The 144,179-nt window shown below is 40.0% G+C and overlaps 3 protein-coding genes and 1 long non-coding RNA gene across 6 annotated transcripts in view; 2 read left to right on the forward strand and 2 right to left on the reverse strand.

Annotated features, from left to right (window-relative positions):
* The first annotated feature begins 18,879 nt into the window (after window positions 1-18,879).
* On the forward strand, window positions 18,880-73,128 carry limk2 (LIM domain kinase 2). Of its 3 annotated transcripts, none has more exons than XM_061906565.1 (16): window positions 18,880-19,128; window positions 19,229-19,325; window positions 37,874-38,009; window positions 49,171-49,280; window positions 50,507-50,692; window positions 54,047-54,152; window positions 55,625-55,836; window positions 59,307-59,493; window positions 59,568-59,654; window positions 59,866-59,997; window positions 60,266-60,322; window positions 62,883-62,948; window positions 63,023-63,197; window positions 63,269-63,324; window positions 63,408-63,565; window positions 71,183-73,128. In XM_061906565.1, the coding sequence occupies exons 1-16, from the start codon at window positions 19,113-19,115 to the stop codon at window positions 71,403-71,405; spliced, it is 2,004 nt and encodes a 667-aa protein (XP_061762549.1). In that variant the 5' UTR covers window positions 18,880-19,112; the 3' UTR covers window positions 71,406-73,128. The 3 variants fall into 3 exon arrangements, with proteins under 3 accessions (XP_061762549.1, XP_061762550.1, XP_061762552.1); XM_061906566.1 differs by lacking the exon at window positions 18,880-19,128 and adding an exon at window positions 30,592-30,671 and having other exon boundaries at window positions 19,273-19,325; XM_061906568.1 differs by lacking the exons at window positions 18,880-19,128; window positions 19,229-19,325; window positions 37,874-38,009 and adding an exon at window positions 48,863-49,041.
* Window positions 73,129-78,175: 5,047 nt separating this feature from the next.
* Window positions 78,176-94,205, reverse strand: pik3ip1 (phosphoinositide-3-kinase interacting protein 1). Its single transcript, XM_061906570.1, has 6 exons — window positions 93,858-94,205; window positions 93,637-93,747; window positions 86,144-86,260; window positions 82,269-82,451; window positions 82,094-82,172; window positions 78,176-79,277 (listed from the first exon to the last, which is right to left on the reverse strand). The coding sequence occupies exons 1-6, from the start codon at window positions 94,174-94,176 to the stop codon at window positions 79,061-79,063; spliced, it is 1,026 nt and encodes a 341-aa protein (XP_061762554.1). The 5' UTR covers window positions 94,177-94,205; the 3' UTR covers window positions 78,176-79,060.
* A 12,528-nt stretch (window positions 94,206-106,733) lies between these two features.
* LOC133556552 (uncharacterized) lies at window positions 106,734-126,680 on the forward strand. Its single transcript, XR_009807546.1, has 3 exons — window positions 106,734-106,997; window positions 126,112-126,242; window positions 126,320-126,680. It is a non-coding gene; the product is annotated as an uncharacterized LOC133556552 (long non-coding RNA).
* The window catches only part of si:ch211-225b11.4 (tRNA (32-2'-O)-methyltransferase regulator THADA), a 46,299-nt gene continuing 9,115 nt past the window's right edge, over window positions 106,996-144,179 (reverse strand). Inside the window, exons 11-31 of the mRNA XM_061906571.1 lie at window positions 135,935-136,132; window positions 135,146-135,860; window positions 133,660-133,812; window positions 133,470-133,579; window positions 133,242-133,402; window positions 131,219-131,388; window positions 130,994-131,149; window positions 130,771-130,922; window positions 130,553-130,687; window positions 127,696-127,800; window positions 127,413-127,613; window positions 127,180-127,330; window positions 126,856-127,105; window positions 126,276-126,512; window positions 126,011-126,215; window positions 121,110-121,298; window positions 110,753-110,985; window positions 110,522-110,680; window positions 110,174-110,437; window positions 109,900-110,102; window positions 106,996-109,014 (exon numbers count right to left, since the gene is read on the reverse strand). Coding sequence (XP_061762555.1) covers window positions 108,764-109,014; window positions 109,900-110,102; window positions 110,174-110,437; window positions 110,522-110,680; window positions 110,753-110,985; window positions 121,110-121,298; window positions 126,011-126,215; window positions 126,276-126,512; window positions 126,856-127,105; window positions 127,180-127,330; window positions 127,413-127,613; window positions 127,696-127,800; window positions 130,553-130,687; window positions 130,771-130,922; window positions 130,994-131,149; window positions 131,219-131,388; window positions 133,242-133,402; window positions 133,470-133,579; window positions 133,660-133,812; window positions 135,146-135,860; window positions 135,935-136,132 — 4,398 coding nt within the window. The 3' untranslated portion in view covers window positions 106,996-108,763. The remainder of the gene's footprint in view (window positions 109,015-109,899; window positions 110,103-110,173; window positions 110,438-110,521; window positions 110,681-110,752; window positions 110,986-121,109; window positions 121,299-126,010; window positions 126,216-126,275; window positions 126,513-126,855; window positions 127,106-127,179; window positions 127,331-127,412; window positions 127,614-127,695; window positions 127,801-130,552; window positions 130,688-130,770; window positions 130,923-130,993; window positions 131,150-131,218; window positions 131,389-133,241; window positions 133,403-133,469; window positions 133,580-133,659; window positions 133,813-135,145; window positions 135,861-135,934; window positions 136,133-144,179) is intronic.

The following is a 144,179-nucleotide window of genomic DNA, read 5'->3' on the forward strand; positions in this document are numbered from 1 at the left end:
TAAAAATAACGTTCAAAATATAAAACATTCTCATGCATTTTAATCCATCCATCCATTTTCTACCGCACCTGTTCAAGAACTATTCTATTTATTATTGGTTCTGCTTCAAAATAACAATGTTATTAAAAAGAATGAGACACTTATTTTACTCTAAAAAATGTTGGTCTTACTGAAAAATGCACACATTTAGTTGTATTCAGTGTTAAAAAAATATTATATGGCTCTCATGGAAATACAATTTAAAATATTTTGCTTTCATGGCTCTGTCAGCCAAAAAGGTTAACGACCCGTGGTACAACAGTTTGTGGAATTAAATTATGGACTGGATTAAGCAAAGCAATCAAACAATGTACTAATACAGTGGTCCTTAACCTTCTTGGAGGTACCGAACCCGACCAGTTTCATATGCACATTCACAGAACCCTTCCTTAGTGAAAAATAAATGATAAATGGGTTGTACTTGTATAGCGCTTTTCTACCTTCAAGGTACTCAAAGCGCTTTGACACTACTTACACATTTACCCATTCACACACACATTCACACACTGATGGAGGGAGCTGCCATGCAAGGCGCCAACCAGCACCCGTCAGGAGCAAGGGTGAAGGGTCTTGCTCAGGACACAACGGACGTGACGAAGTTGGTACTAGGTGGGATTTGAACCAGGGACCCTCGGGTTGCGCACGGCCACTCTCCCACTGCGCCACGCCTAATTCTAGACAGTTATATATTTTTGGTAACACTTTAGTATGGGGAACATATTCTAAGTAACAAAGACTTAATTTGGAGTTTTTTGGACACCAGGGGAACATTCTAAGTATCAAAGACTTAATTTGGAGTTATTTGGTTAGGGCCAGGGTTAGAAGGTTAGGGTTATAATAAGGCCATGCCTAATAAGGCATTAATAAGTACTTGATAATGAATAGTTAAGAGGCAATATGTTACTAATTTGCATGTTAATAAACAACTAATTAATGGTGAATATGTTCCCCATACTAAAGTGTTACGATGTTTTTTTACTGGTGAACAAAACGAACCGTGCATGAACATCACCTTGTTCAAAGAACAAAACCAACACTCACAACAAATTACACACCTGCAAATCAGTGTGACTTCAGCTGTTGCCGTATCCGCAATACACCGATAGGGAGAAGTTTTTATTTACTCGATGAGTCGGGTGTGTCTTGACCTCCGCCGAACCCTTGAGCCCGACTCACCGAACCCAGGTTAAGAACCACTGTATTAATATGATCCACTTCAAGAAACTCTTCAAACTGGAAGTGTTATCTCATCGTATGGAATAAAACTTACTTCACCAATTTATTTATTTATTTATTTATTTATTTTTATTGTGATTACTTATGGAGTATATTGTGATTACATTGAGAACAGGAAGTGAACAAAAAAAATAGCAACTGTTATGTAAAATAAAAGGGGTAGGATTAAATAAACTCTGCTTCTTCCTACTCCTTTTCGAACATGTTGAAAAGAGAAACTGGAAATTGTGATGTATCATGTTGTTTGCTTGCATGTTCGAAATAAACTTAAACTCAACTCAACTCAAATCCTCATAAAAACAAAACGTGGTAAAGAAAGTGACAGTAAATGTAAAGAGACCATACTAATTAGATTAAAACAAGATGCTCTCAAATACAAAAATAAAAATGATAGTAAAAAACTGTTTTTTGAAACAATTTAAATTCCTCCTACAGAGTTATTTAAGGGCTTTTCTACTGTTTGCCATCTTCCAAGATTTGATTAATAACTCAAAATAGGTAAACCAATGAGAGAATTTGGGTTTCCCTTTGTCACTGATTTTGTTTAAAATGTTTACAAAAACTATAGGCGCAGTCCTGCTGGCTTCAACGGGCTAGGATCTTCAGCTCTCCTGTATTGGTTCGCGGCTGAGCGTAAAGCAACTGGGATTAAAATCAGAACTTCCATGTCTGAGTCCATGGTTCTCGCCCGGTAAAGGGTGGAGTGCCATCTCAGGGTTGGGGACGAAATCATGACACAGGTGGAAGAGTTCAAGTAACTTGGGGTGTTGTTTATGAGTAAGTGAAGAGTGGGTCGTGAGATCAACAGACGGATCGGTGCGGCTTCTGCAGTGATGCAGACACAATGTCGGTCCGACATGGTGAAGACGGAGCTGAGCCGGAAGGCAAAGGTGTCAATTTGACAGTCCATCTATGGTCCTATCCTCACTTATAGTCATGAGTTTTGGGTTATGACTGAAAGGACAAGTGGGTTCAAGCGACTGAAATGAGTTTCCTCCATCAGGTGGCAGGGTTCTCCCTTAGAGATAGGGTGAGAAGCTCTGTCATTCGGAAGGAGTTCAGAGTAAAGCTGCTGCTCCTCCACATTGAGAGGTGCCAGATGAGGTGGTTTGGGCATCTGGTCAGGATGCCCCCCGGATGCCAACCTGAGGATGTGTTGAGGGCGCGTCCAGCCAGTGGGGAAGACCCAGGACTCGTTGGAGAGACTATGTCTCCCAACCGGCCGAGAAATGCCTTAAGATTTACCCTGAAGAGCTGGGCGAAGTAGCTGGTGAGAGGGAAGTCTGGGCTTCTCTGCTTGGCCTACTTCGGATAAGCGTAAGAAGATGCAAAGATGGTTGATAGGTTAAGTTTATTTTGAACACGTATAAAATTACAATAAGACATCAAATTATTTACAAATTCTCCTTTCATCTTTACAATGTGTCCAACAAGGGGAAGGAAGATGCCATGCTTTTTTAATCATACCCCTTTTCTAATTCAAGCATTATGTACAGTATTATTGTAATAGACCTTTTTTGTAACACGGTTAGCAAGGGAAGTGTACAAACAGGCCAAACAAGCGTATTCCTTACAAGAAACCAGTTGGAAACATAGTAAAAATGCCTCGTACACACAGGTGGATAAAGTAGCCAACATTTGTAGTTAAGTAAAAGGACAGTTCTTTAGAGCAAGGGTCGATAACCGGTATCTTGCCAACTGATTAGCTCACCAAAGGGTCAATTTAATATTTATTTAAACTCTCAGTATTTGTATAAGTGTTTAATTCAGACAATATCTTTATTTAATGACACATTGCCACAAAGACAACGATTGCACTGCCAGTCATAGAAATAAAACGAAACATTCTCTTTTTTTTTTTTTTGCAAAGTAGCTTTGTGATAAATGTTCTAAAAACAACTGAATGAGAAAGACATGAAACTGAAATACAAGATGCAGATGAAAATGTTTTGTTGTTGAATTGCTCTATTACAAATTGTGAGTGGTGTATACCAACATTTTGTTAATGTTCTGGCAAAAGAAGCATACTACCTTTTTGTTTCTGTTAAAATGAGTAACTTTCTGTGTTTTTATTTTTAATTGTAGATCTCCAAAGAAAAAAGGTTGAATATCCCTGCTGTAGATATATATATATATATATGATTCAAGTAAAAGTTAAAAAGTAAAGTCATCTAAAAAATACTTAGAGTAAGTATTCAATGACCAAACTACTACTGGTTAGTGATGTGCAGATCGTTACTGAAATATCTATACCACCGATACCAGATCTTTATGCCCTAATATCAATTCTCAAACCAAAATTGTATCTTTTTTATGTCACTATCTGTGTGAAAGGATGGAATATAAAATAACTTTGTGCTGATTCAAGGTTTTTTACACTAATATTGTACTCTATCAGACCACAGATTTTTACTCCAAATCTTTTTACTGATACCACTGGTTTGGGAAAAACTCCATCCATCCATCCATCATCTTCCGCTTATCCGAGGTCGGGTCGCGGGGGCAACAGCCTAAGCAGGGAAACCCAGACTTCCCTCTCCTCAGCCACTTCGTCTAGCTCTTCCCGGGGGATCCCGAGGCGTTCCCAGGCCAGCCTGGGAAAAACTCACTCCTCGAAAAAGACGAGTTATGAATGCTGTCCATCACTAGAAAGACAAACTAACCACTTCCAACCTTCAAAGCCATCAAACCCAAACAACGTGGATAGGAAAAAAAAGGCTTCTACCACAACAAATGTGGAGGAGGGGGATGTAGAAGAGAGTCCAGAATAAAGTACCCTCCAAGAAGTCATGAGGATGTTACATAATATGGAAGCTACTACACTTTTTGAGGATACCGCAACACCCTGTGAACAAATGGATGGACTGAAAGGAAAGTGATTGGACTAGAGGGGCAAAAGAAAGTTTCAAAGAAGCAAAATGATGAGAAGGATCACATTATACCTCAAACAATGTGTCAGATTCAGGAAGTACAAGAGTCTGTTCGCATAAACAATATAATTATGACTGGCCTTCAGATAACACATACGCGTAATGGCGGAGCAGCTGATAAAAGAGGAGGACAAAAGGATGCCGCTTTAACAGTGCAACAGGTGGCCAAAATTCTCCAATCAAAGGAAGTGAATGTGGATGTCAACAACATCCAAAACATGCATTCCAATGTCTAGCAGGAACAAGACCACACTTGTCACAATCATAAAGCTCACCAACAGAAACAACAAAGTGGCTTTGTTGAGGCAGTAAGTCCAACTGAAGGGAACAAACATATACTTAGATGAGAATCTGACAAAATGCAAAGCTGATTTCCCCAAGAAAGAGCGATTTGAAGAAGCAGAGGAAAATTCAGAGCACATGGAGCTCTGTATCTCAACTGTAAAATCCAAATCAAGTAAGATGGGGGACAGCAGAAATTAACTTGTTAATTACACACAAGAACTGGACAAATCAGATGATGACATCATCTCGACTACAAGGACATCTAAAAGAAAATACAACTCAAAGACTTGCTACATCTGAGGCAAACAACTACAAAAATAACAGATTATGACAAATTCTACAATATTAACTAATAGATAATACTCATTGACCATCACCAAAAAGTTGTCACTAAAGTATATGCTATTTTTTTCTGCCTAACACCTTCCCTTCTGTCAAACATGAAGTGACCTTTTCCAAAAATGTAAAAGTTACAGTGTGAGTGAAATAAAGACAAGGCAAAGTGGTATGATTAAACAGTTACCATGGAAACCGGAGTCAGATGGGACAAAGACAGTTTATCAGACTCTGGGGAAAAAGAGACAGATATTTAGGGAGCCAGAGGAAGCAGGATGTTTCCCTTTTCCTGCTTGTGGCCATGGGGGGTTGTCTTTCTTTGCTTCAAACAATCACACAGTAAAATTAATCTAAAACGGTAAATCTGTAAATTGACAATGACTTTATGAGCTTTTATTAGTTTGAAAGAATATGCGTAGGAGAAAAAGTTATTCTCCCTTCAATTTGGTGACCCCGGCGTAATCTCTAAAGGCCACAAATCGACTTCACACCATCCATCCATCCATCCATTTTCTACCGCTTATTCCCTTTTGGGGTCACGGGGGGTGCTGGCGCCTATCTCAGCTACAATCGACTTCACACTACTTGTTGTTAATGTTAGCAGATTTGTTTGTAGAATTATGCATATTGCCATTTTTTTTTTATTCCGCATCGATTTAAGGATATTGATAACATTGCAGCGTGAATGCTTAAAACTTTATATTCGTTGCACAATTTAGTTATTTGTGTCTCTATTTTAGTTTAGTTGCATTCTTTGTGTGGCAATGCTGAAAGAGCTGAGGGCTGATTAATATATTAAATATAAAAAGTTAAGCAAAGCCTTAAAAGACTGTTTGTCAGTAACAGTTTAAATTTGGTTAAGGATTACATTATTTGATCTTTTGCCCGTATAGGATTTTCTCTGAGTGGCCTGGAAGTTGTTGAAAAAGGGTTAAAAGTCATAGTATGTCACAGCCTACATTTTAAACACATTTGATGAAGGCGAGGTTGGTAATTGGAAGTAGATATTTAGAAATAAAGTAAATATGACCCAAATGTAGAAGGTATAGAATACAAATGGTATGAGATTGTAGGCCATAAAGGGAACAAAAGTTGCATGCAGAAAGAAGAAAAACCAGAGGGAATATAGCATTAGTTTGAACGGGGGGGAGACATGTATGTTTGTGCCAAGTTTGACGTGTGAAGGCAATAAAAAAGATGCATTGAATACTTTTGATTTTGAATAAAGCTTGTCAATACCTTTTCCTCACTAAAACATATTTGTATCAAAATAAATGAGCAAGCATTTGGCTGGCAAAATAGCTTATATCTTTAAATTTGGGGAAAATCGTTGGATAAAATTAGAGTTGATTCTTCTCTAAGATGGGCTTCACAGTGGCAGAGGGGTTAGTGCATCTGCCTCACAATACGAAGGTCCTGAGTAGTCCTCGGTTCAATCCCGGGCTCGGAATATTTCTGTGTGGAGTTTGCATGTCCTCCCCGTGAATGCGTGGGTTCCCTCCGGGTACTCCGGCTTCCTCCCACTTCCAAAGACATGCACCTGGGGATAGGTTGATTTGCAACACTAAATTGGCCCTAGTGTGTGAATGTGAGTGTGAATGTTGTCTGTCTATCTGCGATGAGGTGGCGACTTGTCCAGGGTGTACGCTGCCTTCCGCCCGATTGTAGCTGAGATAGGCACCAGCGCCCCCTCACAACCCCAAAGGGAATAAGCGGTAGTGGATGGATGGATGGGCTTCTCTAAGATAGGTCAACAGGCAGGAGCTGAATCAGCATGAGACACTCTGGGCTCTCAAGACAAATTCTTGTTCAACCGGACGGACCGGACATAGGACGGATTGCAAGTGGGCAGCCTAGGACGGAATCAGCTCTCTTTGTTACTTTGTTGGATATGTGCAGCTCCCGACCCCAGTAAACAATGGCATGGAGCACTGCAAAGGCCACACACCATCGTTTTCAGTACGTGGTTGTTGAAATGGTGTTTGTTTTTATTGTTTGTATATGCTTTGTGCAATCGTATGTGCTCAATATGTATTATTTATTGCTCACTTTGTTTTGTTTTTTGTTGTGTTTTACTTTGAGCTTTTTGTAGAAATAGAGCTACTGAAGTGGTATTTGGTAGCATCAGCTCTGTGCTCTTCTAATGTCTTTTATGTCCTTTGTGTTCTTTGATGTTTACCCTCTTATTTTCATATGTTTTTATCATATTTTTGTGGACTTAGTGGCCCTGTTACACTGCACACCAAATCTGATTGGTTTTGCCCTGAAGTGACACTGGGGGTTGTTTTTTTGTCTAAACGCGCCAAAGTGCTTCAAATCTATTTTTGCATCAGAATCAGGCCACATGAGGATGTGGTCCAATTTCAATTGGGATCTGATATTTTCAAATGTGACATCAGTCTAAACGCAATGTAACCTGAATGGAACCTATATGTGACTTTTTCGTCAGCTTTGGGCGAGTTATTTCATTCGTGTGCGCGGGGAAACATGCATCCCGCAGGCAGAAGTGGATACTTTATCAAAAAAGCTGGTTTCGGTGAGCAAAGTCTTTCTTTGAAGGCCAAATTTTCTGTGCATCGACAGTTGATGCTGCGCAAATAATAGGCTATATGTAATATACAAATATATATTTTGATTCAGAAGAAATTGCGATTGTTGAAGGACCGGCATTGAAGGTGTGGCGTATTTGTTTACATGTTACGTACATTGCGTAGTTGCTAACGTAAGTGAGTTGAAAAATAAATCGGATTCAGAATCAAAAATACTTTATCAATCCCCGGGGGGAAAATTAAAATTTTCAGCACAAAGCTAACATAGATCCACGATGACGCCACAGTGTATATGTTTATTTTACTTTTTATTCATAGCTATATGTAGAATTGGCTGGTTGCATCAGCTCTGCTTCTTTAATGTCTTTCATGTCCTTTGTTTTCTTTGATGTTTGATGTCTCAGTCTGGACACCCCCCCCCCCCCTCCCCAGAGGCCCAGGCTTAGACCGATTTTTTAATTTTATTCCGATTGTAGCTGAGATAGGCGCCAGCGCCCCCCGCGACCCCAAAAGGGAATAAGCGGTAGAAAATGGATGGATGGATTATTTTCTCCCATTCCCCCTCTTGTTTACCTGTATCTCACCTTTTTTGTAAGGGGCGCCGGAAGTTGGCAGAACCGTCAGCGATCCTGTTCTGTCTCCCTGTAATGTTTGTCTGATCTTGAATGGGATTGTGCTGAAAATGTTAATTTTCCTGAAGGAACTCTCCTGAAAGAATAAATAAAGTACTATCTATCCATCTATCTATCTATCTATCTATCTATCTACCTATCTATGTCCGTGTTGCCTAGACTTAAAAAGACCCTCCCCATTAAATTACTGTCTATACATCCATCCATCCATCCATCCATTTTCTACCGCTTATTCCCTTTCGGGGTCGCGGGGGGCGCTGGCGCCTATCTCAGCTACAATCGGGCGGAAGGCGGGGTACATCCTGGACAAGTCGCCACATCGCAGTGTCTATACATCCATTCATAAATTATATCACTTTAATTTACTTTCTCGTAAAAAAAAAAAAAAAAAACACTCATTCCTAAGGTGTGGCGACTTTTATTTTGTAGTCATAGTAGTGACTTTCATTACAGAATCCGGTCAACTTCCTTTGTTTTCACTTTATCTAACTGCGCATGCAAGTGATGCCGAGATCACAGTGGGACCACACTGGGGCTTGTGCGCGTTTACACTGGCGTCTGATAAAGATCACATTTTACTTGCAGCATAAACAGTGGATGGAAAAAAAACAGATCCAGAAAAAATCCAATTTGGGCCACTTTGGCCCGCAGTGTAAATGCAGTCTTTGTATTTGCACTGCAACCACATAATTTCCTCTTAGGATGTATAAAGTCATTCCTATCCTACCCTAGCAGTGGTCCCACAATCTGAGTAGGGGCTGGACTGCTGTTTTCAGAGTTTACTGTGTTTTTACGGCATTTTCATTACCACTATACGCCAACACTGATGACATACAAAACATATCCTAGTTTATCCAGAATAATGACATTTTAGTTTGAACAAGTATTTGCGCAAAACATGCACGAACGCTGCGCACCACAGGGAACAAAAAGAATGTCAGAGGAAATCTGCCATTGTCTTACTATGATTGACAGAGCAGGAAGGGGATAGGAATACGTTGTAGTAAAATTTCCTATGAAGTACCTTGTCATTCATAAATTGACATTTTACATGTGCTTATTCATGCAAAATGTCTGTGTAGAGAGGGGCAGCCTTGCTCCCTAAATATTATCATTAAAATAGATTGACAAAATTTCCTAATAAGCTGCATATTAAATAGCAACATTATGTGTCCCCATTTTGCTAAATATAAACATTTTAAAAATAAAATAAAATTGATGATAAAGATTCATTTAAAATTGCTGGGAATTAAAGCCTTGCTGGACAACAGGGGAGTAGCATAACTAAACATTGAAACACACCATCAGAGCAACTTTAGACAAGAAATTATAGATGACAGCACGATGTTTGGCTTGCAACAAGAGAGCATATTATATAAGCAAATTACTTAACAATTCATGAACTAACAAAGATCACATGGTATTCATTAACATTCTGATGTACAAATAAGTCCAACATTGTGTTTCATGGTTTAATGCTTAATTTGTTGACTCATTCAAGTGTAAATAAATGATGTCTCCACACTTTTGTACATTTACTTCTTGCTGGTTTAAAAGGAAGTGTGATCTGCATAGCTTTAAAAGTCCACTTCAGTAAACAAATCTTGTGAAAAGCATTTCATCTTGAAATTGTGTATCGCCTCGGGATCCCCCGGGAAGAGCTAGACGAAGTGGCTGGGGAGAGGGAAGTCTGGGTTTCCCTGCTTAGGCTGTTGCCCCCGCGACCCGACCTCGGATAAGCGGAAGATGATGGATGGATGGATGGACTCCGTAACATTCAGCTATTATGTGATATGTGACCTGGCCTTTTTTGATCACATAATCCTTGATTTTAAACCCTAATTTCACCAAGATTTCAAAATGATCAGGAAGTCTCTTGGGTGACAGTGGCGAAGAGAAAGACAGAGAAGCACCTCCGGAGGTTGTCAATGCAGCAGGTGGAGACCCAGGTTTGAGGTGAGGGACGTGGTGAAGGTGTTGATTGATGATGGAGACAGAATCCTGTATTTGAGAGGTTCTGCTGGGGTTGCTGTGACTCAACCCTTTGCTAGGTTTCTGGGTAGCAACGGAGGAGTTATTCTCCCACTCCCCTTCTTGACTCTCTGTGGCAGCACGGGATCTCACCGAGTCCTATTCTGATGCCTCAAAAGACAGACAAACACAATTCAAACAGAATCGAACTGAATTCTGAATTCAAATGAATTGGAAAACACATATAAAAAATATGCGGCATAAGGTGGTAAATACAGTGGGGCAAAAAAGTATTTAGTCAGCCACCGATTGTGCAAGTTCTCCCACTAAAAATGATGACAGAGGTCTGTAATTTTCATCATAGGTACACTTCAACTGTGAGAGACAGAATGTGGAAAAAAAATCCAGAAATTTACATTGTAGGAATTTAAAAAAATGCATTTGTAAATTATGGTGGAAAATAAGTATTTGATCAACCATTCAAAGCTCTCACTGATGGAAGGAAGTTAAGGCTCAAAATCTCACGATACATAGCCCCCCCATTCATTCTTTCTTTAACACGGATCAATCGTCCTGTCCCCTTAGCAGAAAAACAGCCCGAAAGCATGATGTTTCCACCCCCATGCTTCACAGTAGGTATGGTGTTCTTGGGATGCAACTCAGTATTCTTCTTCCTCCAAACACGACGAGTTGAGTTTATACCAAAAAGTTCTATTTTGGTTTAATCTGACCACATGACATTCTCCCAATCCTCTGTTGTATCATCCATGTATCCATTTTGGTATAAACTCAACTCGTTGCGTTTGGAGGAAGAAGAATACTGAGTTGCATCCCAAGAACACCATACCTACTGTGAAGCATGGGGGTGAAAACATCACGCTTTGGGGTTGTTTTTCTGCTAAGGGGACAGGACGATGGATCCGTGTTAAGGAAAGAATGAATGGGGCCATGTATCGTGAGATTTTGAACCAAAACCTCCTTCCATCAGTGAGAGCTTTGAATGGTTGACCAAATACTTATTTTCCACCATAATTTACAAAGATTTTCTTTACAATTCCTACAATGTAAATTCCAGGAATTTTTTTTTCACATTCTGTCTCTCACAGTTGAAGTGTACCTTTGATGAAAATTACAGGCCTCTGTCATCATTTTAAGTGGGAGAACTTGCACAGTCGGTGGCTGACTAAATACTTTTTTGCCCCACTGTAAGACTTCAGAAATGAATAAAGCACTACATGCTGTAGACCAAAATTACTCAATTTTCTCTACTATTACTGTATCTGAGTCGTTGTGTAGAATAATGGTGAAGTAACAACAAAACTAGCTTCATTAAATAGTTGTGCTACTGAAAAAGTTCAATTAGGGTTTTACATAATTTCAGTTACTGATAAAGTTCAAACCCTTTATCTATTTATTGAATCAAAAATGCTGTATTGAAATTAAATAATTTGTTTCACTTGCAAAAAGCTAAAATAATGCAAAATTATAAGAATTATAAGTGCTGCCTCTCTCAGAACTTTGATCAGCTTCAGTTTGCTTGCAAATCAAACCGGTCAAAAGTGGATGGCATCACCTCTGTCGACGACACTGCTGTAAGCCACCTGAAAAATTGGGTAAGTTATGTCAGGATACTTTTTGTTGATTATAGTTCAGCGTTTAACGAAATCTTGCCAAACATTCTCATCAAGAAGCTGACTGATCCGGATTGCCTCGACCCAACCTGTGACAGCTTCCTGACAGACCGTCCGCAGAAAGTGGTGATTGTTACTCAAGTATGTTCCACTCTGACTCTCAGCCTGGCTGAGTGCTGAGCGTCTTCCTGTATGCTCTCTACACACGAATGTGTCCTTAGACTACCACGTGAACGCCATCGTCAAATTTGCGGAAGACACAACTGTAATAGTTCCCAACTCCAATGGTGACCAGACAGTATACAGGGAGAAAGTCTGGCGGTAAGAGGTGACCATGTGTCACTCCAGATGGACGGGAAGTCTGCAATTCAAGTACCTGGGAGTGCATGGCACACGGGTTCTGGTGGTTGGTAAGGCTCTGCATGCAGATACCTTATTTTTTAAGACTACCAAAGAAATGCCAGGTGGGGACAAAGCTACTGCAGACTTTATATCACTCGGCCGTAGAAAGCGTTTCAGCATTTTGCATCCCTGTGTGGTATGCAAACTGCACAGCCAAGCACACAAAAACACCCCGCAGAGGATTATAAAGACAGCAGGAAAAATCATTGACTGTTCTCTGCTCTCCCTGAAGAAAATTGCAATCCCTTTTGAGCTAAATAGGGCAAGAAGGACCTTGAGCAACCCGTTTTACCTCGGCCACGGTCACTTACAACTCCCGCACTCTGGCAGGACTCAGGTACAGGTGGAATATTAACATTACATAAATATGCATAATTACATAAACCTGCTCAGTGGCCTTGTGGTTAGATAAATAAATAAATGATAAATGGGTTGTACTTGTATAGCGCTTTTCTACCTTCAAGGTACTCAAAGCGCTTTGACACTACTTCCACATTTACCCATTCACACACACATTCACACACTGATGGAGGGAGCTGCCATGCAAGGCGCCAACCAGCACCCATCAGGTGCAAGGGTGAAGTGTCTTGCTCAGGACACAACGGACGTGATGAGGTTGGTACTAGGTGGGAATTGAACCAGGGACGCTCGGGTTGCGCACGGCCACTCTCCCACTGCGCCACGCCGTCCCGGTTAGAGTATCCGCCCTCAGACTGGAAGGCTGTGAGTCATACCAAAGACTATAAAAATGGGAGCCATTGCCTCCCTGTTTGCCACTCAACATCAAGGGTTGGAATTGGGTGTTAAATCACCAACTGATTTCCGAACGCGGCCACCGCTGCTGCTCACTGCTCCCCTCACCTCCCAGGGGGTGAAGAAGGGCATGGGTCAAACGCAGAGGGTAATATCACCACACCTAGTGTGTGTGTGACTATCGTTAGGATTTTAACTTTATATTCATCTTTACACTTGGCGATAGTTTTAGCCCTCACTGTCATGTCTTTTGATCATGTTTTGTTTAGTTATGTTCTGTTTTGTTTAAGACTCCATTGCTTCCTGTTTTTTGCACTTCCTTGTTTGCTTTGTCACCGTGGTTACTCAGTGTTCACCAAACAAGGTTGGTACTAGGTGGGGATTGAACCAGGGACCCTCAGGTTGCACACGGCCACTCTCCCACTGTGCCACGCCGTATTATTGTTACCTGTGGTAATGCCACCAGGATACATTTCTATTATAATCCTTAAAGTTAACAGTGAAACTCAATGTATTAATCACTGAATTAAGAACTGGGGGTGCGAATAAATAAATGATCTTCCCACTCCCTTTCAGGCAAAACTGGATCATCATGCTTACATACTGTACATTACCTTTTTCATTATATTAATTTATATTATGTGTTGTCTCCCGTGTTATTTTTTTAAGTCCTTGCCTGAAAAAAATCAAAAAAAAGAAAAGAAAAGAAGAATGAAAACCATACTGCTATTACTGTTAGTGTGTAATCTGTAAACATGTTCAGTATATAGGCCGGGGTTTCTGATTCTTGGTGTTTGTCAACATTCAGAGAACATCTGACTGCGTCATTGTAATTTCGATCACACCATATCCCGAACCGGTTTTATTTTGGGTCTGACGCATCATTTTTCTGGCGTGTTTAAGAGTCCCCCCCCCCCCCACACACATCATGTATTTCTGCAATGTGAATTCTCTCAACGATGTGGTACAGAACCTGGATGATACATAACACATGTAAACAATGATGGACAGGCAGACATCTGACGCCTGCTATTTAAATGCCGGCGAACAGGCCACGTGTACAGACTTTGACACAATGCTACATGCTAACATTAGCTCGGAGCCCAGACCAGTGTTTTTCAACCTTTTTTGTGTTGAAAAAATCCGGAGGCACACCACCAGCAGAAATCATCAACTTAGTTGACAGTTAAAAGTCATTGTCGCAATTGTTGGATATGATTGTAGCTGTGATAGGCACCAGCGCCCCCTGCGACCCCAAAGGGAATAAGCGGTAGAAAATGGATGGATGGATGGACGTTAAAGCATAACCAAGTATGCATCAATTAGCTCGTGTCTCAAAGTAAGTGTACTGTCACATCATGCCATGACTTATTTGGAGTTTTTTGCTGTTTTCCTGTGTGTAGTGTTTTAGCGCGGCAATTTTAGTGGTTTTTTTCATTTTTTTGGTATTTCCTGTAGCAGCTTCATGTCTTCCTTTGAGCGATATTTCCCGCATCTACTTTGTTTTAGCAATCAAGAATATTTCAGTTGTTTTTTTCTGTCTTTGTTGATTGTCATGTCATGTTCGGATTTGCATTGTGGACGCCGTCAATTGCTCCACAGTAAGTTTTTGCTGTCGTCCAGCATTCTGTTTTCGTTTACTTTGCAGCCAGTTCAGTTTTAGGCAGGAGATACAGGATAATAAAATGCCGGAAAAAACGTTTTAAAAACACTTTTTACCCGAGCGCAATAGTATCACTGAACACAAGATAACAATAAGGACTGTGCACGTGAGCTTTATGCTTGGTATTTTTATCAATTTTATGTATTTTTATTTATTTATCTATGTTCTTATGGTTTTATTTATCTATGTTCTTATGGTTTTAAGTATGATTTTGCACTGAATTAGTTTGCATACAATTTTGTTGTACAAATGTACAATGACAATAAAGATATATTCAATTCTATTCTATTAATTTTTCGTTCTGCATAGCCTTCTCTAAGCTGCAAAGCCTTTCTTTAAAGGCATTCACCTTTTGTTTATTTTTGGTTTAAGCATAAGACACCTTTTTAACTGCATTTACAAAGCAATTAGCTATCGCCTGCCACCTACTGATATGGAAGAGTATTACACGGCTCTAGACAGCACCAACACTCAAAAACAACAACATATAATTTGGAGATTATAATGACTGGTTTGCAAAAAATGTTTCTATCACAAATATGTGAAATTAGATAATCTCCCATGGCACACTAGTGTGCCGCGCCACAGTTGTTGAAAAACACTGGCCCAGAGGACGATAAAAAAAGGTCCGGTAGGCCAGTTGACCAGACTACTAACAGCGTACTAGACTATAATAAACCCTGGGAAGACAGAATGTGATTTAGCCATCTTTACATTACTCAATATACACCAGTGTTTAAATTGTCGGTTGAAAAAAAAGCACCGATTTGAAAACGACACATTTGGCACCACTCGTATTGGGCTTCCATTATATAAACAGATAACAAAACATATTAAATACAGACTGAGCTTGTGTTGTGAGAACGTTAGCCTTAAAAAGATTTTGAGGCCTTCAACACGGAAACCTAATGTTGCCATTTTTCATACCCATCGGTGAAATGTACTACGCCCATATTTTGTAATCACAACACTAATGACAACGGTAATCCAACCGCATCGGCGGTTTTCTATTTAGATGTAATTAACTTAGGTGGAACTAACACAGATGAGTTTTAAGATGGGGCTTGAATGGTGATGAACAGTGTTGGTCTAAAAAAATGTATTTCTAAAATGTTACTTTTAAAATTTCATACACAAAAAAACAAAGAACCGAATCACTCTAATGCAGTCCTTCTCAAATAGTGTGAGCCCAGGGAACATGCGTTATCAGTAGAATGCAGCCAAATATGCTTTTAACACTTAAACCAGGGGTGTCCAAAGTGCGGCCCGGGGGCCATTCTTTAACGGCCCCAAGGCACATTTGAAGTTTATCTCAAGATTATTGTGCTAAAAGTAAACAATAAAAAAAAGGTATGATTTATTTTTTAACACTTTAATGAGTAGGACACTTTTGGATCCCCAATTATTTTAGTGTGATTTGTTTTTAAGTGTCATAGCTCAAAAAATAATAATAAATCAAAATCCAAAATCAAGGCTCCAATTATTATATAATCTCAAATATTCCACCTAAAAAAGTTATTGGGTGAAAATATTGCATATTTTGTGTTTTTTTTTTTCAAAAAATGTTTCCCAAATGTTGATCCAGAGATTTGACATTTGAATAAAAATGAAAATAGTAATACTGAATAATGACACATTTTTATATTGTTTTTGACCACAACCCTTAGGGGTCCCCAAGATCATGACTGAGTGTAGGACTAAATGTATATTATATATATATATATATATATATATATATATATTGCATTGGTTTTTAAAACAAAAAATATGAAAATGGCCCCCGCTTGCTTTGATTTTTTAGTGTGCGGCCCTCAGTGAAAAAGTTTGGACCCCCCCACTTACTTAAAGGCCTACTGAAACCCACTACTACTGACCACGCAGTCTGATAGTTTATATATCTATGATGAAATATTAACGTTGCAACACATGCCAATACGGCTGATTTAGTTTACTAAATTACAATTTTATATTTCCCGGGGAGTTTCCTGTTGAAAACGTCGCGGAATGATGACGCGTGTTTGTGACGTTATTGGTTGGAGGGAACATTTTAGCTCAGCAACACTTACGGCTAAAAGTCGTCTCTTTTCATTGCGCAATTACACAGTATTTTGAACATCTGTGTTGCTGAATCTTTTGCAATTTGTTCAATTAATAATGGAGAAGTCAAAGTAGAAAGATGGAGTTGGGAAGCTATTAGCCTTTAGCCACACAAACACACGGTGATTCCTTGTTTAAAATTCCTGGAGGTGAAGCTTTACTATGGATCAGAGCGGTCAAGCGACCATGGATCCCGACTACATGTCAACCAGCAGTTTTTGGTGAGAAAATTGTGAAAATAAGTCGCCTCTTACTGGAGAACAGCGGAGCCAGCGTCTTGCAGCTGCCGTGACTTCTCTCAGAGACTCTGGCGTCAAGACACCCGTGCCCACACCTCTCCGACTTTAAGGTACTATTTAACTCACTAAAACACTAGCAACACAATAGAAAGATAAGGGATTTCCCAGAATTATCCTAGTAAATGTGTCAAAAAACATCTGAATCGCTCCGAATGCAATCGCCTTTTTTATAAAACTTTTTTTTTGTTTTTGTTTTTTTAGTCATTCACTCTAAATTTCTTCATCCATGAATCTTTCATCCTCGCTCAAATTAATGGGGAAATTGTCGCTTTCTCGGTCCGGATAGTTCTTGATGCTGGAGGCTCCTATTATAAACAATGTGAGGATGTGAGGAGCCCTACAACCAGTGATGTCACATGCGCATCGTCTGCTACTTCCGGTAAAGGCAAGGCTTTTTTATTAGCAACCAAAAGTTGAGAACTTTATCGTTGATGTTCTCTACTAAATCCTTTCAGCAAAAATATGGCAATATCGTGAAATTTCACTTTAGTGGGCCTTTAAAGGCCTACTGAAATAAGATTTTCTTATTTAAACGGGGATATCAGGTCCATTCTATGTGTCATACTTGATCATTTCGCGATATTGCCATATTTTTGCTGAAAGGATTTAGTAGAGAACATCCACGATAAAGTTCGCAACTTTTGGTGCTAACAGAAAAGCCCTGCGTTTACCGGAAGTCACAGACGATGACGTCACATGTTGATGGCTCCTCACATCCTCACATTGTTTTTAATGGGAGCCTCCAACAAAAAGAGCTATTCGGACCGAGAAAATAACAATTTCCCCATTAATTTGAGCGAGGATGAAAGATTCGTGTTTGAGGATATTGATAGCGACAGACCAGAAAAAAAAAAAAAAAAGAGTTAAAAAAAATAAAAAACGCGATAGCATTGGGACGTATTCCGATGTTTTTAAACACATTTACTAGGATAATTCTGGGAAATCCCTTATCTTTCTATTGTGTTGCAAGTGTTTTAGTGAGTTTAATATTACCTGATAGTCGGAGGGGTTTGTCCACGGGTGTGTTGACGCCAAGGTCTCACGGGTGCCGACGGCAGCTGTATGGACGACACAAGCTCAGCTGATATCCGGTAAGTGGCGACTTTTTAACCACAGTTTTCTCACGGAAACCTGCTGGTTGACATTTGGTAGGATCCATGTTGGCTTGACTGCCAACATGGATCAGCCTCTGATCCATAGTAAAGTTTCAGCTCCGGGAATTTTAAACAAGGAATCACAGTGTGTTTGTGTGGCTAAAGGCTAAAGCTTCCCAACTCCATCTTTCTACTGTGACTTCTCCAATATTAATTGGACAAATTGCAAAAGATTCAGCAACACATATCTCCAAAATACTCTGTAATAATGCCGTTAAAGCAGACGACTTTTACCTGTGTGTGCGTAGCGCACATACTTCTTAAAAACCCGTGACGTCCTGCGTACACGTCATCATTACACGACGTTTTCAAGACGAAACTCCCGGGAAATTTAAAATTGTAATTTAGTAAACTAAAAAAGCCGTATTGGCATGTGTTGCAATCTTAATATTTCATCATTGATATATAAACTATCAAACTGCGTGGTGGGTAGTAGTGGGTTTCAGTAGGCCTTTAAACCAGTGGTCCCCAACCACGGGGCCGTGGCCCGATTGGTACCGGGCCGCAGAAGAATTTTAAAGTAATTTTTATTTTAAAAAAAATACAAATAAATAAAATATATACATATATATTTTTATTATTAAATCAACATAAAAAACACAATAAACACTTACAATTAGTGCACAAACCACAAAAACCTCCCTTTTTCATGACAAAAAACGTCCCTTTTTCATGACAAAGAAAAAATAAAAAATAAAAAAAAAGGATTCGATCCCCTCCACCGCCCACCCCAGCCCCACCTCCGGGCCGCGGGACAAATTATTAAGCGTTGACCGGTCCGCTGCTTTAAACCATCATATCTGATTTGATGTAGTTCACACATTCTGCCAGCAAGGGGCGCCAATATTGTTATATTTGACTTAGTGAGTATTGTCCTGTTTTGCAGGTGCCGCTGTCGAGCACTTCCGCTTTCAGACACAGGAATTCGTAGGCAGCATGACGTCACTTATCCTGCCAGAGGCGAGTGTGTAGCTTTTCCCCCCACTTCTGTCCAGGAGGAATATTTAGCAGCTCACTTCTCAGGACCAGTCGTTTGGTTTCTGGGTTGTTGTTCGCGGACCTCAATCCCACACGGACGCAGAGTTCCCGTAGTATGAGACGTCGTGAACGGTTATTGCCGACGCTCGCCTGTTAAATGGAAGACACAGAAGGTGAGGAATTTGCCCAGACAGGATATATTGTCTTTGTGGTACAACGTTGTGTTTCGTGTTTAGCCGTGATTTTGAACAGACGCGATGTGTTTGTTTGCAGGAACGGACGAGTGTTACTGCGCGGGATGCGGAGCGATAGTCCAGGAGCAGTTCCACATGAAGGTCCTGCAGGACACCTGGCACAGCGCCTGCTTCCAGTAAGTCTCATCATGCACGATTTCTAACACAACCACCCGCCTTGCAATTCCGAGCTTTGTTGAGTGCGGTCCCCAATGTTTTCTTTTGTTTAGCACCGCTAGACACAATGCATGATTGGTCAACATGCAGCCATTCACTGTTTTGGCTTCCACTAGAACGGCCTTGTGGCTCATCCCAGAAGCGTCGGTGTTGTAGACTAAACATGAGTGGACTTGGATATGTAGACAAGGCATGAGCTGATTCTGTGATTCTGCTGTTAATCCCCCACGCTCAGTGGAGGATAACATTCTGTACTTGTGCAGCTGAAGAAGACTTCACTCAGGTTCTGGTCTACTGTTGACATACTTGCCAACTCTCCCGGATTTTCCGGGAGACACCCGAAATTCAGCGCCTCTCCCGAAAACTTCCCAGGACAAATTTTTCCTGACCCTCTTAAACAGGACAATACTGCCATTTACTGTACATAAAATAGAATGTAAATATATTCTACATTTGTTCTGAAGCCCACAGTAAAGAGACGTAACTTCATCATGTCGCCTGGTTATTTACTCCAACCCAATATATTACACCGTCAACGGGCAAAATTAAGAAATACGCTTGCAAGTTCCAGAACGATTGGAAACAAGAATTTCAGTTTATCCAGGAGAGTTCGGAGGAGAAGGGGTATTTTGCCTGTAAATTTTGTAGAACAGACTTCTCCATTGAACGCGGCGGCCAAACGGATATTCAGCCATGAACGGTCAGCGAAGCACAAAGCGTCCGCAGCGCAGCATCGTTCACAACCCAGTATTATGGCCCACCTCGCAAAATGAAGACCCGATAGTGTATCTCAGGGGTAGGGAACCTGTGGCTCTACAGCCAGATGTGGCTCTTTTGATGGCTGCACCTGGCTCTCAGATAAATCTTTGTTGACATTGCTTAACAAGATAAGTAATGACTAACTCCGCTGGTAATCACATTGTTAAAAATAACGTTCAAAATATAAAACATTCTGATGCATTTTAATCCATCCATCCGGTTTCCACCGCACCTGTTCAAGAAGTTGCATTAATGGTAAGAAGTATTTTATGTATTGTTGTTTAACTTCAAAATAACATTGTTATTAAAAAGAAAAAGAGACTTATCCTCTAAAAATGTTGGTCTTGCTTAAAAATGCACACATTTAGTTGTATTCAGTGTTGAAAAAAAATAAAAATAAATATATATATATATATGGCTCTCACGGAAAGACTTTTAAAAATATTTGGCTTGTATGGCTCGCTCAGCCAAAAAGGTTCCCGACCCCTGGTGTATCTTATGCTGAGACAAAGATGGCTATGCTGATAGCTGGAAGCAACATCCCGTTCTTATTTGCGGATGTCTACAACAAATCCGTGAAGGATATGTTCCCGGATTCGGAGATCGCTCGCCAATATGCAAATGGGAGAACAAAGGTTACTCAAATAGTGGAAGGTAAGTGTTGTTGTTTTTTTACCAACCAGCAAGCACAGTACAGTTAGTAGAATTGTGTTTTTATTACTGTGTATTTGATAGGTGCCGTCGGAAATTCAACTATTTCTTTTATTTATATACATGATAAATTCTATTTAGCTAGAAATTCCCTGAAAGTCAAGTATTTCATACATATACAGTATATATATATATATATATATGAAATACTCGAGTTGGTAAATTATACGCCACCCCTCTTAACCACGCCCCCCGCCCCAACCATGCCTCCGCCCCCCCCTCATCTCCTGAAATCAGGGGGTCTCAAGGTTGGCTATTATGACTGTTAAACAATGAAGCTGTGGTTAGTTTAGGTCAGTGTGCCGTAAGATACAGTCTGATGTGCCTTGATAGATTATCTAATTTTATCTATTTGGGTTAAAAATATTTTTTGCAAAACAGTGAATATAGTCTGAAAATGATGTGTTGTTGTTGAGCGTCGTTGCTGTCTCAAGCTCGGCAGAGTAACCGTGTAATACTCTTCCATAACAGTAGGTGGCAGCCGGTGGCTAATTGCTTTGTAGATGTCGAGGCAGTGTGCAGGTAAAAAGGTGTCTATTGCTTAAACCAAAAATAGACAAAAGGCGAGTGCCCCTAAGAAAAGGTAAATGGTAAATGGGTTGTTCTTGTATAGCCCTTTTTTACCCCTTTTTAAGGAGCCCAAAGCGCTTTGACAGTATTTCCACATTCGCCCATTCACACACGCATTCACACACTGACGGTGGGAGCTGCCATGCAAGGCGCTCACCAGGACCCATAAGGAGCAAGGGTGAAGTGTCTTGCCTAAGGACACAACGGACGTGACTAGGATGGTAGAAGGTGGGGATTGAACCAGTAACCCTCAGATTACTGGCACAGCCACTCTACCGACTTCGCCACACCGTGGAAGGGATGTAAGTTTAGAGAAGGCAATGCAGAACAAATCTAAAACTGAACTGGCTAGAAAGTAAACAAAAACAAAATGCTGGGCGACAGCTAAAACTTACTGTGGAGCAAAGACCGCGTCCACAGAGTACATCCGAACATGACATGACAATCAACAATGTCCCCACAAAAGTATAAAAACAACTGAAATAGTCTTGATTGCTAAAACAAAGCAGGTGTGGGGAATAGTGCTCAAAAGAAGACATGAAACCGCTACCGGAAAATACCAAAAGAAGAGAAAAAACACTAAAATAGGAGCGCAAGACAAGAACTAAAACACTACACTAGGGCTGGGCAATATATCGCGGGTTTATCTCGGTGCGGTTTAGAAAAATGACTATATCGTGATATTAGAGTATACGTCCTCACACAGTTGCTTTTAACTGCGGGCATTACACTACAGGCGTTTCTCACGCTTTGTCTCTCCTCAAAGAGACATAAAACAAGCGCACCTTCTTACGTACGTCACATCCTGACGCCCATGCAACGTCAAAACGCCCTCGCCAAGCAGAGAGGTAGCAACATGCGCAACGTTAGCAGTGCGAGTGGTAATGCAAGAGAGAGAAAGTGTGAATCTAGTAACAAATGAAGGAAGAATTCATTCCCAAGAAAAACAGCAGGGGGTCCATCGTCTGGCGGTGGTTTGGCTTCAAGTGGGAACATGTTCTACAAGTATGCGGCAAAAGCGTTGCTACAAAAAGTAGCAGCCCTGCTAATGTGTAGCACCATTTGAAAAGTCACCCGCTAGAGAATGAAGAGTGCTTGAAACTCTGCATGTCAACACCAACAAAATGCCTAAGAAACCATTTCCATATAAACACAGTTTGAAAAAAATAGTCATCAACAGTAGGAGATAACGTCCATAGTAACCTACCACACAGCGAAGAGCATACACTATTTGATTTCCTATTATGCAGCTAATTTTTATTTGACAGATTTTGAAATACCTTGTGTGACATCATGCACAAAAGTGCGCTTAATATGTTTTAAACTCTAGTAGTAGCGTTCTGTACAAAAAGTGCACTTTAATTTAGTGTTGTTTTGATATATAATCTTAGTGACACCATGCACAAGAGTGCACTAATAGTTTGTTGTAAAATGTCTCTGACAATCTTGCACCTTTGTTTTGGAATTTACATGAATTTTTGTGCCATTGCTTAATAACTGTTTAATAAATACAGTTTTGGTAAATTTACTTAGTTGTGATTTCCCTCGCTGCATGAACGTTTAAAATTAGCATATATTTATACAGCATGAACAAGAATGTTTTAATGTAGACAAATAGAATCATCATATTGGTGTGGTTATATGCATCAAGTGTTAATTCAAAGCTAAGGCAAAATATCGAGATACATGTCATGTATCGTAACATGGCCTAAAAATATTAACAAAAGACCATATCGCCCACGGGTGCACATACAGTACATTTGAGCAGAAAACATTTCCCGCTGATCAGATCGTCAGAAAGGGATGAATCTTGCTGGACAAATGGTTAAGAGAGGGATTAATTACTAACAATTAGAGATGGGAATCTTTGGCCAGTTCACAAATCGATTCTTGGGTTGACGATTCCATTCAGGATGATTCTCAATTCTATGTGATTATCGCAATATAATTTTTGGTGTAAAAAATATTATAAAACCGTTTCAGAACAAGTTAAAGGCTATGTGTCAAAGTCATTCGTGGAAAAAAGGACAACCAAAAAATTTATAAAAGCAAAAGTATCAATAAAAATAATAGTTGTTAAATGCTTTTTATCCATCAATTTACTCTTAAAAAATTATGAATTGATGTAGAATTAGAATAAAAAACATTGTAATCCGGGTGCAAATAGATTTTTTTTTGGAGCACCCCTAAAACGTAGGGAAGTTGAATCCTTTCCAGCAGTAATAGTGTTAAATGTTTTTAATCCAACAATTGAATCTTAAAAAAAAAAATGAATGGATGTAGAATCAGAATTAAAAAAAAAAAAATTCAATCTGGGTGTAAATAGATTTTTTTTTGGAGCACCCTAAAACATAGGGAAGTTGTATCCTTTCCAGACTGCAGGACCAGACAACATTTCAAGTAACATTTTAAACTCATTTTAGAAGCCGTCTAATGCAATAATAGTAGCTACAATTATAACTGTGGCGCTAGGCGATAAAACAATATGAACAATGTGAAATAACTTTTCTTTGATAGTAATAAGCGACTATTTCAATTAGTTAATATTAATTAGACTTAGACTTAAAGATTTAGACTTCCTTTTATTGTCATTCAAATTTGAACTTTACAGATAAGAACGACATTTCATTGCATTAGCTCATGATAGTGCAGGATAAAGGAGCAATAAGGTGCAGATATAAATAAATAGATTACTGTACAGATAAATATATTGCACTTTTGCATATGCATCCACGTTAATAGATGTATGTTACATTGTTTTTATATTCCAGCAAATTAATCCCTTTTTGGGGGGAATTGAGGGGTTTATTTTGATGCGTTCAAGAGTCTTATGGCCTTAGGGAAGAAGCCGTTACAGAACCTGGAGGTTCTGCTACTGAGGCTGTGGAACCTCTTTCTAGAGTCCAGCAGTGAAAAAAGTGCTTGGTGGGGGTGGGAGGAGTCTGAAGATTTTCTTAGACCTGTTCAGGCAGCGGCTTTTTGCGATCACCTGCATAGGAGGAAGAGGTGTCCTGATGATCTTTTCCACCGTCCTCACCACTCTCTGCAGAGACTTCCAGTCTGAGGCACTGCAGGCTCCAGTCCGGACAGAGAAGCAGTTGGTCAGTAAGCTCTCTATAGTGCCTCCGTAGAATGTGGTGAGAATGGGGGGAGGGATCTGTGCTCTTTTCGTCCGACTCAAAAAGGGCATGCGCTGCTGAGCTCTTTTTACAAGAGCTCAGTTATCTGCACCCCCAGGAGCTTGGTGCTGCTTACCATCTCCACCGCTGTGCCATTGATGAAGAGTTAATTGATCCATGTTTTAAAAGACGTAAGGCTATCCTGCTAAAGATGACTGCAGCAACATCAACACTACGCTCCAAAGTCAGATACTGTACATGAAGCCTGTTATCTGAACGTTTTTAAGTAGGTCTTTAATGTTCAATCCCTGAGAAAAAAATACAAATTTCCATCAAAAATAACCCTTTTTATGTCATTACATCTCACTTACTAGCAATGTAACATTTAAACATGAAACAAATAATGATCTCATTTATACCATGATACATATCATTATCAACTGATGTATTAAAAGATAATTGTGAAATGATAATTTTCCTTATTGCCCAGCTCTAAATACCAGTAAAACTCTCCCAACAACTTCAGTGATGATGCATCACGTATCTACCATTCCAACTGTCACACAAGTGTAATAACATGAACTATATAAACCTCTTTGCCTTTGATAACAAGTCCCAATACAGTGGTTGGTTAGAATATACGTTGTAAACTTCTTGTTCAACATCCAATCTTTTGAATCGCCATTGAGATATGTTTTCAATGTAAGTTTGCTTGCATCTCCTCCTACTCTTTGCACATTATTTTAATCTTGCGTGTTGAAGATCAGTGTTTCCCACAGAACGTCACAGCATTTGTGGCGGCAATGTGGTTTTGGGTGTGACCAGGGGCTGTATCAAGATGGCGCCATCATATAATTGGCATGATTAACTATGAGGCAAGCATTTTTTTTAAAAGGCTAAAAAATGTAATTTATATTTTTAAAAACAAATGTGTTCTATTATTAATATCAACATATATTATACCTGTTTAGCTTTGTTTTCGATTATTTCTACAATGTATCACAGGCCGGACTTTGTACACCCCTGGTTTATTTACATATATTATTCTGCCCTCCCTGAATGTTGGAGTTTAGTTTTGCAGATAATTAAACAGTCATTCAAAGTAGGGATCAAAAAAATGTTCAACTTGAGGTTGTTTATTGATAGTCTCCACAATGAAGTTACTGTAAAACTAAGCACACAAGGGAAAAGTATATTATTATGCATAATCATGGAGTGCACATACTGTACATTTCCAGTGCATCCCGAAAGTTTTGACAGCGCTTCACTTTTTCCACATTTTGTTACGTTTCAGCCTTATCGCAAAATTAAATATTTTTCCGGCCACAAAATTGTACACACAATTTCTGTCCACAAATTTCTACACACAATACCACATAATGACAATATAGTGCTTGACAATTAATCGCATTTAGATTTTGATTATGAAAGGCTCCTCTCTGAGCTGCTACCTTACCGTGGTAGAGGAGTTTGCGTGTCCCAATGATCCTAGGAGCTATGTTGTCTGGGGGCTTTCATGCCCCCTGGTAGGGTCTCCCAAGACAAACAGGTCCTAGGTGAGTGATCAGACAAAGAGCAGCTCAAAGACTTCTATGGAATTACAACAAAATGAACTCAGATTTCCCTTGCACGGACGCGGGTCACCGGGGCCCCGCTCTGGAGCCAGGCCCGGAGTTGGGGCACGATGGCGAGCGCCTGGTGGCCGGGCCTGTCCCTGGGGCCCGGCCGGGCACAGCCCGAAGAGGCAACGTGGGTCATCCCTCCAATGGGCTCACCACTCATGGGAGGGGCCATAGAGGTCGGGTGCATTGTGAGCTGGGCGGCAGCCGAAGGCAGGGGACTTGGCGGTCCGATCCTCGGCTAGAGAAGCTAGCTCTTGGGACGTGGAACGTCACCTCACTGGGGGGAAAGGAGCCTGAGCTAGTCCGCGAGGTAGAGAAGTTCCGGCTGGATATAGTCGGACTCACCTCGACGCACAGCAAGGGCTCTGGAACCAGTTCTCTCGAGAGGGACTGTACCCTCTTCCACTCTGACGTTCAAAGGCTGCACGTTTGAGTTCAACCCAGTGGACGAGAGGGTAGCCTCCCTTCGCCTTCGGGTGGGGGGACGGGTCCTGACTGTTGTTTGTGCTTACGCACCAAACAGCAGTTCAGAATACCCACCCTTTTTGGGTACACTCGAGGGAGTACTGGAAAGTGCTCCCCCGGGTGATTCCCTTGTCCTACTGGGGGACTTCAACGCTCATGTTGGCAACGACAGTGAAACCTGGAGAGGCGTGATTGAGAAGAATGGCTGCCCGGATCTGAACCCGAGTGGTGTTTTGTTATTGGACTTTTGTGCTCGTCACGGATTGTCCAACACAAACACCATGTTCAAACATAAGGGTGTCCATATGTGCACTTGGCACCAGGACACCCTAGGCCGCAGTTCCATGATCGACTTTGTAGTTGTGTCATCGGATTTGTGGCCTCATGTTCTGGACACTCGGGTGAAGAGAGGGGCGGAGCTTTCTTCCGATCACCACCTGGTGGTGAGTTGGCTGCGATGGTGGGGGAGGATGCCGGACAGACATGGCAGGCCCAAGCGCATTGTGAGGGTCTGCTGGGAACGTCTGGCAGAGTCTCCTGTCAGAGAGAGTTTCAATTCACACCTCCGGGAGAACTTTGAACATGTCACGAGGGAGGTGCGGGACATTGAGTCCGAGTGGACCATGTTCCGAACCTCTATTGTAGAGGCGGCCGATTGGAGCTGTGGCCGCAAGGTAGTTGGTGCCTGTCGGGGCAGTAATCTTAGAACCTGTTGGTGGACACCAGCGGTGAGGGATGCCGTCAAGCTGAAGAAGGAGTCCTATCGAGTTCTTTTGGCTCATAGGACTCCGGAGGCAGTGGACAGGTACCGACGGGTCAGGCAGTGTGCAGCTTCAGCGGTCGCGGAGGCAAAAACTCGGACATGGGAGGAGTTCGGGGAAGCCATTGAAAACGACTTCCGGATGGATTCGAAGCGATTCTGGACCACCATACGCCGCCTCAGGAATGGGAGTTTGCCCAACCAGTCGCTTTGTGGACTTGGAGAAGGCATTCGACCGTGTCCCTCGGGAAGTCCTGTGGGGAGTGCTCAGAGAGTATGGGGTACCGGACTGTCTTATTGTGGCAGTCCGCTCCCTGTATGACCAGTGTCAGAGCTTGGTCCGCATTGCTGGCAGTAAGTCGGACACGTTTCCAGTGAGGGTTGGACTCCGCCAAGGCTGTCCTTTGTCACCGATTCTGTTCATAACTTTTATGGACAGAATTTCTAGGCGCAGCCAAGGCGTTGAGGGGTTCCGGTTTGGTGGCCACGGGATTAGGTCTCTGCTTTTTGCAGATGATGTAGTCCTGATGGCTTCATCTGGCCGGGATCTTCAGCTCTCGCTGGATCGGTTCGCAGCCGAGTGTGAAGCAACCGGAATGAGAATCAGCACCTCCAAGTCCGAGTCCATGGTTCTCGCCCGGAAAAGGGTGGAGTGCCATTGGGGGGAAGACCCTGCCCCAAGTGGAGGAGTTCAAGTACCTAGGAGTCTTGTTCACGAGTGAGGGAAGAGTGGATCGTAAGATCGACAGGCGGATCGGTGCGGCGTCTTCAGTAATGCGGACGTTGTATCGATCCATTGTGGTGAAGAAGGAGCTGAGCCGGAAGGCAAAGCTCTCAATTTACCGGTCGATCTACGTTCCCATCCTCACCTATGGTCATGAGCTTTGGGTCATGACCGAAAGGATAAGTTCGCGGGTACAAGCGGCCGAAATGAGTTTCCTCCGCCGGGTGGCGGGGCTCTCCCTGAGAGATAGGGTGAGAAGCTCTGCCATCCGGGAGGAACTCAAAGTAAAGCCGCTGCTCCTTCACATCGAGAGGAGCCAGATGAGGTGGTTCGGGCATCTGGTCAGGATGCCACCCGAACGCCTCCCTAGGGAGGTGTTTAGGGCACGTCCAGCTGGTAGGAGGCCACGAGGAAGACCCAGGACACGTCGGGAAGACTATGTCTCCCGGCTGGCCTGGGAATGCCTCGGGATCCCCCGGGAAGAGCTAGACGAAGTGGCTGGAGAGAGGGAAGTCTGGGCTTCCCTGCTCAGGCTGCTGCCCCGCGACCCGACCTCGGATAAGCGGAAGATGATGGATGGATGGATGGAGATTTTGATTATGCTTTCTCACGATCATGAAAATACAAAAATCTGAAAAAAACTAATATTGAGTTGCACAACGTGCATGCAAATTACTGAGCTTTTGACGGTAGAACAGACGAGCAGCAAATGAGTGGAAAAAAAGACGGGGTCCTACTTAAAGTTTGGGATGTCACGTGTGTTACTTTTTATTTGACACAGCGCTTTTACGCCCAATCAATAATCACAAAGCTCAATAGTTACATAAATGGCCAACAAAATGGAATCCGCTGTTGAACGCAGAATATCGTGAAAATTCACATAATTGTAAAATAAATGTTGTCATTTGTTTGGGAAAATAATGTCCTGTACTGCTCATTCATCCCCGAAACACTCAATACGGTCCCTTGAAACAGAGACTAACCTACAAAGCGAAGGGTTGCAAGAACAGTCCATACACCTACAACACATTTCATCTGCTTGTGTTGTTCTAAACGACATCATGTGAAGTGAAGTGAATTATATTTACATAGCGCTTTTCTTTAGTGACTCAAAGCGCTTTACATAGTGAAACCCAATATCTAAGTTACATTTAAACCAGTGGGTGGCACTGGGAGCAGGTGGGTAAAGTGTCTTGCTCAAGGACACAACGGCAGTGACTAGGATGGCGGAAGCGGAGATTGACCCTGGAACCCTAAGTTGCTGGCACGGCCGCTCTACCAACCGAGCTTTACCGCCCCAATCATGGATGTAACAATTCACAAACAAGGCAGCAGTAGCAACTTGGGAGGAACTCTCTTTTTATAAAGCCTGAAGCACACCTCCCCTTTCACAATAATAGTCCAGTGCACCACATCCGGTCTGACTGCGCTAGCAAAATAAAGGTTTCAAAAAAGTACCTTTACACATGCATCATGTAATTAAAGCATGTGTTGATACATGTCCACAGTTATTATGCTTTGACTTAAAATACTGCTCAAAATTGTCCAAAGATGTATCGCACCAATAAGATTGAGGATTTTTGCATTTGCTGTAAATAATATACATTTTATTCAACTTAATTGGCACAAAAAGTACACACGCCATGGTGGTAAAATAAATGTAAAGGGTTAAAATGGAATTAAAAACAATAAAAACAGGGAAAACTGAATGTCTTAGTTTTTTTTATATTGCTATTGCTATTTAAATGTATTGTACTTGTTGTGGTCTATTTGTTACTAATGCATATCTGTTTGTTTTTTTACTGTATTTAAAGTTGTTTTGGTGGTACAATAAATATATATGTTTTTAAATTAATGAATAATCGTATTATTAATCGTGTTTGTTATATGAATTAGAATAGTTGTGATTATTATTTTTTCCATAATTGCCCAGCCCTATGACAATGTGAAATGTGTATATATATTTTTGCAAATTTAGTTTAAAAAAAAAAAAATATATATATATATATATATTTTTTTATTTTTGATGCACCTTTGGCAGCAATTACAGCCTTAAGTATTTTTTAATTTGATGCCACAAGCTTGGCACACGTATTTCTGGTCAGTTTTGCCCATTCCTCTTTGCAGAGTCCAGGTTCTTGTAGTGCTGTATCACTCAACATTGGTGATCCCATTCACTACTCCTGTTGCTTCATTGCTTACGTCCACCTTCATGATGTCATTTTGTCTGCAATTATGCTATTTTTAAACTACTGGATAAGATGTATGCATCACTTATCTACAAGGTTTAATGCTATATATTTGTTTACAATGGTTGAAATGGCCCTTTAGTGACAGTATTTACTCTCTTATCATAGGTCTTTAAGCTAATGAGTTTTACATTGTGAGGTATTCCACTCGCAGAAAACAGTCTGTGTGCTCCCTGTCTACGTTCTGCCCTCCGATTACCTCCACCTCATATAACATTCTTACAAGCTGATGTCACTTTTGTTCCAGTCAACCTGGCAGTGCTGAGGTCTATACGTACGCAGTAACCCTCCCGCGCTGTCTGCATTCCAAAACAGCAACTCAGAGATGTGAGTCGGCTGTCTCAGACGTCGGCTGCGCAAAACCTTTTGTGTTTTGTTTTCTCTAAAGGAAGTTTGGCTGTTCTTTTGGTTTTCACTGGCATTTTTTGGAATTGGTGTGGACAACTTCCTGTTCCACAGTTTCTGATTTAGCCTCTTAAGCAAGTTATTCCTCAAAGGAGGTCCCCATTATGGCAGTCACAGTGTGGGCTTTGTGTTCAGTGTCAGAAGAAGACATTTCACTTGCAATGTGCAAAAAATGTTCTGCAGATATTACACTGGTGGGGAAAAGAAAAGCTTCAACACAACAAATCTGATAAGGCACCTTTAAATTCACCATCGTGAAGATTTATGGAAGCAGTACAAAGCTGCCTGTGCTGCTAAGCTGAGCCCTTGCTTTAATAGCGGCGACCGCAGCAAATTTAACGCCACATGATCATTGACAAAGCTTTAATAAGACACAACACTTTGACAGAAAAAAAATAAGGGAAAAAGCAATTGACGGCCGTATTGTGACCTTTCGTTAATAGCGGCAACCGCAGCAAAATTAACGCCACATGATCGATGACAAAGCTTTAATAAGACACAACAGTTTGGGAGAAAAGAAATTAAGGAAAAAGCAATTGACGTCAAAATAAGTAATTGTTTGTTTAACCTTATGATTCATCTGGAGGCACATGCTTTATTTTTTTAGTTACCTTTTATGATTTGTTAGTGGTATAATTGCACTTTTTAACTCTGATTTCTACAATTGGTTATTGCCTTTCTAAGGGGCAGGCACTTATTGCACAAATTTGTTATTGTCAGGAAAAAATATTTTATTTATTTTAGTCAATCAACAGGAGGTGTGACTCAACTTTTTAAATGTTGCTAACTGCAAAGCAAAATGTTATTGGCTTAGTTCTATTAACTTCATTTATATGTATGTTGTGTTGGTGAGTTTTTTTGTTTCATTTTATGAAATCATATTCAGAATTCATATTTCATTCGCCTGAAATATCAATAAATTCCATCTTATTTTTACTCAGCGCAATGATTCTAATTGTTTGCATAGATCAAAATTATTGTGGGAAGTGTATTTGTACTGAGGTTGTAGTTAATTAGGTAGAAAAATATAAGTTGACATTATCCTATTATCTACAATAGATGTATATATTATTTGGTATAGTGTTTACATTTTGGGCACAAGTGTGAACTGTTGAATTATTTTTTTTCTCACAAAAACGTGTGTAAATATATACAAATATATATCGGTTATCGGTATCGATTCAAATTTATATTATTGTGCAACCTTACCCAAAACGCTTGATACAGTCATACAGTTTAAAGACACTTACCGAATACTAAGTAAATGTTACGTTGTAATGTTATGTCATTTTATGTTATGTCATTGTTGCAGCATTTGGCAAATAGAAAAAAATAATTGGTAATCCTAACTAAACTAAGACAGGAGAGGTTTAGTCTTATTTAATTTCAGACAGTGAGAAAAACAGGTTCTTTTTTAATTGTAAATGCAGGGTTAAACCTATCTTGCAGTAAACGAGGAAAAGGGTCAGCATTACTTTGCTGCAACCAGCAGGGGTGCTGTTCATTCAGTCTTTACCAGTTAGTGCTCTAATAATATTTTTACACTTTTATATCTATCAATTCATATTTTTCATAGTTGTTTTGTGCTTCTTCCACTTTTTGATGCTGTCTCTTTATACATATGTATTTCTCGCTGTGGTGCTGAAGCTGAAAAAGAACTTGTCAATTTATTTTTTCAACTGATTTTACGACATCAAAGTTCATTTTTTCAACTGATTTTACGATATCAAAGTTCACTTGGTGCATGAATTCTATGTACTAGGCCGAAGCAAAATAAACATGCAGGGGTTTCCTGTGATATGAATGGAAACATAATTCCATCACTCATTAAACTATTAGAGAAAAGTTTTAGCAGACAACATTTGAAACAGTCCCACTCCCTGAGATAAGGACCGCATGAAAAGGTGAAACGCTCCCTCCCGAAGACGTCAAGGCCACAACTAAAGGTCGTGCTACCTCCACACCATGCTCCAAACAAAAGAATATACTCCAGCCAGGAATGTGGCTTCAAGGAAATCAGGAATGTTTACTTTGCAGTGTTTGTGCAGGCCGGACCATGACATTGTTCATTATAGAACCACCTGAGTTTGTTTTGAACGTCCCTCTGGTTATAATTATGGAGACAAGGACCTTTTCATGGCTCTATCCTCGTGTTGTAAAACACCAACGTAATGGATAATAATTAGCAGGATTACACAATAACTATCATGAAAGGTCTCACCAATTGTGGTTGTGAAATGTCTCAAGAAAAACAACATCAGTTTGAATCTTAGCTGATCATAAATTATTTTGAACAATGTGTTCTTCCCAACTTGAAAGGCTTGTTAAAATCCGGCACCCCAAGGTCTCGAACTTTCATCACTACCAGAGCTACTTTGACAAATGTAAACTGTTTGTGTTTTATTGATCTGACCGGCAACATTTGAGCAGTACTTTGTTTACAAAGCAGATCTCCACTCAAACAGTGCTGTCATTATATTTGTTATTTTTTTCGTAATTTGTCATTAAATAAATTCATAATGTCTTTTATGGACAGTTAAAAAAGAGTTGACCGTTTGGTTAGCTAATTAGAATGTGGTGGCCTCGAACCTAATGAAAAAGGTAAAGTAATGCACTGCAGAGTCCTAGTCGTCAAAGTTCCTCCACAGTGTTTTATTTACTTCAAAATCACTAAACAATTTACAAATTACAGATCTGTTTCTTTACTGCCACACTTTTTTAAGTAATTGAAAAATTATTCAACCACAGATTGGACCAATTCATGAATAAAAATGAAACACTCACATAGAATAAATATGCTTCCGTCAGTCTACCCTAGGGCAGCTGTGGCTACAAATATACTGTAGCTTACTACCACCTAAGTGTGAATGTGCAGTGAATGAATGATGAGTTCTCACTTCTCTGTGTGCGCTTTGAGTTATTATTATTATTACTATGGATTCCGAGCTAACATTTCAACATTGATTGTATGAATCAAGATAACAGAGGAAATTACCAATACAATAGCTGATAGACAGTGTGCAGCAGCAATATTTATGGATTTAACAAAAGTATTTGACACAATTAATCATAATATTCTAATCAACAAAGTAGAAAGATATGGCATCAGAAGATTGGTCTTGAACTGGATAAAAAGCTACTTAACTAACAGGAAGCAATTTGTGACGTTAGATTAACATACATCAACAGAGCTAAAAGTATCCTGTGGTGTACCCCAGGGATCAATACTGGTACCAAAAATGTTTAATCTCTATATAAACAATATTTGTAAAGTAAGATAATACCTAAATTTAGTATTACTTGCAGACAACCTAACTGCTTTTTGTTCCGGAGAAAACACACAAAAGCTAATACAAATGATAACAGCATAAATGAACGAATTAAAAAGATGGTTCGAAAAAAACATCTGAATCTTAATTTGAATCTCAGTAAAACTAAAATAATGCTATCCAGTAACAGTAGATGAGAAAGTCAAACACAAATATACAAATATATGGAATAGACATTTAAAGAGTAAAATAAATATTTTTTTTGAGTAATAATGGATTATAGAACAAACGGGAAATCTCATACAAAAATATACAACATAAAGTAGCAAGAAATATTTCACTAATGAACAAAGCAAAGTATGTACTGGACAAAAAAAACAATCCTTGTTCTTTACTGCTTGCGAGTGTTACTTTATCTGAGTTATTGGGCAGAAATATGGGAAAACCACTACAAAAGTAGATCTCATTCACTCATTCTGTTACACAAAAGGTCAGTTAGAATAATACATAATGTTGGCTAAACCTATAAACACTTTATTTATCAAACCCAAAAGAGTAAAATTCAAGGACTTGGTGCATTTGCAAACAGCTAAAATTATGCACAAAGAAAACAATAACCTGCCCCCCAAGAATGTACAACAATTCTTCTCAACAAAAGAGGAAAAATATAACCTTAGAGAAAAATCTTAAAAAACACTTAAAACCTTTAGTATATCAGTATGTGGAATTCAATTGTGGTTCGTGGTACCAGAATACATTGATTTAAACAGTTAAAGTTACATGTATTAGACGTTGTTTTGAAGTCAAAAGGGGTAGGATTAAATAAGACTTGCTTCTTCCTACTTTTTTTCCGACATGTTGTAATGAGAAATGGAAATATGTCAAATGTGATGTAACAAGCTGACAATGTATATATGTTCGAAATAAACAAAAACTAATCCTCGCCACCAAGTATCATCCTTGTAGGACGAGTAATAGCTGCACATGCTTCACTACACACTGCAGGAGGATACAATAGCTCAGTGGTTCTCAACCTTTTTTCAGTGATGTACCCCCTGTGAACAATTTTTTAATTCAAGTACCCCCTAATCAGAGCAAAGCATTTTTGGTTGAAAAAAATAGATAAAGAAGTAAAATACAGCACTATGTCATCAGTTTTTGATTTATTAAATTGTATAGCAGTGCAAAATATTGCTCATTTGTAGTGGTCTTTCTTGAACTATCTGGGAAAAAAAGATATAAACATAACTAAAAACTTGTTGAAAAATTAACAAGTGATTCAATTATAAATAAAGATTTCTACACATAGAAGTAATCATCAACTTAAAGTGCCCTCTTTGGGGATTCTACTAGAGATCCATCTGGATTCATGAACTTAATTCTAAACATTTCTTCACAAAAAAAGAAATCTTTATGGAACATGTCCACAAAAAATCTAGCTGTCAACACTGAATATTGTATTGTTGCATTTCTTTTCACAGTTTATGAACTTACATTCATATTTTGTTGTATTATTATTAAATAAATATATTTATAAAGGATTTTTGAATTGTTGCTATTTTTAGAATATTTTTTAAATAATCTCATGTACCCCTTGGCAAACCTTCAAGTATCCCCAGGGGTACGCGTACCCCCATTTGTGAACCACTGCAATAGCTAACCGCTATTTGTAAGCTTGCGCTCCTGAATGTAAACAAATGGGGGAATCCATACAAAAAATGACTATAACAATACCAAGGTCTAAAGATGTACTTAGCCATTACTACAATGATTACATCAGTGTTTTTTATTATCACATAATCTACACAGAAGAACTTTAATTATGACCAAGTGCTTTTTACGTTTTAACAGAGGTGTAGATAGAACATGTTAAAACAGAAAGTAAGCAGATATTAACCTTAAATGAACAAGTAGATTAATAATCCATCCATCTATTTTCTAATGCTCGTCCCTCATAATTTGGACAAAATAATCGGAAATGACACAATATCAATCAATCAATCAATGTTTACTTATATAGCCCTAAATCACTAGTGTCTCAAAGGGCTGCAATATGTTACTGCATACGTCAGGATTCAAATTAAGAGCCTTTGAAGCCCGTTTGCCCACTTGCTACTAAAAGACAAGTTGTCCAGTATGTTCACGGTTATTTAATGCAATTTTATTTCAGTGTTCTAAAATTGTTCTTTGAGTGCAATAAGAAACATATGTTTATTGTATCATAAGATTTTTGTTCAAATAGAGCCAACAGTGACTTTTTATGTGGTCTTCTTTATTTTGAAAAATATCGAAATACATTGTTGGTACAAGTGCCAATACCAGCGTCCATACTTCTGATTTAGTTCCAATAGATATCTGCTCTACTCGCCCACCCTGCGCAGGGTATCATGGGAGATTTAGTTTACTTCTCAGACCGGAGTACTCCAGGTTCTTGTTTGATACCGTCGCATGCAACGGTGTTATTGTGAAAAGTTTGAAGCGACATTACCTCGGTATTTACAATACCGTTACGTCCAAGTAAATGAAAATAGAAGTTAAAAGTCCGTGTTTTTAATAAACACAATGTCTTGAAGTAAACCTCAGATTTTTTTTAATTCTGTGACAAAGCTCCAACTCTATTATTAATGACACGAGTCTTAACATAAGAAAAACACAAACGCTGTCCAGGCTTGCCCATAAAGAGCCACTGCGATCAAAGTAGTACTTTGATAGAGGCAATCGCAAATTCACATGCAATTCAGCATCATTGCTTTTCCTCTTGACTTTCAAAATTAATCCGACTGATCACACAGGCCTTCTGTGGATTCTTACGATTTGTTGCAGCACAAAAGGAGCAGATTTTTTCTCCCACATTATTTGTCATAAAACACAGCCACGGACACTTACAGACTCCTTTATCTACTTAATGTGGTGGTTAGTAGCTCTGTTTTAACTTACGCCAAAAAGCTCTTTGAAATATCTGGAATCAGAGCCAGCATCAACAAAGCTGGACCAGCTACACCTGCAACCACATGCATAAGGCTGAACGGAAGGCTGCTGCCAAGAAAGATCCACTTCAAGGGAAGGAAGGAAGGATGCCGAAAAACACTATCAGTTCTAAATCTGACTCATCATGTCACACTGCATGCTTGGAATGGTTGCCTACGATTGGGAAAAACAAATACAAAGTCAGAGAGAAGTTTACAAATGGGACAAAGGTAGTGAAAAGAGAAGTGCCTTTCACTACTTTAAAACAAATAGTTTGAAGAACCCTCTATAGCTATTCCGAGCCTAAACTGCTTCAAAAAGCCTGACTGAAGCCTTTTCTGTTAACTAATCAGAACGGCCTGTCCTTGATTTTACTCTGGCAGCCAAAACCGCTGGCTAGTTTTGCATAACCAGTAAGTCTTGTTCAAGGAACATTCACAGCCTATCTTGTCATTTACACCTTATTTTTCTGATGTTTCTACACCTGTCATTAATTGTCAATAAATGTTTGCTTAAATAAAATCATTGAATGGCAACACAGCAGTAGTACCGATCTTGGATTTATACCAGATTACAAAAGATTTACACCTTTGACTAAAAGGTTGATGTTGTGACCCAGATAAGGAAGTGCTCTATAAACAACCCGTTTGTTTCACTGACCTTACTGACCTGAAAGCTCTGTCGCAAAAAAACGGTAGTTTCCTTTGTCAAGGATGACATATTCACTTGCATGCTATAAAACTTTTCAGCATCTCAATAACCAACACTGTGGCAGCAGTTTCTTTCACTTGTTGTTTCATTAACTATTTCCCAACATTGTTTTATAACATACTGGACATCTGTCAGATGGGGCTAACAATCTGACTTAACCAGTTTTTGTCTTCCCAGGTGCTCCGTGTGCTGTGACCACCTGACTAACTGGTATTATGAGAAGGATGGCAAGCTGTACTGCCGCAAACACTACTGGGAGAAGTTTGGAGAGCTGTGTCACGGTTGTTCTCTGCTAATGACCGGACCTGCGATGGTAAGTCTGCTACATTTCGGCAATCTTCACATAAAACAAAGAACAACAACAAAAAAAAGGAAAACAAAAAAACACTCATTTGAGCAATGATTGAGCCGAAAGGGTGTAGGTTGAAGCAACGCTTATATAAACCTACCCCATCACAACAAGAACATTCTATGTTTACTTACAGTACATTTTCCAAGCTGGCATCTGCATGGACATATATAGCACAGTGGCAATGTGGTGAGCATGCAGGAATCAAGTTTTGGATCTCTCTCTGTGTGGAGTTTGCAGGTTCTCTCTGTGGTTCAGTTTCCTACTGTAGTTCATAAAAATGAACGTTACGTTATTGGAGACTAAAAATTGTCAATAGGTGACAGTCATTGTTTGAATGTACCGTATGTGCCGTTGTTTTTGATGCCTATTTCTTCCTAGGGTTGCGTGTCAAATTTTTTAATTCATCCAATATTCTTTGAAAAACTCCTTCGATTTATTGGATTAAATATATTTGTGTTTGGTTGATGAGCAATCATAAATACACAAAAAAGGCATTTAAGAGTGAAAGAAAAACATTGTTTGTTCTTTAAAGGGGAACTGCACTGAGGGAGCCACTCTATTCCGCCCATAAAGTCTTTAAAAAAAACAACAAAACACCTCCATTTAGGTTTTATATATATATATATATATGATGCAAGTATATATGTAATTTTGGTCATTTTAAGCACATCACAACTATTGCTTTTTTTCCCCCCTTTATCACTGATTGCACTCACTGCAGACTTCATGAGAGCCAACAAACATAATAAAACATCACTTACTGTGCAATGTCTGCTGTCGTTAGAATGCCAACTGCTGGGATGTTCATATATTTACGATTAGTGAAAATTGACCATAATCCTTACGAAGAAACAGGGTGGGGGGGACCAACAATGTCGTTCTCTCTATTTCCAGGTCCTAAATGGCTGTCAGTGTATCAACTTGTCGAAACACGTCTTCAGACATCTTCTGTCCAGGTGAGAAGCATGGTTTATGATCTACAATAAACTTCCAGGGAGCAAGGAATTGAGAAAACACCTCGCCAGTCAATCATGTTGAAATTGTACACAGGCTTGTGATCACAACTATAGTTTGTCTGCCTTAGTGCTAATAATAACAATATCAATAATACATTGTTAATATTCAAATCACAAACTAAAGGGAGTATTGTTGGTGGTTTTTAAGTGTTTTTTATTGGAATTTATCAATCAATCAATCAATGTTTACTTATATAGCCCTAAATCACTAGTGTCTCAAAGGGCTGCACAAACCACCACGACATCCTCGGTAGGCCCACATAAGGGCAAGGAAAACTCACACCCAGTGGGACGTCAATTTATAAGCGAAATAGAGGGCCTCCCATTACCTCCGCTGTAAGCAGACTTTTATTTACAAGTTAGAGTTTATAAAGAAATCCATCCGTTGTCATGTCTTCCATAATGATTGTGAACAATAGGCAACATCCTAAGAAAAGTGCTGTTCTCCTTTAAGCACCAGGGGGTTTCAATCAACAACAAATATAAAACAGGTCAGGATGACTGTTACTTTGTTGGTGGTTTTCAACCACTTTTTTAATTCCAATACAAATAAAGTATATTATCATTTAATTGTAGGTGCCTGGGAAATACCGTTCGACCCTCAAACCGGAAGTAGCACATGTTTGCGAATTAGCGACTAGCGCCAAGAACTATTCGTTTCCACAACTCAGTTATTTTCAAACCATCATTACATTGCTATCACTTTCACCATGCAATCTATGAATTTAGCAAACATCAGTGAGGACAAACCGATGTTGTTAACAGGTTTAGCTGGCACAGGTAACTTATCCACTGTACGCCTCCTAGCTACCAGTCAAAGAAACAATTTCTCGAAGCAGACAAAAAAATCCTCAATATTTTTTTTTTAATCGATGTACTCAAATTACTTCTATCTTGTGGTCATTACATTTTTGTTCCATAAATTAGAATGAAAAAACTTTGGAAAAACGATTGGGTTGTTTGAATTTTTTTAGGAACAGAAAATAGGAAAAAATGCGTTGAAAAGCAATAACTACTCCTGAAAATAGTTTGATCTTGATTTTATATTCCATGTAACAAAAATGAAAATCATCAGTTAGCAGAAACATCATGAATCAATACAGGATACAACACCACACAGTTTTTTTTCACCATTATTTTAGATCTAGTTTTTGCTCTACAACACTGAAAACATTTTAATGTTTTAAAATCAAATTCAAATAAACCAATCCCTTTTGGAGGGGAGGGGGATTCAATTCCCATTCATGAAAAGAAAATGTAATGACTTAACTATATAGTGACTCATGTCAATATATTGAATGTGTATTTGTTTTCGAAAAACTGAGTATATGACCTTAAGTTTGGCATCAGTAGACCAGGTGCGCTTGTCGTTTGACGACCACACCCCAAATCACGTCCAGCTTTATCATTCATTTTACTCAAAGCATGATAATCACATGCTGAGTTCCGTGAAAGCAAGTTAAAAACATTAAAAAAGAGGCCTATGACAATGCAATTAGAAGTTACAAAATGGAAACGTAGAATCTAGTGTTAAGTTAAATTTTAGTTATTTTTTTCTGTTAAAGGGGAATTGCTCTTTTTTGAGGAATTTTGCCTATTCTGTACACTGCTGCTGGACTTTAAATTTTCCTGAGGGAACTCTCCTGAAGTAATCAATTAAGTACTATCTATCTATATATTGTTCACAAACATTATGAAAGACATGACGACAGATGAATTTTTTTTAATGCATTGTAAATATTAAATAAATGTGAATAAAAATCCGCAGACAGCACCACAATTCCGCCCATAAAATCTGATAAATAACCATTCAAAAAGCCCCAACTATACTCAATTCAAATTTTGTGACTTGAATTTTAACCAAGTATTAGTGATATTGTTTTTTAGGCACTAACGCTGACAAACTATTTATAGCAGCACCGTGATTCAGCCCGGTCGCTGTGATCACTTCTGTGTGTCCATATGTTAACATCATCGAATGATCAGCTGTTTCCTCGCTTCCTTGCTCCCTGTAAAATTATTCTAGATTACAAATCATGCATCTTACCTGGACAGTAGATGGCTGAGGAGATAATTCAACATTTTGGGACATATAGAACTTGGAACTGGCGAGAACGACACAAAAAGCACTTCCCACCCCGTTTCTTTGGGAGGATTATGAGACATTTTTCATCTAAATGGGAATATATGAACATTCCAGCAGTCGGCATCCTAATGACAGCAGACCTTGTATCGTACCCTGTACAGATGTATTTTGTTTGTTGGCTCTCGTGAAGTCTGCAGTGAGTAATAATCAATGATGAAGCAAACGTCGTGATGCATTTTTCAAATAATGCGCTGCGTATGATTAAAATTATCAAAATACGTAAATGTTATTATAAATGTTCCCATAACTTTATTACATATATACATGCTTAAAAATAAAAACATTAAATTGGATTTGTTTGTATTAGTGGTGTAGTGGATAAGAAGTCATTTTTCTTTTTTTGTTGGTGATTTTTGTGTTTTGCTGTAAAAGTATGTGTTGAGACCAATGTTCTGGCCTTCAATCGCCAACTCTGCCACCATCAAACAAGTGCCAACAATTTCCCCCTCTAATTAGATGATACCAGAACGCCCACAGAGCGTGTCAAAGCACTCTGTGTTCCAGTTTCTCCCCTCTACTTCGGATAAACGCTAACATGCATTTAAAAGCAGAAGAAAGTGTGCTTTTTGCGGTGATTACGTTTACAGACCGGTGATACTTTTACATAGGATGGCGCTGAACATGGCAGCCGTCAAACCCATTTGCAAACTAGTCCCCCCCCACTACCCCCATCCCCTTGAGGCCTCATAATGCACAAAAGGTCTCCACAGTTGACCTACTCAAGTACACAGAGGAGCCAGTTTTGGGGCCCACATTATGTTCAGTCCCCTACAGTGAGGTGGCAGGGTTGATTTGACCACAGGCAGGATTATCATGTAACAGTTTTTTTTGCTGCTTCAAGCTATCCACAGAAAGTTAACTGAGCTTGTTTAAAGTACTTTATTTCCTTATATGGTGGCTCTGAATTTACTCATTTATTACCGCTTATCCTATTTACGGTCACCGGTCATCACAGGACACGTATAACAACCATACATTTACATTCGCACTTATACATCATTTACAGTAGATTATTCCATTACTTAACATGCATGTTTTGGAAATGTTTAGGATGTGTAGGAAACCCTGTCAAGCTCGGGGAAAATATGCAAGCAGCACTTAGCTGAAAGCTGTCCACAACTAACTAGAAACTTCTTGGTTGTGAGGCAAACACGTTACCATGTACCAACATGCCGCCACTGTGTTTATTCACTCAGCTGCAAAGGGTACAAGGCATTGATTAGGGTGTATCGGGGGTTTTGTGCATTTTAATATTTCTTTAATAGTCACAAGTTACCATGTTATTTTTCTAACATAAAGCTAGAATTAAATGTTTTAGTTTTTTCTGAGATTTTGGTGTTGTATGATCATCCTGCTTTATCAGCCAGACTTGACTGAAAGATCATTTTTGTTCTGTCTATGCCAAATGTGTTTGTCTTGCCGTGGGTACAGCGAGTGACAAAGAGCGGTGTTGGATGTCATTACAGTATACTCACATGTCGCTGACATCATTGTCATCCCTCCTCTGCAGCAAAGAGTCATTTCCAAACACTGACTGACCGCTGTTGTAACTACTGTAGTTTGTAAGTGTTGTTTTAAATAGACTGACAAAAGCTACGGATAGAAAATAACCTTGAAATGACCTGACCTGCCCCCATCTCTTTCCTCCTTAGACTTGACCAGTACTTCATCCTCCCCTCTTCACCATGAGACAATTAATGATGGGGGACTGATAACAAATGTTGATACTCTGATATCAAAGTCTCTGCTGCTGGTGTATTGTCAGATTACAGCAGAAAGGCTATCTAATCCATCTTTCAAAACAAATATATATGTCATTTCCGCTATTCTATGTTGATAACTACATTAGGTAATATAGTTTTCAAAGGGCTACAGAATCATGATGTTTGCAGGAGCACCTTCTTCCGCATTTTATAGAAGATTTCTAATCATCTTTTGCTTATTCAGATTGAGTTGTTTTTAGTAATGCATAGCAACGTGACAAGATTGAAACGTGACAATATTGCTTGTTACGAGCCATATCTGTATTGTGTGCACAATGCAGTCAGATTATTTATTTTTTCAAACCGTCAGAAGCATATCCATCTGGCCGAACACAAAGTATTGGAACCGCACATTAACAAACCGAAAGCTAGCAAATACAGCTCGCCTTGGTCTTCTCCGTGCCATCTAGCAAGGCCATGTCCGCTTATTATGTGCGACTTTTGGCCTGTTTGCTTTTAAAGACGCCGATTGCATTTTTTGGGGGCTTGTTTCCAAACGTGTGGTTGCTTTTTTGGGCTTGCTTTTCTGTCCCCACAATAGAGCAAAACACCACTGCGCCGGTGGGTAGTTTATCCTTTCAATACAACGTTTTCTGGTTATCTTGCCCCCGGTCAACATGCCACACACACATTCACAGAAATTACGCATGTGGAATTACGCCACAGCCCAGACTAGAAACAAGTGCTGGGGGTTAGTGACAGTAAGTGCAGAAGCATAGCCAACTGGGGTCAGAGTTTTAGTAAACAATAAAAACCAGTCAACGTATAGGCCAGAAAGTTACATTTGTCTGCTGGCTAGGCATCATTAAATGAGTGCTGTTGAATGATTAATCTTTTAGTAAAAAATTCACACTTTTGGCTTTTGTTTAATCGTAATTAATCACAGTTAATTACTTGCTTGTAAAATACCCTAATATACTGACATTAATGCAATTGTATTGTCAGGCTGTTATAAAGAAATTTGATTAAAATGTTGCACTTGAATGCATGACATTAATTTGCTCAAAACTTGGTAACAGTACAGTATGAAGACAAACCAACTTACTATCATCTTTCAACTATCATATTAGACCATCATCTTAAAGTTAGCATCATAACTCCTCCTCTGTTTGCCAATTTGCTATAGTATACTACACAACATTATAATGTGCACAATACGAGGTAAATGCAATTTACCATTGTTTTCTCTAAAGTCCCAAGGGGGTGTATTGTGAAGCGAAGTTTGCCACCCAGCACACCAATCCGAGTCTTGTTTGCACTGACATATGCGTTGACCTTATCACAGACCGTACAGCAACCAGCACTGTCTTTTTTTGCGGTCGATTTAAAGGAGCATGTGTGGTAAAAATACATTTCAGGGTTATCTGCATTTATACATGATTTAAAGAAATATTATTTTATAAATAATCGCATGCTATAACTTTGATAGTCTTGTCTTTAATGTGATTCTATTTGTATACATCTGTTTATATGTAACAAACCAAAGTATGTTTCTGAGTTGATTGAATTGGTAGCGTATTTGTGTAGTTCCCAATCCCATTACTTTGTCAAGAGTATCAGCGTTGGTATTGGCAATACCTATCTGTTTTAATTGGTAACCTATCAGTAAAATCATTTGATCTCCCTTCACGAGAGACAACCTAGATTCATCAGGACATGTGATCTAATTTAACTAAAACCTTGCTTATCAATGTTATAAGCCTCAGACGTTCATATGTTGAGTCCTCCAGCTGTTCAGTTCAAAGGCTCAAGTGGTCTCAGTTCATTCATCGGTCAAGATGTTTCCTCCGAGAAAAAAATGATTAACCATTATCCTATTATCTAGATTTTAATGATGTCTTGGCAACCCCCAATTTAAATTGTTTCAGCAATAAAACCTAACCAAACAAATGTTTAGTTGTTTTTGATAATTTAGCCCTTCTGAAATCAAGTAACTTATTTTCCAAAACCACAGGATATATCTGCACACATGGTTTGAATGAAAAATAAATGAAATGAAAAGCTTCTCTCCATCATGCACGTTGAAACTAGGGATGTTTCGGTCAAAGTTTTATGCTGCCGATTCCGATGCCAGTCTTCTATGAGTGAAATTGACTGAAACCAATACTGATCACATGTATCAACTCACTTATTTTCAACATATATATGGTGAGTGCTATTAACAATATGACAATATCAGCACAATATATAAACTACAGTAGTTTCTTATTTTCTAGTTGTGTAATTTTTTATTACAATAACGTCAAAAATGCTCAATACCTAAATGAAAGTAAAAACTACTGTTGACTACTCATTTAAATCATTTTGTTTTTGCCCTCAGAGTCCTCCTTATTTCCTGAATTTGTACAACCCCAACATTAAAATACAAATAATTAAGGATGTCAATTTTTTTATTCAGAGTAATCATAGTTTGAAATGTGTATTATTCATGATTAATAACTGGTGAATTAGCACTTGCAAAAGTGAAATTTGCTTTAGAAAAGACCCCAAAATGTGTACACAAATGCAGTTATAGTTAAAATGTCATCCAGGAAAGTTTTAAATGTTTTCTTTGAATGCATGTCATCTGTTGGCACAAAACTTGGTAACTGTTTTATCCAAAGTTCTTCCAGGCTGTATTATGGAGTGAAATTTGCCAGTGAAAACACTAGTTGGGGTTCTTCACAATTTTTTATGCTGACGTATGCATTGATATGATCACTGACCTGTTAGGGCAGGGGTCAGCAACCCAAAAGGTCGAAAGAGCCATATCTGTCTGGAGCCGCAAAAAATGACAAGCAGTATGCAAGTCTTATAATGAAGGCAACACATGACGTTAGTGTCTATATTAGCTATAATAGCCTACTATCAAAATGACTATGTGTCGCAGGCTTAAGCAAATCTTCGTTGACAAAAATGTTGATATTTAATGTTTATTCTACACATTTTTACAACATTGGAAACTATTAGTAGATTAGAAGCTACTCAGAAGGTGAGAACTCCTGGAAATTACTGGCTTTTAATGACTAAAGGTATAGATGTGTGTGTCCAAGTTAAAGGAAACGGCACAGTCTTCTTTTGATGGAATTATTACGATCTTTGGCAAGCTAGGTAATGTTTGCTGTGGTCTGGAACAACATGGTACACTATCAGAAATGCCGCCAATATCACATACAGATAATGTGTCATGAGACATCCATCCATCCATTTTCTACCGCTTATTCCCTTTTGGGGTCGCGGGGGGCGCTGGCGCCCATCTCAGCTACAATCGGGCGGAAGGCGGGGTACACCCTGGACAAGTCGTCACCTCATCCCAGAGCCAACACAGATAGACAGACAACATTCACACTCACATTCACACACTAGGGACCATTTAGTGTTGCCAATCAACCTATCCCCAGGTGCATGTCTTTGGAAGTGGGAGGAAGCCGGAGTACCCGGAGGGAACCCACGCATTCACGGGGAGAACATGCAAACTCCACACAGAAAGATCCCGAGCCTGGATTTGAACCCAGGACAGCAGGACCTTCGTATTGTGAGGCAGACGCACTAACCCCTCTGCCACCGTGAAGCCCGTGTCATGAGACATGCAAAACTAAATTATATACAAAGAGGATAAAAGCAAAGTACATCAAATATACCTACAAATGAGGCATAATGAAGCAATATGTACATACAGCTAGCCTAAATAGCAAGTTACCATTGATTAGCTTGCAGTCATGCACTGACCAAATAGGCCTGATTAGCACTGCAACAAGTCACTAACATCAACAAAGCCCACTTGTGTGCATTCACACACAGCATAAACCGTTTGGTGGACAAAAAGAGATAAAGAAGGAGTGCAAGATTTTACATGTAAACAAACGGTTGCATGACAGTCCACACTATGGTGAGTTCAAGAACCACCAAAATTAGTAGGACAAAACTATGTTAACCAAATACTGTCATCAGTGAAGCATACACACAAACATATTAAACAGTGGGCTTTCTAACAACTGGGGAGTGTTTGTGTCATCTTTGTCCTCAAACAAAAACATACTAAAACAAAAAAATTACTTTTCCCCCCCATCTCTTTCCATTTTCAATCCTTTTTTAAAAAATGCTACGGGGACCCACTAGGGCAGGGGTGTCCAAACATTTTCCACTGAGGCCCACACACGGAAAAAATAAAACATGCGTGGGGCCGTTTTAATATTTTTAATTTTCAAACCATAACAAAATATATGGATTCTTTTTTTTTTTTACCTTTAGGACTCCCAGGGACCATGGAGGGTCTCCGTCATTAACATGTTAAAAACAAGTCAAATTATTTTTTTTTTATGTAACGCTTACAGTAAATCTCTATATCAACTTCAGGTTGATATAAAGTAAAAAAAAAAAAGCCTTTTCAGTCAAACTCAACTTTGTTTTTTATAGTAAAACTGAAATATGCAGTATTTCCCCCTTTGCCCAAAACATTCAGAAAGCAATGTTTGTTCTGAAGTAATGTATTATTATTTCTGAGTAATCACAATGAAAAAATAAATAAAATCCCACTAAATATCTTTGAGATCCAAAAGGTCCCCCACTCATAAAGTGATACATTTTTATTATTATTTGTTTTATTTTCAACACTTAAGTTACGAAATCAACTTCAGATATATCTGTCGATTTCACGTTTGAACTATTATTATTTTGGTTTTATGCTGTTTCGTCAAAGAAAGCACTGTTTTTCTATGGCAACCACACAGTACATGCACATAATATTTTCCACATAAAACATTATAAAGTGAAATATTTGAAGTAATTGGAGCCTTAAATAGGTCAATAATTCATTATATATATATATTTTATTTTATACTTTTTTTTTTTTTTTAGCATTTGCAATAAGAGCTAAATAAAGAAAAGAAAAAGAAAAACAAACAGCCTGCATGCAGCTTTGTGTCAACATTGCAACTTTTCCCCATTAGATTTCACCTCATTCTACTTTTTTTTGTGTTTTTTTATTTTATTTTTGCAATAGCATTTCCAGAATGTGTGGCGGGCCACTAAACAATTAGCTGCAGGCCGAAAATGGCCCCCGGGCTACACCTTGGACACACCTGCTTTAGGGCGTCACTAAAGAGCCACATGCGGCCGCGGGCTGCTGACCCCCTTGTTAGGGTAAAAGAGCTTATATAAATTGCATGATTAATCTAAGTGTGTTCATGGTTAATGCGATATGCAATTTTGTGATTAGTCACACAAGTTAACTCGTTAATTTTGACAGACCTAATAATAAAACATTTTTTAATAAAAATCGAGACTTCTTGAATCACTTATTTCTTGTGTTGCTTTAAGATAGCGTAGTGATTTGAATAGAATGTTTGCTCCTGGCTTGCGCTCACTGTGTGTAGCATGTTCAACCTCATTCTCCAGTGATAAGGACACTTGATAATGAACTAAGCTGCTAACCGCCTCTGTCAGTTGAGTGACCAAAAATAAATAAAGTCAGAGGTGATGGGTTTTGAAACGGATTAATTAGCAGGTGCCGGGCAAATACTTTTTCACAAAAAATCAGCCGATACTGATTGGTGGCCGATCGATTGCCACATCCCTCGTTAAAAAAATGTATTGATTATATTTCCATTGGTAAATTCAGGTATTGACTCTCATGTTGAGGTTGTTAAACACACTTGAAGTGTGTTTTATGTTCCACCCTTCAATTATTGACAGATTGCTGTGCGGTTAGTCTTTTGAGATAATTTTCTTTATGCACAATTACGTGTGACTTTTTTTTTCCCCATGCCGTTTCTGTATTTTTCCTTCAGCTCAAATGCAGGTGCCTCCCATAAAATGACAGCTGGGCAGATCCATTTTTTTTAATCAGACATGAAAGCAGTACTTTTAAAAAAAAGTGTGCAGCTTCGTGATGACGACGACGATCATCCTTTGGAAGTGAACACTGGACAGACGCATTAGTTCATCTCGCATGAGAGAGCAAAGCAGCCCTGCCAAAAATACATCAAAGTGAACAAAAGGGCAGCACGTGACTGATGGCTTTCAGGTGGTTGAAAAGTAGACAGCGTGGAGGTGACATCATAGCAGATTCCAGACAGGCTATAACTGAGGCAGGTGTTGCTCCTGTGTCAACGCTGATGGCTGGGGGAGGGAAGCTAGCAACACGCAAAGAAAGACCCCTCCTCCGTTAAGTCGGAAGGAAAAACAAAGTACTCAAAAAACATTGTCTGTGGTTTCAGGTGGCTGGTGAACACAAGTATCACCCGGAGTGCTTTGTGTGTCTCAGTTGCAAGGTGGTGATTGAGGACAGAGATACTTACGCCTTAGTGGAGCGCTCCAAACTTTACTGGTAAGTCACACCGCATTGTACTGAGAGGGCTTTTCTACTATTTGGGTTTGGCTCAGTAAGCTTAATAGGAGGGTCAAAATATTAGAAAAACATCTCGACATGATGTATACCATGCATACTGTAAATTCTGGACTATAAGAGGCTACTTTTTCCTAAGCTTTGAACCCTGCGGCCTATAGAACGGTGGCCATAAATTTAACAGATAGTTATTGTTTGTGCAAAGGACACTGAAAAGGTGTGTTATTTTTTGTGCTATGACGCCATCTTTTGCACGAGTTCGCTCACTGCAGGTGCTGCAGGGTGAACCTCTACAGTATTTTCTTCGGTTTAGGTCTTTCAACCGTAAGTACAAGTGCCGTTCTGTCTTCTAATTGTCCATAGCGTTTCTACAAGTATGGTTACTTCATTCATCACTCTAAGCAACGCTTTTAAGTTTTACAATACAACTAAAAAAAATCATACTTACTAAAGCATCCCATGTGTGATGGCTGTAGGAGTGTTTTCATGCATATGTGTGCATGCTAGCCTTATGTAATAAAGCTAGCGTCGTTAGCATTAGCTAATATGCTAAAACGTTTACAAGTGTCTGTTAGTGTTACTATTTTACAACGGCATTCTTTTTGTGTTGTTTTAGTTTCACAAATTCGTCAGTAAAGTTACCAAAACGCCACTGTGGAGTTAGTCTCTAAAGCTCGTGGGTCCATGACAATGACTTCGGTTTTGTTTGATCAGCCGTTTTACTGCCGTGTTACAGACACTATTTGCAAACAATTTAGGTATGTAAATAAAAATTTACAAAATCTTTTGTCGTAAATACCTAATTTCACAATGTATATATATGTGACTTATAGCCTGGTGCAGTTAATATATGAAATGTTATTTATTACTAAAATTTAGTGGGTGTGGCTTGTATGCAGATGCGCGCTATAGTCAGGAAAATACGGTAGTACCATGACTTTTTTTCCAACAGTCTATAGTTAGCTTTAGAATTTTGCAGAAAGTTGTTGGCACATACTGTAAGCAAATATATTTTTATTATATAACAATATGGCATACGTCTTCTTTTCTTTGTGTGAATGGATTCAGATCAAAGGCTAATAATTGCCGTCATTAGACATTTTCCATTAGTCTTCCAATCCTTTAATGCTGCTCCCTTCAGAGAGTCAGCCAGAAACAAAGGCCTGTTGGCGCATGAAAGCAGTTGACCTTTCTGCTGTCGTACGCAGTGGGAAGTGCTACAAGCAGGTGATCCTCACGCCCATGTTGGAAAAGCGCTCCCATGACTCCGTCCTGGACTCCCTACCCCACACAGTGACACTCATCTCCATGCCCTCCGCGGCCAACGGCAAGAGGGGCTTCTCGGTGTCTGTGCTGAGGGACGCCAACGGCTCAGCGAGTGTCCAAGTCAAAGAGTGAGTGGCGCCTGACAGCAATAAGTGTGTGCAAATTGTGTGCTGCTTGCAAGAGAGGCTCATAGATTTATACTGTATTTACTCGATATTTCATATCAGCTTGGCTAGGGCTGCACGATTATGGCCAAAATAATAATCAGCATGTTTTTTTTTTTATAAATATTGAAATCACGATTCCTGCGATGAGGTGGCGACTTGTCCAGGGTGTACCCCGCCTTCCGCCCGATTGTAGCTGAGATAGGCGCCAGCGCCCCCTCGACCCCAAAAGGGAATAAGCGGTAGAAAATGGATGGAAATCACGATTCAACGTGACTAAGATTTACGTTAGGTAAAACATAGTGTTTCCCACAGGTCGGTAATTTATTTGTAAACTCGCATATGTGACGTCATCATATAATATGTATTGAAATAGTCTAATGAGGGGTGTTATACAGTGGGGCAAAAAAGTATTTAGTCAGCCACCGATTGTGCAAGTTCTCCCACTTAAAATAATGACAGAGGTCTGTAATTTTCATCATAGGTACACTTCAACTGTGAGAGACAGAATGTGAAAAAAAAATCCAGGAATTCACATTGTAGGAATTTTAAAGAATTTATTTGTAAATTATGGTGGAAAATAAGTATTTGGTCAACCATTCAAAGCTCTCACTGATGGAAGGAAGTTCTGGCTCAAAATCTCACGATACATGGCCCCATTCATTCTTTCCTTAGCATGGATCAATCATCATGTCCCCTTAGCAGAAAAACGGCCCCAAAGCATGATATTTCCACCTCCATGCTTCACAGTAGGTATGGTGTTCTTGGGATGCAACTCAGTATTCTTCTTCCTCCAAACACGACGAGTTTAGTTTGTAACAAAAAGTTCTATTTTGGTTTCATCTGACCACATGACATTCTCCCAATCCTCTGCTGTATCATCCATGTATCCATTTTGGTATAAACTCAACTCGTCGTGTTTGGAGGAAGAAGAATACTGAGTTGCATCCCAAGAACACCATACCTACTGTGAAGCATGGGGGTGGAAACATCATGCTTTGGGGCTGTTTTTCTGCTAAGGGGACAGGACGATTGATCCGTGTTAAGGAAAGAATGAATGGGGCCATGTATCGTGAGATTTTGAGCCAAAGCCTTCTTCCATCAGTGAGAGCTTTGAATGGTTGACCAAATACTTATTTTACACCATAATTTACAAATAAATTCTTTAAAATTCGAACAATGTGAATTCCTGGATTTTTTTTCACATTCTGTCTCTCACAGTTGAAGTGTACCTATGATGAAAATTACAGACCTCTGTCATCATTTCAAGTGGGAGAACTTGCACAATCGGTGGCTGACTAAATACTTTTTTGCCCCACTGTACTAATTTTCGTTCAGGGCCACTAATAAAACTGAATAATATATAAATTTGCTTATGCATAGGGTTATTATGTATTTATATACTGTGAAAAAAATATTTAGGCAACTCAGTCAACAGAATTTACTGTGAAATTTACAGTGTTTTTTTGTTTGTTTTTTACAACATATTACAGTAAATAGGCAAACAATACCACTGTTTTTACGGTAAAATACTGGCAGCTGGTTTTCACAACATAAGGAAAAACAACTGGGAATTGGAAAAACAGTACCACAGTTTTTTTTTTTATTCTGGCTAATGAGCTGCCAGTTCTTTACCGTAAAAAAAGTGGTACCGTTGTTTTACATTTACTGTAATTCACCATAAAAAAACAACCATAGATTTTACGGTGAAAAACTGGCAGATGAGTCGACAGAATTTTACTGCAAAAAACAGTGGTAGTTTTTTCAATTCACAGTAATATGCTTTAAAAACCACTGTAAATTTTATCGTATGATGTATTGTCATTTTTACAGTGTACAATTGGATGGATGACTTGCTTTGAAATCCTAAGTCAAGCAGATGTTTAAATATTTGGGTTAAATCACCAAAATGATTCCCCGGCGTGGCCACTGCTGATGCTCACTGATCCCTCACCTTCCAGGAGGATAATCTCACCACACCAAGTGTGTGTGTGACAATCATTTGTACTTTTTAACATGTTTGGAAAGTATGATATGAAATTGGTGGCATTATTGAATACTATTATTGTTTAAAAAGTTATGTAATTTCATGCAGGACATTTTATTTCTGTCAAAATCTAAAAAACGAAACATTTAGTAAGAAAATATAAGATACTTTATCACTGACTATTATTTCCAGGCATTCGCGGGCGACATAAAATTATGTGGCGAGCCAGATCTGCCCACAGGCCTTGGCTTTGACACATGTCAAACCCCTTAAAAGGGCCAAATTGATTTTATCCATATATTTAAAGACATATCTTGTGTTTTGTTCATTATTAGTACTAATAGTTCATCTTTTTCTTATGCTGTGATGCCTTTTGCTCCATTTATGAATTTCTGATGCATGTTGGCTTGATGTTTGACTGGCTCGTATATGGATATGCATCCTCCGCTGTTGCCATTTTTTAATATAAAGCCGCGTATAGTTTGAACTTAATCTGTCAGTAGACTTGCTATTGAAGCACTAAAAACTAAAACAAAGATGGAGGGGAGACGATGCTGTGCAAGTGGAGGCACATATATGTATAAGACAGCCCATCAAACGGCGCATCCTAAAAAGATGGTCAGAAAGCAGCTTGAAAACTGTAAAACATAATCTAAACACAATTTTAACCAAATAGCCACCATTAAATGTTATGTATACAACAACAAAATGTTTTAAATGTAGGAAAAAAATCGTAATATGACCCCTTTATACAACAAAATACAAAAATATTGCATTATTTAGTGTGACAATTGTACTCATGCAAAAAGTAATTTTTAATCACATTTGCACATACGCGCAGATGCAGAGGTGCATGAATTTTAATGGAAAGCACATCTTGCTGGTGTTGGCACTCGACGGAAAAGTGTCTCCTGTTTTAGCGCGAAGTTTACCCGTTAGTCCTGCTAGCGCGACTCCAGGGAGACAAGCAGTGCCGCGTGATGTGCAGGCGTCCATTTAATAACAATGGCACTGTCTTAAACGCACACTGAGAAATCCACGCAAGTGACACGAGGCAAACGACTGCAGCATCCTGGGAAAAGTTTGATAATGCCGGCCTGATCATGGAGCTCTGCGTGCATACACAATGGCCCGTGGCGTGGGCGGCCGCACAGCTGTAAAAGTACTTGAGTTAATATGCAGCATAGCCTGCTTTTTAAATGTCAATATCGCCGTCGGTCACTTTCATTTTATTGTGGCAACCAAAATCGAGAATATAATTGCACAGCACAAGCCTTGGCATTAAATTTACATAAGCATGTTGTAATGTTTTGTTGCTATGTTACCACCAGGGTCAGAGGGATGCTCATTAGTCCAGAGGTGCGCAATGCCATCCACGTTGGAGACAGGATCCTGGAGATTAATGGCCTTCCTGTGGGGAGGCTGCTGGAGGAAGAGGTGACGTTTCACATCTTGCAATCCATAACCTCCCTGATAAATGAAGTAATATCCAATTGTAGTGCTGTCATTAATGCCACGGCAACTCCCCCCAAGTTGTTTTTGTGCATCAGCTGCAGCTGCACGTGGGAATTGTGTCATTCTTTACATGCTTGCTTGATTAATGCATTCTTCAGCAGGGAGAGGATGCTATGAGCAATGCTTATACCACTTTGAGGCTTACTCTCACACTATTGTTTTCTTTATGCGCTAACTTGTAAAAACTTTCCCCTGAAAACTACAATCAAGTCTGTTTTAAACACTCAGCAGACTGTATAAACACACCGGTGCAAACCAGTGAGATGCAATACAGATCATGATGTATTACAGTTTTGGGTGACACTAACAGAGTATTACTTTAACTGTTATGTTTATTATTGTGGTTATAGGCTATCATATAGTGCTTTTGTGACATTTTGGTCACAATGTTTAGCTATTTCAGAGGAGAAAAATATTAGAACCAACGTTCAGTATCATTCTGAGTAGTTCTACTGCAACAGTATTTATTTAAGTACTATATTGACCTGAGGAACACTTGTTATATCCCTTTATTTGATGCTAACATTTTTTAATTGAAAAAATGTCTCCAAAAAGCAGGCTTGTCTTTTATTTGAGGTGTGTACACTGCATAAAAGAGCTGTAAAAAATATAAGCTAAGAAGACTAGATTTTAGAAAAACAAATACTAAAAACTAGTTAAATTAATGAGCTGCAACGACAGAAACTTTTACTTAATAAGGCATCCTAAATTAAGATTTGTATATCAAGAAAATTAACTGGAACTTTAGGCTAGCATTATATATTTTATTCTAAAAGCAAGCATTATTCAATTTGCAATTCTTACATCCATCATCCTCAAGATTTTGCGGAATCTTTAAACACGATGTTCTATGTGGGGAAACCCAACATTCAATCACTTTTAATATTTTTTAACTTAAATAAAACAAAATATATATATTCATGCTAAAATGTGTTAATGACTAAATTGTCTCGAAATAAAATGTAAAATCTCGGTCAGTGGCAAATGACTTGCAGTGTAGATTTATACATGTAAAAAAGCAGGTGGGGCCAAACAATTTGAGACAGAGCTTTTTTCCTTGTCACTCTCACACACTAATGACGTGGAGAGATTGTGGCCAAGGCCTGTTTTTTTTTTTCGTTTTTTTTTTTTTAAGTCTCAGAGGTGGGGCAAGTTCACAAACAACACGAGCAGGTAAGAGGTTAATTTGAAGAGACAGTTTATGCATGAGTCATCAAACAGCTTTTAAGCAGCTAACAAATGTTAGATCTACTATTATTACGGGTCTTGAAAGCGCGAGGTGGTTTTATATATGGGTCCATGCTGTAACACGCCCCCAATAGTCTTAATCCAGTGTATGTTTTGTCAGTGATTTTAAATAGAAATATTAAAGTCAAATGTTTTGTTTCATGTAGGTGGACGACCTGATCCATCGCACCAGTCAGACACTACAGCTGCTTATAGAATATGACCCAGTCAGGCAGCGTTTGGACCGCCTCAGGCTGGGTTCGCCCAGGAACCCCCTGGGAGCGCCAGCAACCTCCCGCATGCGCTTGTCCTCGCCGTCGAACGCAGTCCTGGAGAGGTCTGAGGTGGATGACGGCATGCTGAAGAGGAGGTCTTTGAGGTTTGTATTAGCCAAAACCCTGCAGTTTATGTTTTTCAGCCCTGAATGCCTGAATTTGTGGCAGCTTTTTCAAAAAGTTGCAGCAAATGCTGCAATGTTTTAAAGCAGGGGTCTCAAACTAAGTTTACCTGTGGGACACTGAATGCAGAAACTGGGTGAGACTGGGCCGCACGAAAAGATTTATTAAAAAAATCTAACATGCACTTTTGTAATGAATTCACTTCTTTGAATGGCTTTCCCGCCCTAGCAACATACTTGCCAACTCTCTCGATCTTTCCGGGAAACACCCGAATATCAGTGCTCCTCCCGACAATCTCCCGGGGCAATCATTCTCCCGGTTTTCACCCGGAGAATAATAAGGGTGTGCCGTGATTGTACTGCCTTTTAACGTCCTCCACAACCTGCCGTCTCGTCCGCTTTTCCATCATACAAACAGTGTGCCGACGCAGTCACATATCATATGAGGCTTCGGCAGACCCACGGAAGTGACTGCAAGACATATTTGATCAACAGACGTACAGGTCACACTGAGAGTGGCCGTATAAACAACTTAAACACTGTTACAAATATGCGCCACACTGTGAACCCACACCAAACAAGATTGACAAACACATTTTAGGAGAACATCCGCACCGTAACACACCATAAACACAACAGAATAAATACCCAGAATCCAATGCAGCCCTAACTCTTCTGGGCTACGATAGGGGTTGGGGGTGACAAGGGTGTATATTGTAGCGTCCCGGAAGAGTTAAGGCCGCATGGGATTCTGAGTATTTGTTCTGTTGTGTTTATGTTGTGTTACCGTGTGGATGTTATCCCAAAATGTGTTTGTCATTCTTGTTTGGTGTGGGTTCACTGTGTGGCGCATATTTGTAACAGTGTTAAAGTTGTTTGTACGACCACCCTCAGTGTGACCTGTATGGCTGTTGACCAAGTATGTCTTATAGTGGCTTACTGCGTCTACAGAAGCCAAATACATCATGTGACTGAACTGTCACGCTATTTGTAGAGGACGCTAAAGGCAGTGCCTCCACAGTGCCCCCTTAATATTGCTGTTCGGGTGAAATTCGGGAGAATGGTCACACCTGGAGGGGCACTGAAAATTGGGAGCCTCCCGGAAAAATCGAGGATATACGAGTATGATGCTGTCAAGCGCCATTAATATAAAACTCACGGGCCGCACCAACATTGAATTTTCACATTAAGGTGCGGGCCGTTACGCGGGCCGCGTGTTTGAGACCCCTGTTTTAAAGGCTTATTTTTCAGCTTGTGATTCAGTTCATTTGTTGTAAGTGTTCTTTGTAACTTGCAAAAGCACAGGATTTCAACGGATTCAGCAAAATCTGCTTTATTTCCTCACAAATGTGTGCATCGTTTGGAAAAAAATATTGATGTTTTTATTATTGCCACACTGAGTGCCAAAACATAACTTACAAGTTGACACTAGATGGCAGCAAAAGCACTGACTCATTAAAATTGGCTATTGTAAAACAAACACCACCAAAGGCCCCCTTATAATAGGTATGGTTGTATTTTTGCCTCATTCCTGTGGGAATCCTGTGTGTGACTGAAGCATTAGGGAGTGGTACTATCTAGCACAAGCTGCAATGTGCTCAAACAACCACCAGGTAGCACTTCTCTGTCTTTCGGTCTTATCAGGTCGTTAGTGCATTCTTTACTCACAAGGTGAGGAATGAGGCAAAGAGTAACTCAGACCCACTGTATTGTCCGCTGTCTACTTTTTATGTTTTATGTAAGGTTAAATGTGCTGGATGTCAGCGACTCGCGATTACACTTTTTTAAAGCAGAAAATATAACCATCAGCACTAAACTGTAGCCCTAAATTGGACGTGAGCATTGATTTTCATGCTTTTTCACGTAAAAAAAAGGTTTATACTTTAAAAAATGTTTTTTATCAAAGCTGAATTTTATTTTATGCATGTTTGGTAGTAAAATGCATTGATGGAAAATACGTTGTTCAATAATACATGTTTAATGTGTGAAATAACAAATTTAACAATAAAACATAATTATGTAAAGCTTCCTGATCCGACCAGGGGTCAGACTTCGTAAAACTACTTTACAAGACCAGCAGTAACCATGGCCTTTTATTTTCTTTGGAACAAACGTCTCGCTCTCGTTAGCATTAGCTATGTTTTAGCCATGCTTTTCAATCCACGCCAAACAAATAAGGGGCAGAGCAGAAACCACGAAGGGTCCTGAGGACAGAAGTATGCCAGAGCAAGAGTTGAAAAAAACATGTTTTTTAATTTTTTAAAGGCCTACTGATATGAGATTTTCTTATTTGAACGGAGATAGCAGGTCCATTCTATGTGTCATACTTGATCATTTCACGAGATTGCCATATTTTTGCTGAAAGGATTTAGTAGAGAACATCCACGATAATGTTCGCAACTTTTGGTCGCTAATAAAAAAGCCTTGCCTTTACCGGAAGTAGCAGACGATGTGCGCGTGACGTCACCCGTGTGAGGGCTCCTCACATCCTCACATTGTTTATAATGTGCGCCTCCAGCAGCAAGAGCTATTCGGACCGAGAAAGCGACAATTTCCCCATTAATTTGAGCGAGGATGAAAGATTCGTGGATGAGGAAATTTAGAGTGAAGGACTGGAAAAAAAGGCGATTGCAGTGGGAGCGATTCAGATGTTATTAGACACATTTACTAGGATAATTCTGGAAAATCCCTTATCTGCCTATTGTGTTGCTAGTGTTTTAGTGAGATTAAATAGTACCTGAAAGTCGGAGGCGTGTGGCCACGGGTGTGTTGACCCCGTGTCTCTGAGGGAAGTCATGCAGCTGTAGAAGGACAGAAGCTCAGCTGATTTCTCCATTAAGAGCTGACTTATTACCACAATTTTCTCACCGAAAACTTTCGGTTGATATGTGGTCGGGATCCATGTTCGCTAGACCGCTCTGTTCCATAGTAAAGCTTCACCTTCGGGAATTTGAAACAAGGAAACACCGGCTGTGTTTGTGTGGCTAAAGGCTAAAAGGTTCCCACCTCCATCTTTCTACTTTGACTTCTCCATTATTAATTGAACAAATTGCAAAAGATTCAGCAACACAGATGTCCAAAATACCGTGTAATTATGTGATTAAAGCAGACTACTTATAGCTTGGATCTGGCTGGAAAATAATGTCCGCTACAACCCGAGACGTCAAACGCTCGCATCATCATACGCGTCATCATACCGCGACGTTTTCAACACGACACTTCGCGGGAAATTCAAAATTGCAATTTAGTAAACTAAAAAGGCCGTATTGGTATGTGTTGCAATGTTAATATATCATCATTGATGCCTTAACTATCAGACTGTGTGGTGGGTAGTAGTGGGTTTCAGTAGGCCTTTAAATCGTCTACAACAATACACTCTGAATTTATCGATAAAATCGCTGTTGCTCAGGCCTAGTCTGTTTTACGTTTACCGTCTATGTTGTTGGTTTTAGGCGCAGCAACAGCATATGCAAGTCTCCTGGGCCCAATTCCCCCAAAGAGCACCTTTTTATGACCCGAGACATTGGGCGCTCGGAATCTTTGAGGTCCTCCAGTAGCTGCTCTCATCGCATCTTCCGGCCGTGTGACCTCATCCACGGCGAGGTTCTGGGGAAGGGCTTCTTCGGACAAGCCATCAAGGTCTCGTTCTCTCCGTCTTAATGAGCCACAGCCTGCGGGGCCATGGTGATGTAATTGTTGCGTTTGGATCACAGGTGACTCATAAAGCCACGGGAGAGGTGATGGTGATGAAGGAGCTGATTCGCTGCGACGAGGAGACCCAGAAAACTTTCCTCAAGGAGGTAATCAGTTGCAGGAGTCCTGCATTTCCTCACAGACAAAACAGTCGGACGTGTAACGTATTTTATGTACAGCGGAAAGCACAGCACATGTGCCAACAATCATCTCTTTGTTTCTTGCTGTGTGGAGATGGTTTTCTACCCAGTTTTGGCGGACATCATTGATTATTGCATTTAAGGTCTATTTTCTCGCTGATCTCATTCCACCATGTAGGTCAAAGTGATGCGGTGCCTTGACCACCCTCACGTGCTCAAGTTCATCGGTGTTCTCTACAAGGATAAGAGGCTGAATTTGATCACAGAGTTCATCGAAGGAGGAACCCTTAAGGACTTCATCAGAGACACGGTGAGTTCCAACTTCTTTTTTGCACAAACACATGAGGAGAGTTGCTGGGGAGGACAAGCAGTTGTGTGTGGGGTGGGGGCGACCTGAAGTAAACTCATCACTGTTTGAAAGTTGAATGGAGGCCTGGTGGAGCAGCCAAGACTATAGAAAGTGTTGCCAGGTCGACTCTCCTCCATGTTTAAGAGTTGACTCGAATAGTATGAATGTAATTATTTGCTGGTGTTCAAAGCTCAACGTTGACATCTCGTCTCCTGTTTAATCTCCACAGGATCCATTTCCATGGGACCAAAGGGTGAGCTTTGCAAAGAGCATTGCGTCTGGCATGGTGAGTAGACTGTTTGCACAGACTGATGAGATTAGTGAAATATTTGCAAGCACGCACTGTAATGTAAATATTCAGTCAATGGACCGTGCACGTAAAGCACAGGTGTCAAAAACATCGAGCATTGGGCTTGCATGGCGGATTTTAACAATATTCTCCTTAAAATGCATATTTATTTAACTTTGTGTAATGCAACTGCAACCGTGGTATGAATAAGATGCATTGCACGAACCATTCTTGCAAAGGGTGTCAGATTACCATCCAATTAACCCCCAGCCCCACACACACACACATTGTTGTAAGTGGAGTCCTGAAGAAAAAAAAAACAAAGAAATGCGGCCAGCGTGCATTTTGAAGAAGCGGCGACTTTATTTAAATGTACCTCACTAGAGCCATGTTTCGATTTTTTGATTGTGTTTGCTGCGATTCAATTCTTCAAATATAACTAAAAGTATTAGAAACTTTACACTTTTTATTAAACGCTTTATGTTCAAAAAATGTATTGTGTGGATAAAAACTTTTTGCTCCTGAAATAATCATTGAACTTGTTTTTGGTGTTGGTACACATTATTTTACACTTCCTCATATTAAAACTGCACTTTAATGTATTTTCATTAAATACAGTGGAACCTCTATTTACAAACTTAATTGTTTAACATGGTTAGTAAACCGAAAAGTTCATAGAGAAAAGCGGTGTTCCCCATAAAAAAAACTATGTAAACATGAATAATTGGTTCGAGCCTCAACAAAAGTCTATGTTTTAGTAGACACTATAGTGTGTGTGTGTGTGTGTGTGTGTGTGTGTGTGTGTGTGCGTGGGTGTATGTGTGTGTGTATATATATACAGTATGTGTATATGTGTATATATATGTGTATGTATATAAATATATGTATATAGTATGTGTGTATATATATATATATATTTATATACATATATATATATATATATATATATATATATATATATATATATATATATATATGTACATACATATATATGTATATACATATATATATATATATATATGTATATACATATATATATATATATATATGTATATACGTATATATATATATATATATATGTATATACGTATATATATATATATATATGTATATACATATATATATATGTATATATATATGTATATACATATATATATATGTATATATATATGTATATACATATATATATATGTATATATATATGTATATGCATATATATATATGTATATATATATGTATATACATATATATATATATGTATATATATATGTAGGTGTGGGAAAAATCACAAGACTACTTCATCTCTACAGAACTGTTTCATGAGGGGTTCCCTCAATCATCAGGAGATTTTAATGGAAGCATTCACATACAATGGTTTATATAGAGCACAGAGTGGGTGGGTACAGGCATATATATATATATATATATATATATATATATATATATATATATATGCATGTGCAAGACTCACACTTTTGCAGCAGTTTCTACAAAAACACAAGGGTGCTGTCATGGAGATGCTTCTTGATTAGCTTTTTTGCTTAAGGTCTTTAAAACAGCAGAGCACTTTTGTAACGCTGGCAAAATCAAATGTCTACTGTAAAGGACTCTAGTCCTCTGGAACAGTGGTTCTCAACCTTTTTTCAGTGAAGTACCCCCTGTGAACATTTTTTTTAATTCAAGTACCCCCTAATCATAGCAAAGCATTTTTGGTTGGAAAAAAGAGATAAAGAAGTAAAATACAGCACTATGTCATCAGTTTCTGATTTATTAAATTTTATAACAGTGCAAAATATTGTTCATTTGTAGTGTTTTTTTCTTGAACTATTTTGAAAAAAAGATATAAAAATAACTAAAATCTTGTTGAAAAATAAACAAGTGATTCAATTATAAATAAAGATTTCTACACATAGAAGTAATCATCAACTTACAATCCCCAAAGAGGGAACTTTAATAGTGATCCATCTGGATTCATGAACTTAATTCTAAACATTTCTTCACAAAAAAAGAAATCTTTAACATCAATATTTATGGAACATGTCCACAAAAAATCTAGTTGTCAACACTGAATATTGCATTGTTGCATTTCTTTTCACAGTTTATGAACTTACATTCATATTTTGTTGAAGTATTATTCAATAAATATATTTATTAAGGATTTTTGAATTGTTGCTATTTTTAGAAATATTTTTAAAAAAATCTTACGTACCCCTTGGCATACCTTCAAGTACCCCCATGGGTACGCGTACCCCCATTTGAGAACCACTGCTCTGGAATATACAAAATAAGACTAATAGTGAAGGGAGGAGTCTGCCATGCATATTTTGTCCAAGCCAAAAAAGATGGCACAAACGTAACTCCTCTGTTCATCAATGTAGTGATCTATTATGTACAATGAGGTGTATGTTATATTTAAAATCAGCGCAGGAAACAACATAAATGTTTTCTTATCATTTCCCATGCATATTATGCCTGTTATATTAAGTTGGATGCACCTGACTAAAAAGTACACTGCAGTCAGCAAACACCGCATTAAAAAATGTCTTCTTTGTGTCAGACATACCTTCATTCCATGAGCATCATACACAGAGACCTCAACTCTCACAATTGCTTGGTTAAACTGGTAAGTGTCCTCAGTTCTGAGCACATGTCCATATTAGTTGGAGCGACCCATCAGGTGTCACCTCTTCCCTTCAGGACAACACTGTGGTCGTTGCTGACTTTGGACTGTCCCGACTTATTGTCGAAGAGAAAGTGAAACCGGCCCCCGAGAAGAGCGCCACTAAGAAAAGGGTGTTCCGACGTATTGACCGCAAGAAAAGGTACACCGTGGTTGGAAACCCCTACTGGATGGCGCCGGAGATGCTCAACGGTGAGTGGTGGAACAAACTACTGACCAGGCGTGACTGAGCTTACTTCATCCTGTGTTTGATCGTGTTTTAGGGAAACGTTATGACGAGAAGGTGGACATTTTCTCTTATGGAATTGTTCTTTGTGAGGTGACGTCACTTTTTCATTCTGTTTTGTTAAAAAGCTTCGGTACTTATTTGTTGACCAAGGACCCCGCTGTCTTGTGATCCAGATCATCGGAAAAGTCTACGCAGACCCCGAATGTCTCCCCAGGACTCTGGACTTTGGTTTGAATGTGGGCAAGTTTGTGGAGAAGTTCCTACCTGAAGATTGTCCTGCAGCGTTCTTTCCGCTGGCTGTGGCGTGCTGCGACCTCACACCAGACAACCGGTGAGATCCTATTCTTCTTCTAAAGCCAAAACGGTGATCAAGTCCATCTTTGGGACTTTACCACTAGATCTCATAAATATTAAGCCGAATTACGGGTGTAACGGTACGTGTATTTGTATTGAACTGTTTCGGTACGGGGGTTTCGGTTCGGTTCGGAGGTGTACCGAACAAGTACACATGCTAGCAGCGACCGGGTTAGGACAACATGTAAAAGCCAGAGCTGGAAGACCCTCCTGCCTCTTTAAGATCTCCCGTTTGGGAACACTTTGGCTGCGCGATACAACAATGGAGGACGGAGGTTTGCCGACATTGTTCAGCAGTTGCTCCAGACAACACCCGGAGGGGAGACACTCCTCCAGGGCTGATGTATCCTCGGGGGCAACACCCTTCACTCTACCCGGCGTTGGGTTTCCACAGCTCCGGACTCCACGGTAAATGAAGAGTCCGGCGATTAAGGTTCAAGGTTCAACTTTATTGTCCCCGCGGGGAAATTTGTCTTGGGCACAGTGCATCATTGCTTTCTTAACATTTACAAAAACACAAGCACAGACACAGCCACAACTAACATTTAAACATCAGAACATGGAGCTTGATAGACATAGGTGGCACTTTGATGTAGGCATAAAATTGTGGCTTTATTGAGGTCTTGCACACAGCCAATCCAACAAAATACTAGCCAGTCCCCGCACTCACATACCTCTCCCTCACCTCTCTCGCCTACACACTCACTGACCTCACATGCTGTCACATATTAAAGTGCCACACACACACATACATATACGCTACTCTCATAACTAACCCATTTGAAGCGTCACCACCGCATACAAGCAGCCTCTCCTCGGCGAGTCAGGCAGGGCTAAAGCAATAACAAATGTTTTTATAGCAACATATTTAAGTCCATATTGCATTAAAAACTAGATTTTGACCCACTTCTATGGTGGAACATGCCAAGTTAGCCAGGCTGGGGGGGGGAAGAAAAGTTAATCTGAGGCTGAGTTGACTTGAAACTGTTTAACGTTGCACTTTTTATATGTAGAAGAAAAGTTTTGTTATTTTATTCACAACTTGAGGCAGTTTAATGTTGATTAATGTGGACCCTGACTTAAACAAGTTGAAAAAGTTATTGGGGTGTTACCATTTAGTGGTCAATTGTACGGAATATGTACTGTACTGTGCAATCTACTAATAAAAGTCTCAATCAATCAACCAAAAGAAGCACTTTATATGTAGAAAGATTTTGTTAAGAAACCATTCTGAGCCTTATCTTATTTAGTTTTTATTTTGTACATGTTGACCACATTAACCCTGACAATGGAACCTGTGTGTATATGTATGTTATGCCATTGTTTACACATTTGTTAAATAAATAACCAAAACATTTATATTTTGTTGTTTTTTTACTGTACCGAAAATGAACCGAACCGTGACCTCTAAACCGAGGTTCAGTGGGGCAAAAAAGTATTTAGTCAGCCACCGATTGTGCAAGTTCTCCCACTTAAAATGATGACAGAAGTCTGTAATTTTCATCATAGGTACACTTCAACTGTGAGAGACAGAATGTGGGAAAAAAAATCCAGGAATTCACATTGTAGGAATTTTTAAGAATGTATTTGTAAATGATGGTGTAAAATAAGTATTTGGTCAACCATTCAAAGCTCTCACTGATGGAAGGAGGTTTTGGCTCAAAATCTTACGATACATGGCCCCATTCATTCTTTCCTTAACACGGATCAATCCCCTTAGCAGAAAAACAGCCCCAAAGCATGATGTTTCCACCCCCATTCTTCACACTTATGGTGTTCTTGGGATGCAACTCAGTATTCTTCTTCCTCCAAACACGACGAGTTGAGTTTATACCAAAATGGATACATGGATGATACAGCAGAGGATTGGGAGAATGTCATGTGGTCAGATGAAACCAAAATAGAACTTTTTTGGTATAAACTCAGCTCATCGTGTTTGGAGGAAGAAGAATACGGAGTTGCATCCCAAGAACACCAAACCTACTGTGAAGCATGGGGGTGGAAACATCATGCTTTGGGGCTGTTTTTCTGCTAAAGGAACAGGACGATTGATCCGTGTTAAAGAAAGAATGAATGGGGCCATGTATCGTGAGATTTTGAGCTGGACCCTCCTTCCATCAGTGAGAGCTTTAAATGGTTGACCAAATACTTATTTTCCACCATAATTTACAAATAAATTATTTAAAATTCCTACAATGTGAATTCCTAGATTTTTTTTCCACATTCTGTCTCTCACAGTTGAAGTGTACCTATGATGAAAATTACAGACCTCTGTCATCATTTTGAGTGGAAGAACTTGCACAATCGGTGGCTGACTAGATACTTATTTGCCCCACTGTAAGTACCGAACCGAAATTTTTGTGTACCGTTACATCCCTAGGCCGAATGCATTAGCACAGTTTTTAACCTTTTTGACTTCAAGGTCCAACTTTTCCTCTACAGAGAGGGCCGGGGTCCACTCAAATATTAGACTAAATCTAGGTTGTAATCATATCCAATAATTATTTGTAACCTTTTTAAAAAATGATATGAAATCATGTGTTAATCATAAATATTATCAAGGTCGTGGCGCAGTGGGAGAGTGGCCGTGCGCAACCCGAGGGTCCCTGGTTCAATTCCTACCTAGTACCAACCTCGTCACGTCCGTTGTGTCCTTGAGCAAGACACTTCACCCTTGCTCCTGATGGGTGCTGGTTAGCGCCTTGCATGGCAACTCCCTCCATCAGTGTGTGAATGTGTGTGTGAATGGGTAAATGTGGAAGTAGTGTCAAAGCGCTTTGAGTACCTTGAAGGTAGAAAAGCGCTATACAAGTTCAACCCATTTATCATTTATCATTTACAAAAATAAATACTGATAAGAAAAAATAGTGCATACAGTTACGCAGTGCAAATATAAGTACATTATAACTGGATGAATAAGACATAAAAAAAATGTTTCTTAAAAGTACATATGAAAAATAATTTTTGCACTTAGGAAACTTCTCTTATCACTTTAGCTCCAGACTTCTATGTCTGTTTGAGACTAACATTACTGCAACAAGTGATGGAAAATAGTATTACAACTGAATACTGTTCCCATACATGCCACAGCTGAGAAAAAAACATTTTTTGGAAGCCCTGTAGGGGGTGCTCACGTCACATCTATGCTTAACAAACAACATTACCACATCCGTGTTCTCCTGGACCATGACCAACAGAACTGCCATCAGGCCTGTATTTTTTACAAATTATTATTTTTTATTTTTTATTTTTTTTTTTTACGTATGTCCTGTCCAGCTGCTAAGAGATTTAATATTGTCGATTAGATGCCCATATCTTCTGTACAGATTTTCTTTACAAAAGAGAAGTGTGGGATACTTCTCTTGTTGCTTTTTTGTATTTGACTTTATTAAATGTTGGGATATATTTAGTCTTTGGCGCAGCTGGAGCAGAGCAGGATGGTTTTTGAAGGAAGAAAATAAGACAGGGGGAAATTGTGGGTTCAAGAGGGGGACAAGAACGAGAGACGAAATAACAAAATACATTAACATACCAAAAATGATAAAGAAGAAGCAGTTAATGAAGTAGATAGCAACAACACAGTATTGACCATAAACATTATTGCACTACAAATGAAACAGTAAAAATACTAACTATACTATTGATAATGAATAATAATAATAATTACCTTTATTATCAACATTACAATTGCTTCAAATGCAAATGCTAAAATACTTGAATTACAAAATAAGGCAGGTGGTAAAGAATAGAATAGAATGGACTTTATTGTCATTATATTTGCATATAATGAGATTAAAGACTCCAACTTAAGGTGCGGTAGTGGGAACAAATATGGGGTGAAACAAATAACACAAGGTAATAAAGGGAAAAAACTAACAATTGAAATAAACAAACTAATATCAAATAAAAATAATAAGCAATACTGTACAATCTACAAAACACTATACAAATACAAAACACTGTACAATATACAGAACAAGACAAGAGTACCGAAGTAATAAATAATAAAGTAAGTAATAAAGGGGGTAAAGAAAGATGAGTGGACTGTATCACCCTTTTACATTGTTATGGTAAAATAACATTAAGCATTTTGAGTCTTGATCGCATTCTGCTGCAGGGTTATCCAAAGTGTGGCGAAGAGGCCGTTTTGGTGCCAGTGGGTTGTTCTTTCTTATGACACGGCACTTTGTAGAAAAAAAAATCAAACCAAAAAAATACAGCTTCACTACCGTGACAACATCCTTGCGCATACAAACCACACATCACTGACTTTCTCTACGCTTGTGATGTACAAACCGTACAAACCTACACTTAAAACAATAATTGCTTAGCCATAAAACCGATAAAAAACTAAGATTAAAACACAATCAGTGAAGCGTAAACACAAAACATGCAAAGTACTGTTGTTGTTTTATAACGGTGTGTGTATTTTAGTTATTAAAAAAAAAATTTACCTGGTCAAAAGATTTTATTGTGTGTTTAAGTATTTTTAGAGCAAATTCAACACTACCACAATGTTATAATAACCGTGATAATTTTGTTCACGCTAAATGTGATGTGACATTTATAAAATAACCATTAATTCATTTCGCCATTTGCATGCTTAAAAATACTTACCGTATTTTTCGGACTGTAAAAGTATAGTGCGACATATACTCCGGAGCAACTTATGTGTGAAATTATTAACACATTACCGTAAAATATCAAATAATATTATTTATCTCATTTCGCGGAAGAGACGAAGAAAATGTCAGCAATCGTCACACACACGTCAACCAAAAGAATTCGGCGGGGGAGGGTTATGGCAGAAGTGCATTGTGGGTCATTGAATGCTGACTGTTATATGCTACTGCCGTAGCTATTAAAATGGATCATTTAATCGTTGGCGGTAGCTTATAAAAAGTGAGAAGGGCTGAACAAAAATGGCACCGAAAAGAAAATCATGCACTGCAGATTACAAGCTGAACGTAGTGAAATATGCAGCAGAAAACAACAAGAGGAAGCGGCGCATACCTTTGGAGTTGTCAGAGTTGTTTAGAAGCGACATCGGGGAAGAAGATTTCATGGGATTTAGTGATTAGGAGTGACAGATAGTTTGGTAAACGTATAGCATGTTCTATATGTTATAGTTTTTGAATGACTCTTACCATAAAATGTTACGTTAACATAGCAGGCACCTTCTCAGTTGGTTATTTATGCCTCATATAACGTACACTTATTCAGCCTGTTGTTTCTATTTTTTATTTATTTCAAATTACCTTTCAAATGTCTATTCTTGGTGTTGGATTTTATCAAATAAATTTCCCCCAAAAATGCGACTTATACTCCAGTGCGACGTGTATATGTTTTTTTTCCTCCTTTATTATGCATTTTCGGTCGGTGCGATTTATACTCCGGAGCGATTTATAATCCGAAAAATAGGGTAATTTAGAGCAACATTATGTAAAATTGGCCCTAGTGTGTGAATGTGAGTGTGAATGTTGTCTGTCTATCTGTGTTGGCCCTGCGATGAGGTGGCGACTTGTCCAGGGTGTACCCTGCCTTCCGCCCGATTGTAGCTGAGATAGGCGCCAGCGCCCCCCGCGACCCCGAAAGGGAATAAGCGGTAGAAAATGGATGGGTGGATTATGTAAAATATGCTTTTTTTATTGATAACGCAAAGCTAAGTAATAGATGTTGTGTTGAGTATTTATTTATGTGTTGGTTTTTAATGAACAAAATTTATCAACGTTTCCTCGCATCCTTCATATTTTATTTTTGTGGCCCTCGCTGGACAAAGTTTGGACACCCCTGAACTAAAAGGCCTACTGAAATGAGATGTTCTTATTTAAATGAGGATGGTAGGTCCACTCTATGTGTCATACTTGATCATTTTGCGATATTAGCATATTTTTGCTGAAAGGATTTAGTAGAGAACATCCACGATAAAGTTCGCAACTTTTGGTGCTGATAAAAAAGCTTCGCCTTTACCGGAAGTCGCAGACGATGACGTCACAAGGGTGAGGGCTCCTCACGTCCTCACATTGTTTTTAATGAGAGCCTCCAGCAGCAAGAGCTATTCGGACCGAGAAAACGACAATTTCCCCATTAATTTGAGCGAGGATGAAAGACTTGTGGATGATGATATTGATTGCGAAAAAAAAAATCAAAATAAAAACCGATGGCTCCGGGCGGCGGCAGTGTGAGCGTTTCAGATGTAATTAGACACATTTACTAGGATAATTCTGGAAGATCCCTTATCTGCTTATTGTTTTAATAGTGTTTTAGTGAGATTGTAAAGACCTACCTCAAGGTCGGATGGCTGTGGTGAACACGCAGTGTCTCAGAGAGAAGCCAAGCTCACAGCTGCATTTTAAACAGCTACGGCAGGAGGACGAATAATCCAATGATGTCTCCGGTAACATATATATCACAGTTTTCCCATCCAAAAACATGTTGGTTGACGTAGAGAAACATGTTCGCCTGACCGCTCTGTGTTAAAAACAAAGAAACAACAGCTGTGTCTCGGTGCTAAAGGCAGCTGCAATACACCGCTTTCCACCAACAGCATTGTTCTTTATAGTCTCCATTATTAATTGAAGAAATTGCAAAAGATTCAGCAACACAGATGTCCAAATCACTGTGTAATTACGCCATGAACAGAGACGACTTTTAGCCGTAACTGGCGCTGAGCTTATATTTTCTGACAATCCGTGACGTCACGCGCATGCGTCATCATTCCGCGACGTTTTCAACAAGAAACTCCGCGGGAAATTTAAAATTGCAATTTAGTCAACTAAAAAGGCCGTATTGGCATGTGTTGCAATGTTAATATTTCATCATTGATATATAAACTATCAGACTGCGTGGTGGGTAGTAGTGGGTTTCAGTAGGCCTTTAAAAGTATCGATATATTGATTTATTAGTGAAGTGAATTATATTTCTGTAGCGCTTTTCTCTATTGACTCAAAGTGCTATTACATAGTGAAACCCAATATCTAAGTTACATTTAAAGCAGTGTGGGTGACACTGGGAGCAGGTGGGTAAAGTGTCTTGCCCAAGGACACAACGGCAGCAACTAGGATGGCGGAAGCGGGGATCGAACCTGGAACCCTCAAGTTGCTGGCACAGCCACTCTACCAACAGAGCTATACCGCCCCAGGAAGAATGTTGTTATTTTTTCTCAAGCTGCTGCCAGATCCACCTAAAGTTTCTGGCTTGGGTGAACTTCACTCGACTTCTCCACGCATGTTTCCTATGGGGTTTTTGTCCACACGTGCTGTGTGTACGATGCGGGCGGATCACGTGACACCAACGACGGTTTCGTAGTCGCAGTAGCACAAGCTGCATGTTACAGTTTTTATGAATCATGTGCGATTATTAGAAAACCAACTTCCTCTCACCCCACGATTCCTTCAATCCTGGGTTTTCCACGGTGTGCCCGTGTAAAAGCCCCAGCCCTCTGTGTTGGTGTTCTGGAGGCTGGAATTAAATCCAAAAGTCCTCGCCTCGTTGACCCGTTTCCTTTTGTTGGAGTGCTTGTCTGTCGTGTGTGGTATCGATATTTCAGTATCAGTGTTCCACTTCTAACCTCTTCTGTTTTCTCCCTGACTAGTCCGCCCTTCCAGAAGCTGGAGGACTGTTTCAAGGCTCTGTCCCTCAACCAGGAGCTGGGCATCCCTCTGCCCATAGAACTGGACCAACTTCACCAGAGTCTGAGTCGCCTCCACTGGCCCAAAGACAGTTCTTGCCCGCTGCAAAGCACAGACCAGAATGAGCCACAAACCCCCAACGCGTCCTCTCTGGACAGTCCCAGCATGTCCGACAGCGCCACTTAGGACTCTTAACCTTCTGGTCTGAAAGGAACCCTGTGAACGTACCAGGAACCAGGAAACACCTGATTTGTGCGCATTTCAGTTTTTACTTTTAGATTGTACTTATGTTTACCGTGCAGAAAGGAAATAAGCAGCTCACTGCGTTCTGTGTTCCCACAAGTCTTCACAGCATCTTTTTACACTAGTTAGTTTGCCAGTCAGGTGTTTTTTTCTGCGGCCACCATGTTTGTTTCTTAAAGGCCTACTGAAATGAGATTTTCTTATTTAAACGGGGATAGCAGGTCCATTCTATGTGTCATACTTGATCATTTCGCGATATTGCCATATTTTTGTTGAAAGGATTTAGTAGAGAACGTCGACGAGAAAGTTCGCAACTTTTGGTCGCTAATAAAAAAGCCTTGCAGACGATGTGCGCGTGACGTCACGGGTTGTAGGGCTCCTCACATCTGAACATTATTTACAATCATGGCCACCAGCTGCTAGAGCGATTCGGACCAAGAAACCAACAATTTCCCCATTAATTTGAGCGGGGATGAAAGAATCGTGGATGACGATAGTGAGAGTGAAGGACTAGAAGAAAAAGAAAAAAGGTGACGGCAGTGGGAGCGATTCAGATGTTATTAGACACATTTACTAGGATAATTCTGGAAAATCCTTTATATGCTTATTGTGTTACTAGTGTTTTAGTGAGATTATGTAGTAATACCTCACAGTCGGAGGGGTGTGGTGACCGCCAGTGTCTCTGATGGAAGCCATGGAGGAGCCAAGAAAGTCGCAGTTGCCTCTTTGACAGCTGCAGGAGGAACGACACAAGCTCCGCTCATGTTTACAGCAAGAGCCGACTTATTACCACAATTTTCTCACTGAAACGTGCCAATTAACATGTGGTAGAGAAACATGTTCGCTTGACCGCTCTGTTCCATATTAAAGCTTCACAACAAAAAAAGAAACACCGGCTGTTTGTGTTGCTAAAGCCGGCTGCAATACACCGCTTTCCACCAACATCTTTCTTATTTGTAGTCTCCATTATTCATTGAACAAATTGCAAAAGATTCAGCAACACAGAGGTCCAGAATAATGTGTAATTATGCAATAAAAACAAACTACTTTTAGCCGTGATCGGTGCTGGGAGAACATGTCTGCTACCACCGGTGACGTCATCATACACGTCATCATTCTGCGACGTTTTCAACAGGATACCTCGCAAGAAATGTAAAATTGCAATTTAGTAAACTAAAAAGGCCGTATTGGCATGTATTGCAATGTTAATATTTCATCATTGATATATAAACTATCAGACTGCGTGGTGGGTAGTAGTGGGTTTCAGTAGGCCTTTAAGAGTCAACACGAGCAGCTTCATTGCTCCAAAAGCAAGGTTAGTGTTTTCATTTCACTTCTCATCCAAGGACCAAGTGTTTCTGCTGGACTTTTTGCACTTTGACTTCTTTTTAGGCCAAGCTGACACCAACTGGTCAAAATTCCCATCTCAAATTTGCTGCTTTTTTTTTTTTAAAGGACTTGTTACGACTCTTAAGACCTGTACAGCAGAACTGGATATTATTTTTGTATTCATTCAAATGTTTATATTGTACATAAGGCTCAGTAAGAGCTCTCTTTTAGAATCACATTTCATATTTTGTGGTGTTATTATTTTGTAGTGAGGTACCGACTGTAACCATTAATATTTCATCATCAGTAACTTTCAGAAATAAACACTACAAAACTGCTTTTCTTCACTCTGGTGATTCTTGCTCATTATGGTGGATTTATGTCTGCAACCTTAAAAGACTAAAATGATTGTAATGATAATCACAACCATGCTTTTGGATGATTACAATTTTATTTTTCATAACTTCATGTCTATGGATGTTTCAAATTAAGCCAAGTCTTTGTATTGTCAGTTCATGCTCATAGATTTTAGATCTGAACAACCTAAATCTAGTCCCGACTAGATCCAACCCACCTCTACCTAGTCTGAACTAGATCCAACTAACCTAAATCTAGTCAGGATGAAATTCGACCAACCTATATCTAGTCTGAACTAGATCAGACCAACCTAAATCTAGTCCGAACTTTAACTAACCAACCTAAATCTAGTCTGAACTACATCCGACCAAACTAAATTTAGTCTCGACTAACTCCAACCTACCTATATCTAATATCAACTAGATCCAACCAAACCCACCTAAATCTAGTCATAACTAGATCCGACCAACCTAAATCTAGTCAGGATGAGATTCGACCAACCTATATCTAGTCTGAACTAGATCAGACCAACCTAAATCTAGTCCGAACTTTAACTAACCAACCTAAACCTAGTCCGAACTAGATCCGACCAAACTAAATTTAGTCTCGACTAGATCCAACCTATATATGTCTAATATCAACTAGAGCCGACCAAACCCACCTATATCTAGTCATAACTAGATCCAACCAACCTAAATCTAGTCTGAATTAAATCCAACCAAACAAAATTTAGTCTCGACTAGAGCCAACCTACCTATATCTAATAACTAGATCCGACCAAACCCACCTAAATCTAGTCATAACTAGATTCGATTAACCTAAATCTAGTCAGGATTAGATCTGACCAACCTATATCTAGTCTGAACTAGATCAGACCAACCTAAAGGTAGTCCGAACTTTCACTAACCAACCTAAATCTAGGCTGAACTAGATCTGACCAAACTAAATTTAGTCTCGACTAGATCCAACCTGTATATCTAATCTCAACTAGATCCGACCAAACCCACCTAAATCTAGTCAGGATGAGATTTTACCAACCTATATCTAGTCTGAACTAGATCAGACCACCTAAATCTAGTCCGAACTTTAACTAACCAACCTATATCTAGTCTGAACTAAATCCGACCAAACTAAATCTAGTCTGGACTAGATCCAACCGACCTATACCTAGTTTCAACTAGATTTGACCAACCTAAATCTAGTCAGGATAAGATTCGACCAACCTATATCTAGTCTGAACTAAATCCGACCAAACTAAATTTACTCTCGACTAGATCCAACCTACCTATATCTAATATCAACTAGATCCGACCAAACCCACCTAAATCGAGTCATAACTAGATTCGACCAACCTAAATCTAGTCAGGATGAGATTCGACCAACCTAGATCTAGTCTGAACTAGATCAGACCAACCTAAATCTAGTCCAAACTTTCACTAACCAACCTAAATCTAGTCTGAACTAGATCCGACCAAACTCAATTTAGTCTCGACTAGATCCAACCTATAGATATAATCTCAACTAGATCCGACCAAACCCACCTAAATCTAGTCAGGATGAGATTCGACCAACCTATATCTAGTCTGAACTAGATCAGACCAACCTAAATCTAGTCCGAACTTTAACTCACCAACCTATATCTAGTCTGAACTAAATCCGACCAAACTAAATTTAATCTCGACTAGATCCAACCTACCTATATCTAATATCAACTAGATCCAACCAAACCCACCTAAATCTAGTCATAACTAGATTCGACCAACCTAAATCTAGTCAGGATGAGATTCGACCAATCTATATCTAGTCTGAACAAGATCAGACCAACCTAAATCTAGTCCGAACTTTACCTAACCAAACTAAATCTAGTCTGAACTAAATCCGACCAAACTAAATTTAATCTCGACTAGATCCAACCTACCTATATCTAATCTCAACTAGATCCAACCAAACCCACCTAAATCTTGTCATAACTAGATCCGACCAACCTAAATCTAGTCGGGACGAGATCCAACCTACCTATATCTAATCTCAACTAGATCCAACCAAACCCACCTAAATCTAGTCATAACTAGATCCGACCAACCTAAATCTAGTCGGGACGAGATCCGACCAACCTATATCTAGTCTGAACTAGATCAGACAAACCTAAATCTAGTCCGAACTTTAACTACCCAACCTAAATCTAGTCTGAACCAGATCCGACCAAACTAAATTTAGTCTTGACTAGATCCATCCTACCTATATCTAATATCAACTAGATCCGACCAAACCCACCTAAATCTAGTCATAACTAGATCCGACCAACCTAAATCTAGTTTGGACGAGATCCGATTAACCTACATCTAGTCCTAAAGAGATCAGACCAACCTAAATCTAGTCCGAACTTTCACTAACCAAACTAAATCTAGTCTGAACTAGATAAATTAAGTCTCGACTAGATCCAACCTACCTATATTTAGTCTCAACTCGAGCCGACCAAACTAAATCTAGTCCTGACTGGATCCAACCAGTGACGTGCTGTCAGGGGAGGCAAGTGAAGCAGTGCCTCACCTGCCACCAGGTGGCTTAACCATGAGATGTTCCAAAACAAAGTAATAAAATAAAATAAGTTTTAATATGTCTCTTTTGGTTTATGCTTTCTATGTGATTTTGGCGTGGTTCCTGAATATTTTGATCATTTTCATGGTCAAAATCACGGAAATTCCATGTTTCCTGATCAAAACAATGCAGCAGATGAGAAGTGAGGCAGACACCGTCGGTGCCTCCAGGGCTACAAACAGTGTGTATTGGGCGTGTGTGGGTAAGGGGCGCATGCTTGTTGCCACGTGGAAAAGGCAGGTGTTGAGGCAGCAAGTACCTCTGCCTCAAGGTAGGGGGCGATACATTGTCACCTTGCAGTTCAATGCCTCAGCAGTACTCTGACTCGCCACACTGGGAGAAGTGGGGGCGCTCTAGCTAGCAGACACATGTCTCTCCAGCAGAAGCCAGCATTTTTTTACTTTCTTTTTTTTTTAACTGTATTTATAACAAACATTGCATTTTTATTAGAGTAAGCCAGCATTTGTGGGTGTTTTTTGTCAGATGCAAAAATATTGTTTAATTTCTTGGAATGAAATTGAATTAAATGAATGTTTCTGCCAATGTGGAGGATTATATACTGTATCCAAGATGAAATACTTCTCTAAACTGGACTTTAAGACAAAATGAATATAATCATACAAAGTACGTTTTCATGGAGGATAGCTATTGCTGCTTCAGATACAAATACAGAAAGGTAAGACACACTCACAATACTTGATTTATTTTGTTAAAAGCAAATGGGACCAAAAAGTATTTAATAACAACTTTATCACATAGTTTTTGGACCCATTTATCATATCATGATATTATAACGTTTTTAGGAAAGCGAATAACTCCAATTTTTTCCTGTAACTCTAATGTGCAACCTAAATCAACAATGACTAGAGCTGCACATATGAATTTAAGTAAAAAAAAGAAGAACAAAAAGTATGTATGCCTCACCTGGTGTTTAGTTCACCGCACGTCACCGGATCCAACACACCTAAATCTTGTCATAACTGGATCCGACCAACCTAAATCTTGTCGGGACGAGATCCGAACAACATATATCTAGTCCGATTGAGATCAGATCAACCTAAATCTAGTCCGAACTTTCACGAACCAACCTAAATCTAGTTTGAACTACATCCGACCAAACTAAATTTACTTCTGACTAGATCTAACCCACCTATATCTAGTTTCAACTAAATCCGACCAAACTAAATCTAGTCCCGACTAGATCCCGCCCACCTAAATCTAGTCTCAACTATATCTGACCAACCTAAATCTAGTCTGGACGAGATCCAACCAACCTATATCTAGTCCGAATGAGATCAGACCAACCTAAATTTAGTCCGAACTTTCACTAACCAACCTAAATCTAGTCTGAACTTGATCCGACCAAATTAAATTTAGTCTCAACTAAATCCAACCCACCTATATCTAGTCTCAACTGGATCCGACCAAACTAAATCTAGTCCCGACTAGATCCCACCCACCTAAATCTAGTCTCAACGAGATTCGACCAACCTAAATCTAGTCTGGACGAGATCCGAGCAACCTATATCTAGTCCGAATGAGATCAAACCAACCTAAAGCTAGTCCGAACTTTCACTAACCAACTTAAATGTAGTCTGAACTAGATCCGACCAAACTAAATTTAGTCTTCAACCTAACTCTAGTCCGAACTAGACCCGACTAACCTAAACGTAGTCCAAACCAGATCTGACCAACCTGAAACTAGGCCGCTCTTAAACTGACCAATCTAAATCTAGTCCGAACTTTCACTAACCAACCTAAATCTAGTCTGAACTAAATCCGACCAAATTCAATTTAGTCTCAACTAGATCCAACCCACCTATATCTAGTCTCAACTAGTTCCGACCAAACTAAATTTAATCTTCAACCTAACTCTAGTCCGAACTACACCCGACTAACCCAAATATAGTCCAAACCAGATCAGACCAACCTGAAACTAGTCCGCACTTAATCTGATCAATCCAAGTGTAGTCTGGACCAGATCTGAGCAATCTAAATCTAGTCCGGATTAGATCCGTATAACCCAAGTGTGTGCAGAGCATGAACTGAGCGGAGAAATGTCTTCCAAGACAAACTGAACAGTCTTGTTTCGATCGATTGAATGTCCTGAGACACAAATCAACATTGAGGAAAGAAAGTGTCCTGACTACTTTAGCAGTGTTGGTTATCACTCGTGTTTTTGTCGACTGTAACAGTTGTCCATTTCTTCAATGATTATTTGTGTATCTTCAGTCAAGTCCAAACAAACAAGAGGTAATGATTCTTCATCCTCGATAAATGTGCTCTTGGTAAACTTTGTCAAATCAATGTTTTGTTTATTGACGAGCACGTGTAGTACTTAAATATGACCAGCAGAGGGCGCCAAAGAGGCGCCGTGTTACATCCACTGATTGTATCCTGAACTGATTTAGATGAATGGAATTAAAACCTTTTCTTGTTTCCACATTTCTTTTTATTTCAGTCTCACTGAAAAACCAAACAGTCTTACATGAACAAGCGCTGAATTCAAATGCAACTTGCTTTTTGTGGTGGGGTAAAAAAGCAAGTCAGCACACAACAACAACAGTTGAACAGCAGTATTTGAAAGATTTAAGTGATGTGCATCCAAAAGTAATCTGGAGTGATGGCAGCTAAACATGTCAGCTGGATGTAAACACAAACCCGCTGCAGGTTGATGCATTTATGTTTCACGTGGAGAAGGAATATGTCCCACGTCAGCAGCAGCATCCTTCATGCTCTGACAAAAGCAGGACTTCCTGTTCCGTTATCCTGAGGACTACCTCTCATGCTTCCTGAGAGAAACCCACTTCCTGTCGCTCCTTAACCTGTGGCACTAAAGGACCGCTCTGCCTGCCTTTTGTGTCGAAACAAAAAGTACATTCGTGCTTAGTAAGGCATTTCTGGATAGGGAAGTCTTGTTTTCTGCTCATCCTGCCTCAGAGGAGGATCTATTTTTACACACGAAAACAAAGTACTATTTCTGTACAAATACATATATACATATTATACACAAATATATACATGATCGTCCCTCGGCACAGCCAGCGGGTCGATCAAACACATGGCAATTAATTCCACTTGGCTTCATCTCACTGTTATAAACACTGATCCATACGCATACTAAATAGGACAGGCCATCAGCTGACTATGAAACTATAAACACCAAACTTGTCCTCATCTGTCTCACAAACAACAAAAAATGATGTATTTGGATGGATCTGCTTCCCACACGGGAGAAAGGCGAGGATTGTTTTGGTCCGCTAGAACGTGTCGTTCATTAAAAAGTCCTTATTGATGGAGGAAGATACGCCCACTCACGCCCCGGGTGTGCCCATCTGCTGGCCCATCAGCGGGTCCCCGCCCTCCGCTTCCTCCTGCATCGGGGTGACCTCCTGCTCGGCGGTGACCACGATGGCGTTCTCGTCCACCAGCTCGCACGTGGGGTTGGAGAAGGCGGCGAGCGGGAGGGTGATCCTCTGCATCTCCCGCTCGTACACCCGCTGCTCGTGCTGCTTCTTCAGGTCGCGGCCCCTGCGCACACACACGATTCATTCATTCATTGGTTCCGAGACGATGAATTTCCAGTCGGAATCATTCGTATACAGTGGGGCAAAAAAGTATTTAGTCAGCCACCGATATGTAAGTTTTCCCACTTAAAATGGTGACAGAGGTCTGTAATTTTCATCATAGGTACACTTCAACTGTGAGAGACAGAATGGGAAAAAAAATCCAGGAATTCACATTGTAGGAATTTTAAAGAATTATTTGTAAATTATGGTGGAAAATAAGTATTTGGTCAACCATTTAAAGCTCTCTCTGAAGGAGGTTTTGGCTCAAAATCTCACGATACATGGCCCCATTCATTCTTTCCTTAACACGGATCAATCGTCCTGTCCCCTTAGCAGAAAAACAGCCCCAAAGCATGATGTTTCCACCCCCATGCTTCACAGTAGGTATGGTGTTCTTGGGATGCAACTCAGTATTCTTCTTCCTCCAGACACGACGAGTTGAGTTTATACCAAAATGGATACATTGATGATATAGCAGAGGATTGGGAGAATGTCATGTGGTCAGATGAAACCAAAATAGAACTTAGAGCCTATCTCACCTGCATTCGGGGGGGTGGCGGCGTACAACCTGGACAAGTCGCCACCTCATCGCAAGGCCAACACAGATAGACAGACAACATTCACACTCACATTCACACACTAGGGCCCATTTAGTGTTGCCAATCAACCTATCCCCAGGTGCATGTCTTTGGAAGTGGGAGGAAGCCGGAGTACTCGGAGGGAACCCACGCACTCATGGGGAGAACATGCAAACTCCACACAGAAAGATCCCGAGCCCGGGATTGAACTCAGGACTACTCAGGACCTTCGTATTGTGAGGCACATGCACTAACCCCCTGTTCCACTGTACCACCCATATATTGCATATAGCCTGACAAAATCTAGAATTAAAATATAAAATAAATCTTTATTGACATTGTAGTAAATGATTCATGATTTATGTTTACCACTCTTTGTCTGTGACAATCATTAGCTCAAATCAATACTACGGCTAAAAGTACACACATGAGACATATAGCAGGTAAATACACTTTGTTAGAGATAAAACACAAATTCTTGCAATTTGTTACAAAATTATGCCATTTTACTTCATTAGTTTACGCTACGTGGGCGGTTTTCACTGCGCTAATAATTGGCAACAAGCCAACCAGCTGTGTGCGCGTTTACCAATCTGTACGTGCACAGCGGAGATGCTGTTTGACTACATTACCTGTCACTCTTTCAACTACGTGTGCAGGTTATTGAAATGTTTACCTAAGTTTGACGCAACACTGCATTGCCACCTTTTTTTGAACCTTTATTTACCCAGGAAAGTCCCACTGAGATAAAGAATCTCATTTCAAGGCAGTCCTGCCACTGGGAGCAAGGTGGGTGCAGAGAACTTGCCCAAGACACAACGGACGTGACTAGGAATCAAACCTGGAACCCTCAAGTTGCTGGCACAGCTGCTCTACCACCCGAGCCACGCCACAGAGCAGCCATGTGCCTTTGGCAAGAAATACAGTTCAATGCGTTTTCTTTATTTTCATGACTATTGTAGATTGTCAGTGAAGGCATCAAAACTATGACGCCTGTTAAGTGTAAACAATTTCAGGTACCTCTCGAAGCTCATCGAGAGAATACCAAGAGTGTGCAAAGCAGTAATCAGAGCAAAGGGTGGCTATTTTGAAGAAACTAGAATATAAAATAGAAAATAGTTCATCTTTTTTTCATAAAGTACATAACTCCACATGTGTTCATTCATAGTTTTGATGCCTTCAGTGACAATCTATAATGTAAATAGTCATGAAAATAAAGAAAACACATTGAATGAGAAGGAGAGTCCAAACTTTTTGGCCTGTACTGTATTTTTTAAAGCAGCGCGGTTCTTCCGCGTTGAAAGAGTCACCTTTTTCTGTAATTTTGCACCCCAAATATCTCCGAATTGCGCTTCATGCACGCTCTTTATTCACTAGCAGAATTGCCGTTTTTTCGCATTCGTCCTCTCTACTCTGTTTCTGCTTATATGCGCTCTATGTGTGTGCTGACACACTCAACATGCGCCTTGGCTCTGTATGTCATACGGAGGAAAAAAAGTACCGGTATTTTTCAATGGCAGTATAGTACAGTTTTTTATTAATTACTTAAAAACTATAGTATGTATAGTTGTAATATAGTTGATTACCGTACAACTCTAGTTCTCTGTTTGCGAGCAGGGTTAAAATGTCAATGCAAAGATATGCCAATGTGTGTTTAAACTGGTCCAAGTTCCTCCATACAACAGGAGCAATCAGAGATTTTAGGAATTTGCTGTAAAATTATTGTCTCCCAAGTTTTGATCCAGTCTGGTGTAATTCCTGGGCCCTGCTTCAGCGTGTTCTGCTGTTGTTTGCAAGGAGGCTGCATGAGAAGATTGCTCATGCATGACATTCTCTCAGTGTCCCATATGTCCATGTTGTCACTGTAGACTCCTCCTACTAATTCACCAGTGGCTAAAAATAGGAAGAAATATGCTCCTGTAACGTTGCATCCAAAAGAGCAGAGTCCCATCTTGTGTCCTTTCTGCTCTCCATACACCGGCGTCTTTTCCAAGAATCTCAAATGAGAACGCTTTAAAAAGAAATACTTTCATTTCCTGCCACCCCCCCTTAGTGTTCCTTGTGGGATTTGTGTTGGAAGCATCGCGTGCAAATGCAACAACAGCGGAATGTGCAATAACAAGCTGCATTATTCATATGCGAGTTATAGTGCAATATGTTACGCATTATTAATAATGCTAGTATTTTATTCAACTCTGACCTTTTATAGAAGTATCCAAAGGTGATGCCTGCCCCGAGGACAATTATGATGGCCATCATGACGATGCCGAGGGCGTAGCCTGCAAACCACATATTCAGCAGCAGCAAGTTAAGAAATAAATATACACCGTATAATAAATATCATTATTATCATCATGTTTATTTGCGGCGCATACCAAGCGGGCCCATATCTTTTTTCTTTTTGGATCCCGTACGCACTCGTTGGCTGATTCCCAGCACCGGCTGTATGGCGGCGGCTTCATCTCCAGAAGAGGAGCGCGTGGTTAGACGGACAGAAGTGTCAGCTGACGCAGTTGGAAAGGGCGCTTCCATGTCGGCTGCCTGAGCGGAGGTCAGCTCTGCAAAACACAGCAGAGCATCAACATTGTTAGTCACTTATGATGATACACACCGATTACCCTCGATTGTGTTTCTGTCCATTATCAGAGGCACACTTAACGCTAATACATGAAGACTCTTATTCAAATTCATCATGTAACACTCACGGGAGAAAGGCTGACTTTTGTCCTTTCAGTAGATGTTTGCTGTATTTTTGGCCACCAATTTTTGTTGTGTAACTTCATTAAACATGCTTTTTTTCAAGTTGAATTTTAAATATACATAACATCAACATATGCATATACATATACATACAAACCCCGTTTCCATTTGATTTGGGAAATTGTGTTAGATGTAAATATAATCGGAATACAATGATTTGCAAATAATTTTCAACCCAAATTCAGTTAAATATGCTACAAAGACAACCTATTTGATGTTCAAACTGATAAACTTTTTTTTTTTTGCAAATTAGCATTAACTTTAAAATTTGATACCAGCAACACGTGACAAAAAAGTTGGGAAAGGTGGCAATAAATACTGATAAAGTTCAGGAATGCTCATCAAACACTTATTTGGAAAATCCCACAGGTGTGCAGGCTAATTAAGAACACGTGGGTGACATGATTGGGTATAAAAACAGCTTCCATAAAATGCTAAGTAATTCCCAAACAAGGGTGGGGCGAGGGTCACCTCTTTGTAAGCAAATGGTCTAACAGTTGTAGAACAACATTTCTCAACGAGCTATTGCAAGGAATTTAGGGATTTTACCATCTACGGTCCGTAAAATCATCAAAAATGATGACAGAGGTCTGTAATTTTCATCATAGGTACACTTCAACTGTGAGAGACAGAATGTGGAAAAAAAATACAGGAATTCACACTGTAGAAATTTTAAATAATTTATTTGTAAATTATGGTGGAAAATAAGTATTTGGTCAACCATTCAAAGCTCTCACTGATGGAAGGAGGTTTTGGCTCAAAATCTCACGATACATGGCCCCATTCATTCTTTCCTTAACACGGATCAATCGTACTGTCCCCTTAGCAGAAAAAACAGCCCCAAAGCATGATGTTTCCACCCCCATGCTTCACAGTGGGTATGGTGTTCTTGGGATGCAACTCAGTATTCTTCTTCCTCCAAACACGAGTTGAGTTTGTACCAAAATGGATACATGGATGATACAGCAGAGGATTGGGAGGATGTCATGTGGTCAGATTAAACCAAAATAGAACTTTTAGGTATAAACTCAACTCGTCTGATATTTTGTCTAGGACTGAAGTTTACTAAGAAATTTGAGCAAAAATGTAAAAAAAAAAAAAAAAGATGAATCCAAAATACTTGTATGCCTTTTAAAATAACTAAGGACTTTCATATTCTGTTTGGCTTTGAAAATGTTTTGAAATGTCCCCAGAGGGTTAATTAAGCGCTTACTGTGGACCCTCAATAATCAAACACCCTAAAGGTGGAATTCAACTAAATTCTAAAAGGAAAACAGCCTCGAAATGTGTACAAAATAATTTAATGGCGATATGAGTGCATTAAGTATCAGTGAGTGTCTAAATGATTAATTATTTGTCAACTATAAGAGAGTTCATACTTAGAAGTGTTATTGATACAGGGAGCGTCCCTGTAGACATAACACGACACGTGTGTAAGGACCCCATCTGTGGGGGGCCGGTTTTTCATGGAGCAGTACATTGAAAATGTCAAGAGGGTGCTTCGTATTCAGTTTTACAGCAACAACGTATTCATTGCCCCTTCCTGCTCCATCACTGACAAGGATATGATGGCAAATTAATCACCAAATAGTTTTATTGTCTCCCGTGGCTCACAGTGTTGGTGCAGGGCTGGTAATTTCACACACAGGGGTAGAATCCTGGATGGAGTTGTGCCAGGAACATGTTTGTTTTCGTTATTTTACTTATGTTTTTTGGACTAAAAAAAAAAAATTTTAACAATTTCATTTCCATAGAGGACCCCAAAAGGGATAAGCGGTAGAAAATGGAGTCCTGATCCCGATTGTGTTATTGGATCAGGGCCACTATTTGCATTTTTTAATTGATCGGCCAATGAACTGCTGAGCCCAGCCGAAATTTACAGCAATGGTATCCCAGTATTTACATGGGTCACATGAAAACTAATCCTTCTAAAAAGGGACGCACACTCAGGGACATACCCTTTGTTACACACATGTGCGAGTTTCATGAATTCCAGGGGGGTGCATGTCTTGCCAAAACACCGGCTCAAATTTGAGACCAAGTTTCAATGAAGTCACAGTGTGAAACGACTCCTAATATACTTATCCTTACCACCTGGGTGGACAAGTTTATTCCATGTATCATTATCACTGGAGGACTAGAAGCAAAGAAATGGCTAAGCATCTACACAACAACGACTAAAGCTTCAATGTAGACTCGGGGTGATCAATCCCAATGTCGATACATTTGATATGTAGTGTAGTATTAGTATATCAACAATACTCAAGTGATGAGATTATTATTACAAAATATTTTGGGGTTGTTTTGGTTGTTGTTTACAAACTCATAATGAGAGCCAACAGTAGTTTTTGCTTTTGTGTACGTATTTTGCGGTAGCCACTTTATTTATTAAACAAAAACTGTATGAAGCATTCAATACCACAAATGAAATGGATCATCTGACTTACACCAATAGTAGAACATTCAAAATGTAATAAGCTTTATAAAAAATATGTTGCTGTGTTTTCTTTAATCACTTCTGTAATCCATAATCATTTTAGAACAAAACAAGCATACAATTACATTCAAGTAGGATTTTATATTAAATAAATAGCTTGGCATGAATGAAAAAGTGTAAAAAAATGTTTTATTAAGTGGGAGAGGGGGGCCTCAAAATGAAATTTGGCACAGGCGCCGATTAAGCCTGCTCTTGCTTTAATGACATATTAGTGGTATAATGCATGGATATGAATAATGCACTTTGTTCCACTTTAGACTGACCAGCATGTCGTGCATAAAGTGCGGTTTCTGATTACTGTTGTTGATCCAATAACACCAGCGCTGACGCGGGAGAGCAGCAAGGAGAGTCGTCGGCCTGCTCCTGATGACTTCCTTATGATTATAAATATTTCAGATACTCTGGAGGTCATTAAAAAAAGTCTCTTGTGTTTTTCATAAGCAGCAGCCTTCACATCTGCTTCCTCCCCACCACTCCCCCCCCAGAGACACACACACACACACACACACACACGCACACACACTCTGCACCCATTTCCTCTGCAAGCACAAAGTTGGCTGTGTACAAACCTGACTAGAAAAAGACAGCGTCATTAAACGGAGCAGCCACTAACTTTCCGTCTCTAAGGCGAGACAAACGGCGTCCTCCAATGAGGGGAGCCGGGAGGCGTGACCGTGGAAAAGTTGTGGTGCAAGTGAACTTGAGCGACACGTGACTGTGTGACTGTTATTGTTGGTTTGAGACAAGGAAAAAACTGGCAGTGATTTAATCAACTGACCTACTATTGGCATAGAAAACTTATTGCACGTGGAGTAATTCAGTCTTTTAACTTTTTCTAATGAGGTTGCAAGCAGCATAAAAATCTCATGATTTTCCCCAGGAGCACTTGACCTACTTTTCAGGCTAACAAACTATCCACACATTCCAACAAGTTTTGTGACATTTACTGCAAATATTGTTCATAATTCTGAAGGAAGGGAGGCTCAAGGTCACCTGGGCATGCCTGGAGGGAGCAAAACTGCTTCTGGATGGTTGCATCCGGGCCTGTGATGTAGCACCAAGGTCTCTCAGAAGAGTCCGGGTTTCGGCAGTAATTGTGATCTCCCACACCTAAGAGGAGGGGAAAAAAGCAAGTGTGTTAAAAAGTAGTACACTTTGTCTTACTGCCAGTGCTGCTGCGTCCTAAAATGGCTGTATGACATACACATTTTATGCCCCAGGTGTTAAACTCAAGACTTAGGCCTGTAATCCATCCATCCATTTTCTACCGCTTATTCCCTTTTTGGGGTCGCTGGCGCCTATCTCAACAATATTTTTTTTTAATTTTGACAAAAAAATTGCATGTAATTTTTTATATATATTTTTGTTTTGATCCGTCGTGGTGAAGAAGGCACTGGATGCAATCCCTAAGAAGAGGGAAGTCTGGGCTTCTTTGCTTAGGCTGCTGCCCCCGTGTCCAGACCTCGGATAGCGGAAGAAAATGGATGGACGGGTATACTTTGTACATTTATAAACAATTTAAAAAATATTATCTGATCTTGAAACTTGATCTTAATTTTTTTTTTTTTACATATGTATTTATAAGTTCTATATATTTAAAAAAATATATCTGATCATGCATATTTGCTTTTTAATATATATGTTTAATTTCAAGTTTTTAAAAATATTGTCTGATAATGCTTAAAAACAATGTATTTGTATTTTAATTTTTTATATATTTTTTAAACTATTATCTGATCATGCATAATTTTTTTCAAATACATATTCTTAATTTCTACATGTTTTAAAACTATTATCTGATCATGCAACAAACATTATATTAGCATACATTCCACCAACACGAACAGCTGCATGTCACCCTGGCTTACGATTTTCAAAGAAACCTATTCATCACTTTGTACGTACAAAAAAATTAAAGCTTTCAAAAGAACAGCATTAACTCATGTGATTAATCACAGAAATGATTGCATTAATCATGTACAGTATATTTGCAGATTAATCACACCATTAATTTTTACTGTACATGCTCCTTTACCTTAACCGCAAATGGTTACCGAAAAGGCAGCGCAGAACTTTGGATAAAACTGATACCAAGTTTTGAGAAAACAAATATTGTGCATTCAAGTAAAACGCAGTGGGATAGTGGCCGTGCGCAACTCGAGGGTCACTGGTTCAAATCCCACCTAGAACCAACCTCGTCACGTCCGTTGTGTCCTGAGCAAGACACTTCACCCTTGCTCCTGATGGGTGCTGGTTGGCGCCTTGCATGGCAGCTCCCTCCATCAGTGTGTGAATGTGTGTGTGAATGGGTAAATGTGGTAGTGTCAAAGCGCTTTGAGTACCTTGAAGGTAGAAAAGCGCTATACAAGTACAACCCATTTATCATGTATTTATTTATTTATTTATCCTGTATGACATTCTGAAAATAAAATTGTTCAAATAAAAGGCTCTATTTAAAAGTTTATTTAAATTGTGCAAGCGAGTAATTAATCATGATTAATAAACATTTTAAAAATGTGTTTACTATGATTAAAAAAATTACTCATTTGACAGCACTAAAAATATATATAATAACAATATTGCATCGTTTAGGGCTGGTAATGAATACATGTTTCCATTGAGGGCCACATCGCAGTTCAGAGGGGCAGCTTGTAACGGTGACTGTATATAAATATTAGTGCTGTCGAATTATTTATTTCTGTAATCAGATTACTGGTACTCACAATTTGAATGTGAATTAATCATGATTAATCACAGGTCATCTGCTTGATTTACTACATTCACTTAAAAAAAAGACTCCAATATTTAGACAAAAATGCAATTTTATTGTCGCAATGTCATTAAGGATATTTCTCTGGAAAATGTTTTAAGCTCCTTGAATGCACTACATTTCTCTGCTCAAAACCTGGTAACAATTGTATTAAAAATCCGGTTAGGGTGTATTTTGGAGTGAAATTTGCCAGAAAAGTCACCAATCAGAGTTTCTTCACTCACCTTTGCAATAACGTACGTTTTGACATGATCACTGACCGTATGCCAAGCCATACCACCTTTCAGGTGACCATCCACACTTAAAGGCGTACTGAAATGAGATTTTCTTATTTAAACGAGGATAGCAAGTCCATTCTATGTGTCATACTTGATCATTTCGCGATATTGCCATATTTTTGCTGAAAGGATTTAGTAGAGAACATCGACGATAAACTTCGTAACTTTTGGTCGCTAATAAAAAAGCCTTGCTTGTACCGGAAGTAAGCAGACGATGTGCGCATGACGTCACGGGTTGTAGAGCTCCTCACATCCTCACATTGTTCACAATCATGGCCACCAGCAGCGAGAGCGATTCGGACCGAGAAAGCGACGATTTCCCCATTAATTTGAGCGAGGATGAAAGATTAGTGGATGAGGATAGCGAGAGTGAAGGACTAGAAAAAAAAAAGAAAAAAAAAGGGCAGTGGGAGCGATTCAGATGTTATTAGACACATTTATTAGGATAATTCTGGAAAATCCTTTATATACTTATGTTACTAGTGTTTTAGTGAGATTATATGGTACCTGAAAGTCGGAGGGGTGTGGTCACTGGTGTGGTGACCACCAGTGTCTCCGGTGGGAGGAGGTAATAGTCCGCAGCTGCAGGAGGACGCAAGCTCCGCTCATGTCTACGGTAAGAGCCGACTTATTACCATAATTTTCTCACGGAAACCTGCTGGTTGACATGTGGTCTGGAACCATGTTCGCTTGACCGCTCTGATCCATAGTAAAGCTTCACCTTCGAGAATGTAAACAAGGAAACACCGGCTGTGTTTGTGTTGCTAAAGGCAATACACCGCTTCCCACCTACATCTTTCTCCTTTGACTTTTCCATTTTTAATTGAACAATTTGCAAAAGATTCAGCAACACAGATGTCCAGAATATTGTGTAATTATGTCTTTAAAGCAGACAACTTTTAACCGTGAGCGGTGCTGGAAGAACATGTCCGCTACAACCGGTGACGTCATGCGCACGCGTCATCATACGCGTCATCATTCCGCAACGTTTTCAACAGGATACTTCGCGGGAAATTTAAATTGCAATTTAGTAAACTAAACGGGCCGTATTGGCATGTGTTGCAATGTTAAGATTTTATCATTGATATATAAACTATCGGACTGCGTGGTCGGTAGTAGTGGGTTTCAGTAGGCCTTTAAGATAAAGGAGCATGTACAGTCAAAATTCATTGTATGTACTGCTCCACAGCTCTGGAATGCTCCACCAGACAATTTAAGAGCACCATAGTATGTGGAAATATTTAAAAAACGACTGAAGACACATCTTTTCAAGAAAAGTTACAAATCAGCCTAAGTTTGCATTGTATCCTCAGTGTATGTTTTGTTTGCTTTTAACTTACCATTGTAGTTCTTTGAGATTAAAAAAAATGCATAGTGCTTTATAAAGAAAATAATAATAATTATTATTATTGTTGTATGATTAATTTGTGTTGATACATAATTAACGCGATAGTTGTTTGTGATTAATCACATGAGTTAACTTATTTTTGACAACCCTAATACATATTGATATGTGATATTGCTACACATTTGCCTTTGCATTTTAATATTATGTTTTTTTTGCAAACTCATTTGAAATTATAAGTCAGAATGACAAGCAGCCATCTAAGTATTTATCTGTATTTCAACAAAACAAATATATTAATACAATTTGTGATGCATAATCAAATAACACTAGGGTTTAAAAAAAATGAATTTTTTTTGTGTTGAATTAAAAAAAACATTGAAGCCCCATGAGCCGAGGATGTCGTTGTGGCTTGTGCAGCCCTTTGAGACACCTGTGATTAAAGGCTATAAAATCCAACTTTGATTGATTGACTTTGAGTTTGCTACCTGTGGCATAAGCAATTGTGTACATAAACAATAATATTCATATGTATTCACTGTTACAAGAGGCCCTATGCAGGCAGCTGTAACTGCTATGTGGCCCTCAATGAAAACAAGTTTGAGAGTCTTTCTTAGAGCACAGCATTGTGATTACAGGAAGTGAACAAACCTTCTAGTAATTGCTGGAAGCGATACAATGAAGAACTAGGTATAAATAAGCTTTGTTTACCTTTTACTCCCTCACGGACATGTTGAACTGTGAACTGTAAATCATTTGGGTTTTGATGTAACTTTGTTAGCATGTTCCAAATAAACGACTACTACTCTTGCTCTATGTCGTTGTTTAGAGCCACTTTGTCACGCCAAAGTCTATTTATTTTTTTCCTAATTACTGACATTTGTTGTCAATCTATTTAGCAACAAAATGTTGAGGGCCAAAAAAATGGCTAGCCTTGTTTAGAGGGTCACATTTCCAGAAAGCCAAGGACCAGGGGGCCGGATTATCCCTATGAGAGCACTCCACTGTTTTTAAGAATCTGCTGCAAAAATGTGAGTCCTTCACAAGTTTTTTGAAGGCCACTGAGTGAATAGCCCGAATGATGAAAAATAAAGTACCTAAAATGGAACCCTAATAGTACAGAAGATGAACAAATGACTACTGACTGTGTCTGTAATAAACAAGCTACAGCAACACCTTAGTTATATAAATCACATTACTGTAAAAATGTGTACCTGCCAAAAAGGAGATTTAAAGGAATGCCTTTAGGAACGCTTCTATTATGTAAATCACACCTTTGGACCCCAGCGTTCTGTTTGCTAGCAAGGTGAAAATGCCCTTGCAAGGATCTGCCAATGTGTTTACAGTGGTCCAAGATCCTCTATACCAGTGTTTTTCAACATTTTTTTTGAGCCAAGGCGCAGAGGCAGACCACCAGCAGAAATCATAAAAAAAATGAAACTCAGTAGACAATAAAAAGTGGCAATTGTTGGGTATGAATTCAAACCATAACCAAACATGCAACATTATAGCTATTGTCTCAAAGTAGGTGTACTGTCTCGACCTGTTACATCACGCCGTGACTTATTTTGAGTTTTTTGCTGATTTGCTGTGTGTAGTGTTTTAGTTCTTGTCTTGCGCTCCTATTTTGGTGGCTTTTCCTGTTTTGTTGGTATTTTCCTGTGCAGTCTCGTGTCTTCCTTTAAGCACTATTCTCCGCACCTGCTTTGTTTTAGCAATCATGAGATGCTTAAGTTGTTATCTTTTTTGGTGTGGATATTGTTGATTGTCATGTCATGTACAGATGTACTTTGTGGACGCCGTCCCTGCTCCACGCGCTGTAAGTCTTTGCTGTCGTCCAACATTCCGTTTTTGTTTACTTTGTCGCCAGTTCAGTTTTAGTTTCGTTCTGCCTTGCCATCCCTAAGCTTTAATGCCTTTTTCCAAGGGCCACTCACCTTTTGTTTTTTTTTGGTTTAAGCATTAGAAACTTTTTTACCTGCACACTACCTCCCGCTGTCGTCGGCATATTGTGATCAGACAAACATCTACAAAGGAATTAGCTACCTGTTGCCACCTACTGATATGGAAGATTATTACACGGTTACGCTGCCGCGCTCTAGACAGCACAGACACTCAACAACGACACATTATTTGTGGACCATAATTACTGGTTTGTAAAAAATATATTTATCCCAATTAGGTGAAAAAACATAATCTCACAAGGCACAGCAGACAGACAGTGGTTGCAAAACACTGCCCTAAGGAACACTACTAGTAAAGACATTGACTACTACTGACGGCATCTGAAGTAAACAAGTTACAGCAACACCTTAGTTACATAAATCATGTTCTTGTAAAAATGTGTAACTGCCAAAAAGGAGAGTACTTAAAGAAATGCCTTGAGGAACGCCTTAGTTATGTAAATCAGAAATTTGGACCGCAGTGTTCCGCTTGCTGGCATGGTTAAAATGTCAATGCAAGGATCTGCCAATGTGTTTACTGTGGTCCAAGTTTCTCTATACCAATGGTTCTTAAATGGGGGTAGGCGTACCCCTGGGTATACTTCAAGGTATGCGAAGGGCTGCGTGAGATTTTTTTTAAATATTCTAAAAAATAGCAGTAGTTCAAACATCCTTTATGAATATATTTATTGAATAATATGTCAACCAAATATGAATGTAATTCATAAACTGTGAAGAAGAAAAATACAACAATATTCAGTGTTGACAGCTAGATTTTTTGTGGACATGTTCCATAAATATTGATGTTAAAGATTTCCTTTTTTGTGAAGAAATGTTTAGAATGAAGTTGATTAATCCAAATTGATCTCTTTTACAATCCCCAAAGAGGGCACTTTAAGTTGATGAGTATTTCTATGTGTAGTAATCTTTATTTATAATTGAATCATTTGTTTATTTTTCAACAAGTTTTTAGTTATTTTTATATCTTTTTTTCCAAATAGTTCAAGAAAGACCACTACAAATGAACAATATTTTGCACTATTATAAAATTTAATAAATCAGAAACTGATGACATAGTGCTGTATTTTACTTCTTTATCTCTTTTTTTCAACCAGAAATGCTTTGCTCTGATTAGGGGGTATTTGAATTAAAAAAAATGTTCACAGAGGGTACATCACTGAAAAAAGGTTGAGAACCACTGCTCATACAACAGGAGCACTCAGGTGTTTTTTTGAGAATTTTTTTGCAAAAATGTTTGTCTCCCTATAGCAGTGGTTCTCAAATGGGGGTACACGTACCCCTGGGGGTACTTGAAGGTATGCCAAGGGGTACGTGAGATTTTTTTTTAAATATTCTAAAAATAGCTACAATTCAAAAATCATTTATAAATATGTTTATTGAATAATACTTCAACAAAATATGAATGTAAATTCATAAACTGTGAAAAGAAATGCAACAATGCAATATTCAGTGTTGACAGCTAGATTTTTTGTGGACATGTCCCATAAATATTGATGTTAAAGATTTCTTTTTTTGTGAAGAAATGTTTAGAATGAAGTTGATGAATCCGGATGGATCTCTATTACGATCCCCAAAGAGGGCACTTTAAGTTGATGATTACTTCTATGTGTAGAAATCTACATTTCAACAAGTTTTTTCCAAATAGTTGAAGAAAGACCACTACAAATGAGCAATATTTTGCACTCTTATACAATTTAATAAATCAGAAACTGATGACACAGTGCTGTGTTTTACTTCTTTATCTCTTTTTTTCAACCAGAAATGCTTTGCTCTGGTTAGGGGGTACTTGAATTAAAAAAATGTTCACAGGGGGTACATCACTGAAAAAAGGTTGAGAACCACTGCTCTATACAACAAGAGCACTCCAGTGTTTTTTGGGAATTTTGTTGCAAAAATGTTTGTCTCCCTAGTTTTGAGCTGAACTCAGGGGCCGGTATGGTGTCATTCCAGAGTTGAATGAGACAACAAAGACAAGAAGAACAGCTGCTTTGCAACATAGGCCATGAACACATAAACACAAACACTGATGACATTAGTATCAATAAAAGTATTAATCATCACTTTTGTGCTAAGAAAACTGGATTGAACAACTTTTTATTGGCTACCATGACCTTCAAAAAGGTGTTTACCTGTCTGTGGATCATATTGAGTGGAAGTGTTGGTCCACATTAAACAAGTCAAGCCTGAAGAGGAGCTGGATTGGTGCCCCCTGTAGTCCACTCCATTGGACATAATGCAGTCTGGAGGAAACAACAACACATCAACTCAGACTAAACCTGCAAATGCGTTCAAATCACAATTTTTTTTTTTCTTCATTCGATGACACAAGACAAAAAACACGTTTATTTACCTTCTCGTCCAAGACTGCAGTCGACCATGAAGGCTGCACTGAGTAGAAGAAGGTAGAAAGAGGGAAACATTCTGCCCGGATGACGAGGCAGTATTGTGAAGTAGCGGTGGCGAGTAAAAAAAGGGAGAAAGAGCCTGTGTTGAAGAGCCTCAAACACACTGCTCCCCTCGCTTGTGAGTCCCAGACCTTGTTTTTGCCAAGAGAGGAGCTCCTCTTTCCTTGTAAACAGCCTCCACAGTGGGAGGAGCAGCTGTGCTGAGTGCAGGCAGCAGTTAGGACACACCTCTTGGGTCCTAAACCTCACCTCTCTACAGTACATGTGTGCGATACAGCAAACTGGGGTATCGATCATCTGATATTAAGTACATGTCTTGACAGTGTGGCTATAAGCCAGGGGTGTCCAAAGTGCGGCCCGCGGCTAATCGTTTACCGGCCCCTCCACACATTCTGCAAAAATTGCAAAATTGATAGTATTGCAAAAATAAAAAATAAACATTTAAAAAAAGTGGAATGAGGTGAAATTTAATGAGATAAAAGTGGCAATGTTGACTCAAAGCTCCCATGCAAATCAACTTAATTTATAAAGCACATTTAAAATGTACCACAGGGGTAGCCAAAGTGATGTACAATGGGCAGGTTTAAAGATAATACGAGGAACGAGCAAACAACACAACACAAACAGAACATGATTAAAAAAAAAAATGTTTTAATCATCCATCCATCCATCCATTTTCTACCACTTATTCCCTTTTGGGGTCGCGGGGGGCGCTGGCGCCTATCTCAGCAACAATCGGGCGGAAGGTGGCGTACACCCTGGACAAGTCGCCACCTCATCGCAGGGCCAACACAGATAGACATACAACATTCACACTCACATTCACACACTAGGGCCAATTTTAGTGTTGCCAATCAACCTATCCCCAGGTACATGTCTTTGGAGGTGGGAGGAAGCCGGAGTACCCGGAGGGAACCCACGCATTCACAGGGAGAACATGCAAACTCCACACAGAAAGATCCTGAGCCTGGGATTGAACCCAGGACTGCAGGACCTTCGTATTGTGAGGCAGACGCACTAACCCCCCTGCCACTGTGAGGCAGAGGGGTTAAATAAAACATATTATTATTTTATATTATGTTGAATAAAACATAAAAACAGTATTTCTCTTCCTCCAAACACGACAAGTTGAGTTTATACCAAAAAGTTCTATTTTGGTTTCATCTGACCACATGACATTCTCCCAATCCTCTGCTGTATCATCCATGTATCCATTTTGGTATAAACTCAACTCGTCGTGTTTGGAGGAAGAGGAATACTGAGTTGCAACCCAAGAACACCATACCTACTGTGAAGCATGGGGGTGGAAACTTCATGCTTTGGGGCTGTTTTTCTGCTAAGGGGACAGGACGATTGATCCGTGTTAAGGAAAGAATGAATGGGGCCATGTATCGTGAGATTTTGAGCCAAAACCTCCTTCTATCAGTGACAGCTTTCAATGGTTGACCAAATACTTATTTTCCACCATAATTGTACAAATAAATTATTTAAAATTCCTACAATGTGAATTCCTGGATTTTTTTTTCACATTCTGTCTCTCACAGTTTAAGTGTACCTATGATGAAAATTACAGACCTCTGTCATCATTTTAAGTGGGAGAACTTACACAATCGGTGGCTGACTAAATACTTTTTTGCCCCACTGTATATGTTTGAAAAAATATACATTGAGGCCTCCACTTAGGCTTAATTAAAGGGTTTTGGTCAAAAAAATACAAAAAAATGTGCCGTTATTCAGTATTATTATTAAAGGTTTAAATTTCTAGATCAACATTCAGTCTATCTGTCAATATAAAGTTGTTAAAGATTTAAGAAATCCTGTTTTCTTATGGAAAAAACACAAAATATGCAATATTTTCACCCAATAAAAATTTAAGTGGAATATTTTAGGTTATATAATAATTGCAGGCTTAAAAAGGTCAATAACTCATAACAACATTGATTTTAATTAATTACTATTTCTTGAGCAATGACACTCAAAAATAAAGTCCCACTAAAATGATTGGGGATCCAAAAAGGTCCTGCTCAGTAAAGTTTAAAAAAAATAAATCATACATTTTTTTTTTTACTTTTAACACAATTGTCCCAAGATCAACTTCAGATCTATCCGTCAATTATAAGTTTTATTGTTGTTTATATTTTTTGTTTGTTTGATTTGGCCCTGCGATGAGATGGCGACTTGTCCAGTGTGTACGCCGCCTTCCGCCTGATTGTAGATGAGATAGGCGCCAACGCCCCCCGCGACCCCAGGGGGAAAAAGCGGTAGAAAATGAATGGATGGATGGATGATTTAGGCCCTTCTTTAAAAAAATAAAAAAACTTTGTTTTTTAAATGGCAAAACATGCAACATTTCCCCCAAAAAATATCTCAAAGTGGAATATTCAATGTGATGTAAAGACAGCCTCGAATAGGTCAATAATTCATAATAACATTGATTTTGATTAATTATTATTTTTTTAAGAAAGAAACAGCCTGCATGGCAGGTTTGTGTTATTGGAGTAAACATTGTAACATGTTCTTGTTACATTTCACCTGTTTGCTCTTTTATACCACTTTTTATGTTTAATTTTTTTTAATACGTATTTTTAGAATGTGCCGTAGGGCTGTTAAAAAATGACTTGTGGGCCGCAACTGTCCCCCGGGCTGCACTTTGGACACTGCTGGTGTAAGCGAATGGGCACATACAGTGATAGACAGTTGCAATAGCCAATCAGATCACGCGTTGTTGTCAGTGAGGCCTTCTAGATCAGTGGTCCCCAACCACCGGGCCGCAGAAGAATTTTTTATAAAAAAAATAAAAAAAATATATATATTTTTTTAATTAAATCAACATAAAAAACACAATATACATTTATAAATAGTGCACCAACCACAAAAAACTCCCTTTTTCATGACAAAGAAGAAAAAAAAGAAAAAAGAAAAAAAAAGGACACCTCCCGGGCCACGGGACAAATTAATAAGCGTTGACCGGTCCGCGGATACAAAAAGGTTGGGGACCACTCTTCTAGATGATATATAGTGATGTTATGAGCTAGGTAACATAAGAACTCCATTACCCAGCATGCCACAGTAGCAAAGAGCATGCAGAGTAGCCCTTTTTAGGTTTAATATAGATATGCCGGTTTTGATGAGCACACGGTGGAGTGAACTTTAAGAACTCCGCCAACATGCCTCGTCTGCCTTTTTTATGATTAGACAAGACAACACATAAATGTATTGGCAAGGCCATTTTCAAGAAGGATATTTAAAGAGAAACTTCATCTTGTGAGACTATGTCGGCAAACCCCAGAAGCTACCTCAGCTGTCGATGAAATGTGAGTTAAGATTTTTGATTTCTTTATTTTTTCACATTTAAAATGTTTTTTGCCATTTTAATTTTGACAATACAACATAGGATATGTTTTAATTGCTGATGCGGGTTTATTAATTTTTAAATGCACCAGAAAATAATCAGTTTTTTACAATGCCCAGTAGTGTGTTGATGTGTTTCTGTATAGTAGTCCTCCAAAAATCATCATGCGGTGACATAAATTATGGTATTTTGCGAGGTAATCATTGAGGTCAGACATCACTGAAGGCCTATGTGGGAAACTCACGGCTCGCCACTGATATATACACATATACATACATATATCATTTCCCCATTGCGGGGTAAATACAAGCCTATCCTACATATACATTTACATATATATATATACATGTGCATATATGTATACTGGGAGTGTGCATCTCTACCTTAAATGGCAATCCGATATAAATCTCGATACATGAGTTATGATCCGATTCACTAGCGTTATTTTTTTAAACATTGAGTCAATGCGACTCGATTTAATGCAGAAGTAAGCGTTGCATGGCCAAAATAAAATTCAATGCACCATGTCAGAGCAATGTCATGTAATGTAGAACTATCAAGTTCAGGGCATTGCAATCCATAAACTGAAATAAAAGATGTGCGAGTTAAAAATGCAAATTATGATTAGACCTGTAAATTAATGTTCTGTTTATTCTTAGTTTAGTTGTGTTTTTTTTTTTGTTGTACATTGTGAAATGGAAAAGTATCACATTTGAACAAAATACTGAAAAGATGTGATATTCACAAACGAACCAATTGACTGGCTCATTAACATGAACAATAGGTTTGTTTTTATTTGAAGCATGACAGTGATCAAACATTTACATTTACATCTCAACCAAAGCAGAAACAGTGGCAACTTTGCACAGAACGGGTGTGCTTCGCTCTGCTCTGACGAGAACGGAATGGACTTCATTGTTATTGCACTTGAAAGTACAATACAAAGTGTTTTCAGTACAAGATGTCTAAAAGCAGACATTCGGTACAGTAGACAAGCCTGTGAGGAAATGTACGTTAAGGACATTAGAGTTTTACCCGCTTTCATGCCTCCAAACATCCCCAAAAATTGCTAGATTTGTTGCGAGTTGCTTTTTAGAAAGAACGCCAGTAAGAAGAGTTGGACAGCTTCTAGATTTAACGAGAAAGTCACCAAGATGAAAACACTGCGCGGAAGTGTATGTGTGAAAGCTTTATGTTGCTTCTGTTTGGTTTACATTGCGAGGTACTCTCGTATTATGTCATCACAAAAGCCTCGCAAGATTAGAGCGGCAACACAAACGCACCATAGATTACATTGTAATAAAGTTCTTAACAGTTGAATACAATTATTGAATTGATAAAACATATTTGTGGATACAAGATATAAATACATGTGTGCAATGTGTGACTTAAATTGTGCGCTTTTGCAGTTTCATTTTACATTTTTTTGTAAAAAAAATAAAATATTAATTTTGTTGTTGTTGTTTTTTTTTAATATTGAGGCAGCAGAAGCAACAAACTCAAGTCACTCCCAAAACTTTGGAGAAAAGTAAAATAATCGATTTTATCACACCAGTATCAATCCAAATCCAATGTTTTTACTTTTTTATGTGAACTTTATTCATGTTTATTTATTGTTGTGGTCAAAGATCATAAAAGGAAGTGAACAATTGTGTTGGAAATTATTTCCAGAGAAGAAAGTAGTAAGCTCTGCTTCTTCCTACTCCTTTTCGGTCCATCGGGAATCGTCGCAGGTGGATCTTCTTCTTTTTAATTTTATTTTTAAATGACCAGTGTTTTATTCTGAGTGACAACCAAAAATTCACAAGTTTTTTTTTCTTCCAAATATGTCACTAATCGTCCCAAGAAGAAAATCATTGTTTACAGTATTTCCCACAAGTAAGTACCACCCCCACATTTCTCGATATTCCATATTTGCAGCGTATCTTTTAAAAGGGACGGTGCCACAGCAGGGAACCAAATCCAATTCTACCGTTGGTTTGGTACCACTGGTATTTGGATCGATTCACCTGACACCCTTAACAAGCATGCACATGCAGGTTGAGGCACGTACAGGACCTGTCAATCATACGGTACAGTATATGAGCGCCATTGAACAATGTATGCTTCATTTAATGTAATAACAGCTGTATGAGCAACTAAGATCTTCTTATGTTCATTCCCTTTCACTGACTCTTTGCTTTTCATTTAAAATCCAAGTACAGTCTTATTTGTGTCTTTGAAGTACTTGCACATGTGTCCAAAGCCAGCCTTCGGTTTCTTCCTCACAGAGCCTGTTTTTCCACTCAGCCATGAAGAAAATGAATGGCAGCTAACGTGCATATTCCCCCTTTCTCTCTCTGCATGTGCACGGCCTACTCGTGACACGCTTTCTGTTCATCCAGTCCCTTTTTTTTTTTCTTTAAACAGAAGCCGGTTAGGTTTTTTATGCTTGTGCAAACACAGCAGCATCTGTCTGCTATGCATTCAATGGGGTGAGGGGGACCTCTGCCAGGAGTGAAAGTACAAGTTCATGAAAAGCTGGCAACCCAAACGACGGAAATACAAGTCGGCTACACAATGGTGGTGCACAGTCCAATACATTTGTTTACCCATTGGAGCTTTTTAGGTTAGGAAAAAAAGGGATAGTTTGTTTCCCTGTTTACGTGCTATATATCAAACTTGACTATCTCTGGAGCAGTTAATAACATCTAATATCATCACAAAACATCAAATACTTTTGACAATAAGGCACATAGAAAGTGCAGACCTCTGCTAGGCCCTATCTCCCAAATTAAAGAAACCCTAAGAAAAAATTCCTGAATCCAGACGGTGATCCGGATCATCTCCAAAATGTAATCACTTGTCCCTTATACCATTTCCTGAAATTTCATGAACATCTCCTTATAACTTTTTGATCTACGTTGCTAACTAACAAAACAGACCAACCCCAGCGAATACATTACCTCCACCATGAATTGATTAACGTGGACCCCGACTCAAACAAGTAGAAAAACTTATTCGGGTGTTACCATTTAGTGGTCAATTGTACGGAATATGTACTGTACTGTGCAATCTACTAAGGAAAGTTTCAATCACTCAATTTCAATCAATCCTGGTTGTTATTCATCAAAAAATACATTTAGAAAAAAAAAAAAGGTTTTGTTCTTGTGTTGCTTCCAAACAAGAAACAAGAGCGTATACTCTTTGCATCAGTGTCAGTAGATGACATTTTTGGTCTACAGCAAAATTAAATAAACAGAGTGAACCCTCTTGTCTCTCATCAACCCTCTTTGTGTTGATGACAAAGTGTTAGACAAGCCTCCTCTCTTCCTATTTTTAAATCTCTCTTAAAAACATACTTTTATTCCTTGGCTTTTAACCCTAAGTGATATCCATCCTGCAATGGCGGCCCATTATACACCTGCTGTGAACCTGTTTTTATGTTTTATTTATTTATTTTTGATCATGTTCTGTTTGTGTTGTGTTGTTCGCTCGGTTCTCGTATTATCTTATGCCCATTGAACAGCACTTTGGCTACCCCTGTGGTAAATTTTAAATGTGCTTTATAAATAAAGTTGATTTGATTTGTCTCTGTGGGCGCAGGTGGGGCCGCTACCATACACATGCGCAAAGAGGTTCAGCTTTGCACCGTAAACATAAAGTAGTAAAAATGACTCTTGATCAGCACCAAGATCTAATCTCTTGGTCCTTATCCCATTTTTGACATCTCCTGAAAGGGACTCATAATCAGAGCATACATTTTGAGCTAACAAACGGACAAACAAACAAACCCCCCCGACCCCAAAAAATGTACCTCCTGGCATATGTTTATAATCGATATGTAATGTGTACGTCTATATGTGTTTGTTTCGTTTGTCTGTCGCTTAAGGCTGCAAGAGGGCTCACTCATTGCGTCAGTTTCACCGGCTCGGGACTTTTGTTTCATCCATCCATCCATTTTGTACCGCTTGTCCCGTTCGGGGTCGCGGGGGGTGCTGTAGCCAATCTCAGCTGCAATCGGGCGGAAGCCGGGGTACACCCTGGACAAGTCTCGTAGCATAATGAAATGGAGTGAACCCACTTGTCAGTCATTTACTCTTGTAGGCGGGGCCGTGAGAATACACACATACAGAGAAGTTCATTCTTATAGTGAATGCAAGGTAACATAGTTAAAAGTGATTTTGATTGGCGCAAAAATGTAATCACTTGTTCCTTATCACATTTCCGAAAAGTTTAATTAAAATCCGCCCATAACTTTTGAGTTAACAAACAAAGATAATACATTACCTCATGACAGAGGTAATCATTCCATCCTTGTTTGTGAATGACTGAGCATTTCATGGAAGCTGCTTTAATACCCAATCATGGCACCCACCTGTTCCCAATTAGCCTGTTCACCTGTGGAATGTTTTAAATAAAATTGATTTGATGAATTTATGAGCATTCCTCAACTTTCTCAGTATTTTTTGCCACTTGTGCCAGCTTTTGGGAAACATGTTGCAGGCATCAAATTCCAAATGAGCTAATATTTGCAAAAAATAACAGTTTTCCTGTTTGAACATTAAGTGTCTTGTATTTGCAGTCTATTCAATTTAATGTAGGTTGAAAAGGATTAGCAAAGCATTATATTTTGTTTCTATTTACGATTTACACAAGTTGCCAACTTCACTGGTTTTGTATAATAATATTATAAATATATAATCAATAATTATTATAATTGGATATTAAGAATGTATGAAACTTCAACTCCTACCTTGCTTCCTTCCGTGAGGACCTCCTTAAGGTTTTGTAATCAATCAGAACTATCAAGCAGCTAAACGCCAAACATGGTTAAGTGTGGAGAGAGTGTTTTGCATTTTTCCCATCGCCCCTTGTAATGGATTTAAATAGGTGTAATTTGGATTTTTGTTGTTGTTGTTGTTGATTGGGCGTTTTTAATAGTATCCACAAGGTTCAATGAGCAGGTTGTGTTATGTGTGACCACATTTGTTGAATTTTTGTGGTGGTTAATTTTTATTCCCCCTGCACCATGACTAGGGGAGGTTGTTTGAATTGGGTCATATAAGTAAACGCTGAGCTGTATGTTCTTGCAAGTACAATTATATTAATAATAACAATGATGGAATAGATTTATATTGCAATGTTTATATTATTAGATACACAAAGCGCTCACAGAAAATTGGGAACCCATCATTCATTCAGACCTGGTGGTGGTAAGCTACATCTGTTGCCACAGCTGACCTGGGGTAGACTGACGGAAGCGTGGCTGCCAGTTTGCGCCTACGGCCCGTCCAACCACCACCTATCATTCACCAGTGTGAGCGGCATCGGGGGCAAGGGTGAAGTGTCCTGCCCAGGGACACAACGGCAGCGATTTGGATGTCAATAGGCAGGGACGAACCTGCAACCCTCAGGTTTCTGGCACGGGCGCTCTACCCACTACGCTATGCCGCCCCCATTAATTATTACGTAACTGTCATTGACCACTAGATGGATGACATACCAATGGCTACTTATATATATATATATATATATATATATATATATAAATCGCTCCCGGCCATTTTCCTTATTGAATTAGTTCCATCAAGTGGGCCAAATTGAAGACGCCGGTGGATCGCATTGAGCACACGGGCCGTAGTTTGGACTCCCCTTTATTATACTGTTTAAATACAATAAAAATAATAAATTTTTATGGACGTAAAAGTAGGTCGGATGAGCTAACCATTAAATCGCCTTGCTGAAACCGATAACATGACCTAAAATAGCAACCTCAAATGTATCAAATAACAGAATGTAAATAAATAAAATTCCCTATGGACTCTTTATGAGGAAATATCCATTAATGACTGAATGGAAAACACTGCCTCATACCCCCAGATGGTAAACATGTGCTTGAATGCACACGTACATGCACAAACACACGCGCACGCACACACACGCACGCACGCACGCACGCACGCACGCACGCACGCACACACACACACACACACACACACACACACACACACACACACACACACACACACACACACACACACACACACACACACACACACACACACACACACACACACACACACACAATAAAAGCACCTATTGGTCTTGTTCCATGTTGCCATAGTTAGTCATTGAATTAAACAAGAGGAAGGCTGCAGGAAGACAAGAGAATCACACTTAGCAGCACCAAAGTGATGGACCCTGAGATTTGCTTTGCACCCAATGCATAAAAACAACCGCAGAGCTGAAAAACATCCGTCTCTGTGTGTCATTAATCACAACCCCCTCAACCAAAACTGGAGCGGCAACGTGATGATGTGAGACTCCCACTGATATAGAGTGCTTGGACTGTCAACAAGCACCCACCCTCCATCAGACACAGTACATCATCTTCATACGTCATGTGGTTCCAGAATGGACACTTATCTTGGTAGACAGGCCTCTAATGGAGCAATGAAAGATCAACAATATTCCCCAGCTGGGCACAGAGCAGCCAGCCTTTCCTGATGGACGGCATCACTGCAGCTACTGATGCTGGGACATGGTAAACAAACACAACAGAACAAGCGTACACATTAGAACAGCACGCAATAGCTAAAAAAAAAAAAAAAAGAGCAACACAGCTAAATGTGTTCTTTCTTTGTTGATTAGCAATTGTTGTCAGCAATCCTGTTCTGTCTCCCTGTAATGTTTGTCTGATCTTGAATGGGATTTTGCTGAAAATGTAATAATTCCCCCCGGGGATCAAAAAAGTATTTCTGATTCTGATTAATTGCAACATTCACTTTGAAAAGTAGAAAGATTTTTGGGAAAAATAAGGGAAATTGTAGTGTTTTTCATTAGAATTTTCACCATTCCGAAACATTTTCTACTATAGTGCGACGGTTTTATTTTTCTGACGTGCGTTTATTTGGAAGGACCGGCTGATGATGTGTAAGGCCGTTATTTGCAAATTTGGACCAGAAGTTTCACTACATTCACCACACTAAGCTATGGTACCTGGTAGGCATGGAAACAGGAGTTCAGTACATTCAGTCAGAGATTCTCTCATTTCTTAAAAAATGTGTGTTTTTTAATTGGTGATTTTCATCTTTACCACAGTCGATGAGTAAAATGTTATCAATGGTGTTCCCTATTGGCAATGATATTGATAAGAACTGGAGATAGGAATGCGAGTCTCAAGCCAGAGGAGAAAAACGTTTTACATTGTTTAAAATAGTACTATTATATTAGTACAGTGGTAACTCAACTTAAGAGTATTTTGAGATAAGACCTATATCTTGGCAAATTTTAATACTTTCAGTTGCACGCATATTTCACAGTAAGAGCCGTTCAAAATATCTGGTCTTACTAGTTAGCATTAGTTTATAGCTGGAGAGAGACATAAATTTGTTTTCCAACCATGGGAAGGAACAAATTGAGTGTGATGAATGGTGAGAAGAAGTGGGTAAGATTCATTGAATTAAAGAACAAAATCCTCAAAAACTTGGTGAAGCAATTCGGGCATATCACTACTAGTCTGCACTATAATAAAGCAGAATGAGTCCATCGCCAACCAAGAATGTTTAAAATAATATCTATGCGGGGAACATTTATTTATGAAAATATGGAAAAGGTGCTGACGGGGTGTTTGATGGAGAAATAGCTGGATGGAGATGCAGTAGAGGTCCACTGTCCAAGGTAAATACTGTATGTTATTATTGCATGACTGTAGTTGTTAGTAGTACATTCTTTTGTATTGTTTTTACACAATATTTACTATCCAAGTTTGTGTTTCTTCTTAAAAGGCATGTTACGAGTTAAAATTGTGCTGCTTGGGGTCCAAAAACTGATTAAAAGTAACTTAATTTGAGATACATGTAGGTGCAAAATTCTTGTGTCCAGACAAAGTTTTTTTGTGTAAGAGGTTTCCTTCCTGCTGACAGTTTTGGCTGGCACTTCAGCCTTCGTCAGATCTGTTGTAGATTCCTGGTGTGACGTGTCTGGAAACAGCTGACTGTGTTGAGAAATTTCTAAAAAATAAAATAAAAATTAATAATAATAATAATTCCCCGACCTGGCCATATCTGTTTTCAGCGTCCAAGGTGTAAGAACACGTGTATGTCCTCTCATCTCTGTTCAAGGTGTTGGCCCCTTAGTTCCTGATTTCCATAGCCTCCTTGAGCCATCTCTTGTATTTATGTGTTCGTGATGTTATGACTTTTTCCTTGTCCCAGTCCATCAGACGATTGTTCCTCCTGCAGTGGTCTGTTAAAGCCGATTTTTTGTTTTCTTGTTCTGCTGTTTCAATAGACATGGCTTGACAACAGATATGGCCGCGTCGTGGAACTTTTTTTTGAAAGTTTTCCCGACCCGGTGAGCTGTTTTTAGACACTTCACACTTAGACACCACAACGGCTTCGACGAAGGCTGAAGAGCCAGCCGAATCTGTCAGCTGGTAAGAAACCTCTTTTATCTTAAAGGGAAGCGTTGTTTTTTATTTTAAGAAACCTCTCAGGAATGGTGCGGTGAGTAGAACTGCCATACCAGCAACTTCAAGGCCCCAGATTTGACCCCTGCTTCTGCCTTCAAGTCACTGCCGTTGTGTCCTTGACAACACTTGACGATGATGTATGGCTGTGCGGTGTAAACAAATGGCGGACATTCAGTTGATAGACAGTAGAGATGCACGGTTTGCGGTCTCATCCGCGGAGTCCGCGGATAAACCGCGGGTCAGGCAGTTGACATGACGAAAAAAATCGATTTTAATTAGATTCGGGCGGGTGGCGGATGAACCATCCGGAAATATTTGATATATGTAAAATATATTCAGGTTTTGTAACGGATACAAAGGATAGTGGGTATTTGTTGTGTTGCGTTTATGTTGTGTTACTGTGAGTATGTTCTCCCGAAATGTGTTTGTCAATCTTGTATTGTGTGGCTTCACAGCGTGGCGTATATTAGTAAGTGTTAAAGTTGTTTATATCACAACCATCAGTGTACTCTGTATCACCCAGTATGCTTTTCAATCTTGTACGTGTAATTTGGGAAACTGCACACAACATGTTACCGGACCATCAATCGGTTCGTACATGTTGTTGAAGGTGTCTAAGGCAATGGCTTCACAGCCCGCCCATATTTTTGTCATCCGGATGAACGCTATTAGATAGTCGCGAGAACGTTGGCGGCTCCAATTGACTTCATTACTCTGTGAAACAGGTTTAAATATATCCGTGTGTGGTAAAGGTGGCCGACCTGTGATGTATTTCAGCGGGCGGGTACGGTCCTGATAAAATATTGGTTCGGGTGGACAGCGGGTGGATGACAACTTTGGTGATGCGGTTGATATACTTGCCTATCCGCGCATCTCTAATAGACAGTTACGACAGCCAATCAGATCACGAGTAGTTTAGGTAGCCTTACCTTAAACTTGACTGTTAATGGATACTCACTTTCCATGTGATTATCCAATCACAAGTTGTGATTTACAAAAGGTTAGGGTTAGTGGCACCGAAGCCAGAAATCAGAAATCACCTGTGCTCCCTTATTTATTAACCCACTAAGAAGGAGAGCAAAACATTGACTTGGTGGCTGATATATATTTGCAAGGCCATTTTTAAGAAAGATATTTAAAGAGAAACTCAATCTTGTGAGACGAGGTCGGCCAAGCCCAGAAGCTAGTTAAGCTGACCTGGCGGTGAAATGCCACTCAAATCAACCAACTACGAGCGGAACTACTGGCTTATAGGCCTTCAAATAGGTGTAACAAATTGTGAGTACAAATATTTTATTTCTTAACCTTTGATATGTTTTTACAAATATTTAAATTGTGACAGTACCACATAAGATATGTTTTAATTGCTGATGCAGGTTTATTGATTTTTAGCCCTTTTTGTACACCGTTGAAATTGTCTCATGCACAGTAGTGCGTAAATTGTGTTTCCGTATAGTATTACTCCAGCCGTGGTCCTATGGTGATATAAATTATGGTATTTTGAGAAGTATTTATTAAAGTCGGACTAAGTAGGACACCCACTGGGGTTCTCACTTCTCTGTGAACCGCTTTGAGGGTCTAGAAAAACGCCATACAGTATAAATCTAGTCCATTATTATTATACATCATTACACAAAAATACTTTGTCTGAACACAAGTATTTTGCACCTATCTATTTAAAAAGACAAGATGAACGCAAGCGATTTACTTAAAGATACAAGTGTTTAATGTCAAGAGCCAATTAAGCTCGTAAATTGAGGTACTCCTGTAGCACTACAGTGCATGCAGAAAGTATTCACAGCGCTTCAAAATTCCTCCAGACAATACCCCATAATAAGAATGTGAAAATATTGCTATTTTTTTTAATTTGCTTATTTATTAAAATAAAAAAAATACATATACATAAGTATTCACATCCTTTGCCAATATTTTGTTGATGCACCTTTGGCAGCAATTACACCCTCAAGTATTTTTAATATGATGTCACTAGCTTTACACACTTATCTTTGGGTAGTTTTGCCCATTCCTCTGTGCAGCACTTCTCAAGCTCCAGTTGAATAGGAAGCATTGGTTTTCATCTAGGATGTCTCTGTACATTGCTGCATTCATCTTAGTCTAGTCAGGGAGGTGACCAAGAACCCGATGGTTACTCTCTCAGAGCTACAGCGTTCCTCTGTGGCGTGAGGAAAACCCTCCAGAAGTACAACAATCTCTGCAGCATTCCACCAATCAAGTCTGTATGGTAAAGTGGCCAGACCAAATCATTTCTAAGAAAAAAAGTTTGCCAAATGCACTTGAAATACTTTCACCAATGAAAAACAAAACTATTTGTTCTGATGAGACAAACGTTGAACACTGGCGTGAATCCCAGGCATCATGTTTAGATAAAAACACGCCAATACCATCCCTATAGTGAAGCATGGTGGTGTGGGGAGACTAGTCAGGATAGAGGGAAAGATGAATGCAGCAATGTACAAAGATATCCTAGATGAAAACCAATGTTTCTCATCTAACCTGATGGAACTTAAAAAGTGCTGCAAAGACGAATGGGCAAAATTGCCCAAAGATAGGTGTACCAACCTTGTGGCATTGTATTAAAAAAACTTGAGGCTGTAATTGCTGCCAAAGGTGCATCAACAAAGTATTGAGCAAAGGCTGTGAATATGACTGTACATGTGATATCTTAGTTTTTTTTTTAATTTTTAATACATTTGCAACATTTAAAACAAAATAGGTGTTTCCAGATTGTCATTTTGGGGTATTGTCTGTTAAATTTTGACATGACAAAATGTGGAGAATGTGGAGCGCTGTGGATACATTTCGGATGCCCTGTACATTTGATCTCTTTGGTAAATGTTTGAAGGGCAAGGGGTTGTATTTACTAATAAAAACAACAACACAGCAGGAAGGTAGTGTGAGGAACAATTTTGTTGTCCTGGTGTGCATAAAGGCCTCTTCTGTGTTACTGTGTATGTACGATGTGAAGATTAAGGCTTGCTCAGTAAAGTAGCCTAGTGTCTGCCTGCAGCAAGAGCAGTCTTTGATTATTGAGAGTCTTTGTGCGACCAAGGCTTGTCTCCAGCCACAGCAGATGCTAAAGCAGAGCTCAAGTGGACACCTTGTTGATTTACAAGACTGCAAACTTCCTCTAAAGTTATCTGCAGGGCCAAAGGATCACAGAGGTGTCGCATATTGTCACTAGTTTTCAACACGTGCAGGAGAAAGGCAGCTCTGGTTAACAAGCCGCACATGGTGATGTGGAACTTGGGGTCCACCAGGAGAGTCAGCCGCTCAACTAGAAAGAGAAAGTTGTAATACAGAAAAAAAGTATTACATTTAATGTCATCCTTAAGAATGTGCAGTCTACTCCTACAAAAAGACATTGTATTCATAGCAGTAGTTCCCATACATTAATTTATTTAAAAATAAATACTTTTTTTTTTTTTTTTTACTTTTGGCAGTCCTAAATTTGAAAACAAAAGTTGAAAAAAAATTATTTTTAGGAAAAATATATTTTGCAATACTGTACATGATGCAACACTTCCTGCATTTTACCCAAGGTTAAAACGAACGTGATGCTAATTTCCGTTATCCCGTCAATGGGCTCGCGCAATGTAGGTGAGCATTAAGATAGCAGCATAAGGGCCAACCTTTATTTTGTATGGTTGCTTTGCTGTTTATTAAGTATATCTAGAACTTTGTAGGAAAGTTAATCATTCATGTGCACTTCATGTGTACATTAATGTACTTTCCTTTGTGTGCGTATTATAGTTTTACAGCAACTTCATTGTGGAGACAGTGGAGATCGGTTGAAAAAAAAACTCAAGTTGGAGCTTTTTCATTTCTATTTCAAAGGAATGTTTACATATCTGCCAAACTGAATTCCAACATTCATAGAGGGCAGCATAATATATGTAAACAGACCAGGGGTGTCCAAAGTGCAACCAGTGTTACATTGTAATAAAATAGGAAGCAACAATTGTAAAATACAGCCCAAGATATGTTGACATTGGAATAACTAATAGGTAATCTGTCCTTAAATATATGTGTACTGTTTTTTTTAGCCTTTTTAAGACAAAATACAAGTGTCAATTACACAAATTATACGATGACGTCATATAGACACAAAAAGATTACCAATCTGTGAGAAACAGTTAAGTATCACAAAAAAGACAGCTACCTGGCGGGAGGTCTTTGCACAGTGCAAGGTTGCCTAGCAGTTGAGCAGCGTTCTCCTCCGCCCATACCCTCAGGCTCTGTGCCAACAGCGGAGATTCGGAGTGTTTTTCCACCATACGTAGGAGGTAAGGCAACACATGCGCAGACATTACTGAAGGCTCTGCAAAAACGTTAGCATCATCTTGCTCGTAGAGGCTGCCACACCTAAGGAAGACACCATGTGATGGTTACAGTCATCCAAACAGATCTATTGTGAATTTGCCCAAGTAGCCCACCTGGGGTTTGCAGCATCTCCCAACACTGATCTCAGGTCAGAATGAGGCACATGAGACAGCAATGCCTCCATTGCTCCAGGAGTTTCCCAGCATTCCTCCAGCAGCAGGTCCAGCAGGAGCGGCACAGTCAGGTTGACCTGCATGAGGCAGACACTCCTCTGGCCTCCTCTTTTGGTATGATGCAGTAAGGAGATAAATCTGGCTGCTTTTGTCCTCACTAGTTGGCTTTGGTCCTGCAGCAAGTACAGGCCAGTGCTCAGCAACCTGCATGAGAGACATCCAACACTTTAAAGCATCGATTGCATTAAGGCATCAGTGGGGAAAACTGCTTTGAAATTCAAACAGTACTTGATGGTGATGGTTTGAGGAATGCGATTATGGCTCATTAGAGGAAGGCCAGCCACACGCAGAGCTTCAGCACAAGCTACCCTCAGAACCTCTGCAGAATTGGGGGACCGGTGAGACTCCAGAACACCACACCAGCGTTCGATCACTGAATCCTTAGGACTGTTATTTTTGTACAAGGTCAGTGAAGTAGTGCGATTATAAAATGTGTAGAAAAAAAAAGTGATGTCTGACCAATGGGAAAGCAGGAGACTTGCACCGTGCAGAGCTTGGGACAAAAAATCAGAACCACCTCTCTGATCCTCCAGGTCCTTCAACAACAAATCTACACACTCCAAGAGAACTGACTGGTCAAGAGAGGCTGGAAAAGGAGGAGAATCACCTCCGGTCATCACTGCTACTAATGCTGCAAGGTGGGCCCGGCGGTACTCCTCTCTGGGGGTCAACAAGGCTTCCCTGAGATTGGACTGCAGATAAAAGAAAAGAGAAAACTACTACTCTAACCATTGTAAATGAATACATTAGTATTAAATCAATACGGACTGCAGCAAAAAACATCCTCACTCTCAAAAAATATTTCCATACATTATTTTTGATTTGTTTGGTGAGTGATTTCTTTTAGAAATTAATTTTAAATTTGATAGACACCATGATATTTCCTGGAATTTGTCATGCATGCCAATATGCAGGCCAAAGAAAGCACTTTTTTAAAAATTTATTTTAAAGTAATTTTTTTCTCTAGTGGAAAAGCAATATGTTTTATTCAGCCTTCCGTCTTTTGACAGAATCTGTAAATCGTAAAACACTTAAAAACACACAAAATGTGTCAAATAAAACATTAAGCAAAGCAGCCACTAAATCCAATGTACAATAGGATACAAAAAAAGCCCCAGGCCGATGCTTGATATCTCGCTGAGAAATATTCTTTAAACCAAAAACACCATAGCAGTTTTTAATCTATTTGCCCACTCGGTCTGAGGGTATTCAGAACATATTTTAGCACACATAGGGCCTGATCTACTAAAGGTTTGCATGTATCAAACATGTGCTAGGTTGGTAGCTGATCTACTAAGCTTGGCGGCGGAGGATTGAGTCTCCTAAAAAAGCAAAAAAGGAACGCATTACATTTAGTGTCTGTCTTAATGAATATGCAGAATATGTGATAATTATCAGAACATCCACAATAGGAAGAAGAGATGCACATGTCAATTAGCACATGCATTGTGATTTATCAAGATGAAAACTGTTCTGTGGATGCAGTTTAGCTTTTGTATTTAGTCTGTCTGGAATGGCACAGTTACGCACGAATGGCCTTGCTGCAGTCAGAAAGAGGCCATGGCGACAAAGAGAGACACTTTTCCCTGATCGTGTCGACATTCAACATATTTCTGTCAGAAATAAAAATAGTAGACATACTTTATCTGTCCAGCAGTTCAATCTTTGAGCTGATGAGTAATTAGCAGCTGATTTGGAGAAAAATAAACATCAAAACCATGTCCTTGAGCATATTTGAACAGCGTTTTCATATATTCTAAATAACAATTCAGCATACCCGACCTTTTTGGAGTCCCTCGAGAGAGTACTGGAGAGTGCTCCTCAGGTGATTCCCTTGCTCTACTGGGGGACTTCAACGCTCACATTGGCAACAACATTAAGACCTGAAGAGGCGTGATTGAGAGAACAGCCACCCTGATCTGAACCAGAGTGGTGTTTTATTTTTAGACTTTTTTTGCCTGTCACAAATTGTCCATAACAAACACCATGTTCAAACATAAGGGTGTCCTTATGTGCAATTGGCACCAGAGCAACGTAGGCCGCAGTTCGATGATCGACTTTGTGGTTGTATTAAGGGATTTGCGGTTTCATGTTTTGGACACTCGGGTGAAGATAGGGCCGTAGCTTACAAAGGTGGGCGAGGAAGCCAGACAGACCTGGCACGCCCTTATGCATAGTGAGGGTCAGCTGGGAACGTCTGGCAGAGTCTCCCGTCAGAGAGTTTCAATTCCCAGCTCCGGAAGAACTTCAAACATGTTACAAGGGAGGCGCTAAACATAGAATCTGTGTTGACCATGTTCCATGGCACCCAATCGGAGCTTTGTCGAACCTGCTGGTGGACACCAGCGGTGAGGGATGCCGTCATGCTGAAGAAGTGACATCGGGTCGTTTTGACGCATGGAGGCAGTGGACAGATACCGACAGGCCAAGCGTTGTGCAGAGGCAAAAACTCAGACATGGGAATTGTTCGAGGAAGCCATGGTGTACGACTTCTGGACGGTTTTGAAATGATTCTGGACCACCATTCGCCGCCTCAAGAGGAGGAAGCAGTGCACTGTCAACACCGTGTATGGTGGGTATTGGTGTGATGCAGACGTTGATTGGGGATGTTTTGGGTCGATGGAAAGAATACTTCCAAGACCTCCTCAATCCCACCTACGCGTCTTCCAATGAGGAAGCAGTGCTTCGGGACTTTGTGGTGGGCTCTCCTATTTCTGAGGCTCAGGTTGCCGAAGTTAAGAAGCTCCTCTGTGGCAGGGCCCCAGGGGCTGTATTACATCCGCCGGGAGCTCCTTAAGACTCTGGTTGCTGTGGCGCTGTCGTTGTTGACATGAACCTGTAACATTGCGTGGACATCGAGGGGCAGCGTTTCCGGATTGGCAGACTGGGGTGGTGGCAGGGGCGGTTCTAGGCATGCTTATATGAGGGGGCAGTCAGAAATGTGAAGGGGGCATCATGTGTACACATCATGCTCCAGCACTTTTTTTTCTATGCTTATAGTAACGATGCTTTCTCCATTGAAATGGGTCTTTAGCTATGTGTCCAACCCCAACCTGGAGTAGTGGATTGCACTTTGTCAGGCCTCTACCTTCAGACCTGTCCAACTTGGGTGTCCCACCTGAAGACTAAGCTCCTGCTGGTATAGCTCTTACGGTCACTGAGGCACGCAAACCCCCTGACCACAATAAGGTGGCAATCCCTCAGGGGGGGAAACATTAACAGCGCTGCCATATTTCCAACAGGGGAAACAGAAGCAGGCGTCTCGCACCACAGAATACTCTAGCCATGGTCGTGTGCGGTACCAGGCAGGATTGAATGATCTTAATGTTGTACCAAATGCACGCTTTGGGTAGCCACCCAGTATTGACTGAGATGATGCATTGCCGTTTAAGTCACTGGGTAGCTGAGCAGGCTGCTTTGGGGGAGCGCTTGCTGGGGGGATGGAGGGAGCTGGTGCAGGAGAAACAGTGCTTGCTGGTGCTAAAGGTGCAGTATTGCTAGCTGCTGTCCCTGATGTACTAGCAGTAGCATCATTGCTACTACTACATGCAGGAGCAGGACTAGACTTTTTAAATACTCTGAAAATGGATGCATTACAGAGCATTAACTTTCTCTTTGTGAGCTGCTGGAAGCTGGAGCAGAAAACAAGTAAGCTTGAACAACAACAGAAAAAACTTGCTGTGATTACATGAAGAAAAACAACAACAGTACAGGACTACAGCCTGGGGCGGAGCTTTACGTAGGGGTCTGTCAGACACAGGTCACTTGTCTTAAGTTTGTCACATGCAGTGGACGTGGGCACTCATCTGGGCACAAAATTAATTCACTCCAATGTATGTGTGTTGCCCACTTGCTTGTAAATTGATGAAAACGGCTGTGTTTTTGTTTTTAGGTGTCTTGGTCATATCAAATGAAACTTATAATTTATTTATTACAAAATGTAGATTGAAACATTAAAGGTTGACTATGTAGAATTACAAGAAAAACAACAGAAAAATAATTCCAGCACTCGATTGCCAGACCGTTGCTAAGTAAAACGGGCCGTTGCTAGGGACTCCGCTCTGAACAGAGGACAGCAGAGGAGGACTGCTAAGCAGGATATATACCTTATGTTTCATTTTTCCTGACATTAACAGCATCATAAATGACTTGTAGCTTGTTACAAGGACAGTGGAGGCTCTCTGCCTTCCAAACCACTGCTGCTCAGAGCCTCCGCTGTCACTGCTCTCGTCAAGTTCCATCCATCCATCCATCCATCCATCATCTTCCGCTTATCCGAGGTCGGGTCGCGGGGGCAGCAGCCTAAGCAGGGAAGCCCAGACTTCCCTCTCTCCAGCCACTTCGTCTAGCTCTTCCCGGGGGATCCCGAGGCGTTCCCGGGCCAGCTGGGAGACATAGTCTTCCCAACGTGTCCTGGGTCTTCCCCGTGGCCTCCTACCAGCTGGACGTGCCCTAAACACCTCCCTAGGGAGGCGTTCGGGTGGCATCCTGATCAGGTTCCGAACCACCTCATCTGGCTCCTCTCGATGTGGAGGAGCAGCGGCTTTACGTTGAGCTCCTCCCGGATGGTTGAGCTTCTCACCCTATCTCTAAGGGAGAGCCCCGCCACCCGGCGGAGGAAACTCATTTCGGCCGCTTGTACCCGTGATCTTATCCTTTCGGTCATGACCCAAAGCTCATGACCATAGGTGAGGATGGGAACGTAGATCGACTGGTAAATTGAGAGCTTTGCCTTCCGGGTCAGCTCCTTCTTCACCACAACGGATCGATACAACGTCCGCATTACTGAAGACGCCGCACCGATCCGCCTGTCGATCTCACGATCCACTCTTCCCCCACTCGTGAACAAGACTCCTAGGTACTTGAACTCCTCCACTTGGGGCAGGGTCTCCTCCCCAACCCGGAGATGGCACTCCACCCTTTTCCGGGCGAGAACCATGGACTCGGACTTGGAGGGGCTGATTCTCATTCCGGTCGCTTCACACTCGGCTGCGAACCGATCCAGTGAGAACTGAAGACTCCGGCCAGATGAAGCCATCAGGACTACATCATCTGCAAAAAGCAGAGACCCAATCCCGTGGCCACCAAACCGGATCCCCTCAACGCCCTGGCTGCGCCTAGAAATTCTGTCCATAAAAGTTATGAACAGAATCGGTGACAAAGGACAGCCTTGGCGCAGTCCAACCCTCACTGGAAACGTGTCCGACTTACTGCCAGCAATGCGGACCAAGCTCTGACACTGATCATACAGGGAGCGGACTGCCACAATAAGACAGTCCGGTACCCCATACTCTCTGAGCACTCCCCACAGGACTTCCCGAGGCACACGGTCGAATGCCTTCTCCAAGTCCACAAAGCACATGTAGACTGGTTGGGCAAACTCCCATGCACCCTCAAGAACCCTGCCAAGAGTATAGAGCTGGTCCACAGTTCCACGACCAGGACGAAAACCACACTGTTCCTCCTGAATCCGAGGTTCGACTATCCGGCGAAGCCTCCTCTCCAGTACACCTGAATAAACCTTACCGGGAAGGCTGAGGAGTGTGATCCCACAATAGTTGGAACACACCCTCCGGTCCCCCTTCTTAAAGAGAGGGACCACCACCCCGGTCTGCCAATCCAGAGGTACCGCCCCCGATGTCCACGCGATGCTGCAGAGTCTTGTCAACCAAGACAGCCCCACAGCATCCAGAGCCTTAAGGAACTCTGGGCGGATCTCATCCACCCCCGGGGCCTTGCCGCCGAGGAGCTTTTTAACTACCTCAGCGACCTCAGCCCTAGAAATAGGAGAGTCCACCACAGATTCCCCAGGCACCGCTTCCTCAAAGGAAGACGTGTTGGTGGGATTTAGGAGGTCTTCGAAGTATTCCCTGAGCACTCCCCACAGGACTTCCCGAGGCACACGGTCGAATGCCTTCTCCAAGTCCACAAAGCACATGTAGACTGGTTGGGCAAACTCCCATGCACCCTCAAGAACCCTGCCAAGAGTATAGAGCTGGTCCACAGTTCCACGACCAGGACGAAAACCACACTGTTCCTCCTGAATCCGAGGTTCGACTATCCGGCGAAGCCTCCTCTCCAGTACACCTGAATAAACCTTACCGGGAAGGCTGAGGAGTGTGATCCCACAATAGTTGGAACACACCCTCCGGTCCCCCTTCTTAAAGAGAGGGACCACCACCCCGGTCTGCCAATCCAAAGGTACCGCCCCCGATGTCCACGCGATGCTGCAGAGTCTTGTCAACCAAGACAGCCCCACAGCATCCAGAGCCTTAAGGAACTCTGGGCGGATCTCATCCACCCCCGGGGCCTTGCCGCCGAGGAGCTTTTTAACTACCTCAGCGACCTCAGCCCTAGAAATAGGAGAGTCCACCACAGATTCCCCAGGCACCGCTTCCTCAAAGGAAGACGTGTTGGTGGGATTTAGGAGGTCTTCGAAGTATTCCCTGAGCACTCCCCACAGGACTTCCCGAGGCACACGGTCGAATGCCTTCTCCAAGTCCACAAAGCACATGTAGACTGGTTGGGCAAACTCCCATGCACCCTCAAGAACCCTGCCAAGAGTATAGAGCTGGTCCACAGTTCCACGACCAGGACGAAAACCACACTGTTCCTCCTGAATCCGAGGTTCGACTATCCGGCGAAGCCTCCTCTCCAGTACACCTGAATAAACCTTACCGGGAAGGCTGAGGAGTGTGATCCCACAATAGTTGGAACACACCCTCCGGTCCCCCTTCTTAAAGAGAGGGACCACCACCCCGGTCTGCCAATCCAAAGGTACCGCCCCCGATGTCCACGCGATGCTGCAGAGTCTTGTCAACCAAGACAGCCCCACAGCATCCAGAGCCTTAAGGAACTCTGGGCGGATCTCATCCACCCCCGGGGCCTTGCCGCCGAGGAGCTTTTTAACTACCTCAGCGACCTCAGCCCTAGAAATAGGAGAGTCCACCACAGATTCCCCAGGCACCGCTTCCTCAAAGGAAGACGTGTTGGTGGGATTTAGGAGGTCTTCGAAGTATTCCCTCCACCGATCCACAACATCCGCAGTTGAAGTCAGCAGAACACAATCCGCACCATACACGGTGTTGATAGTGCACTGCTTCCCCTTCCTGAGGCGGCGGACGGTGGTCCAGAATCGCTTCGAAGCCGTCCGGAAGTCGTTTTCCATGGCTTCCCCGAACTCTTTCCATGTCCGAGTTTATGCCTCCGCGACCGCTAAAGCTGCACACCGCTTGGCCTGTCGGTACCCGTCCACTGCCTCCGGAGTCCTATGAGCCAAAAGAACCCGATAGGACTCCTTCTTCAGCTTGACGGCATCCCTCACTGCTGGTGTCCACCAACGGGTTCTGGGATTACCGCCACGACAGGCACCAACAACCTTGCGGCCACAGCTCCAATCAGCCGCCTCGATAATAGAGGTTCGGAACATGGTCCACTCGGACTCAATGTCCCGCACCTCCCTCGTGACATGTTCAAAGTTCTCCCGGAGGTGTGAATTGAAACTCTCTGACAGGAGACTCTGCCAGACGTTCCCAGCAGACCCTCACAATGTGCTTGGGCCTGCCAGGTCTGTCCGGCATCCTCCCCCACCATCGCAGCCAACTCACCACCAGGTGGTGATCGGTAGAAAGCTCCGCCCCTCTCTTCACCCGAGTGTCCAGAACATGAGGCCGCAAATCCGATGACACAACTACAAAGTCGATCATGGAACTGCGGCCTAGGGTGTCCTGGTGCCAAGTGCACATATGGACACCCTTATGTTTGAACATGGTGTTTGTTATGGACAATCCGTGACGAGCAAAAAAGTCCAATAACAAAACACCACTCGGGTTTAGATCCGGGCGACCATTCTTCCCAATCACGCCTCTCCAGGTTTCACTGTTGTTGCCAACATGAGCGTTGAAGTCCCACAGTAGGACAAGGGAATCACCCGGGGGAGCACTTTCCAGTACTCCATCGAGTGTACCCAAAAAGGGTGGGTATTCTGAACTGCTGTTTGGTGCGTAAGCACAAACAACAGTCAGGACCCATCCCCCCACCCGAAGGCGAAGGGAAGCTACCCTCTCGTCCACTGGGTTGAACTCAAACGTGCAAGCTTTGAGCCGGGGGGCAACGAGAATTGCCACCCCAGCCCGTCGCCTCTCACTGCCGGCAACGCCAGAGTGGAAGAGGGTCCAGTCCCTCTCGAGAGAACTGGTTCCAGAGCCCTTGCTGTGCGTCTCTACCTCGCGGACTAGCTCAGGCTCCTTCCCCCCCAGTGAGGTGACGTTCCACGTCCCAAGAGCTAGCTTCTGTAGCCGAGGATCGGACCGCCAAGTGCCCTGCCTTCGGCTGCCGCCCAGCTCACAATGCACCCGACCTCCATGGCCCCTCCTATGAGTGGTGAGCCCATTGGAGGGATGACCCACGTTGCCTCTTCGGGCTGTGCCCGGCCACCAGGCGCTCGCCATCGTGCCCCAACTCCGGGCCTGGCTCCAGAGCGGGGCCCCGGTGACCCGCGTCCGGGCGAGGGAAATCTGAGTTCCTTTTGTTGTAATTCCATAGAAGTCTTTGAGTTGCTCTTTGTCTGATCACTCAACTGTCACTGCTCTCGTCAAGTTGTAAAAAAAAAAAAAAAAAAAAAAAAGGAACTCCGTAGCACCGAAAGTCCGCATGACAGATAAGACTTCACAAGTACACCCATCCTAACAAGTATATGATAAATGTAGACAACTTTTCCTTTTCTTTTACTTTCATACTGCAACAGTAGAGCCGGCCATGGGTGGTGGTTCCTTTAATTAAAAAGGGGAACGAAAGGATGTGTTCCAACTATTGTGGGATCACACTCCTAAGCCTTCCCAGTAAGGTCTTTTCAGGTGCATTTTACCCAAGGTTAAAACGACCGTGATGAGGAGGCTATGCCAGATAGTTAAACCTCGGATTCAGGAGGAACAGTGTGGAACTGAGGACCAACTCTATACTCATGGCAGTGTCCTTGAGGGTGCATGGTAGTTTGCCCAACAGGTCTGCATGTTCTTTATAGACTTGGAGAAGGCATTCCACCGTGTCCCTCGGAAATACCTGTGGAGAGTGCTCAGAGAGTATGGGGTATCGGACCACCTGACTGTGGCGGTCCGCTCCATGTATGATTATTGTCAAAGGTTGGTCCGCATTGCGGGCTGTAAATTGGACCCGTTTTCAGTAGGTTGGACTACGCCAGGGCTAATCTTTTGTCACAGATTCGGTTTACAACCTTAATGAACAGAATTTTTAGCATAGTGAGGACGTTAAAGGAATCCGGTTTGGTGGCTGCAGGATTAGCCATTTGCTTTTTGTGGATAATATGGTCCTGCTGGCTTTATCTAGCCAGGATCTTCAGCTCTCACTGTATTGGCTCGCAGCTGAGTGTAAAGCGACTGGAATGAAAATCAGCAATCCCAAGTTCGAGTCCATAGTTCTTGCCCGGAAAAGGGTGTAATGTTATTTCCAGGTTGGGAAGGAGATTTTTCCCCAAGTGGAGGAGTTCAAGTATCTTGGGTTCTTGTTCACAAGTAAGGGAAGAGTGGATAGTGAGATCAATAGGCAGATCGGCGCAGCATCTGCAGTAATGCGGACCATGCATCGGTCCATCGTTGTGGTGAAAAAAGAGCTAAGCCAGAAGGCTAAGCTCTCAATTTGTAGGCTTATCAACGCCTACAACTGCCAGCACTAAAAGATGAGCCTGTTTTGATGCTAAGATAAATGTTATGTTGCATTATATTTTTCATCACATTGTGAAAATTTTAATTTTCCTGAAGGAACTCTCCTGAAGGAATCAATAAAGTACTATCTATCTATCTATCTATCTATCTATCTATCTATCTATATGTATTGTATTTCTTTTAAATTGTAATTTTACTGCCTTTTTTACATTATGGCCAGGGGGCTTCAGATGAAAACTAGCCTTCTGACTAATTCTGGCTTTTTTAACCATGTGTAGTCATTAGTTTTGTGAAATTGCATTGTCCCCTTTTTAAAAAAAAAAAATAATAATAATAATAATAATAATGATAATAATAATAATTTACCGGTCTATTTCCCTATCCTCACCTATGGTCATGAGCTTTGGGTTATAACTGAAAGGAAAAGATCACGGGTACAAGCGGACGAAATGAGTTTCCTCCGACAGATGGCAGGGCTCTCCCTTTGAGATAGGGTAAGTCCCCTGATCCTTCACATCGAGAAGAGACAGATGAGCTGGTTTGGGCATCTGGACAGAATGCCCCCGAGCACCTCCCTGGGGAGATGTTTAGTGCGCGTCAGACCAGTAGGAGACCACGGGGAAGACCCAGGACACAGTGGAGAGACTATGTCTCTCAGCTGGCCTGGAATCCCAGAGAAGAGCTGGACGAAAAATCTGGAGAGAGGGAAGTCTATGCTGCCCCCGAAATCCGACTTCAGATAAGGGGAGGAAGGTGGATTGCAAAACAGCACATGTTGAAGCATGATAACATAAATCTGGAGGGAAATGAGTCGCTCTTTGGTGACAGCCCTTATAGTACATGTAAAACCTAACTTAAATAGGGCAGTCTGCACTACTTTTGCACTTTGTATCCATTATACATGCGGTCTTAGTAATCACTTGCAAAACGCCCACTAAAAGTACACACAATTTTACAGTTTGCACACGCTTTTTAGCACAATGTCATTTGGATCTTGGTAGATTAGGCCCATAATGTGCAGACAATTACACTAATCTTTAAGATTAGAATGTTTCATATGGTAAAAGCAAAAACTAAATATATTTTGATCTTTGTTATAAAACTTGTTTTTTCAAATTTGCCATCCCGTAACTCACCTGCAACACATTCTGTATCAACTCTTTCAAGTGGATAACCAGCGAAGTCTGGGAATCTTCTAACCACCTGACCAGCGACACTTTTAGATCACAGCTTGCTGTTGTAAAAGTTTCCCAGATATCACATGCCCTCTTGTGGTCTGCACATAGAAACTGGATGGCTTGTTGATGAGAAGAAGACAACCCAATCTGAAAAAAAAACAACTAATAATGGTAAGACTGTCCTGTATCACAGGAATAGAAACAGTTTAAATCGCTTATAAATAGGGCTGGGCGATTATATGATTGTGACCATTGATCATCTGATAATGTGAGTTTGATCACTGTGATCAGCTGTTAGCATATGTCCTTGATCAAAATTGTTTTGTTCAGTTTAATTTTATTACGAACATGCATACAATACAATGTAATGCATCACATATTTCCAGTTGTTTCATTACAGCACGTCCAAAAATGAGTAGGAAGAAGATGATCTTATTTAATCCTACCCCTTTTCATACCATATAATTTTTTTCCCATTTCCTTGTTCTTTGTAACAGAACAGATAATAAATAAATAATGCATAACCAATATACCATAGTAATAAACAAATATTAAATACATAAATAATCTTTATAAAAAAAAAAAGGGTTCAAGTAATTCATCATAATTTTTGTTCTGTGTACTTTGTGAACACTTGTCATTTAAACAGTCTCTGCCTGAATCATATTGGTGCTTTGTTTGATTTCTTTGGTTAATCCTTTCAATAATCTCATTTCACATACAGATATGCTAAAGGTTTTAAGTGTTGTATGAGCATACAAATGACATGGAAATGTCTGTTTGAAGTTAACCACAGTAGGAAACAGTAGGGAAACAACAATGCTCGGTATAATCCTCCAGGGAACAATCCACCTTTACTGACTGTGATCCTGTGTGTGTCTTTACGTTTGCGTGTGTTTATGTGAAACTGTGTCCGTGTGGGCGATCTACCCTTCTACCATCACAATGGGATTAATGCTCAATCCGCTATGTGCCTCTTCATACACAGCTGGAAGTGCAACCCAGAAGAACAAAATAAAGAAATATGACTAAGACTAGCATAGAAGTTGAAACATATAATTTAAAAAGAGCAGTGACTTTAGTTTCACTATCTGCTGCAGCTCCCCAGTAATCCTGCCCTGAATGCAAACTTGCAAGCACTCACAACACGTCTAGGTGACTGTATTGGTCTTGACTAGAAGAATCAACACACCCACTAATTTATTCAGAAAAGGCATTTTCATATCTAAATATTTTTTAATCAGACATTTTGTCTGCAAAGATTCCACTCCACTAATATAACATGTACTAAAAGAACTTTGTGTTCTTTTTGTTTGTTTGTGGATTAAAAAAGTGTTCCTGAAATAATCATTAGACTTGTTTTATGTGTTGGTATTTTGCAGTACCTCAAATTCAAATTGCACTTTAATGAAATTTCATTCATTATAAGATAGAGTATTTCAGTAATATTCTAAAAACTCCACAATCTGGGAAACCGCTGACCATTTGCCAAAGGACTGGTGAGAAGCACCAATGTATACAAGTAATTAAAGAAAACAAATATCAATTTACCATTTGAAAGTGATGTTAAGTAAATGTTAACTTGAAATAAAAGTCTTATAGTATTCACTACACCGATGATAATTTTTTTTACTGCAGAAGGTTTGTGAGGACAAGGAAAAAACAAAATAACTTTGAGAAGAAAAACTGTTGTTCTCTTGAGCCCCGCAAAACGTACCAAAAAAGAAGCAAAACCGTGGCCCTAAAACCAGACAGACTTCACAGGTACACCAAAAGTGTAACGGTGCAGGTATATGAATAAAATAACAGCTGTCAGCATAAATTGCCTCTATCAAACATGGTGAAAATGTATTTTACAAGATACTACAGTAGTAAACAGTAGCGATGTGGTTCCTGCACGGGACAATCCGCTTTTATAAAAAAAAAAATATGGTGGTATTTATCAAGATCGGATGATATGAAAAAATTGTGGTCATTCTTTTTTTCCATATCACACAGTTCTACTTATAAATAACTACATATTCCTCGAAAAGGGCCGTCAACCTTGTTTTAATAGTGGGCTACTGTACATTACATCATCTTTAACAACGGATATATTAAGAGGGCTGTCTACATACCCAAGGATTCCACCCACCCTGCGCAGCCTTTCTGTAATCTCCTCCCCTCCGGCAGGAGGCTGCGGAGCATTATTACCACCAGTGAGGACCAGCTTCTTTCCGGAAGCTGTTAAAAGTGCTGAGCTCCAATGGCGATCCGTGGCAATGTAAACTATTTTGTCTGAACTTTAGACTCTAAAGACTACTCTTCATCAGAAGGGACACAGTTTGACAGTAACCTTTCCATCAGATTGGCTCTAAACAGGAGACAAAAGTAAGTGACCAATAAAAAAGGAGGTCAGCTGCTGGGCCGTTTATTCTATTCAATGCCTACCCCTAAGTGCCAAAAATGTAATAAAAAATAAGGATCACGCACGCAGGCAGAGTGTGGGTATTTTTGGCACTGTTTTGACGCCATATGCATTCTCCAAATACAGTATGTTGAACTGGGCTTTTGCTGTCATTGTTTTTACATTCTATTTTCACCACGATATCAATCTATTCTATTCTATATTTGTGTAGCTATCATGTATTTATTCATATATATATATATATATATATATATATATATATATATATATATATATATAATCTACGATATTTAAAACCTACTCTATTTATAGACCATTCTATTTAAATTATCATGTACAGTTGTGCCTTGTTTATTGCTGATAATTGGTTACGGACATTACCCTTACAAGGTTAACAAATTTCCAGGAAGTAAGAATTATTACTTAATTATTAATTGATTTAGAACTAAAAAAACTGTAGAATATGCTTGAAAAAATATCAAAACAAAATATGCGATGTGGTGAAGTGGCAATATTTGAAACGCGATGTGGCGAGGGACTGTAATCTATGTAAGATTTACTCCTATTAAATATGGCACTTATTGCCTACTCTAATAATAACCTATGATATTTATAACCCACCATTTGTTCTGGGATATAGAGGGCACCGGTACTTAAGCCGCACACACCAAATTTGAGAAGAAAATATTTTTTTTACATATTCTAGCCCCACCGGACTCTAAGCTGTAGATATATACTGGTACGAAAGATTTTGTAAATATTTATTTCCATACCATAATTATTTCCAAATGGTTCATGTAACATGGCAGTAAAACGGCTGATAAAAAAACAAAAAACAGAAGTCATTGTCATGGAGCCACAAGCTGCAGAGGCTAGCTCTCCAATTAGCTAAACCGACTCAGTAACTGCACGGTGACGTTTTGGTGAATTTACAAAACTGAAAGAATCCAAAAATAATGCCAATGTAAGTTAGTAATACTGACAGACACTTGTAAACGGGTTAGCATATTCATTAATGCTAACGACGTTAGCTTGGTTAAATTAAGATAATACGTAGCAATATGCATGGAAACACTCTTACAGACATCGCATGTGGGAAGGTTTAGTAAGTATGATTTGTTTAATTGTATTGTAAGATTTACAAACATTGCTTGAAGTGATGAATGAATAATCTTTACGAACAGTAACGCTATGGACGGTTTTATTTCCTGTTCAAGGCAAGAAACAGGACATACATTTTCAACCGGCAGCACCTGCAATGAGCAAACTTTTTCAAAAGATGGCGCCATAGCACAGACAATAACATATTTTCAGTGTCTCTGTGGGTGTAATATGAAAACCAGGGGTCTCAGACACGCGGCCTCTGGGCCAATTGCGGCCCGCGAGACGTTATTTTGCGGCCCCCACCTTAATATGAAAGTTTAATGTAAGTGCGGCCCGCAAGTTTTATATGAATGGCGCTTGACAGCATTGTGTTATTTGAGTCCAACATGGCTCTTTCAACATTCTGGGTTGCCTACCCGTGCGCTAGTGGAAAAGCGGCAAGAGAGTTAAAGTGACAGAGCCGTTGCCATGGAGACAAGGCTTTTCTTACGTGCCCGGCTGCAGTCACACTGCGACACCTGTCTGTCAGTAATAACAGTCCCCGATAACCTGGACCAATTCAAACCGTTATTTTTCTTTTATTATTGTTTAATTTGCTTTGTCTCACACGATGAACACTACATATATTTCTATATGATGTTATTTCCTGGCTATTATCCGCCGACCGCTGTGTTGCTGTAGGGAGGAGGGAAAGCGGAATGACACACATTGCGGAAATAACATTATTCTACGTGCGTCGGGTAATTACAAATTTATTGCATGCTGAGGAGTATGCACATTTTTTTTTAGGAAATCTTTTCTTGCGGCCCAGTTTCACCCAGACTCTGCATCCAGTGGCCCCCAGGTAAAGTGAGTTTGAGACCCCTGATGAAAACTATTTGCTGAATACAAAACATAATCGCTGTTAGCAAAGAATAATTAATAAATTAGCCGGACAATTTTATAAGCCCCAGGATTCAAAGCATTAGAAAAAAGTAGCGTCTTATAATCCATAAAATACGGTACTCTATTTATATGTTATATAATTAGAATTATTATGTACATACTGTCGTTCTTGGGGTACTCATTGTGTTAAATCTAGGCCCTTAGGTACTAAATTCCGCACAAGTTTGTGTGTGCTGGCATGACAATACATTTCCTTGAATTTATTACGGTTGCACTCAGACGGCTGCCTGTAGCTTGGAGACAATATACATGTGTAATAGCCTCATGATATCATTTTCTTTTTGGTCACTGGCGAGCATTGCTTGACTTAGCTCTCAATCAACGGGGAATTGTGGTCGCTGGCTACGACCTAAGTTACATTAACATGTTGGTACAGTAGCTGTATGCAATATGTATCACACACCTGAAGTCCCTGTTGAGTTCTTCCAAGGTCAAGAACGAGAATGTCAAAGAGCTTTGACAAAAAAGTCTCACGGCAACTTTTTCTTATCAACTCCACCACAGCGACATATGCAGCTCTCACCAGAGGGCAGCGCTGATCGTTGGTGGCGAGCCACACTGATGACTCGACAGCACTCACCACTGCGTGGAACTCTGCTGCAAATACGCTGTGAACACAGACACATCAGGATATGGTAAATGAATGATGCTATCTCTAATTGTCTCACCAGTCTATACTGAGAGCTCGGTCCAACAGAGCTTTAATGTGCAGCAGCTGTCCGTGGAGCAAGTTGTGACAGCAATGCTCTGGTGTACGGGGCAACTGGGCCGTCAGCTTGATGAGGATGTTCATGTACTCTGAGAGGGGAGTCATGGCGACCAGCGCCTTTGAGGCCATCACTCTTACACTGTAAATGGGACTGGCAGACAGCTGGAGTAGAGGAGGTAGGAAGTCTGCCAGTGTTCTGGTGGGATTAAAAAAAAAAAAATCAGGCACACACAATCATACTTTTAAGACAGTGATTCTCAAACTGTGGTACGCAAAAAAGAATCAGTTAACTATTTAAACAATGTGTTACTGTTCAAACTGTGTGTAATGTTACAGTGACTAAAATATTAAATATACTTGTTCAATAAAACCTCTGCCTTGTTTTTAATGAATACTTAGGCCTACAAATCTAATGTATTGTTGGTCATCATGGTGGTACTTGGAGAGCCAAGTGTTTTCTGAGGTGGTATTTGCAGAAAAAAATTTGAGAATCACTGCTTTAAAAATACAACAACAAAAAAAAAATATTATTGTCTTACTCTGCTGAATCCTGGACTCCAGGCTGGAGCTGAGATAAGAGAGTAAGGATTGGATAGAGCGCGGGGTGCAGGCGGAGCCTGGCTTCGTCGGGTGGACATTGAAGGTCACTAGCTGCCCCTTTAAGCTCCTCAAGAAGAAAGGGTTGCAGAGAAGAGTAGTGGTGGAAGAAGGCATCGGTGGACATACCGTGTTTGGTTCCACCCTCGTCACCGCTGGGCCTCTGACCAAGCATCCTTGAGCAGAGAGAACCTGGCGAACAATTTCAACATGAGCAGCCAAACTTTCCCGCGCCATCACTTATGCAGACAAAATGTGTGTCGTACTGTAAAGCTGCAGTGCTGCATTCCTCATGGCCCAGCAAGGTGAACTGAGCAGTGTGAGAGACAAAATGGCAACAGTTGGGGCAAACTGGAGGATGGCAACACCCAGGCCAGATCCACGTACTAGAGCCTGCAAAGTGTGAACCGCACACACCTGTGAGGGGAAACACAACTAGGTGTTAGAATTTGTCTTCTAAGTCATTACTTTTATCCTTGTTGCGGTTCTGTTTATGCACCTGTGGGAGGTCAAGCGTCTGGTCCCAATTCTCAGGAAGGGGAGTTCTGGCTGTATCCAGTAAGGTTTGCATGCTGTGCGCCAAGAGTGGCCGTGTTTTACTAGCCTCCTCTGCAGACAAAACGCACATGATGAGCATAGGCAACCCTGCGGCTCGTCGGGTTACAGACGTCACACTAGGAGATTGAACCACTTGTAATCCCTGAGGAGATCAGACAGAAACATTCAACATATGTCAGCCAGTATCTTCTGCAGCATACAAGTGAGAATGTAGCGGAGCTCACTTGTTGGAGCATTAAAGCTGGTATATATCTGAGCTCAGGATCAGTGCTGCTGAGAAGAGAGGAACAGAACCTGGTGAAGCCCACAGCGCATCCCTCTACTGCCCCCTGATGGACAGAATGACAATTTAGTGTAAGAATGTCAATCAAAAATTGAGTCCAAATGTTTGTCTAGACATTTTTATATCTTGTCCAGCTTCACACTACATTGTCCAAAATTATATCCAATTTGTTTTAGTTTGTTCCTTCAGACACAACATATTTTTTTCCCCAATAAGAAATTGGTCCACAGATGAATTTTCTGTTGCCTAAAATAAATAACTTATTGTTCAGGGTTAGAGCACATTTACACGTACAGCTGGGATATGCTCCAGCAACCCCTGCAACCTAGAGAGGGACAAGCGGTAGACATGGATGGATGCAAGGATTAAAATATGGTAAATATTGAACATATCACATATTGTTATGAACGTGTCTCGTACTACATTATATACTGTATAGACTTGCAGTGTGTATACAAAACATTGATGGAGTTTCAAAGTTGTTTTAGAGGCTTTGAGGGCTGCAATGGTGACTTCCAATAGCCCAATCTTTCAAGCGTTTTTTATCATCTTTAAAATCCTAAAAAAAAAAACATGTTTCTCATTATGATTGTGAACGATTCTTTACGGTTGTTTTAAATTCCAACAAAAGTGCTGTTCCTCTTTAAGTATCAGAATCAAGTATTGATATCTCTGTAGAACCAGCTAGGAGCAGGCATGCAAATAGCTGAGCTAACTACTAAGTAAGCTTTAAAAACACCAAGAAACAGATGCTAAGTAAACTTCAAGAGGAGGAGATGGGATTTTGTTACAGCAGAAAGTAAACAGTTGATAGATAGATAGATAGATAGATAGATAGATAGATAGATAGATAGATAGATAGATAGATAGATGGATAGATGGATAGATAGATAGATAGATAGATAGTATTTTATTGATTCCTTCAGGAAAATTAAAATTCCAGCAGCAGTGTACAGAGTTGAGATCAATTTAAAAAAAAGTAAAAAGTAAATAATGGGGGTTTAAATGGAAACAAAATAGAGAAATATTACAATAAGAATACAAAATAAAAAGCAACAATGGGAATAAAAATATAACAGTAAAATAAGAATATAACAAGACAAAGTAGGCAGTAGTGACCATGTTATGAAAAGGTATTGCACTGTTATTGTTTTGCATCCCCTGTCATCCTAGTACCCCCCGCCCCCTGCCCCAGAGAGGAGTTGTACAGTCTAATGGCGTGTAGGACAAAGGAGTTTTTGAGTCTATTAGTCCTGCACTTGGGATGAAGCAGTCTAGCACTGAACAGGCTCCTCTGGCTACTGATAACGCTATGCAGACACACAATTAACAATTAATATATTAAGAGTCTAAAGAGAAGATAATATAACAACTTTTGGTGTGTCAGCATTGTCACAGTCAGTACACGACATGTAAGAGGACGGCATACCGATCCATAAACAGTTGGTGTCGATACCAAGGGTAGTATCAATGTATGATCTGTACTATAGTGTTTAGGTCGAAATTTTTTATTGGGATTTTGAGGGCAAAATCGAAAAGATTTAAATGAGTACTTGGTAGTAGTTTTTGCTTATGTTTAGTTATCGCAAGGTTGTCCAAACATTTGGACTGGGGGGCATATATATATATATATATATATATATATATATATATATATATATATATATATATATATATGTAATACATATAATCCTCATAATTGGTTGTTATGAATATGTGACAGCTCTTACCTTGTTTACTTGTGGGTTCTTCCGAGGATGTGGTAGTCGAAATGATTTGTGCAGTCCTTTGAGACATTTGTGATTTGGGGCTATATAAATAAACATTGATTGATTGATTGATACTTATGTGACTACCGCCTTAAGCTTTTTATTCAATTACAAATATCAAGCAGCAAAAATATGCCAAACATGGATAAGCGCAGAGAGTGTTTTGCACCCCCCCCCCCCCAACATCCCTTGTAATGGATTTAAATGGGTGTAATTTAGACTTGTTTAATGTTGATGGGACATTTTTTATAATATCCACAAAGTTCAATGAGCAGGTTGTTCTATGTTTGACAATGTTTGTGCTGGTTGATTTTTTTTTCCTGCACTCTTACTTCGGAAGGTTGTTTGGATTGGGTCATATAAATAAATTCTATGTTGAGTTACAGTTAATGGTTGAGGTACCATCATTGTCCCCCAGATGGCAACAAAAAGACAGCTGGTCATTTGTATATTATATGAACACCGTGCTGTCTCGCGGGCCAAATTGATCTGGCGGACTGTGTTTTGGACACCCTTGAGTTTTGATTGATTGATTGATATATTTTTATTTCAAATATGCAAAAAAAACAAAACAAAAACAAGAGCAAGCATGATCCAATACAGTGCTATAGCCTTAAAAGCCATTACAACAAAATGAAAACAATGGAGAATAAAAAACAAAAAAAACAAAAACAAATGAGTTTTCGACTTATTAGTTATTCTGTACTATTGACTTTGGTTTACTCAGGTAATTGTATGTCATAAAAGAGAACAAGGGATTAGTTTAAACCATAGTGATGATATTGTTACACTGTCAATAGCGCTCACTATTTATAAATAGAAGATATTAATATAAATGTGATTAGTATTGGTATCGCCTAGTGATTTCACTCATGTTTCGGACTCGGAATCGGCAGCATAAAACCCGACTCGATACACCCCGAGTGATTTGGTTATTCGTGTAAATAGAGTCTATGTTGATAGTTAACAAATATTTATCAATCTACAGTACCTGCATATGAGATGGAGCAACACTTGAGACAGACTTACCCAGTGACGGCATTTGAGGAGAATATTTTTGAAAATGTCAGACGCTCTTTCATGATGTTTTGTAAGAAAACATGTTCCAGGCTTACATTCTGCAAGAATTCTCTCAACCAGAGCACCTAAAAGGATCCCTGTTTCCTAGTAATTAGAATGAAAAAAACACACATGAGGAAAGCCCAATCGTGCTAAAACGTAAAATTGCCATCAGGGTTTTGTTGTACCTTGAGTGAGACCCAGCAGCAGGTGAGAACAAGGCTGTGTTCTTCTGACAACAGGACACACTCTTCTCCTACATCTCGCTGATTTCCTCCAGATGAGTGTGCTATCAGAGAGTTGATGGCGTTCCCCATATCACAAAAAGAAGGGGGAGTATCTAAAGGAGAAGACAGCAATCATTACAGATACAGTGATCTTAAACTTTGAACTGAGCCCAATGAAGATTACCACTTTCAGTATCCTGTTGTCCTTGCAGCACACCCAACAGGAGCAGCGAGATGTTCTCCAGCAGGCTCAGCAACTTAGTGGTCAGTGCAGGACCAAGCAAATCGTAGATGCTGAATGTGGCTTCCAACAAGCATCGCTGTAGAGCGCTCAGCACACCTTGAAAATAAATAACCCCAGAACTGATTGTCTCTAACGGGGAGTGTCTACTTCTTCATCTGGACTTACTGTGTATGGGCTTGGTTCTGGCAGCGAGCATCATGTCCGCCTCGGCTGTAAGGTAATGATCCTCAAGCTCTTTCACAAGGAAGCTTATGAAGCCAGAAGCCTTTATATAATGGCCGCCATCGATAGAGATGTCACCGTTTAGTTTGCCGTCTTCATGGAGGCCTTGCCATCTAAATAAAGAGTATGAGATTTAAATGATGTACAGTATGAAGTAGAGGGAAACATCTGTCTTTATGGTCAGTTTTGACTGAGACTAGAATAAAACGAGCCATAACGACCAGATGACCGATATTTTACTAACAAGTTACCTATATGTATTGTTTGCTACTGACAATACATTTCCCATAATAATTTGTTTTTGAGTAATAAGGAGACAACTTTGAATGCCTTTTTTCAATTATCAGACTCTGTATGTTGCTCCCTCTTGGTGTGACGTATTCAGAGACCTGGAGCCTATTTCCCCGCATAAACAGTGTGGATACATGCATGTAAAATTATTATTTTGATCACTTAATAGCATATTTTTTATATTACTTCAAAACTGATATGGTTAACATTATGAGCAACAAAATAAATATAAAATAATCCTAATTTCCGGATTTCCCTGGTCTTCCATTGACACCATAGGCTCTGTTTCCTCATGCTCTTTTAGTATTTCCTCAAGCATCTTCAATAAAACCTCAGTAGAAAAGGGACACCGTTTTTTAAAGGTTCTCTGATTTTTCTCACTCATTCTTTCTCCTATTGAGGGTGCCTATGATTTTTGTGTTTGCATTTGGCTTGAGTCTTGAGTCTATTTTTTTTTCTATTCAAACGCTGACCTTTCGTCTTTGAAGTCAGAATCATTAAAATGATACTACTTTCGCTTGGCCTGTCCCAGTTTACGCAACTGATATGGTTAACATTATGAGCAAAAAATAAATATAAATATGATTACCTATAGACACCATAGCCTGTGTTTCCATATATTAAGTGTCTGTCCATCATAAGTATTTTCCTAAGCTTATAATGACATATATTTACCTTTTTTTGGTGTGTATGTTCCCACCCTTCTGAAGCTGGTGGATATGTTTCATTAAGACAAATATTTATCAAAGTTTTTTCAGCATTTTCTTAAACACAATTCAACTTTGTTCAAGGTACAAGTCTTGCCATAAACATCAGTAGAAGAGGACACAAAATACTTTATTTTTTCTGTGCTTTATCCCTGCTCCAGCAGAGCTTGTGTCCTCTCACTGAACCTACACTTTTGTATTTACGATGTTAACACTATTAAGCTTCATAATGTAGCCACTAGTGTGTCTGCTCCAAGACAAAAACAAAAAGGCTCAGTGACACCAACACAGCAAAAAGTGGCAAAAACGTGTACTTGTGGGGCGGTATAGCTCGGTTGGTAGAGTGGCCGTGCCAGCAACTTGAGGGTCGCAGGTTCGATTCCCGCTTCCGCTATCCTAGTCACTGCCGTTGTGTCCTTGGGCAAGACACTTTACCCACATGCTCCCAGTGCCACCCACACTGGTTTAAATGTAACTTAGATATTGGGTTTCACTATGTAAAGCGTTTTGAGTCACTAGAGAAAAGCGCTATATATATATATAATTCACTTCACTTCACTACATCTTGTAATATGCAAACATTTCCCCCCCAGGTTCTGACTCTGTCTTTTTCCCCCCCAAGGGTCTTTCTTCTTCAAATTCAGTCTTTTGTAGTTACATCAGTTAAAGGTGGTCGTTCTAAAATGTTCTAAAATCACTAGTTTGTCTATCTTGTGTGGAATTTCACCTGTAGTCATCATTTGTAGGTCCAGAGCTATTAAAAAGGTGCCAAAGTTGTCAGCATTAATGGGCCCTACTGAGAAATCTTTTTTACAATTTGGTTATTTACCAACACGAAAGAGTGAAAATATTAAACACCTCTCTGCATAGCAGTCAATAAGACTGCAAATGACAACCAAAGTTATAAACATGTTGTGGTATGTAAGCGTAAATGAGCAAGATGAGGCAGTTATGTTGGACGGACATACTTGTGATGGAGGACCTTCATCATTAATGCCCCCATCTGGGCCTGCTGGACCCGAGGACTGCACAACAACTGCTTGGTCCTAGCAAGCAAAGCAGCTGCGATATCATCCGGCAGAGCGGGCGGAAAAAATCTTACCAATAACCCAGCTGACAGCTCACGAATCTGAAAAGTAAACATTTATCTTCTTATTTTCCTTTGTGGAAATAAAATGTTAGTGAGGCGGCGCTACCTCATTTGTGGAATCTTCCAAACAGCTGATGAAAACCAGAAGTTTTTCCCTGGAGAAGAAGTCCCACTTTCCTCTTAACCTGGCAAAATTAACGAGAGCCCCCATGTTCACTGGAGACAACAATAAATAGAGGGGATGGAGTATTTCAAATCAAACACTGATGATCATAATCACAGTGCCCCACACTGACTAGGTGGCTGTCCCTTCTTCTTGTCGGGGCTCCAAGTGTCTGTGCAGGTTTCAAACAGCGCAGACATAAACAGTAAGACTGTCTTCTTCCTCTGGTAGCTGTGTCCTGGTGTCAGATTGGAGCATGCAAACTGACACAACCAGTCCACAAAACCTAAAATAACAAATGTTTATTTTTAATAAACAGCAGAGAAAATGTGTTTATGTCAAACTTTATAAGGTACACTCGCAAAATCCTTTTATAGTGGTACCTAAAATTAAGAGAGCTTCGAGGTAAGAGCTGTCTTTTGGCTAATTGCTATACTTTAACCTGCAAGTAACAATTTGAGTAACAAGCATCCCCTCCATTAGTTGGTGTAGCAAATGTGAACTCTGTAATATACGACCTAAATATCTGGTCTTACTCACTAACAACAGTTTATAGCAAGAGATAGCCTAAACTTTGTGGAAAGGAAAACAACGAATGTGAAGGACAGTGTTGAGAAGAAAAGGTGGATGATATTCATTGAATTAAAGAAATAAAGCATTAAAATCATGACCAACGGTGTCGTAAACTTGGTGAAAAAATTTGAGTGTATTACTGCTAGATTGCGCCATACCAAAATAGGATGAGTCTGGCGAAAACCAGGGATGTTAAAATAATAAATAAAAAGCGGACATTTATCCATGAAAATACGGAAAATCTGCTGATGGTGTGTTTGACAGAGAAGTAACTGGAAGGAGATATCATAGATGTCACTCTCCAAAGTAAATGCTGTACATTATATTACTTCACAAAACAAATGTAGTTATTTATACAATATTTATATTCCCAAAGTTAGTTTTTTGTTAAAAATATAACTGAGTTAAAAGCTCCATCAAATAACCAGTTAAGCTCATAAGTATAGGTAGAACGGTACATCAAATGAAAGCATTCGATTAATATTATGTCTTTTGAAAATAAGAGTATTAAAAAGATAGATAAACATGACAATAAAATAAAATATAAAAAATATATATTAAAAAAAACAAACTTTAGTATGAAGCAGTGCCAGACAACTACACTACTGCTAACAAACGTCAAAAGGTTTTTGTTTTTTTTAAATAATAAGTAGAAGACACACAGCAAATGTATTAAGAAGATAAAAACATGTTTGGATTCAAAAAAACAATTGTAGAAGTGCATGATGGCAGCAAATCTGCTACAGTCAGATGGTTCTGATTATGAATCTTGGATCAGACCTTTGTGTGCTTGAATAAGTTTCCTCCCACAGTCCACAAACATGCATGTTAGTAAATCGGAACCAACATTTGGAAATGAGAGTATGAACGGTGTGTGTCGAAATGTGCCTTGTTTTGCCCAATTTCAGCTGGGATAGGCTCTAGCCCAACTAAGTATATTTTTGTAATTTAGTGTGACAAAACACAAAGATAAAAGCCCGTAAAAAGTGTCAATGAAAATTGTGTCAATGCAGAATTTTGAAGTCCTGTTTTGTTGAATATCTCACCTATCCCCTGGTCCAGAATGTCCTGTGAGCGTTCAATCATCTGGTCCGTGTGTCCTTTGCCCTTTTGATGTTTGATCTGTGCCAAACAGCCATCTCTAATCCGAACCAAAAATTTCCTCACCGCTGCCTGAAAATGTTGTCGAAACAGCGAAGACTCAGAGTTGAGGTTCTGAGGAATGAAGATCTTCAGGATTTCTAGTTCTTCTGCTGTTGGGGCCTCTTTGGTTTTGGGGCTACAACACAGGAGGTTGAGAGCAGCAAGTCGAACTTTGTTGTCTGCAGACCCTAGAGCTAGCTGGAGAGTTTTAAAGGTGGAATCCCCCTGCAGTGCCCATGGGGAACCTCCGGTTGTGGTCCGGTAGCTATTCATGATGAAGGCCCAAGCACAGAGATGACCTGGGGAGAATGGGTCTAAGGAGGCCAGCAGTGGCTCGATAGCCAAGGGGAAGACTTGGAGGGTGGATGGCAGTAAGTGTGTGGAGCTGTTGCTCTGAAGAAGAACTACGCGTGAAGTCAAGGCCTCAAGAATGACAGAAAGCCAACATTTTGCCCACTGACTGGCCAGATCAGACTCAGACTTTGGAGAGTCGCCATTAAGCTCTTTTCTCTGGTGCTGGATCAGACACTTGTAAAGTTCTGAGCCGCTCGGAGACAGATGATCACTTGACATGCACTTCAGAAGATGATTTGGTAATTCAGCATACTGACTCAGCACCTGCCCGATGAAAGAAATCATGCAATAATCTAAAAACTGCATTAAACCAGGAAAAAAAAAAAAATCAAGGTCACCTTGTCTGTTTCTAAATATGGAAGCAGAGCACAGAGGCGATGGTATTTGGCTTTAGATTCCCATGGGAGATGGATAATCCTTTGAAGCAGAGTTTTATAAAGAGGTTTCTCGGTGTCACCAAACTGCTCACAGTCCATCTTGTAGATGTCCAACAGGAGGCTAAAGGCAACACGGGCACAGTCTGACACACCTTCCACCTAACAGGGCACATAATGTAATGCATTACCCTGAAGTAAACGTATTACATATTTTCTGACTTATAAATGTTGCTACATTGTTTGATGCCAGATTGTCGAATCGTAAGGTTCATGCATTTTGGCGTGAGCTTGCGCGCACATTTGGGAGTTTCGGAGTCGAGCTATGTTGTAACATCACAGCGAGGTGGACAATCTTATTTGGACATTGAATCAAGCTCCTAGCCATGGGAGGAGGAAGAGGAACACAAAACAAGGTAAGATAAATAATTATTTTCATTTAATCTTGGCATGTGTATAACACAGACATAAATACTGGTAAAAGTAGCTGTTTTTATGTACTCTCTGAATCAATCAGAGGGTGTGCAGGTGTACCTAATGTTGTGACCAGTGAATCTATATTATGCTTACGAAGTTCATTTTCAACCGTGTCTGAAGAAAAAAAATCAGCAACGATTTCAAGATACGTATTTTAACAGTGTACATTTTAAAAAGATACATTTAAAAGAAAAAAACAACTTTTAGATAAGAAGTATTACTTAAAACAATGCAATAGAATGTACTACTAACAACTACAATACTTTTCTAAAGTAATATAATAATAATATACAGAATTTACCTTGGAAAGCGGACTTTAACAGTATGTTTCCAGCTGATTTTGCGTCAAACACACCATAGTAGCTTCTCCATATTTTTATGGATAAAAATCAGCGTTTCGATATTTTAACATTCTTAGCTGGTGTTAGACTCATTCTGCTTCAGTATGGTGCAAACTAGTAGCGATACACTCAAATTGCTTTGCCAACAGGGCTGTATGCTTAGCTTTTTCACTGGGAACCGATGCTACTAAATGAAGAACATTTGAAACACAGAAAAAAATTAGGGGCAATATGAAATGTCTTAAATATCACAATTTCATTATCAACACTCTGTCATGGCTTGTCACACCAGGTTGTGCCTTATTTTGAGTTTGTTGGCATTTTCCTGTAATTTATGATTTTACTTCCGGTCCAGCGGTCTTATTTTGGTTGCTTTTCCTGTTTTGGTTGGTCCTTCCTTAAGCAACTTGACCCCTGCTTCAGAGCACTGTTAAGTCCACCTGATTTGTGTTAGTAATTAGACAGCCTTCTTAAGCTAGCCTTGCTCTTTATTCAGTACTCGAGATTGACTGCTGTGACACTCTGTTTGTTCTTTTCACGCCTCACCATAAGTGTCGCCTTGTTTTGTGTTTCCCTATAGACTTTTGCGCCCTCCTAACCGCACTAGTGTTCTGTTTTATGTGCACATCCCTGCACCTGAGTGTTTGTGTAGAGTTTGACAACTGGTTATATTTAATATTCTTTTACCTGCAAGATGCATTCAGGCATTTCTTTCGTATCTCAAAATCACAACTACTGCTAGCATGCGGCCCCACAAGTGTGACACACTCAAACAACGTACACCTAAGCACTCGTACATCCATCCATCCAGCCATTTTCTACCGCTTATTCCCTTTGGAGTCGCGGGGGGCGCTGGTGCCTATCTTAGCTACAATCGGGCGGAAGGCGGGGTAGAACTCCATATAAACACAATACCATCATAAGGCCTACTGTAACCCTCAATTAAACACAGAGAACATTCCTAAATTGTGCTAACACTAGTATAGGCCTGGACGATATGGACCAAAACTCTTATCTCAATATAGTTAGACTGAATATATACAATATATATACCGATATTTTTTCCATTAAGTGACATTGGACAAAATTAAATCCAAATATGTGTGTCGAGTGGTTTGATTGAAACAAATACTTAACATTAGAACCTTTTTTTGAAATGTACATAACCATATTAAAAAGGGTCATATTTTGTTTTTTTCTGCATAATATGTAATAGTTATTTGGTCAAAATGTTGCATAGATTGTTATACAGACCACCTTCAAGCTGCTTTTTTGACAGTTTCTACAGGATGCACCGTTTTTTCTGCGGTCTTATTTACATATCTCCACTTGTAGTTTTTAGCACTTTCATATGGAGTCTACTGACATATAAAATAGAAATATATGCTACTTTGAATTAGAAATGGCAACAGTTGAGGCTGCATGTACAAACACCGTTTCCATATGAGTTGGGAAATTGTGTTAGACGTAAATATAAATGGAATACAGTGATTTGAAAATCATTTTCAACCCATATTCAGTTGAATGTGCTACAAAGACAACTGATAAACATTTTTGTTTTGTTGCAAATAATCATTAACTTTAGAATTTGATGCCAGCAACACATGACAAAGAAGTTGGGAAAGGTGGCAATAAATACTAATAAAGTTGAGAAATGCTCATCAAACACTTTATGGAACATCCCACAGGTGTGCAGGCTAATTGGGAACAGTTGTGGTTTCACAGGTTAACATTATAAAACATACAAAAGTTTTAGCCAGGATCACCCATCTGCCAATTGCTTCATGATGCTGTGTGACAGGTGATAACATAGGGGACTCCATCACCCGAAACATAAAGCTTAGCAAACCAGCCACAATTAAGTGTATTCCCGGGGGCAGAGCACCTGACATTGAAGCTAATCTTAGGGAGCTAACTCGCAACAGGTCTAGTAAACACGTACGGCAGGCTAACCGCACCACTAGTTATGCGAATATAGTAATACACGTTGGCTCCAATGACGTTAGGATGAGACAATCAGAGATTACAAAGAGAAACATAGCCAGGGCTTGTAATCTCGCCAAAAAGATGTCCAGGCATCGAGTAATTGTCTCTGGCCCCCTGCCTGGGAGAGGCAATGATGAGAGATATAGCAGATTAGTCTCTCTTAACAGGTGGCTGGATAGCTTCTGCAGACAACAGGGATTTACGTTTATTGATAATTGGCCCTCTTTCTGGGGCAAACCTGGCTTGCTGAGGAGAGACGGCCTTCACCCTAACCAGGAAGGCGCTATCCTCTTGTCTCGGAACATAGACTTCGCATTGAGCCACATTTGACTAACTGCACTAGAGCAAGCCCGGTCACAGGCAATTACAGAGCCTGCTAGCCTGGGTATGGAGTCAGTTAAGTTAGAACTAGCCAGCGCCAGGCGGGATGATCCCTGTACACATAGCAATTTTCGTAGAATAATACACAACTCACAAAATGTTTTTTCTACTGTGTCTATGACTACGTCAGAGTTAGACATGCGTTCTACTGAGGTGGCAAATTATGATGCGTTCAGTTTATCGGAGCGCCAAGTAGACAATCTGAAAATTCCCGTCATATCAATTCCTAGATATGGTCGTAATTATTTTAAGTACACTGCGCATAATAAACGCAACATTATTAATATTGCTACTACGGATAATTTTATCAACAACTCCTTAAAACAGCCCACTACCTATAATATGGGCTTTCTAAATATCAGATCTTTGTCTCCCAAAATGTTATTAGTCAATGAGGTCATTAGAGACAACAACCTTAACGTCATCGGTCTTAGCGAAACCTGGCTTAAACCAGACGACTTTTTTGCGATAAATGAGGCATCCCCTCCTAACTATACGAATGCGCATATTGCCCGTCACCTTAAAAGGGGAGGGGGTGTCGCACTAATATACAACGAAAACTTTAACTTTAGTCCTAACTTAAATAATAAATATAAATCGTTTGAGGTGCTTTCTATGAAGTCTGCCACACCTCTGCCTCTGTGCCTGGCCGTTATCTACCGCCCCCCAGGGCCCTATTCGGACTTTATTAGTGAATTCTCCGAGTTTGTTGCTGATCTAGTGACGCACGCCGATAATATAATTATAATGGGGGACTTTAATATCCATATGAATACCCCATTGGACCCACCGTGCGTGGCGCTCCAGACTATAATTGATAGCTGTGGTTTTACACAAATAATAAATGAACCGACGCATCGCAGCGGTAATACGATAGACCTAGTGCTTGTCAGAGGTATCACCGTCTCCAAAGTTATGATACTCCCGTATACTAAAGTAATGTCCGATCATTACCTTATAAAATTCGAAGTTCAGACTCAAGTTCGGCAAGCTAATAATAATAATAACTGCTATAGCAGCCGCAACATTAATGCTGCCACAACGACGACTCTTGCGGACCTACTGCCCTCGGTAATGGCACCGTTCCCAAAGTATGTGGGCTCTATTGATAACCTCACTAACAACTTTAACAACGCCCTGCGCGAAACCATTGATAGTATAGCACCGCTGAAGTTAAAAAAGGCTCCAAAAAGGCGTACGCCATGGTTTACTGAAGAAACTAGAGCTCAGAAATTATTATGTAGAAAGCTGGAACGCAAATGGCGCACGACTAAACTTGAGGTGCACCATCAAGCATGGAGTGATAGTTTAATAACTTATAAACGCATGCTTACCTTAGCTAAAACTAATTATTACTCAAATCTCATCCGCATTAATAAAAACGATCCAAAATTTTTGTTTAGTACAGTAGCATCGCTAACCCAACAAGGGACTCCTTCCAGTAGCTCCACCCATTCGGCAGATGACTTTATGAAGTTCTTTAATAAGAAAATTGAACTTATTAGAAAGGAGATTAAAGACAATGCGTCCCAGCTACAACGGGGTTATAGTAACACAGATACGATTGTATATACGGCGGATACTGCAAATATCCAAAATAGTTTCTCTCGTTTTGATGAAATAACATTAGAAGGATTGTTACAACGTGTAAATGGAATAAAACAAACAACATGTTTACTTGACCCACTTCCTGGGAAACTTATCAAGGAGCTTTTTGTATTATTAGGTCCATCAGTGCTAAATATTATAAACTTATCACTTTCCTCGGGCACTGTTCCCGTTGCATTCAAAAAAGCGGTTATTCATCCTCTCCTTAAAAGACCTAACCTCGATCCTGACCTCATGGTAAACTACCGACCGGTGTCTCACCTTCCCTTTATTTCGAAAATCCTCGAAAAAATTGTTGCAGAGCAGCTAAATGAGCACTTAGCGTTTAACAATCTATGTGAAACCTTTCAATCCGGTTTCAGGGCAAATCACTCGACTGAGACAGCCCTCGCAAAACTGACTAATGATCTATTGCTAACGATGGACTCTGATGCGTCATCTATGTTGCTGCTCCTCGATCTTAGCGCTGCTTTCGATACCGTCGATCATAATATTTTATTAGAGCGTATCAAAATACGAATTGGTATGTCGGACTCAGCCCTGTCATGGTTTAACTCTTATCTTACTGATAGGATGCAGTGCGTCTCCTATAACAGTGTGACCTCGGACTATGTTAAGGTAACGTGTGGAGTTCCCCAGGGTTCGGTCCTTGGCCCTGTACTCTTCAGCATCTACATGCTGCCGCTAGGTGACGTCATACGCAAATACAGTATTAGCTTTCACTGTTATGCTGATGACACCCAACTTTACATGCCCCTAAAGCTGACCAACACGCCGGACTGTAGTCAGTTGGAAGCGTGTCTTAATGAAATTAAACAATGGATGTCCGCTAACTTTTTGCAACTTAATGCCAAAAAAACGGAAATGCTGATTATCGGTCCTGCTAGACACCGACCTCTATTTAATAATACAACTTTAACATTTGACAACCAAATAATAAAACAAGGTGACTCTGTAAAAAATCTGGGTATTATCTTCGACCCAACTCTCTCCTTTGAGTCACACATTAAAAGCGTTACTAAAACGGCCTTCTTTCATCTCCGTAATATCGCTAAAATTCGCTCCATTTTGTCCACTAAAGACGCCGAGATCATTATCCATGCGTTTGTTACGTCTCGTCTCGATTACTGTAACGTATTATTTTCGGGTCTCCCCATGTCTAGCATTAAAAGATTACAGTTGGTACAAAATGCGGCTGCTAGACTTTTGACAAGAACAAGAAAGTTTGATCATATTACGCCTGTACTGGCTCACCTGCACTGGCTTCCTGTGCACTTACGATGTGACTTTAAGGTTTTACTACTTACGTATAAAATACTACACGGTCTAGCTCCAGCCTATCTTGCCGATTGTATCGTACCGTATGTCCCGGCAAGAAATCTGCGTTCAAAAGACTCCGGCTTATTAGTGATTCCTAGAGCTCAAAAAAAGTCTGCGGGCTATAGAGCGTTTTCCGTTCGGGCTCCAGTACTCTGGAATGCCCTCCCGGTAACAGTTCGAGATGCTACCTCAGTAGAAGCATTTAAGTCTCATCTTAAAACTCATCTGTATACTCTAGCCTTTAAATAGACCTCCTTTTTAGACCAGTTGATCTGCCGCTTCTTTTCTTTCTCCTATGTCCCCCCCTCCCTTGTGGAGGGGGTCCGGTCCGATGACCATGGATGAAGTACTGACTGTCCAGAGTCGAGACCCAGGATGGACCGCTCGTCGGGACCCAGGATGGACCGCTCGCCTGTATCGGTTGGGGACATCTCTACGCTGCTGATCCGCTTGAGATGGTTTCCTGTGGACGGGACTCTCACTGCTGTCTTGGAGCCACTATGGATTGAACTTTCACAGTATCATGTTAGACCCGCTCGACATCCATTGCTTTCGGTCCCCTAGAGGGGGGGGGTTGCACACATCTGAGGTCCTCTCCAAGGTTTCTCATAGTCAGCATTGTCACTGGCGTCCCACTGAATGTGAATTCTCCCTGCCCACTGGGTGTGAGTTTTCCTTGCCCTTTTGTGGGTTCTTCCGAGGATGTTGTAGTCGTAATGATTTGTGCAGTCCTTTGAGACATTTGTGATTTGGGGCTATATAAATAAACATTGATTGATTGATTGATTGAACATTGCCAGTGTAGCTGAACACTTTCAGATAATGTATGTTTGTGTCAATGCTTCTTGTGAAAACTCATATACCGTGTCAATTATTTCTAACAGATTTTTTTCTACGGCTGCAACTGTGCACAAATGCTTAGAAATGTGATGGGACACTGTGTTAGTAATATCGTACTACTTTTTCCTTTCATGTGGAACACAACAGGAAAAAAAAGGTAGCAGTGAGCTTTGTGCGTTTTTGCTGCTGGGGTCGTTTAGCGCGCAGCTTCACACACTCCTCATTATGGAGTTTCTGTCAAGTTTTATGGTGGTGAAAAAATGCTGTCTTTTAATGATCACATGTTCTTCCAACTGTGTTTGACGACTGTGATGTGAGTGTGTGAGCTAAAAGTGGGTTTACAGCCACACCGCCCTGGAGGACGAGTGACACATACAGCACTGTAGCACACACTACGCAGCAATCCCTTGTCAATTTAGTTATGGTTATTGTTTACATTTATTTCGAACATGCAACACTGATGCCCGAACATTTTACTCTAGTTTGATCAACTTTAGATAGATTAGGAGCAAAATTAAAATTCAAGGTTTCACATCTGTATTCATATGTGTGCTCCTTTTTATTTTTCAATACTCGCACAACTTATTTTAGTCGCAAATGCGAGTAAATTGTTCGCACTGTACCACCCTTGCCAAGTTGGCGACACGCTTGGACATGTTTTTGATTATTTTTTGTAATTCACTAAACGTCATCCACTTTTTCTCCTCAACACTGTCCTTCACACTGACTTTCTTCCTTCTAATGGATAAATAATGTTATGTCGATTTCTTGCCATAAGCTAACGCTAACAAGTTAGACTAGATAATTTGGTTGGATCTTACAGGGTTCTTTGTGACATATTTTAAATAATGACAGGGATGATTCTAACTTAAAGCATAACAATTAGCCGAGAGATAGCTCTTCTCTCAGTTGAAGTACCACTATGCTACTTTGTTCATCTCCAACACCATCCATCCATCCATCCATCCATCCATTTTCTACCGCTTATTCCCTTTTGGGGTCGCGGGGGGCGCTGGCGCCTATCTCAGCTACAATCCGGCGGAAGGCGGGGTACACCCTGGACAAGTTGCCACCTCATTGCAGGGCCAACACAGATAGACAGACAACATTCACACTCACATTCACATACTAGGGCCAATTTAGTGTTGCCAATCAACCCATCCCCAGGTGCATGCCTTTGGAAGTGGGAGGAAGCCGGAGTACCCAGAGGGAATCCACGCATTCACGGGGAGAACATGCAAACTCCACACAGAAAG

Source organism: Nerophis ophidion, linkage group LG07, assembly GCF_033978795.1.
Source record: "Nerophis ophidion isolate RoL-2023_Sa linkage group LG07, RoL_Noph_v1.0, whole genome shotgun sequence".
In the NCBI taxonomy this organism is placed as follows: Eukaryota; Metazoa; Chordata; class Actinopteri; order Syngnathiformes; family Syngnathidae; genus Nerophis; species Nerophis ophidion.

What these genes read in the sequence shown, in the direction of transcription:
- limk2 (XM_061906565.1), top strand. An exon ending in TAATGACCGGACCTGCGATG is followed by an intron (nt 38,010 to 49,170) that starts GTAAGTCTGCTA and finishes CTGTGGTTTCAG; the next exon opens with GTGGCTGGTGAACACAAGTA. An exon ending in AGAGCATTGCGTCTGGCATG is followed by an intron (nt 60,323 to 62,882) that starts GTGAGTAGACTG and finishes TCTTTGTGTCAG; the next exon opens with ACATACCTTCATTCCATGAG.
- pik3ip1 (XM_061906570.1), bottom strand. Translation starts at nt 94,176, where the DNA reads ATGTACTGTAGAGAGGTGAGGTTTAGGACCCAAGAGGTGTGTCCTAAC. An exon ending in CTGCAGTCTTGGACGAGAAG is followed by an intron (nt 93,748 to 93,857) that starts GTAAATAAACGT and finishes TGTTTCCTCCAG; the next exon opens with ACTGCATTATGTCCAATGGA. An exon ending in AAAAGATATGGGCCCGCTTG is followed by an intron (nt 82,173 to 82,268) that starts GTATGCGCCGCA and finishes TGTGGTTTGCAG; the next exon opens with GCTACGCCCTCGGCATCGTC.